We start from the raw sequence: 144179 nt of genomic DNA on the forward strand, positions 1-144179 counted from the left end.
AACGACCCTATGCGTAGCCCTTATTATAATTAATATGTAGCCCTAACACTACAGTAGACATAGTCTAACAATAACAGTAACACTACAGTAGGCATAGTCTACACACAGATACCGTATTGATGCTTCACTCGAGCAGTTTTTATACAACTTTCTGCTCTAGAAAACACTTTCTTGATGGTATTTAATTAGAAAAAAAACTACCCGGGAACAGTTCTATTGGGTATTTCATTATTTTGGATAAAAAACTGCAGAGAAGGAAAGCTTAAGTCATTTACTTACCATTTTCTTTTTTCCTTTTGTGAGCAAGAATGTGCGTTTACGAGAAAAAGTTTCAAAGTTGGCGCTGCAGGTCAAAGGTCACATTCAGCCTCTTTCAAAGTTATAAAAGATACGAACTTTTAATAAATTCTTAAATAATCGTTCGTAACTTAAGAAGATTAATCGTTCGTAAGATAAGAACTATTTCTTGTTAAAACTTCTTAAGTGACTTACGAAGAATTACTTAAGAAGATTCGTAAGTAATCTTCATGAAATAGGGCCCTGATCAGTTCAAACATAAATTTTTTTCTAGGATGAATGTTACATATTTAGTTAATCAAGATGTTTTCTCTTGTCAATCATTGTGGTTAGTTATTTGCCCCTATAAATAGCCCAGAGTAATATTGAAAATGAATTTGTATGAGAAAATATGATTTTAGACGTTTTTGTTTTAAGCTGTTGAAGAACATATTTGGACGTGGAGGATATCATCTATAACGATTGCAAATAGAAATTTATATTCTAAACTTTAGGAGAAAGAAACGACTAAAAAGTATTGATTTTCATATTTGAAAATTAAAATTAACAATCTGTCACTGGAAAGACTCTGAGAGTAACGGCGAAAGAAGTCGGTTCCGTTATATGTGACCAGTTTTGGTCTTGTTTCTAGCATATCTGGGAGGATGGATTTCCAAGTAGATACTTCACCTGAAAGGCCGTCACCAAGGTGGTAGTCAATGGTGGGCGATCTGTTATGCCATAAATCAGCTTTTCCTCCAGTTCGGATGACTTGAGATTATTTTCGGTGCTATGGATGACATCATTGTCCCTCTCTCCGTGACTTTCTAATGAATGTGTAAAAGTAAGTTGGCCTGACGTTTCGATCCTAGCAGGATCTTCTTCAGAGGCTAAATGACAAGTTACAGTAACAGAGGGGACAAAAACACGCACAGAATACAGACAGGTTAATGAGCACGGTGAACACAATGAGATGGATGAAAGGGGATTATAAGTAGAAAGCAACAGGAGAAGAGGAGAGGAAGGAGATAAACTGTGGAGGGACAAAGAGAGGATTAAAGGCACAGGGTGAGGAATAAACTGGAGAGGGACAAAGACAGAAAGGTGTGAAGAAAAATGGAGGGGAAGAGAGCTGTGAGAGGAAGAGTGAAAGGGGGGGGGGAAGGGAGAAAGGGGAGAAGGAGTAGGGAACAGAGGAAAGTTAGTCATGTCCTTCCTGAATGTTCAGCCCATGAGGTTGAATGGTACGAAGGCGTTGCATCCAGAGCCTCTCTCTGCTGATACGTACTAGGTCAGGACGGCTACCTAAGGATTCAATCCCCTGTAGGGACATGTCGTTAATGGTATGGTTGGGAAGGTTAAAATGTTCTCCAACTGGGGTCTCAGTCTTCATGGTGTTGACTGTGGATCTGTGACCATAGAAACGCTTCTTGAGGGTGGTTTTGGTTTCGCCAACATACTGGATGCCGCAAATTCTACAAGAGATCAGATAGATGACATTGGTGGTAGTGCAAGTGATGTGACCCTTAGTCTTGTGTGTGAGTTGCATGCTGTGGCTGGTGATGGAATTGGATTCAACAATGTGGTGGCTGCAGACGATGCATCTCGAAGTACGATCACATTTGAAGGTACCATGCTGAATGGGTGTGGGGTTAGAAGTTAGAGGTGGAACAGCAGCACGTACAAGAAGGTCTCGTAGGTTGCGTGGTCGTCTGTAGGCGATGATGGGTTTTTCAGGGACGGCTCGTTGGAGTCTATCTGAAGTGAGGAGAATGTTGTGGTTGTTAGAGGTGATTTTCTGAAGGGGAGGAAGATTTGGGTGGAAAGTAACAACGAGGGGCAGCTTGTTGTCGCAATCTCGTCCCTTTTTGTCCTTCACTGCCAAAGTAGATGATCTGGAAAGGGAGCGGACTCTCTGAATGGCTTCACGCACCCTTCTGGCACTATGGCCCCTGGCAATAAGGTGTTTTTCCAAAGCATCTGTATGGCGAATGAAAGAGGAATTGTTAGAGCAAATGCGACGAAGACGTAGTGCTTGACTGTAGGCAATTCCAGACTTGCAGTGACGGGGATGGCAGCTTGAAGAATGGAGATACTGGTGTGTGTCTGTGGGCTTGGTGTATAAGTCTGTGGAGAGAGAACCGTGTTCCTTGCGAACAGTCACATCGAGAAAGTTAACCTGTTGGTGAGAGTAATCAGAGGTGAATTTGATGGTGCTGTGGAAAGAATTGATATGATTGATGAAGGTGAGCAGGCTATCCTCATCACTGGTCCAAATGAAGAAGATGTCATCGATGTAGCGCCACCAGATAAGGGGACGACAGGGAGCCGTACTGAGCATGCGTTCTTCAAGGCTAGACATAAACAGGCATGCATAGGAAGGAGCCATCCTGGTTCCCATGGCTGTCCCGTGTCTTTGAAGGTAATGCTTGTCCATGAACGTGAAGTTGTTTTTGGTGAGAACCTGTTGCATGAGAGCTTTGATGTCAGAGATGGGTGGACAAAGGTGGACCTTCTTAGACAGGGCTGCACACGTGGCTGCGATACCTTCAGCATGAGGGATGTTAGTGTACAGAGAAGTGACGTCGAAAGTACCGATGATGGCTGTACTGGGGATTTGGTTTTTGATATCTTCAAGTTTCCTGAGGAAATCTGGAGTGTCATGGATATAAGAATTAATCTGAGGAACAAGAGGTTTGATGAAGTGGTCCACAAACAAGGATATCTTCTCGGTGGGGGACCCATTGCCCGAGATGATAGGCCTACCAGGGTTACCAGGCTTGTGAATTTTGGGCAGGAGATAAAACCTGGCTGCCTTACAGTCTGTGGGAGAAAGGAAAGAAACAGCCTTCTTAGAGATCTGGTTCCGCTGGTACATATCAGTGATGGTCTGTTTTATCTGCTGGGAGAAAATATCTGTGGGATCAGAATCAAGAAGAGTGTAAATATCACTGTTGGAGAGATGACGCATGGCTTCCTTGATGTAATCCTGTCGATCCTGGATGACAACTGCAGAACCTTTGTCGGCTGGCTTGATGATAATGTCACTGCGAGACATCAGTGAGGAGAGTGCTGTTCGCTCATCTCTTGGAAGGTTGTCGTGTGTTCTGCGGAGAGGAGAGTTTGACTGGTTAGTCTCAGAGCTGATGAACCATTATTAGGTTCTTGTAAATTACCATTAGCCTCTCCTTGTTCTACTTTCCTAATCTCTTCTTCAGAATTCATTTCCATGACTAAACATTACCGAACCTGACAGGCTTTTCACAACATTAGTAATAGCTCTACAAAAGATACAGCCTGGATTTGGGACTAGACCTATACTATCTCAGCTGAGTCTACAAAATATGGTAGCCTATAAGTAATTGTACTTCAGCATATATACTGTGGTATAACTGTAAATAATATTGCATACATGTAAGGGTAGGATAAACAGACATAATTAACTTCAATGATTGGTTGAATACACACCGTTAAGTTATACGTATAATTAATAATGAAATAGATTTTCCACAAAATGGATGTTGAAAACCTGTGCTCCTTTTATTCGCCGATGGCTCAAATTACGGTTAAAAGAATGGTCCAGGTCAAAATTTCTTCTTGATATGTTAAAGAGGAACGTAGTCTAAGCATTCTAGTGAAATTTGCATTCCATTCCTATGCACCGTTTTTGAGATATTGACAGTTGAAGTTTTCTGATATTCTACCAAAAGTGAACTTGAAACAAACAGGTGTGATGTCATAGTTTCTTTCGTATTCAGTCTATTGACTTGACCTTGGATTGGATAGGGTTACTAGTTTGTCTAAAGGGGATGTGAAGTTTATGAAATACCAATACCTATGGTATACATTCACATCTATGGATGCATCCAATTGTGGAATATAAAATTAGACGTAAATTTTACAGGAAACCAAAACATTGTTCATCAGTGTGAAACAATGAGGTCACACCTGTCTGCTCCAAGTTAATTTTTAGTATAGTTTTTTGAAACATGAGAATATTAAACAGAATTTCAAGCTGAAAATTAATAGTCAAGCAACAGAAGATGTAAATTGTCACTTTACAGTTCAGGCATCTTTCGACCGGACAGAATAATCGTAACGCAGATAAATTGCAAATCTCTGCGAGCATCTTTGCGTATATCTTAGATTACAGCACTGATTGTTATAACGGTGCTCTTCAAAAGCGCATTAACAAATTTTCAAGGTGAATCTGAGTTCCTAAATAACATTAATTGGGGAGTATGTTAACTATAGCAATAGGCCCACACGATAGGGCGTAACCAATCAGGAAGCTTCTTTAGACCATATCATGTGTATAAGCCTTTATTATGTGGGACAACCCATAGCTATACCATATAATATCTGTTCACATTTAAATAGTTCGAAAAGGACATGGACCCTTGGTTATAACTATGAAAACACGTACCACACCGGGCATATTTTATCCACGGATATGACCCATTCAGTTACACTGAGCAGCCGTCTAAATGAAAACGTGAACAAAACTGAATTAGAAATGGCGCCACGTTTAGTGGTTATCGCATTTCAATCACAGAATTACATTTTTTTGGGTGGTGTGGAAATGGAAAGAAAATATATATTGTTAGTCCTTTGAGTACCGGATTAACTTTCGGATGTTTCTCGTCCTCTCGCAGCGATATTGAAGCACATGTAAGAAAGAGGAATGACCGTGCAATTTCTTTGGGATGTACCTCGAAACCATAATGGTGATCTACTGGGGACGAACCCCTTCCCTTCCCGTAGGAAGCTGCATATTTCTCCGATAGCCTTTTTTAAATATAGTTTTCTTAGGCCGGGGTGGAAGGGGGGGTGGAATGTAAACACACAAAATTTGGGGAAATTGAAACATAGTTTCCTTCTCAGTCTCGTTTTAGAGCAAACTATTTTGAGGTTGGGCGCAGTGGCGGAGCGTCCATACAGTCAGGGGGGGGCGGATGCCCCTCCCCTGACGGACTCAAATGGACTGCTGGCGCCCTTTTCAGCTTTTTACCACTTTTAACTTATCGCGATTATTGACTTTTCTATTGCGTTTCATCAACCTATTGACAGTTGTCACATATTGTTGGTGTAATTTTCTGACAAAATGCTCTAACGGCGGTCTTTAATTTATCGGCACTTCCGTTGTTCGAAATTATTCCAAGAACTGTACAGGGTTTTCGATCTATTTTTAGACGATACGCCACGCGCAGTGGCTGAAATAGTAATAAACACCAAACTTGAAGTCGTTTGAGCAGTGTACTTTATACACCGCTCTATGATCAGTGTGTTGGAAAGGGTCATTTCCGGCGATCTAGGGAGTATCTTTACTCAAAAAATTTCCGTACGCTCCGCGCCAACCTGTGGTGGCGCTCCGCTTAGATAGTGTCGAAAGCGCCCCTACAGACCATTCTCGCCCCCTCTGACCAATACCCCTAGCTCCGCCACTGATTGGGCGGTATTTATCCCACTGATTTGAGACCGACACACCCTCGTATTTACGCCACTGTCTAAAAACCTCAACACACTACCTAAAAGTAGTATACTGAAGAGGGCTTGGCGAGTCAGATGCAACTGACGGCCGAACTCCAGCAGAAAATAAAAAATATTTCAAATGAGCATTCTCTCTGTTCATGTGCCGTCCTTCATAAGAGAGGGAGTAGTTCCATAATAAATAATTCACAGTTACCAAGTTTTTTTTTAATGATCATGACGAGGGCAAGCATCAGGGACGTAGCCAGGGGGAGCGGGGGAACGACTACTCCCCCCTTTCAGTGTCGAAAAAATGTTTCAAATATTGTTGTTTTAAGCATGGTATTTTGTCAGAGCTCTTTTGCTCTTGAATACATTCAGGCCTAGGCTGATTCAACTACTTACTTAGTTTGGCATATAAAATTAGCTAAATTTAGCCTATAGACTATTACAAGCCTACAGTTGGCCACTGCGTAATAAAATACATATTGCCTACCTAACCGCACTCGATGGAGTGTCACGAACCGTATGCACAACGTTCATTCTCATCCTTTCTATGATTCGTCCTTAGTTGTTGCACGAACAGCATGTTATGAAGCTAAGCTAGCAATCGTACATGATACGCACTTCCTATAAATAATTATTACACTGCTAATACACTGTGATAACGATATTTGTTTTTAGGCCACTGCACATCTGGCTGTCTTACAAAATATGAAAGTTTATATTGTCCATCAGTTAAGTTCGTCAAATGTATTAAAGTCCAGACATTGGACACCTTTTTTAGACAAGAATCATCCTACTGAAAAAAATTGAAAAAAGAGCACTATATGTTTGTCTTTCTGATATATTATGTAAAAGAACATGTAAAAGAATTCAAACAGGAAACAAAATCTGCTGATAATATGATATCATATGATAATGATGAAACTGGCAAAACATTGCACCAGATCGCATCTAAGGACCTACAATTGTTCAAAGATATCTCAAAGGGGAGGGGGACACCCCCCCCATATCAATCGCAAAAAGTGCTCCCCCTTTCAAATTCCTGGCTACGTCGCTGGCAAGCATTGTACAGGGGTGTTACTAAAACGAATGACAATTGCGTTACACATAACGAATGACAATATGTTGTACACACTCAAATATTGCGTTGACTAAAACGAATGACAGTGAATGACAGCACACATTTGCTTCAACCAGATATCACAGTTCAGACTTCGTGGGTATATTAAAGCCACGCAAACCGAGTGGACGCGAAGTGCGTGGCTTACAGATCTAGTAAAGTACGGACAAGATACAAACGCACCTTATAAGTAAGCGAAATTGTAAGTCTGATTTTAAAAAGTAAATTAAACGTCCTTTTTCCGATATTAATTGTTAGAAACTAACAATACTATAATCTTGAAACGGCTACAAATTTCAGGAAGAGTCCTTATATTGGACATTTCTATGAACAAAAAAAAAAAAATTTTTTTTTTGGAGGGGGTGCAAAAGGGACTGGAAAAGGAGAAATTTGCACCAGTTATGGAGCTACTCTATAACAGTGGCGCCATCCCACCCCCCCCCCCTTTGCGCACGCCACTACTCGAACGCCATGTATTCATTCCTTAGTTCCCTACATGAAAAATATATATATAGGGGCCTATATAAGTTGCCAGATGATTCATCTCATTGGATTTTTCGAACTGCAGCCAAACATTCCTAGAAAATTTTCGAGAAAACAGTTGTTGCTACTACAATTTTTATACTTTAATAGTACGATATCATAGCATTTTCCACCCAAATTAATCGTGGATATATCAGTTTCAAACATACCAATTAGCCAGCACCTAACAATTACTTCACAGCACTCAAGCGCATTCTCACACAAAAACTTTCCCTGTGGTTTCTATTCGAAAATTACACCAAAACTCTGCAACCACGTATAACATGCAATCGATTGGGCACAAATTGAATGCTCTGAAACCTCTGAAGTCTATAATATCATATACCTTACAGGGACTTAGCCCTAAAGCATGCCCCTGGATCCTATGCAAATAATGCAAAGAGTTCTAGTTGACAGACAATAAAATGGATCCGACGCAATCCCCCTAAGATATGAAATCCTGTCTACAAGCTTGACCTTCTCTACAATATATCAAGTTCATATTTTTAGTTGGGCTAGGCTATCCCTTCAAAGATTTACCTGATGTAACTCAGGAATAAACTGATCAATTTGGGAAAAGAAACAATCATAAAAATAAGGTTACCATGGTTTCAATTGTTTGGTAATGGGGCATATTGCAAAAGGTACCTAAAATGACCGAGGTGATCATGCATAAAACTTTCCCCCTTCTCGAACTCTGCCTCCCCAACTCCCCAGACTAAAAAGTATGGGTACACCAGTCCCAACACTGACATTAATGACACTATAATGATTTGAAAATTGAATGCTATAAGCTAGGTCTCAGGTGGCAACGTTAAATCATTCCTGAATGAATCTGCACAGGTCTATACTAGTTATAAGTTTATAACTATATATGTCTGGGATCTAACTTAATTGTTTCTGTGAAAACAACTAGGCGTCGTATTAGTACATAATAAACAAATGACATGTACAAATGCGAAGTATAGGCCATGGAAGTCCAGCAATGCTATTAGTTATATGTTACTAGACCTAGCCTAACCTACCGTATGTATAAGTCAATGCAATACACTATCATACGCTTAGATTAGCCTATAACAGTTAACAGTCATTACATAGCATTAGTGTTGACCAAGCACATCGACTACGAAACGTGTCTCGTAAATGTGCCAACTTTGAACTAATATTCCCTTGAAATGATTTCGTTCCTAGATTTCCTATCACTTGAAAAATGAATAACGACCAGATAACTTGCAATTTTGTAGATGGTGGCCCGTCGTCATGTCTTTGAAGTGCAACTACAAAAGTACAAGAATTCGAGGGAAATACATGCCACCGTGAATAAAAACTTTACCATAAAGGTGGCGCTAGATAATAAACATTTAATTGTGTGTATTTTTCATTCCTGAGCCGCAAATGATAAGATTATATCTATGGAGAGCCGAAAGGAAAGTTTATTATGTTGTTTACTTTTATGTTGTCTGCCGTTTAATGTTGTTTCCTTTGATGCCGTTGTCTCCTTTGATGGTTCTTTTGATGTTGTCTCATTTCATGTTGTCTCCTTCAATGTTGTTGTCTTCTTCGATGTTGTTTCCTTTGATGTTGTTTCCCTTTGATGCTGCCGCTGTTCACTTTCATGACGTCAAAAAAGAGACAGCAACATTATAATAGACAGCAAAGAAGTAAACAACATAATACTATATCCTTTCGGCGGTCAATATATATCACCCTGTGAAGAACATCGTTCAAATTTCAACAGACGGCATTGCTGATATAGTGATATAGTTGAGGCAGTAGCACCTACAATATAACAAGAACTTGTGTTGAAGTAAGAGGACGTACATAAGGTCCCTGATGGAAATGTGTGTTATCAGGAGTATGTTCTCGATAATTCAATAGTCAACCCACACACGCCATCAAAAAGATTCACTTCGCAGTTGACAAGGCATAACAAATATATTCCAAAATGTAAGGAAGAAAACGAAAGTTTGCTATGAACACTGAACATATTGAGATTTCAAGGAAAAATTGGTAAAGCACAAGTTTCAGTGTTACAGGTTTAAATTTCAAGATAAAATACATGTGGCTTAAAAAATTTAGTTACCAGACAAAGTTAAATTTTCGAAACAGCCAAAACAATCAAACTCTGAGAGAAAAAGACAACATTTGAGATATAAATGTAGAAATTTGTGATATAATGTTGAAATATTCTGTATCACCTGGACTACTGTATACAAAAGTAAATTCTTTTGGTGAAAACCCCAAACTAGTTACTGGTCAATCTACCCAGCCCCCCCCCCCCTCCCCCACACACAAACTCACAGTTTGTGACTGCTTCCTGTTACACTATACGTATCTTTTCAATTTTGTTGATTTCTGCAGCAGGTATGTTAGACGGTATCCTGAATTGCAAAATTTGGCAAATGATACAAACAACTGGTGCAAAAGTATGAAAAACAATTACATACAACTTCTTTTTCTTTCCTCTTTTGCAGAACAGCAATATCTTCCTAGAAATGATGAGGTCATTGAGCTAGTGATGTGACAGGATAATATCTGTTCTTACTTACTCACAAATCTTGAACAAATGTCGGAATAATGGTGTAGGAATGCACATTGGTATCACGCTATTTCAATTGATGTGGGTTAATATATTCGAATGACAATAAACTACAAAGGATCTATTCTTCATAAGGCAAACACAATACTGTTGGTTGTCAATTTTTTTCTTTGATTTTTGGTAGCAGGTAATTGAGTCAGCATCCAAAATTGCAAGAATTGTTATATGTTAAATAACTGGTGAAAAAATATGAAAACAATCATATGCAACTGTTTCTCTAAAAAATAAATAATGGATACATGGACAACTATTCTACACTATTAATTAAAAATAAAGACTCAATACCTTGTTCTTAACTCTAGATAGGGTTGCTGGAATGCAAAATATTATTTTACCAGATAAACCCTTCCTTACTCCAGGAAGAAAGACATGGTGGGTGGCTAGTGATGTCATCATGGTAGAAGTCCATCAAAAGCTTTAATATCCTAGTATAATTTTAATGTTGACTTATCCATCACATCCCATGGATTAACATACATAAAATCATGATCATGATGTCATCACTAAGTCTGCTGTGGCCAGATGCATTCATAAACTTCCTTCACCAAACTATAAACAATTCTCATGATACAAAATGCTCTGAGCATGCAGTTGTTTTTTTAACTCATAGGAGACACAAACCCAAACATCATATTTGGTCTATGTGATAGAGATCACCATCATGAACAACTTTCTTATACAGCTGAGCAATATCTTATTTCCTGTGGGAGATATCACAGATATAATGATTCTTCACATGCAAAACTGAAGACTTGATTAAGTCTAAATATGACATCATTCAGCCACAACTGTGCCTCAATATTTTGTTTTTCTATTTTGGCACTATGACATAACATATTTTCAAAATGACAGCTCCCTGACATGACTATTAAATGAGGCTATCTCGGAGTATCTCCGTAACAAGACAAAGATATTTCTAAGCTGTTGTGGGGGGGGAGGGGGGTTGTTCTACACAAAGACCTCTGTCATAGAAAGATGATAGCTGGGTTTGTGTACCCATTAAAGATGCAGACAGTTTCCAAACGACCTTTTGGTGAACAATGACCTTCAGCCAAGGTTACCAACAATCATTCCAACTTTGAATATTAAAAGCCCCTTGATAAGACCAATCAATACTTTCACTGGTCAAGATTCATTTCAAACAATAAAGACAAAAGTTGACAATTTTGAGGAAAAAAAATATCATATTTGCTTCTGTCATGTACATTAATTATAATGATTATCTTAGATCAAACAGAATTCATTACTGACTTGGACAATTAACAAACCTGGACAGGATAAAACAATGATCTCTGAGAATGAAGTAGTAGTTTGACCAATTGTAATCCTATTTTTGGGTAATCCAACAAAATGCTGCTCACTAGAAAGAACAGAAAGGGTGAGGCAGGGCTTCATCTCTGCTCATGTTTCAAATTTGTCATGTCATTTAACAGTATGCTTTAATAAGAAAATATATTACAATGAAGTTAACGCAAACTGTCTAAAAAATATTATGTTTTCACTGTGTCATCTGGAATAATCTTCAATGTAACATTCCAAACTTAACATTCAGATCAGATACAAGGTCACCTGGATCATTCAAAAATATTCACTCAGGCCACTCATTAGTGATGCTATTACAATGTAACATAGAAATGAACATGGTATGTACCCTCCCTCCCCCCTTCCCCCCCCCCATCCCAGAAAAATGAATGAACTGAACAGAAACTGTTTACAATTACAAATTTACAAAGTTGAAAGCTAGAGAAAGACAAGCCAAATTATTCTTGACTAAAACGAGTTAACGCTTAAACATGGTCAGCATCCTTTTAACTCATAAAACCATAAGATTCAAATTTGCTCAGAGACTTAAAGGAGGAGAAGACCAAAGATAAATATATCATCCATTCTATCAGAAATAAAACATAAGTTTAAGGGCAAAAAGTATATCAAGATAACCCCAATTGTAACATAAAAAGAACCCTGCTTTCCTAAAACAGCTCCCATGGGTCATAAAACATTTATACTTTTTCTTCCAGGCGCGTAGCCAAGTGGGGGGGCAAAGAGGGCAGCCGCCCCCCTTGAGCATATTTTTAAAAATTTGTTTTATTGTTTTTATGATATCGCTAGTAATTTCAAAAGAGAAAATGCTAAGATGCAACCTACAAGGCGTGGGAAGTGCCATTTCCAGCGATCTGGGAGGCATTTTCAGCCAAAATTTTCTTGTACGCTTCCCGCCAACCATGGTGGCGCTACGCTTAGATAGTTTGCAATGCCGCATCTACGGTTCTGAAAGTTTGCCTACATTTTCGCCCCTCCCTTGGCAAATTCCTGGCTACGCACCTGTTTTCTTCTAACCAAAATTGTCAGGTAGACAAACAAGACAGCTTAAATGATTTAAAGCTATCCAACTTCCATTTTTTACTTGAAAGGCAATGAAACGTTGTCGACATAATCAGCCCTTTCAACTAATGTCATACATTACCATTTGTTCCATTAATAAAATAAAATAATTTAGGAGGGTATGTTATTGTTGATCAACTGGAATCCGAGTTTGAGTAATAGTCCGATAATTTGATACATACTAGCGGGCCAACTAGATGTAGCTGCTTCATATCTAACATTGGTTCACTGAAGTATTTGGCTGATATCAGATAAACATTTCATTATACAGAGAGGAGGTTACAAAGAAAGATGAAAAGTGGCAACAATATACATTAAGGTCCTTGTGATTATTGAACTTACCACAAGCCAATTTCCAATAATACCAAAGAAAGAGAAAGCACATTGATACAAGTAAACCCATGGAGGGTAGCGCTTTGGAATGAATAACAATTGTAACCGGAACACGATGAAACGTTCACTGCTTCATTCTCTTTGTAGTTTCACTACCATCTGCAGCCATGTGGTTTCAAATCCAAAACCAAGTCATGATTGGATTTTTTAATTGATGAAATAACATTGAACAACATGATTCTATGCTCAGAGGCATTGTTCCTTCAACCTCCTCATTTTTAAGTTGTCCTTTAGTCTGAGTAAATACGGCAAGTTGTATTTGACAGTATTTTCCAAAAAAAATTCCACCTGAAAAACCACCAAAATATAGAATATTCTGCTTAAGATAATGCGACAATTTTTCAATAAAATTTCAAAGCCTTGTTAAATCGTCAGAGCTGTAAACTGGATATCAAAGTTGTGACCTCAAGGCCATGTAGCCTAACCACCTTGATTCAATGGCTTGATGCCCCGATCTTCAATCAATTGTTTTTAAATTGATGTTTACTTCCCTCCTAAAAAGAACTCCAGCCTCATTGGAACGTAGTCTTTCCAGAAGTATCTTCAGGTCAGCAAATCCCTGGCTTTCAGTGTCTCGTTACTCTCCCGATCAAGAAATAAGCCACAAAGAATATCAGAATGATTACACCTATCAGGTAACACATCATCTTCCGATTGCCTCTGCCCGACGACAACATGGTATCAAAACGTTTTATCGTTCCTCCTAATAAGCCAACGTTACTGTCAAAGTCCGAGCCCTGTTATAGGTGGAAAGGATAATTTGTTATTAGACTGTCGGGACATGCATTCAAGTTAAAGCCCCACACAGAGTAACTTTTATTACACCTCTGCTCCCTCCCCCTCCCCCAATGGCCTACCTACCCTCCCCCAATCCCCTACCTACCCTCCCCTAATCCCCTACCTACCCTCCCCCAATCCCCTACCTACCCTCCCCAGTCCTCTTCCTACCCTCCCTCCTCAGCTATTTGGAGTAAAATAACCAAGCAAATGCAAAAAGCTGCTCCATAAGCTGAGGTACACATTTTCCATGGAAGTTATGAACAAAAGTGATCTAAGCTAAAACATGCAGTTAACTAAATTATTGTAAATGGGTATTTTTCACAGTTTTTTTATGACTTACCATACCATCCATGTATCTGTTTTGTTCCTTTGCTTCAGAGTCGATATCCATAGCAAGCTAATAATGTAAACAAAAATATATGTTATGCAGAAACCACCTATTGTAACCTACATGAAAGGGTCTTTTAATTCACAAAAAGACAATTTCAGATATCCTCAAACCTTGCTGAAATACAGAAAACAAATATTTGTAGACTTCTTTATTTCTCATGAGCTATAATCTGCATCCATAGCGATTCACATGAGCCATTGTTAAATAGCTTGATAAGTTGTGTGTATTAAATTATGAATCCTTTATGATATATAATGGTATATGGTCACATAGTATTGATGATAAGAGCACAAATGTTCTTCTTTGAAACATCAAAGGTACAAGTATTTTATTCTAAAGCGCCTTGGAGTGATTTTATATTGGATAAGGCGCTATATAAATTCTGTAAATATGATGGATTAACATTTGTAAAGGTCTTGAGACAAAACAATGGAAGCTAGGAACCCTTTTCCTAATTTCTTACGTGCCTTAAAGTTTGACTCCAGCAATTCCCGTAAAGGGGTGAAATAATTGGTGAGAGCACCTCAGACACAAATTTGAGGTTTATCCTTCTTTCACTGTATAAATTTTAAAATTAAATCGCATTCGATAATATATATTATAATATAATTTGACGTTCAAACATGGAAGCTACAGTGTCTATCTTTACACTGACATATATGTACATTATGCCACAGCATGCAAAGTTATGGGACAGAAATTTACTGTACACCACCATATAGCCTTCATATTGTTAATGCAGACAATAACATGAAAATGAAATGGACAGCTTATATACAAGTCTTGATCTTGGACAATGTTAACTATAAAAAATATAATTAAATTCCCATCTATCCAGCAACTGTTTACCTTCATGTCCAGAGAAACAGCTTCATATCTTTGGTTTAAAAGAAAGTGAGAACAGCCTGTCCTCAACATTTACCACGTTGCCCCCCTCCCGCACCCCCCATTATTGAAAGAGCAATCAGCATTTACATAATGCTTGAACCTACTCAACATTATTTTTGTAGTATTTGACATAACTAAACCATAATTGCAAAGTGATGTTTGTTAAGTGCAGAGAATAGTGTATCCAGTATCGCATCACTAAAGGCTACAGTATACAATACGGCAAGCACTGCTATAGGAATGCACAGATCATAGTAGTTTTGTACATACGGACCATAGTACTTTATGAGACACAATTTCAGAGACTTCAAAAATGCTACACAAGTTTTGATCACTAAATTATTTCCTGAAGTGTTTGTCTAAGCATCAAAGAAATCACAACATCTCATTTTGGGACTACAAATACTACCAACTGGCCACTGATATGCCTGGCAAATTTCTGATAACTACTAACGGCTTGTGAGGGTCATCTATCCTATAATACTCCTGTCGCATTGTCAGGCAACCTACTTTGATGATTCAGAGGAACAAGAGATAATCCAAATTGTAAATTCCAGCCTACAAAAAAGTAGACACACAATCTGCTTAACTTAAATGTTGTTTACACATCAAGTCTGTTACCCCAGCCCCACCCCCTTGCCCCACTTCCCACTCCTTTAATGCTCACCATTTTGATTTGTGTCACTTTGCTGGCTAATCCATCTTGTAGTCTATTGTTTTCAGCTTCTAGCATGTCCTCTGTGCCAGCAGCTCCTCCCCATGAACCTTGGAAATAACAAAGAAAATGCACACACAGATTAACGAAGATGAATGAGTAATTAATTGTCTAAGTGTCATATGGTGAAAGTTTGACACAGGTGCTTCGGCCTATAATTTGCCTTAGCTTGTAACTTTGAGTCACCTCGACCATTGTGTGCGATATATTTAATCTTATATCTTAAACCTCTCAATCTACTTGAAGTAAAAATATCTACATATTTATACTGATTTGGTTGTTTCACTGTTGATCGAGTTGTTTACTGCTTAAATTGATACAGAAAGTTTCATCATTCATGTCAGACAAATTTATTGTGAATGTATTAGTTTTTCATCCTCAAAGCTATATTGAAGGTACAAAGTTGGAAGACTAAAGTGTCTCATAAATTGTCCCAGTTTGGGGACAATGATCTGTTTCTTATGATTTGCATACATTAACCACCCCCCCCCCCCCCCACCTATATATATATAACAGGGCTGAGAGACCACCATCATGTTTAAGCTACACTAAACAAATTCCACAAAATAGGGAGAATTTTTACTAATATGATGAATATATGCAGTTAGTATTCCATGTCGCTTCTGTTACACTCTATCAGCAATCATCCACAGAATTCAAGTAACCAGTTTGAAAGTCTATCAATCTCTTTTTATCAACATGAGAAGGAATTGGGCAACGCACAACTATTTATTCTTGTATTACTGTTCAAGAAGTTAATCATGAAGTACTTAATTCACAATGTTGCCAAATCATGGTCTTGTCTCACATGTACTGTAATTGGCTGTTCTACATGAAAAGAGCATTATTAATGTGTGTGCACTACAGTACATGTGTCTTACGGGTGAACAATCACAAAGTTAAATCATGGTTTTCTAGCTTATGGTGTACTGCTTATCTCCCAAGCATTTGGTTTAACTCAGTAGTACATAGCTTGCAGGGGTCAGCATACTAAAGCCATGGTTCCAATCAGCATATCTCTTGACCAACATTGCTTCCTTTCCTACTCATTCACATACTTCTTTTTATATCAACCCAAGTTATTCTCTTTAATTCTATTGTATTATATCATAGGAGAGGAAGAAACTAGAAATAATTCCACATTTTGACCCCAATGGCTGACAATTAATTTGTCACTGTCAAGTTATGTTTGACTCACAAACTGTAAGTTACACTTCACTAGTGCTATCTTGTACATAAAACAAAACTTAGGAAGGGTTGCACACTTATCGCGGATGTGTTCAAAGATCGTTTAAGTTTTCACTGCACAAATTTTCCCTCCGTCTTCTGGTTTATAAAACCAGGGCCCTGATCGTGGACGACTCTGACACTCATAGGGGGCATACCTGTTACTCAATTTTATAATCTCTTCATGGGTTGGCACCGTCGAGGTTTATCTTAACCGTAAGGAGCAGCGGAATATAATTGCCTCCTTCAAGCTTTGTCAACCTCAAGAAACTAAACGCTTTTGTTTGGAACCTTCCATATCATGGATGGATAGACTGTTCCATTAGTTTACTATATTTCCAACTCATCAGAAATCGGTCAAACTTGTCTATAGTTTTGCTACTCGTCTGTGTCCAGTGTCAAAACAGATGGAATGGTACTACATATGTAGAGGGGTCACACAGTTCTCTATTAACTGATCACCAGGCCTTAGTACTGATGCTCTAAAGAACAAAGCATTAAAGGTAAATAACATGCTGGCCTCAGTCTTAGACTACAGGAATTTTGACTACACTGTACAAATTATCTCACAATACTATTCCTGATGTATTGTCTAGAGCGCCAAGATAAATTCCCAGGCAAAGTCTGACTAGAATGAAGAGGGCCATATGATGTTATATCAAAACTTTCTCCTCTGAACTTTGTCATTCAGTCTGGTGATGACAAAAGGGTTGCCTTTGTTCAGCAATTGAAGTTATTTGTTTAACATGCTATAGTACTGTACATGTCTTATCTGTATATATAGTGAACAAGGGAGGAAACTCTGTGGGTTACCTCTTTTGGGTTCATACATACACTATTTAAGATTAAGAGGGAGGGAGAAGTAGTGTTCTATAACTTTAAGTTATTGTAAGCCAATGAAATCCTATGCAAGTAATCCAAGTATAGCCAAGCCTATGTAATCCTAAGTAACTAATTGAATATTGTACTCAATGTGTAATCTATACTGAGTATACTATACATGCTGGAATGTCATGTCTCCGAGAAAGTTGAGGAGATGAGCGTAACACTAAGTAACAGTAGTAACACTAACAGTAACAGATCAGTAGAGGAGATATTTCCATGACCAGTGCAAAGATGTGTTTCATGAGGGAGGACTCTGAGTCATATGGCCTTGTTCAATCCAAATGAATGTATGGCTCACCCCCTATATCATAAACTAATGACCAGTGCATTCGTTAACCGTGTAGCCGATAAGATTGCTAGCCTAGACCTAGCCTAGGGTAAGCCTAGCACTAACACTAGTAACAGTTACACTAGTATAAGTAACACTAACATTAATACTGTAATAGGCCTACTACTACATTTGGTATTACCACCACCATTGCGACGTGTGCCCCTATCCCAGGAGTCTGCCATGATTCCACTTTCGCCTTGACTGACTTCGATAGTAATTCTTAGCAAATTTGAAAAACAGTATATGCCTTTCTGCTACCGGTCCAGAGTTCAGTGAAAAACTCCGGTATGTACCCTGCAATATGCCTACATTAGGAATTAAACTCAATTAAAGGAGGATTCAGCATAATGTGTTGATCGAAGCCAAGGCCTGTCGGAAGCTAGCAGCCATTGGTAGCAACAGCACAGAACTATTTCTGTGAGCAGCAGACAACTCAACAGCAGAAAGGGCACTATAGCACACCAATGGTGTATCTCAACAGCGGACACAGGCAAATTTTCTGAACGAAGTTCGAAGTATATTCAGAGAGGTACCATATCGCAGCTACTAATTAATATGCGTCATATCAAGGAAAGGTCGACGTACATGGTGGTCAGTAATACAATATCTGCGATTTTTTGTAGAAGTGAAATATTTGTGAAATATGTGTCACTGAGAGAAAGTTTCACAGATATATAATATTTTAAAAAGCTATATCTTTCATCAATGCCTATTCTGCGACATTTGCCCTAACAGATGTGAGCAAAACCAAGAAGAGAAACGGGTAATATCACTTCATAACTGGAAGAACACCTTTTAGTTATGAATTGATATTAAGGATGAACTTTCGCTTTCTCTCCCTGTCTAGCTCCCTCCTTCATCCCGTCCCTCTCTCCATTACTCCACGAGATCACCATGATGATTCAGGTCCGAGTGGAAGGAGGCTCCGAGTGGAAGGAGAGTCAAATATCGCTGGATAGCTGACAATTATTGGCCATTCATGGCACCTGTAATTTTCCGTATCATGACCATCAAGATTTTTTGCTGTGAGAGCATGGATATATCGTCATGCTCCTGGGAGGCCTAAAAAAGTCTCATTTACCCTTTCGCTTTGATAATGTTTTTAAACAAGAGTGTTGAAATTTAAATTCATGCAGGGTAGTAGTGAAGTTAAAGCACTCGCGGTTCATGCTGGGGCATCTGTGACCTTGTTAGTGAGCAAACAACTGGTTATTGTGATGGTCGGTGGGAAAAAGTTTTACTGATGAACATATTACGTTTCGTCTTTTGTAAAAAAAAGTTTTTGATTGAGCATTTTTTTTAACACTACAAATCGCATCTGGGGGGCACCTGGGGCACGATTTTTTGGGGGAGGGCAAGTGCCTCTCCCCCCCCCCACAGGCGACCCCTTGGCTCCGCCACTGTCTAAGTTTTGAGCGTAGCTGGTCAAACCATGGAGCTCCATGGTCAAACCAGCTCCATAGTCAAACAGAGTAACGAATCATACAACAGAAGTAACGGGAAGGAAATGCTTGTTTTTTCCACACACAAAAGAACAAAAACAAAATGCTAGCACACAGTTTTATGAATATCAACTTGGTAGGGAATATGATCGTTCATTTAAAAAGAGATTAGGAATAGTGTTAAAGATACGCACATATCGTTTCTACTAATATAATAATGGGATTCCGTTGACAGTTATGCAAGTGGTTACTGTTTGTCAGTTGTCGAAACGAAAACTTACGATAGGCGATCGTAATATGAAACTTTTTGTATTAATGCATGACGTAATATTTGACCTTCATTCTGGTTGTATAAAGATCTGCTTTATTTGCTCCAATCATAACACGCTATAGCTAGGAAAGTTTTGTGATTACGTAATCGACCTGCCACGGTCGTAAATCGACCTCAGGCTCCACAATTAGCACGAATAGCTTCTACTGTTATAGGCTCTTTGTGTAAACACTGTGTGGAAATATGTTCATGTCTACAGTGTAGTTAATCATACAGCGTTCACACAAAGATCCTCATACAAGAAAAAATATGTGGCAGGCGTTGCAGACTAATTGGTAAAAAGAGGTCATTTTACGACCAAGGCAGGTCGCAGTGGCGGAGCGTCCATACAGTCAGGGGCGGATCCCCCCCCCCACCCCTGACGGACTCAAATGGACTGCTGGCGCCCTTTTAAGCTTTTTACCACTTTTTACTTAGTCGCGATTATTTACTTTTTTATTGCGCTCTCATCTACCTATTGACATTTGTCACATTTTGTTGGCGATGACACCTATTTATTCTTCGTTTATCTGCAAATTAGCAAGGCCAGGGCAGGGTCATTTCCGGCGATCTAGGAAGTATCTTTACTCAAAAAAATTCTGTACGCTCCGCGCCAACCTGTGGTGGCGCTCCGCTTAGATATTGTCGAAAGCGCCCCTACAGACCATTCTCGCCCCCCTTGACCAATACCCCTAGCTCCGCCACTGGCAGGTCGATTACGTTATCTCAAGAAACTTTTCCATGTTAGCGTGCTATAGTTGGGGTATATACAGCAGACCATTAAATATATCGGTATTTGTCGATATCGGGATTGAAATATCGGATATCGGCCAAAACCGATTTAGGCGCTTCGGCACAACACCAGCTGCTGTTAGTGGCTGCCCTTGGCGTCTGCTCTCGGTGTCTGCCATTAATAGCTGCTAGCTTCAAACCGGTATCAACACCACCAGCTGTTGCGTTTTAAGCACTAGACCGTTATCTGATTATATTATGTTGCTAGATACTTTCAGCTAATTTCCTCACTAATCCGCTTTATTGGTGTCGTATTATCTCTTAAATATTTTAATGACAGAAAATTTATAATGTAAATGAGGAAACGGTGGATACATAAGCCTTTGTAAAGAATATGGCAGATGTATTTCGAGAGGCTACGTTGGTCACTCACAAATTACACGTCGGCTGAGGGTCCATCCAGTTTGTAACGTGGTTACAAGAAGCGTTAGAGATTTAACGGTCAAAAAATGAAGAAATGCTCATACATGTGAAGTTCCACATCTTGACTTCGTAGAAATAGTTGTAACAGAACCAAACTATTCATTTTGTATTGTATGATAATTTAATGTCACTCTTACGAGCCACACATAACTGGAGCGTCCCCTATGACCCCTTATTCTTCAAGATCGTTTAAGTAATTTCGCTCCTTATGAAGATATGATCCTTATAAATATGTACAAAATATATTTCTTCCACCCAAATTTGCAAACGTTATGCTTGTTTCCTTCATTTCTGTTTTGAGAAGTTGGTGGACAGAAAGTAGCAGGTCATTTCGATCATTCTTTTGTAGATATTGAAAACGGAGAAACTGTGAGGGCCTCGTATCTTTTCCCGGACTACTCCGGCCCCTCTAATACCAATTTAAATAAATGATATGCGCGCGTTCAACATGCTTATATAAGTCAATATCATATATGCAAGCATCGGTTATTACATCGCATGCCATCGTATACCGTACGGTCCGTGAAAGTTGCGCAGTATACCGCGGGATGCTAATGTAAACAACGAAATGTCTAGTGTAGATAGAGAAAAAGCATGGAGGTCCAATTATGTCAAAACTCTCTTTTAGCCTTCATTAGTAATGGCGAATTAGGGGCTTCAGCCCCCCGCCTCCTACGCCTATGTGTGTAGTGTTCGGTTTCGGAAATATCTGCTATTTTTTCAGTTCCTTCAACCAAGTTTTATAATAGCCGTTATAAGAAGTTTTAATATTTGTAAACCAATAAATTAACTGTGTCTGAATTTTCGCAAAACTTCTGACCAACATTCTTCATCACTTCCCTCTACTCGTACAATTTTTACCGGACTGTTAGGGGTTGAAGGAGGTTTTTCTATATTGGTTGTCCATAGATGAAATTTTTTGCAACATTATGGGTATGTTTTGAAGTGAGTTTATTCACGAGAATGTGAATTTTCAAATTCTGAACAAGTCATGGGCTTAAAACCTTCAAAAGTGGGGCTGACGGATATTGTGGGCCGCGACGTAGAATCACCTACAAAAGCAATGATCCACAGGACATGCGATGAGGTCGAGCATGATGTGTGACTGGTGACAATCTTTAAAAAGGTTATGGATGGAAAAAACTATTGGGAAATACTTGGTTCTCAGGCAAAAAGTGTACATCTGGTTGGTCATTTACAAGCCCGAGAAGTGCCATTTCCGGTGATCTGGGTGGTATCAAAACCAGAAATTTTCTTGTACGCTGCGCGCCAACCGATGGTGGCGCTCCGCTTAGATAGTAATTCGCGCCCCCCGGGTTCGAAAATCCTGGATACGCCCCTGTATATCGCAGCAAATCCCTGATAAACATATGACATTGCTTATGGCGTTTTAAAGCACAAATGGAACACATTCTCCACCGTCATACTTCTTTTAAGTACGACCACATGAGGCCGCCGTACATATACTTGCTTTCAACGAGTTAAAAAATATTTGATAAGAAGTTAATTGATAGAGAAATTAATGATACAAAAAAATACCTATATTCAATCATTGAAATTCTAAAATATATTTATAATTAATATAAGTATTTTTTCCTTTATATTGGATCGCTTCAAATTTAAAAATTATTTCGAATTAAATAACAGTTAAATCAGCAATCGGTCTTTTACTCCTTACCATCAAGCAATCATGGGTACGTAAGACATGTGGGAAAATTAACATTAAAAATGCTACCAATTATGAATTCCCAACTGCTTACATATGATTCCATGTCTTTGGGAAGAAAATAAAAGTTAACAAATTTGAGTCTAACTCACGTTTCAATCCCTATTTTCCGCGTGAAAGATAAACAAACTAGGCTAGCTTAGGCTTACTGCAGCCCGCCTAACACAACCAAATACAACACAGCGCTGTTCTCTCGTTGTCCAGCCCGCCTATGTAGTGTATCCATATATAAGTTAATATGGAAGGCCTAATACTTAATATATGAACCCAAATCCTTTCAATTCTTCGTAATTGCATGTCAAGAAATAAGACAAATATGAGTTATTTTTCTGATGTACTTTTAGTCATACAGGAAGACTAGGCTAGTCCCTAACTTGGTTTAGCCTAGTGAACATTTTGATAAACTTTAGCCTGCCTAGCCCTAACAGTAACACATAGTAACAGTAATTTAGGCCTAATAAGTAACGTTACTTGTTGGGGTTTAGTTCATTCAACATAGACCATATGCTACAACATATTTCAAAATACAAATAATCCAAACAACAACAAATAGTTTTGTCAAGTTGATTTACCATGGATTACCAAGAAAAGATATTTAATTACAGTTTTGAAGTTGAAGGACTCACCCACTCTAAGATAGCAGTGACAATTGATATTCAGCTGATTACCAAAACAGTTCACAATATTAAATAACGGTTTTGAAGAAGCTTTAAATATGTAAATCAAAGAAAGTTATCTTTTGCCTTAAAAAAAGGTGTGCATTTTTGCAACAGAGGAAACTCACAGGTTGTATGGCAGAAAGTAACATTTGGCAGGCTAAGGTTCCCCAACCATGTTCCTTAGTTGTGATCGTAGGTTTTCTATTTACTCTGAAATGTATAATATAGACTGGTCAACAAGATAGGTACATATGTTTGTCTGTGCTCATAATGATTGGCCTTTCCAGACTTAGTGTGAATATTTGTCTTGTGGTAATAAAATTTCCCGTGTTGTGTTGTGTTGCAGGTAGCGGAAAGCCTAGAGGTCTGAGGAATGCTCGTAAGCTGCGAAATCACCGTCGTAATCAAAGATGGCACGACAAAGACTACAAGAAAGCCAATCTTGGTACTGCATTGAAAGCTAACCCATTCTCAGGAGCTTCCCATGCCAAAGGAATTGTACTTGAAAAAGTGTAAGTTTGTTTTCAAGTGCCACGTATGAGGTTGTGAGCTCCCTACTCAAAACCTGACAAACATAATATGTGTTTGTGTTTGCAATATCGTTGAATAATGCAATGCATACTACTGTATGGTATACAACCCCCTTATATAGTGTCTATGAAAATGTTATAGGCTATGCATATGCTGTGAGAATTTTGGAAATCAACATAAAGTAAAATGCAAGAATAAAAATTACTGTACTTTTAACTGATTTTATTCAGTAGTTGTTGTTTAACAACATACTTTGTATTCATTCAGCACTATAGGTGCAAGAATGTTTTCAGACAAATGGATAAGGGGCTTAGCCAATTAGGTCATCGAAAAGCATCAAATGATACTGTAGTATTGGAATCTGTAATATGCAGAATATCTCATACAGTATCTTGACAAGTTCTAGTACTAGCAAAGATGTAGAAATGTATGTATAATAAGATGTTCTCTTTGTTTTTGTTCCTCTTCTCAGAGGTGTTGAGGCCAAGCAGCCTAACTCTGCTATCAGAAAATGTGTGAGGGTTCAGCTCATTAAGAACGGCAAAAAGATCACAGCCTTTGTACCTCGTGATGGTTGTTTGAACTTTATTGAGGTAGGTACCAGCTGTTGGATGACAGTATACAGCAAATGCCTGGCAATCATAGTGCTGTACTCCACACTATTTCAGTACAGGAGAATAGTTTTGTGTCACTACAGCTGTAGCGCGCAGCATTGCAGATATCTCACAATAAACCTAGATTGAGCAATGTTGACGGGTAGGCCGGTAGGATGCTCAAGCGTAAGGCCTCAAGGACCCACTGATCTTTTGCAGGCTTGATTTGATCTTCACGCATCTTACTTAAAACCTATATAGGAGACACACAATTTCTGTATTGGGTGTTGGCCTATACGTTAGAAACTTTAAAATTAGCCGGATCTGCAGTTAGTTGTAAAGTTTATCGCTCAATAACATCAAGCTGTTACAAGAAAGAATAGTAATTGTCGCTTGATGTTTGTTCTAGCTGTTACGTGTACAAATGGGAACGAACCAATTTCATTCCCATGCCATCAAGTCTTAAAACTACACTTGTAATTCTCTCCTAACCTCGTAGTCTAAAGATCTAACAGAATCCTCAGGTGACTGTTAGGTGCATCCCATTGTTTCACTGTTAAGAAGGGTGCTTACTGCTTTCCAAATTCAGAAATTTATCTCTTGGAAAGTTAGTTTACTGCAGAATTTTACAACTTCAATTTTATCATTATTTATCAAGTTTAGTGATTTAGAATTTGTCCTTTGCTTGTCGTCACATAAACAGAACTGCTTAAACTATTACAATTGCGTGCTAATAATACAGTGCAATGCCTAGAAGATGCATACTATTCCAAATATTTATTCAGAATATTCAAACCATTTTCATCTGAAACGCCAAGGTTCTGGTGGCAAACGCTCAAAAAATAACATTAACAATTATATGTGGGCAACCTCTGTTCAAAGCAAAAGAATATGTGTGGTGCTATTTGTTGAAATTTTCTTTTAAAAATTATGTTCATTTCCATTTGATTTGTCCTACAGGAAAACGATGAGGTCTTGGTCGCTGGGTTTGGACGTAAGGGACACGCTGTTGGTGACATTCCAGGTGTCAGGTTCAAGGTTGTGAAGGTGGCTAATGTCTCTTTGCTGGCACTCTTCAAGGGCAAGAAAGAAAGACCTAGGTCATAAAGCATATTAATTTGTAATGATGACGGCTGAGATTAAAATGTGAAAATGTTAAATATGGTTTTTGCCTCCTTTTTTGCAGTTTTCCAACAAAACTCCAAACTTAAAGAGGTTGAGTTCGTTAGCTGCAAAAGGTTTCTGGCTGAATAGTTAACCCTCTAGACCTTCCACTAACAGAGGATGAATAGTTAACCCTCGAGACCTTCCTCTCACAGAGGCTGAATAGTTAACCCTCAAGACCTTCCTCTCACAGGCTGAATGGTTAACCCTTGAGACCCTTTCTTTCTCACAGGCTGAATAGTTAACCCTCGAGACCCTTCCTCTCACAGAGGCTGAATAGTTAACCCTTGAGACCCTTTCTTTCTCACAGGCTGAATAGTTAACCCTCGAGACCCTTCCTCTCTCAGAGGCTGAATAGTTAACCCTCGAGACCCTTCCTCTCGCAGAGACTGAATAGTTAACCCTCGAGACCTTCCTCTCTCAGAGGCTGAATAGGTAACCCACAAGACCTTCCTCTCACAGAGGCTGAATAGCTAACCCTCGAGACCTTCCTCTCTCAGAGACCCCTGAGACCTTACCTCTAACAGAGGTCGAATAGTTAACCCTCCAGACCTTCCTCTCACAGGATGAATAGTTAACCCTCGAGACCTTCCTCTCTCAGAGGCGGCTTAGTTCGGAGTCCCCGCCCAGTAGCACAACGCTTTCTTATTAACATAATTTACTCACCATGTACGCACAAGCATTTGTTAACACACTTAGGAATTTATAATACAATACTGACAAGTGGCAGCATTCTCATTCCAGATACTATACAAAGACAACATGTTCCTATTATACAGTACCCCTGCATTGACTGGACATGTGACAATATGATACCCCTGCAATGACTAAACATGTGACAATATTATACCCCTGCATTGACTGGACGTGACAATATTAAACCCCTGCATTGACTGGACGTGACAATATTAAACCCCTGCATTGACTGGAAGTGACAATTTAGACCCCTGCATTGACTGGACATGTAACAGGTACAACAAGATGAATTGGACATCTTCGGAAAAGAAAGTAACATAATCGATTATCATAGGCATCATTCCCTCTCCCCCTCCCCAAATTTCCTCTTTCTGATGACCACACATTAACATTCAAGAGCAACCACTGAAAAGTATCATTCACAATATAAAAGAACATCTCATTGAGGTTTTTACATTATTTATTAAATAATTATGCATTTATAACATATTTTGTCCACTTCTGTATTGAAATTGTATAAAAAAAAAAGTATAAGCAAAGGTGGTACATTGTTTGGAAGAGGAAAGATTAATGCATTAAGTTAAAGATGTGTGGTAAGAGACGAAAGGATTCATCCCTCTTAAACCAGCAGTTTTCAGTTGTACAGTTTTCCCTGCTGCTCAAAACTTTACATAACATAACAATGCAGGTGTTAAACCTTGACTGGTTAAATGTCATTTCAAATACCTCAGAAGAAAGTTATAAGTATGAAGTTTCCCAATTTGCAGTTAAACTGTGTTTAAGTAATTAAATTGTTCAAAGGAATAATTATCATTCGACATAATAGTTCAGTGCAATACATATCATCCATAATTTTTATATGTATGCTATTTCAAGGAAAATAATTTCAAAGGCTGGAAATGCAAAATCAGAAGAATAATTAAAGCACTTTGTAAATCAGCATATTTGCTAAGTTTACAGCAAGCATGAAACAAAGAACCTAAAAGCTTTGACCTATATTCAATTGATCAATGTCGGCAAACGACTCACTTCCTATAATTTTGCGACAAATTTAACAATCCATCCCAATCTGCAAAGTTTATCATCTTTCAGACACAACATTTTCTGACTGAAACTTGAACATTCAATATTAAAAGGTCATCAGTATTGCCCCCAAAATATGCTAAAAGTCAGATAATGGTCACCCATGTTTCATTTTCAAGAATCATAGTTATCCTAACAGAGACATCATTCTCATTGTCTGCTTTGATACAATATTGAGGAATAATTTGGAGGATTGTAGCATCTACAGCAGGGGTGGGCAACCTCTTTTTGAACGAATGGGCCAGATATAAGGGGGGGAAAAATTGACTGGGCCGCACCTAACCAACGACCTGCTGTTGATTTTAAACCTTTGATTCCGAGGACTTTCAAGCAATAGGTATGTGTACTTAATCTGTAATCACAAAGACATAATGTCAATACAGTACAGTTGATAATTAATGGGGATAATAGGCCTACCTGACAGCATCATTAGTGCCGATAAATTCTAAGCAGCTAGCTCGTTTTTTGTGATGATGTAAAATAGATTGATTTTTTCCTTTTTCTTGAGACATCTCACGGGCCGCAAAAAAATCACTGGCGGGCCGCATGTGGCCCATGGGCTGTAGGTTCCCCACCCCTGATCTACAGCAAAGTACTTTTAAAACTAGCAAATTTTAGTATGCTTAAATTTGAGGCAACAGACTGATGACCTTTTAACCTACTAAAAGTTGCATCACAACGGACAACCATTCTGAATCAAGGACACCGTTCGCCTTCCGGTTAGCAACATAGCCTTACACCATGTTCAAGTGATCAGAAGTACATGTGCCACTAAATCTTACTCAACAGACACAGTTCCAAATTAAGCCTTTAATCACATTCAATTGACCACAAAAATGCTAGTACGATCAAAATTGGTCACTTGAAGATAGACATTGACCAATCATGGCAGTGCTAGCATTTACCAAGAAACTTAGAGGTATGCTACTTCCACAAACAATAACTTCCATTGACACATTTTATTATGCAAATTTTGTAAACTTTGATGCTACTAACATTGGTGCTCCATATGGTAAGGGAACTAATCCCACAAGTTTTATTGTAACCAACAAAATAAAACTATAATTGTAAAGGGGGCGGGGGTGGGGGAGGGGGGTTAAGTCAAACTGCACTTAGTGGATGGCAAGAGTGGTAAGAGCCGAACTGAATAATGTTATCTATATACACTGTAAACACAAATCCCTAGCTTGTTCCACTAGACAAAGAAGGAGAAACAAAAAAAAAAGAGAACAAATTAGCACAGAAGAAATTCAAAATACAGTTGGGTCATTCCATATCAAATCACCAGGTTTTGGAGTGGGTTGTAGTTGGACCTCTTCTAAAGATTACCCAATTTATTGTATGCTTGGAACCCTTTTCAATGCTTTCGTAGCTTAACTTTGATCTGAAATCAGACCTCAAAAATCAAGAAAATGCCACGGTGGCGACAAATTGCGAAATTTCATATGTGTGATAAATTTGGCAGAGCTTGAAGTATTGCAACTGAAATTTTCAGACTATGCTTATTTCATGGTGCCCTAATCATGCAGTGTGGGTGGTAAATTTTGGAGAGGATCAAGCAACAGCCATCTGTAATTGGACATGGAATGACCCAGTTAAGCAATCACTGTTATTCTTAGAAACATTGTACCTTTACTTAAAATAGCACCACATCTGTAACCACGAGGAATTATAATACCTGTTAACTACTGTACGTAACATAATCTTCTTTTCCCTGCCGGAAACACCTGAACATGCATTAAACATCATCAATTAGAGCATGCCTCTGCAGTGATCTCCTACCGTTTTCCATCCACAAAATTTTCTCTTGCAAAATTGCAGGCGACAAATGATAATTCTCCTTACATGTCCTTATTTAATTCAATCTAGTTGCAGCTACTAGCGAGCTATCTCAACGCAACAGTTTCACACACTTACTACCTGGCCGGTTGTTGATATCATAACTGTGGGGTAAACAAAATCTTTGTTATTTTTCAAACTACATGGTGGTATGATCCAATGATGACCATGATATGGAACACCTTCTAACTTCACCATTTTGTCAAGAGGAACCAAACCCTGTTGATTTTAATCTAGGCATAGATATCAATCTATCTATCTGTTTCAAATCCCTGATGATACTGACTGTCTTACTTTCAGACTTCATCATTACCAACGGGAACAAAGCCTGATAATTTGTTCTAGGCATATATGATAAACGTTGACAATACTGCTAGTGCCTTACATCCATTTGGTAATGTGAAACCAATGTTCTTGAATCGATCAATGTGGAGATATGATCACACAATGTCACCAGGTATCCATGGAGTTTGTTTTTACAAATACAGAAGACCTTGTTTCCTCCATCTCATCCTCTTGAACTAAATTATTCTTTCACTCATGGAATATAATGGCTAGAAAGTCAACAATCCAGTGTGGGCACATTACCTAGTACCTTACTTGGGCCTCCCTTGTAGTTGGGACCAAACATTGACCAAAATAACGATGATATTGGTAAATGTAACTCTATGATGTCATCATTGAATACCCTCAACTTGATCTTCCTCTAACATTCGATTCATCTTTGGTGCCAGTTTCATGAAACTTCCACCAGAATATCAGCGTCCATCTCTACCTCCTCCATCGACAGATCTCCGTCTGACAGCTGGCTCTCTTCATCATCCTCACAGTCTCTCCCATCTTGATCCTCATCGGGGGATGGCCTCAGGGACGATGACCACATCTCCTCGCTTGTCAGACATAAGTTTTTCCGCAGACAATCCTTTATGTTGTTGAAAGCAGAGTCTAACCGGACACGGTCATTGTCGTTCACCTCTCCCCCATTGAATTCGTTCACAAGGTCTGTCAGGCCGCTCGGTAGCCTGTATGAACGGAATGCCGTGGGCAGATTAGCTGACACGGTCAGGTCAAACTGGAGTATGATAGCACTTCCAGATAGGGACTTTGGAAGTGCTTCTATAACCTCATAGCACATATGACTATCGGTCTTGAATTCGTCAAGATTAGGTAAATTGCAGTCCCATATGAAGCACACCTTCTCTCTTTGCATAGCTGCCTCTGTGATCCAGTCCCATTTGGTGACATTGTTGATATGCCAGACCGTCAGCAGCGAAACCTTGCATTTGACACTTTTCTGCAAAATCTCCCGCAGGTTGTCGGCAAAGTTCTGCAATAGCCAATTCGAGTTACAGATCAACCAGATCGCTTTGGGTGTTGAGCTACCTCTACTTGGGCCTTTTGAAAGAAGAAAGGAAAAGAATTAGAGCTTTTGAAATATTTCTCTAAATTTATATTAGTCCATAGCATGAGTACCAACTGCCCTTGATTTCTCAACAGAATTTAACAGAAGCAGGGGACAAAGCAGCACAAGAATTTTTCCTTTCATTTAATATTTTGTGACTGACTCTTACTTCTTACCATTACACATGCTGGCTTAATTCAGATATGAAGGATTAATTTCAATGAGCTTACTAATAGATTCCCCCAATCACTGCATGGACGTTGGACGCAACAGAGGAATTCTCATTATTTTGAGTAGCCATTAGTCTCTCTCGACCACAAGTGATATAAAATTGCACTTTCAATACAAACAGACCACCGACTGTCTACGTACATTCTGTTGCTTTTACAAAAGGGAATAGATACTGCACATGATGATCTTGGAAATAACTTGGTTGGTGAACAAACTACTGTTAGTTTAGTTTCGAGACTCAAGGATCAGGAAGCCTTTATACATTAGCTTATTTGTGACCATATCTGTGTTATCTGTGTACTCTGCACTTATGTCATCATGTTGCTGAGATTTAACTCATTTCATTCAAAGGATGACTCACTGTGTAATGTCCAAAATTATATTCCACATGCATCTTCTTCTACTCCCTTAAACCAACACCCCTAGCAACATAAAGGACTAGTCCAATATCATCTGCCCCTCCAAAGAACTTCAGCATAGTCACTAATTACATCATCAAGGTCATAGGTTATCTCTATCACTACACCCTGTACAAGCATCCAAATGTTCTCTAGTCACTATACAGGTTACCTACAGCAGAGAGCACATTATATTTTATAGTGAACCAGTATAAAGCAGTTTTGTGTCCTTTCTCACACCAATCATTTCCCACACCTTTTTGGAACATTAAAAACTGTTCATGGAAAGTTGTTTATATGTAATATAGATTCCCAAATGTTAAAGAGGGAGTCTGGATTTTTCTCCAGTTAAAAGTATTATGACATAATCTTTAAGCACTCTGGTAGTCTGGATGGCTTCACTCAATTTGATAATAATTTCAATTCCTTGGTCCCCTTGCTTGCATGAATTCTTAATCCTCTTTGAAAACAAGGTCCTTATGTTAACAGCTGCAGGGAATCAGTGGATGATTTTCCGTGCTATCTGCATTTGAACTATTTGTTGTATTTTGGATTATTTGTATTTTGAAATATGTTGTAGCATATGGTCTATGATTTTAAAGTTACTTACAAACACAAGAAAGTAAAATTTTTACCTTTTGCTTTCTGTATTCCTGAGGGGTAGGTGACGTGAGGGACATACTAAACTGGGTAGTATGGCTACATTGTTTGTTTATACTGCCTGGGAATGTCTAAGGGGCATAATATTCTCCAAAAGCCCTTTGATATTTAGCTACCACAACCTGAACTGGTGGACTTTTTTTTAATGATGCCTAACATATCATCTTGACTATGTTGACTGCAGCCATTATTTACAAGTTTTGATGTGTATCAAAGGGTGTGAAGACTCACGCAAAAGAAACGTCTCATGCCGGTAATCTGACCTAGTTTCGAATGAGGTGTAACAGAAGCGTTAGACACCACCATCGATCCCAGAAAATACGCACACACAACTTGCTACCTTCAGTAATTAGACACTTGTGTACAGTCAGTACATACAGCTGCGGTCAATACCCACAGCACAGTGTGCAAACGATACAGCGATGGACATTTCAGGTCCAGCTAAAGATAAAAAGGTATCACGTTTCATTACTATCTGCATTTTGTAGCGACACGAACAAAATGTCACTTGCAAGCAACAGAAAGTTAACTTTTTAAAGATGGTGGCACGCTGTTTGGGGTGAGTCTTCAATGCACTTAAGGAGCAGATCATCATAACCTATTTATTCTGCATCGCCAGGGATTATGTCAGATTGCAGACCTTATAGAGATGACACTTACTTTCAGGAAGATCCATAGATGATGAGTCATCTACACTTTCTGTCATACTTGAATCTTTGGGATAAAAAAGAAGGTAGCAGCTGATACTGTAAGCTACACTAACTTTGCAGTTTTAAAAGGAAATTTTTACAGCAAATTTAAAAGATATACATTTTAGAGTCTCACAAAACTTGCCATGGGACATCTCTCTCAACACTGCTACTTCTAACCACGTGTTGTTGACTTTAATAATTACCTGCCCTATCACTATAATGTCTAATGCATGAGTATATAGCCTGCAATGGGCAAAAACAAAACAAAAAACATATCAGGAATCAAATCAAAGTATAAAGAATAAAGGAGAGTTAAATAATTGACATATTATTACCTGCTGAGCGAGCACCATGTACCTTCTTTCTGACTCTATAAATGAGAGCAGCAAATACCCCACAAAGAAGGAGGGTGCCAAATGCAGCCGAACAGATCCAGATAAAGAAACTCTTGGAACTAGAACCTGGCAAAAATTCTGAGTGAAATCATAGAGGCAATTTATTTTTACTTATGATAGTACATCAAATAATTACAGTCAATGTCATGTCTGAATTAATTAGAAATTAAGCAAAAAGAAGACTCACAAATATTCAAAACCTACAAATCTGCACTTTGTATTTCATTTTTAATATCAAACACAATTAATACTGTTAATTTAAATCAAAATAAATCTTTAGTCTTATGCTGGTATATTGATCACCAATATATACTTGAATTTTACTTTGAAGTAAAGCAGGAGAAGTGACAACTGCAGATACAAACACCATCTTTTAATTTTATGGAGTTTATAATAATAATAATAAGCAAATATTTATAGAGCGCTTTATGCAAAGGCCTCAAAGCGCTTAAAACAAGTACACAAATATGCAAGACAAATCACTGTAAATTTTGGAATAAATGTGTTTTTAAGAGACGCTTAAAACAGTCAACCGTATGTAAGTATGAAAGTAAGAGGCCTGTCTGACAATTCCATTCTAACAGGATCTTCTTTAATAATAGTCCGGGTAGAACCTTTGGGGTTATCACTAATGTTGTTTTCATAGCTGCAACTTCATTAACCCCAGACCTTGAAATTCAGATGTAAATGCTTTAATGACCTAATGACTAAATGCCAGTGGATATAACCAAAAAATGCACTTGCATTTTTCTGCAAGTACTGTAGCCACTGAGCACATTCAACACGTAATTAATCAGGCAACAACAGTCAGTGAATGTTCGTACCAAACATAAACCCTGTATTACTGCTTAATATCGGCAAATATTCTTGGGCTGCTCAGATAAACCTGTACACTATCTGACACATAAACGGTACTTCCTGAAAATGCCACTGGGATTTTGATTCTATCCAGTATACCTGTTTTTAAGCACTTTCATTTTTTCTTTTTTTTACCGAGTGGCTTAAAGATTTTGAAATTCTGGGTCTGTGACTATGATTTAATGGCTTAATTTGACAATAAATGAAACAAAAGAACTTTAAATTCAACTATCTTCCTTTTCCAGACATATTCCATGTGTTACTGAATACAGCCGTGTGAATGAGAGAGCACAGATTGACTCTTCCTCCTCACCCTCCAATCTCTCTCATAACAGTAACTGATATAATAAACAACTTCTGCCCTGAATCTTATAAGCATATTATGTAGGGTGGACACTCCACTCTCTCCTTGGAAAGAGCTGTGTATGCTTCTCAGCAGAGTGCCAATGTTTGATTTGAATGACAAAAGACATTCTGGAGGTTCTAGACATCATAATGCACATAGAAGAAACATGTTATTTATTCCTCTATCAAGTGCATTTTCATGGTACATATGTGATGTTCCATTGCGACCAGCTGTTAAGCGACGGCCTATTGGTGGTTTTCTTACAAGGATTTTTTGAACCATCCTTGCAGCCATAGAAACATCTTTTTTTTAAATTAATTGTGTGATACAAATAATCCACCATTGCAAGGGTTTGCAATTAGATACAAGATTCAGAAGAGATGGATGAGGACTATTTAAATAAATTAAGTGACATGATAAGATTTGAAACTGCTCGAGAATGCATGTTTACAGAACTGGTACGAATTTAGAACAGTATACATACTACGGCATCCATCTACGTTTCTGGTCCATCCTGCCATACAATCGCATCTGTGTTCTAGACAGTCAAGAACACACACCTCCCCCTCAGAGCATGGATTGTGAATGCATGGTGCTGAAAAAGATTTACAGACATAATTTAAGAGGGATGGGTGGGTGGGGGAAGAATGTGGGGTGGGAGAAGCAAAATATCACTACCGAACCTAGCAGCAACATTAATTTCCCTTTAAGTTTTAAAGAGATTGCGGGCTGTTCAGAAATATACTTTGCATTCCATTTTTTTAAATTAATTCATCCTTTTTACCACTTAATGGGCAGAAGATATGGGCAAGGTGAGTGTCCAGTCACACACAATCTTTAGGATTTCTCATTCAAACCTCTCCACATTATCTATTTCATTTTTAGACTTATGAAAGAATGGATTAATGTAAACAATTAAGTCTTTAAAAGCATATGTCATTGTCAATACATCCAAAAGGAGCAATCCAGATATTTCTATTAAAGCATTACTTCAGGTACATATGCCTTGAAGAAAAGAGTGGAGCATAGAATCAGCACTCAAATGCTCCCCACCCCCCTCCCCCCTGGGAGGGGTCTGACTACATGTCACAATGTCGTTATCTTGACATTTTTCTTTCTCAATTTATTCCTGTTTCACTGACATTGACTTTAGTAGAAGGCCATTCAGGTAATCACTCTAATATAAAAGCATTACAAATTGGAAAACATTTGGTTATAGGTTTAGAATAATTTGATTGTTTTTTGAAGAAAAAATAAATAAATAAACTTACATTCTCGGATCTGAATTAAAGTCGCATTACATAAGACATGGGTCATGTAAAAGATCTCATCATCTGGTGGATGGTCCTTTATCTTTATCTACGAAAGAAGGAAACGTAGAATTGTAAACTGTAGGCATCAGATCATGGAAACTTCTATTTGTTACACATCATGAAGTGACTATATTACCAAAGAGCAATTCCCAGAGCTCTGAGAATGGAAGGAGGAATCTATGACTTGAGTAAGGACTATATCATTTAATAAACCCATTCCCCTCCCCATCATGCAGTTGTTCAGGAAGGGTGTACTAAACATGCATGTTTTAAAGTAACTGTCAGCCAGCTATAGCATAAATTGTTTTTGACAGAAGATTTAACCAAAATAAACTAAAACTACTCTCTAACAATAAGGTAGCAACCTGGCACCATGAGATATCTCATGAATTCCCAAAACAAACTTTTTTCATAGATGTCAAGCTGATAAGTGTTTCAGAAGTGTTTAATCCAAGTCTCTGTACAGAGCACACCGCACCGATGCAAGTGTTAATCAGTTTTATACAATTGTTTCACTTTTGATGCATGGAACAGCTTGATTTATATTTGAGTGAAAAGCAAGAAAGACTAGAGACAATGACTTATGATATCCATGCACACTGCCACAAAATTCCATTCTGAACAAAAGTTTCATTTTTTCAAAAAAATAAAACTAGTTCTTCACAGTAGACTATGGTACCTTGATGACGTCTTTACAAGAACCAGCACTCACTGGTGTACAAAACGTATGTCACATGCTCTGTTACTATTAAGAAATGAGCACACTTAAGTTAGTAAGAAGGAAAACTCACCCCAACGTAGTAATGCTGTCCGAGGGTCAAGTTACCAAAGATAACAGTGGTCATGTTGACTGTCTTATTATTAATTGTCTGCTCCAAGGTGCCAGCGGTCGCCTGCAACAATACAACAGTGAAACTCAAAGGTGAATGACAAATCGCATGCTATCTACAGTAAAACAAGAGTCCCAAGGTATTCATCAGGCAGTTACTTTTATGACCCTGAAACGACCACCAATGTGGGAGAAGCACGCAAGGGATTATAACTTTCACTTCTGGTGGCCTCAAATTCAGCATTTTAACTCAAATTTGGAATCTCTTCAAGTTAGAAAGTCATTTTATGGGAAAACTGTAAATTGCCCTTGGATGAAAAGCCCACCTTATTATGACCAGGCCAGGGATCACACCTCCCGATTGCTAAGACTCATTGCTTCAAATGCCACCGCCTTTATCCACTTGGCCACATTACTAGTACCAAGTACATCAAGGGTATCAGTAGTTTGTAAGTTTCTGACATTCTGCCAAAGACATCTACTTATTCTGATTGTGGACATGCAACAGTTGTGACTAGCCTAGCTTTCAGAATATGCTTTGTCTAATTAGTATTAAGCTTATACACTATGTTCTGACACTTTGCGGACAACTTTCTAGGTATTGTTCATGCTGCAGTGAAGTTATACATGCCCTCTCTACCTAACCTCTCCAATATCTTACGTGAATGTTAAACAAGAATGTTAAATAGAACACTGCTGCCCCCCATCAATTAAGTCTGAACTTATAATGCTATAAAATCAATACATTTTAAATTAAAACAGCAAATACCATATTGACAATCTCTCTATGCTCAGGGCCAGTGCTAGAAGGGCAGGTATTGTTCCTTCCAGTTTTATACAAAAACACAAAGTACTCCTGGATGCCACATCCACTAGGTGCAAGGTCAAAGGTGAAGTTAATGGCTCTACTGTCCAAATCGCACAACTGCTCAGTACTAGCATAGAAAGGTCGCCAGCGTTCTGGAGAGAAAATTAGAGAATTGATTGCAACAAGCCCAAAAACTAACAAAAATTCTGACTTGAGAGAAACAGTCCTATCAAGCAGGATATTAAGGGTATGGAGAATTTTTATCACATGTCTATTCAGGGTATGGAGAATTTTTACCACATGTCTATTCAGCTTAAATGGTGTGAAGACTTGCGCAAAAAGAAACGTCTAATGCCGGTTATTTTACCTAGTTTCGAATGAGGTGTAACAGGAGTGTTAGACACCACCATCGATCCCAGAAAATACACACACAACTTGCTACAGTCGGTAATTAGACACTAGTGTACAGTCAGTACATACAGCTGCAGTCAATACCCATAGCACAGTATGCAAACGATACAGCGATGGACGTCTCAGGTCCAGCTAAAGATAACAAGGTATCACATTTCATTACTGTCTGCATTTTGTAGCGACACAAACAAAATGTCATTTGCAAGCAACAGAAAGTTAACTTTTTCAGATGGCCGCACGTGGTTTGGGGCGAGTCTTCAATGCTTTTAAACAACCACAGATCAATTCAGTTTCCTTTGCAAACTGTTAAACATCACTCCTGCGATGAAATCGGTTTGGTTTCTTATCTGCTTCAAGTTGGGCAATCTGTGGGTCGCTTATCACTTCTGGTAACTGGGAATAAGCATTTGGAAGTTTTCGAAAAACTTCCATCGATATAACGATTGGAGGCAATGACAATGGCTAATTCACATCATGAACTATTATTATTATCATATTTTTCTTTACCTGCTTCAGTTAAATAGCAGTACTTGTTCATCTCCAGTCCAGGTTTGTCGCAAGCTGGATTTAATGAGAAACATGAAAGAAGAAAGTCATATATTCAGTGCTGAAATGTACTATGGGAATTGATTTAAATATAGGCCTATACAGTGTTTCTTGAAGCTCTTGTGTCATGGTCACTGACACACTAACTTTAATAGAGCCCCCGCTCTATATATAGCAACAGTCCAGGGCTATACATTATGGCTGTATGGTAAGACACTCTCTCTTAAAACTATACATAGTTAGCTGCACAATTGTGTCTTAAAATTGGACCTCTTGTATTCAAATCTTTTTATATGACTAATGGTGCCTAGTTGCAAAATAATATTATATTATTTTGCAACTTTTTGAAATACTTTATGTTCAGGATTGTGCCATTTTTGAGGGTTTCCACAAAAGTATCAGCAATTTGTTGTTTTCATCAAAAATTGTATTTGGGTGACTTTCCAAACTTTTTTTTTGATAATAAGGTTAATAGTGACATCCACTTTTGAGTACCAGTGGTTTAGACAATTAGTTTTAACAATTAAGTACCATCCCAGAATACACTGGGATACTAGAAGTGGTTGATCTACTGGTCCAATATTTACAGTACTCAACAGCAAGTCCATGTTTGGTAAAACAGTTGTCGCTTACATGCATGTGCTAAAATTTCAGCGAATGTTTGACTCCTACCAATAGGGATAATAGAGGGTAAGGGGAGGTGGGATGGGGTGGGATGGAAGAAGCAGTGGTAAGCTCAAGAGAGTTACAGTAGGTTTCAGGAACCAAACGTGTTCCAAACATGCAATACCAGAATACATGGTACTAGAAGTGGTTGAACTGCTGAGATCCCTGAATTTCATTCAAGAGAAGACAACAAACTCTCAGGAAAATACTTGCATTTGTACAAGCTCATACCAGTGATTGAATAACTGTAACCATGTCAACGGTAAATAATCGTAATACCACAAGAGCTGTTGTTGGTCCAATATTTACAGTACTCAACAGCAAGTCCATAATTTGGTAAAACAGTTGTCCCTTACATGCATGTTCTAAAATTTCAGCAAATGTTGTGATTCCTACCTATAGGGATAATAAAGGGTAAGGAGAGGTGGGGTGGGATGGGATGGAAGAATCAGGGAGGCAGGGATAAGCTCAAGGTAGTTACAGTGGGTTTCAGGAACCAAACATGTCCAAAAAATGCAATACCAGAATACATGGTACTAGAAGTGGTTGAACTGCTGAGATCCTGAATTTCATTCATTAAAGTTTTTCTTCAAACTCTCAAGGAAATACTTGCATTTGTACAAGCTCATGCCAGTGATTGAATAACTGTAAACATGTCAATGGTAAATAATCGTAATACCACAAGAGCTGTTGTTGGTCCAATATTTACAGTACTCAACAGCAAGTCCATGTTTTGGTAAAACAGTTGTCGCTTGCATACATGTGCAAAAATTTCAGCAAATGTTTTGATTCCTACCTATAGGGATAATAAAGGGTAAGGGGAGGTGGGATGGGATGGAAGAGGCAGGGGTAAGCTCAAGACAGTTACATTGGGTTTCAGATACCAAACATATTCTACAAAGCAAAATTAAAGTTTGTGTATTAAGACTATCCCTGTCTTTTATGCCTTAGAATTTGGTGTGCTACCTGAAAGTTATGTGGGGATTGGAAAGGGTTGGTCAAGATTTAACTTGCTTCAAGAGAGTGGGGATTGAGTTTATTAGATGGAGACATTATAGAAATATTTGTAAACCAGACCTGCAATCCAAATTTCTCTCCACCCATACAATAACCAGAGATATTTGATTTAAAACTTACTTGGAAGTTTAAAAGACGAAAGCAACTGGCTTCCTCTATCCGCCTTTGGGAGAACGTCCACTGAAATGTGTACTTTGTCTGGACCTGGAGCAATATCGCACAAACAATCATTGAACAAGATTCGCTGCATCTGTACAAGGAGAACACAAAATGATGATGTAAATTCACAAAGCAACAGGTCCATAACTTCACAATCGATCACGACGCGGTTGCAAAAAGAATGATGCACTTTCAGAAACGTCATGATTTCACTGTAGCAATGGAAAGTAAGCCAAACTAGTAAAGTGTGCTAGCAAGTCACCCAATGTGTTTCTCACAAAAAATTGAAATCAAATAAATCTACAAAGCAACAGGTCCATAACTTCACTTTCATGTCTTGCTGATCTTCATCAGATGGACTGTTACTTGTAAGTGTCCAATTGATGAAATGTCCCTAGAATTATGCTACCATGAACCGTCTTATTTCTACTTGTTTCATTTGCAGTAATACAAAACGTGCACTACCTCATTATAGGTGATTGGTACAGCGCCTCATATTGGCAATGATACCGCAACAGAAATCGCCCAGAGTTTCTTCAAAGTATTGTCAATTGCAATAAACATTAACACATTGCAGAAGTTACTGTGCATACATAGAAATTAGAAATCTTTATTGAACAACGAGCAAATTTTGCCAGTTCAAAATGCATTGTGATTGGACCCACCATGCTACAAATTGTCACTGTAAATGTTTCCATACTTAAATTAGCTAGAAACCATCATGAATAAGTTCTTGTACTTTAATTAACTTGCAATATTTATCTTAGTCATTTTAACTTCCCCCAACTGTGGGTTCAGCATAAAGATACTGGGATTTACTGTACAAGTCATGCCATTTTCTCAGCCTGTGAATTTCATAGTCAATATTAATATGGTCAAATCTGTTTACTTTTTGCTTCCAATTTTTCAAGGTTTTTGTAACTGGTGGTGACAATAATACCACATATTGCATCACGGCAAAATGAGACCATCAATACTAGAGACTGACCATTAGCAACAGCCAACTCTATTACAGAAAATAAAGTTTGTAATAAATAAAGAACAGCATTGACAAATTCAAACATGTGTGACTCGATGATATCATAGTTAGACAGTCTTGTTTGTGACTGAACCCTTAAACTATGATATCTCCTAAGTAAAACAGCTGACGGGAGGGGGGAGGGGCAGGTGAACTCTGTGGTTAAATTATTGAAAACTAGACAAATAAATAATAACTTATTGACTGACATCACCATCGGGTGAACAATCGCCTGTAGAGAATGAACAGGTATCCAACTCTCCGGGGAAGTCCCACACCTGACAGAAGACCTTGCCCTGGTCTTCGTAACTGTTTGGGATTGCGGTGAAACGGATTGCCTTCATGGTAGAGAGCGCTGCTGAAAAGAATTAGGCACAGCAAGCTGCTCATGAATCTGTTCACATATTTGACCAAAAATATCAAACCAAACTTTTCAGAGGTTTTCATACACAGCTCAAGTAATATAACATGGATATTTCAAGCTCATCTAAAGCTCAAACAAAGTTTTGGCAAAAATCATCCACAGAGCTTTCAATGTATACTCACAATGTATTTTCACTATAAGGACAGGCCATCAATCAGAATATCATTACATCTACCTCAAACCTATAAAAATCTCAAATTGTAGCCTGCATACTGATCCATTTTCTGCTGTTAATTTCAGCCAACCTGAATCAATGAGCGTATAGATAAGATTTCTCCTCTCAAACTGTGTTTAAATTGTTTTCGTTTTTTTGCCACATATCACCAGAGATGCCAACCTCTTGACACAATAAAACAGACTGAACATCCTAAAAAATCAGATTTTTGAGAGAAAAATCAGATTTTCACAAAAACTCAACACTACCACCGGCTGTTGGCCCCGGGCCAGTAAAATGTCAGAAAAATGTTTTACTGGTAAGAACGGGAAAGTCAAATGTTTGCTTTTTCAATAACATCTAATGAGAAAATTGTAAAGCATCTATAATAATTCTTATGATGCAAAAAGGGTGTTTAAATGCATAATGAGAATAATGATACAGCTTAATTGCTTGCATATTTTGGGCCAATGAGAATTTGGTTCAAGCCAGAAGTAGAATTGAGAAAAAATTACTGTATAGACTAGCATTATACTCATGGAAATATGAGCCACATTCCTGTTAACTGACATTATAAACCAATTAAAAGAAAAAAAGTGTCAGATATTTCAAAAAAAAATAATAAAAAAAATATTAAAAAAATTTAAAAAAAACACAATTTTTTTTTTTTTTTTGGAAAGATGAAAAGTCGTATTTTCAAGAGGCCAATCGTATTTCACTTTTTTTATCATACTAAATACGATAAAATCGTACTGGTTGGCATCTCTGTATCACCTATAACCTCCTTGTGGTTGTGGCTGCCAGAGATACATTCCACTCAGTAATGATCTACAGTTTATAAATTATGCATAAACTTACAAGCAGTTTCAACAAATTTCAGTTTATCTAACCCCGTTATTAAGTGGGGGATCAAGTAACAGGCCTTTTGGCCCTTCAGTACAGTTCTGGTGATATTTGATCAGCATTTATAAGTTGTTCATCCAGTTAACCAACCAGAAGGAAATAGATACGAGACTGAACGGAAAAAGCTATAAGGGGAGTTAGACAATGTGAACAAAGGCCCCATACCCCCACCCCAGTGTTTCTATTGCATGCATAGCAACAATGCTAGTTTCATTTGGGTTCACTACATAATTTCTAAAAAATATGTTAAATATCCAAGCTTAACGTTTAAAGTACCCTCAAATGTTCTTTGATTTACTCTAATCAGTTCATTCATAAAGTATTTTTTCTGATATATTGATTAATTATTCAGTGATACCTATTCTAAGCACTGTAATAGATAGGCAGAGATAGAAAGGTCTGGATTACTTAATAACACTCTTTCAAACTCAATCATTGACATGAGCTGGCCGTTTCTAAGGTTTTTCTTACCACCACGTTCTACCCGGAAGCTGATGTTAGCACACAGCGTTGTCTGTTCTTCACCATTAGAGGAGCCTCCTCTATCAGGAACGGAGATAAATGTAACGTCTTCTATGTATACATTTGATACATAGTCTGATGTTTTGCCGTAGTGGTTAGGGCAGTCGACTGTTTTAAAGTGAAAACAAACATCGACATATTAAAGATGACGCTATAGTGAATGTGATATGTAAGATAACACTTTAACCAGGAAGACTTAAATGGGCTCACAACGACATCATGCATAGCTAAAAGCACAAAGACAGTAATGCTACACGCATCTAAATGGTAATTTCTTAGGTACTACCTGACGCAATCTACTGTACCTACGGCAAGCAGCTGATAAGACCTAAAATGACTACGACATTTTGCAGGATAATGCAAGAACTGCTTTACATATAAAGAGCAGTTTTGCCCCAAAATTAGGTCATAATGAATGGCACTGCACAGTGTTTAACTTGTTTCCCCTGCCTATAGGATACCTAAAGGTTCAAAACTAAATGATGTACCTGGGAACAATTTTTGTCTTCTCGAAGGACATCATTGGCAAATATGTACAGTAGTTCTCGTATGAGATGAAAATTTATAATTATGATAAAGATCTTGCAAATTGCCTCCAAATATCAGCGTGCTTGAAAGTTACTGTAAGAATTAGTCTTAAAGCAGCATTTTGCGTCCTCGACTATGATATTTCTCAAACTCACTGACTCCACTATGCCATAACGACATACATAACTAGCTTATCTATTTATATTTTACTTCAAATGGTGGCATAAAAGTCGAAAAAATTGCAACTTTCAACTTTGTTGTTCTCCAAGATAATTTCTGTTGGGATCCCAATAAACCTCGCCCATAATATGAATACTTAAACACTACGAAAGTCATTGACAGATACGTAATATAACACCACGCTTGATTTGTGTACAGTCTATATGGCAGTTGTACCAGGGAGTTGCATAACAACTCCCAACGCAAAGTCTTGAATCTATTTTTAGCAACGGCTCATAACTAAACCTGCATCTCTGATTGGTTGAATTCAAACTAGTGGGTTTGGGAACTGAATGCGATTTAATTTTGTATGTGGAATACTCGCCAATTAACGTTTTTGGCAGGGAAAAACTTGGCTAATATCTTAATTTGCTGTTTTGTGATTTGATGTATGTAAAAAACTCGATGGACATGTAAAAAAAAAGTAGAAAACGGCGACCAAACGCAAAATGCTCATGAATAAACATACTATTCACTGATTGGTAGAATTCAAACTAGTGGATTTGGAGATATGAAAACTTTGTCGAGGACACTTTTACTCGTTATCGATATAAAATCGTTATTTACTCGCTAATTAACGCTCTTGGTAGGGTGAAACTTGGATGGTATCTTAGTTTGCTGTTTAATGATTGATACATGTAAAAAAATCGATGCACATGTTAAAAAGGTGGAAAAAAAGCGACCCAACGCAAAATGCTGCTTTAATACATATATTTTCCTGGAGGCCTAGGATTTCTACTGCTTCAAAACGATTGCCACGTGATCAGGCCAGGATGCCAAAATGGGAGGTGGTGAAAGCAAAGCTTTGAATGCTTCATGTTCAGTGGCTGTTGAGATGTTATTTGCAAAGGGGGGGGGGGGAGGGCGCATGGGGGATACAGACTGAAGTCTGGGGTCCGGGTCAATTGGGGGGGACCCAGAGAAATATATGGGATAAAGAATAGTTTATCCTTATTTTCATAACGTACTTAAGAAAAGTATTGAGAAGCCTTCAAGAAAGTGAGCCAGGGACATATTTTTTCCTACCTAGGGCTCTTACCCAGCTGGCTCTCGACTCTGATAAATGCAATGCCCTAGAAGTCAATTAGGACTATTGACTATGTGTAGGTATCATATACTAGCTGGGAGAATTTATGGAACTCTATTGCTGATCAAATAATATTTAGTCACTCCTTGAACTTACTTCCTGCTAGCTGTTCAGCAGGGTCCCTGTTGCACTCACTTCGAATCTTCTTGTTGTCCCTCTGAAATAAAGGAAACAAAACTTCACCTCGTATAATCATTCCTTTGCTTCTTAATGTAAAAGTCGATTGATATAAATCATTTATAATTATATCCAAGCCCTACAGTAACATTTGAAATCCAGGGCCTTTGAACCTTCTAAGCCTTGGGTAAAGAATTGAACCTTAGGAGTTGACCCAGATTTAATAATATGCACCGTTTTACATGTGCATATATTCAAAAAATCCATTAAAATGGTAATATAATATCATATTCTCTTTTACAATACATTTGACCAGTTAAACTGCAAATGGTGTATGCATGCCAAATTTCATTACCGAAGCCCTACACATAGCAACCAAACAGCCTTATTACATTCACTCTACAGTAGTATGTACTGGAGACCTACACATAGCAACCAAACTGCCAATTACAGTGACTGTAGAGTAGAAAGTACTGCAACTACCCATTTTTTGAGTCTCCTCATTTAATACATGTTTTAGCTGAGAAAGCTTCCCATAGAAAGACATGTATCAATTTTGTTACTGAAGTTAACTTTAAATACAAAAGTGCATGGGAAATGTGCCACAATTAGGCATAATAAAAGAACTTTCTCTTTCCATTCTGCTCTTTCAAAACTTCTTTTGTGAAAAGCAAAAGTTGGAGAATTATCTTCAAAATCAGATAATGCAACTTTGAAAGGACAAAAGATCTTGACAAGTGCAATGCTTCAAAAAGTTGATATTGAAACATGTCATCAGTTTAAGAGAGTATAACTAAAGTACTGCAGAAGGATGTGCCAGATTAGATACACACACACATATATGTATAATATATACGTTTGGTTGATTGTATTTGCATAGCATCTATCTTTGGGCAGAATGCTCTATGTCCGGTGGACAGAGCAAAGTATATGTGGAATTGAGACTAGTGGAACACTAGTAGTTGTTACTTAGAGATTACCATGTTGAGTGATCATCAGAACACTCTTTTTTGTTGTCTGATAATTTGTCGAAGTTTCTAAACACCAAATATCATTACTATGTTCTGGTCAAGTTGGATTGCAACTCCTTAACCACTTGGGTCTATTATATGCCAACTGATATTCATATGTATTACACTTTAATAGTTTTCAGCCACATAATCTCAAGAGTTCTATTGTTTACAGCCAATGCCTTAGATTTAAAGCACATTTGCTCCCACCCACATGATTATGAACACTGTAACATATGGTACTCATTCTACAGTATATATTGTATTTTCACCACCCTTTAGCAACCACAATATGTCCTGTTCTTGTAACCACCAACCTACCCTAAGAAGCATGAGGCTGTGGTCACTCTAAGGAATGTTTATACTTGACGCATGTTAGTAGTAGTACAGTATTTAAGAGCAATGATTGTGTATAATGAGACACTCTGAATACAAAAGTCAAAGCTATAACAACTCCTCTTTGAATCATCTCTAATTATCATCAAGAATATTACAAACACCAAAGTACCCATTTTAACTGGTTATTTCTTGAACGTCGGATACCCCCTTCACTTAATTAGACAGGGTATTTCCAGGGCCGACAAGTTGAAAAGTAAGGACTTATTAAAATACAAGTCCAAAGTACAAACAAACACATTTCGTTTGTTAACATTTCAACCCCCTCATCAAACCCTTAATGAGCTTTCTTGTGATTCTAATAATGTAATTTACATTTTCTACTTTGTACTTTGCAAAGAGGGCAATTATGTAGGTGAAACAGGTTCCTGATTCCGCTTACGTTTTAATAATAACAAAAATCTATTTGTGATAAGTTTGCAGGATTCCCCGTTTCCGAACATTTCAATCATCATAGTCATTTGCTCAAAAACCTAAAATGTATTTTAATTGCCTCGAACTGCAAATCTGTACTGAATGTAAAGGTTAAGAAATCGATTGGATCTTTCGTATTAAGTCTCACATCACCGACCTCAGCAAGACTTGGGACCCCTTCACAACTATCAGTTCTACAAACATATGTAATCTGTTCTTTGCATCTTTAATACGCTTCCTGTATAGTTATGGTTTATTTGGTTCTAATTCCATGAATGCAACTTACACTTATCTAGCATCATACTTTCATTGCGTTACATTTTGTACTTTTCATTCGACTGCCAAGTATTGCTGACGAAGGTCCCAGGAGGACCGAAAATTCCAATATATTTTCTAAACAATACTCCTCATTTGTCAATTATGAGTCATATCTTTATATCTCTCGTTTTCTCTTATTATTTTTCTTTTGGTGTATATACATGTGGATTTCTTTGTAACATATATGTCTATGTCTATATATATATAAAAACTTAATAATTGTATGAGAATTAGGCAATGCTATTGCTCTGCTCAATTTTGTGCATTGGAAAACTTTAATACAAAGAATCCTAAACACACATGCAGCAATATACAGTATACGTGCCATATCATTGCAGTGGCGTCACCAGACTTTTCAGTCTGGGGGGGCACAGGGGGGGCACCAGCATTTGATGGGGGGGCACTTAGGTGGATACGGATCAATGTCCTGGGGAGGGGTCTAAGGGGAGGGGGTGCCCCTCCAGGCACGGCGGAACAGGAAAATTATTGGAGGGGGGGGCTAATGTGTAGAGACTATCTAAGCGGAGCGCCACCATCGGTTGGCGCGGAGCGTACAGGAAAATTTTGGGTTTTTCAAACCCCCAGATGGCCGGAAACAGCACTTGCCGAGTGTTTTATGCTGCGAATACCTAGCCCTAAAATATGGGTCTCAAGCCTGCAATTTCTCAGATTGCACGTAAAAGTCTGTAAAAACATTGTAATTTGTATATTCGATGGTGTTTTAAGAGAGTAGCTATTACTCGTAGTGTACTCGCAAAGACGTTTTTGAGTGTAGTAAGGCCCCCCCGGTTCTGCCGCCACTGCCCCCCCCCTCCCTTTTGGAAAATTTTAGCATACGGAGGATGGGCTAGATGCAAAATGCTGCCACATTTGATGCTAAATTCGATCTGAAGATATCTCCAGAAATTGCTATTTTTGAGGTAATGATTTTAACAAGGTGCAGAATTTTGCAGAGGATATGAACCACATGCTGTCGATATTATGCCTAACCCTATCAATTGAACCTACATTTGTTGAATTAATGTGTGCATGACCCCGACTCCTTTCTTGTCCTTCTAGTTTTCGCCCATTATCTATTAAGATGTAACAGGTTCCAGCATCGTTATTGGCTCCTATCAGGGATCTCACCATGCAATCCAAAGTTTGATCACACATCAAGTATGGCTCAGTATGCAGGTGTGAACATTCGCCATTTGTTCCTACAAGCATCTGACCTCAAATGACCTCTGCACCCCCTACACAACAGGGTTAATATATGGGTCCACAAATATAGGCAAGTATGGTGCCTGCGGACCCTCACATTCTCACATTTCGTCAGCTCCTAACCTGTCAACCTCAGACCAGGCAACATATTGCAGTACCCTCCCTTCTCACAGTCATGTAGCTCGCGAAGCGGACTTGTATATCCGCTGGTATGGCGTGAGCACTGACACATTCAATGTAAATATCGACACCTGTTGTGATGGCGCGGGTTACGACTTCGATACCCGACGTCCAAGGATAAACTTGTTCATTTTTTCGCAGCTCATTTGAAGAAAATACGAATTACTGTGCTTCTTTGTCCTTATGAAAAACCAACTCAGATAATGGGAGTTGAATATAACAAAATATATATTTTTTTACCAACCCAAATCTCAGATGGGGGGGCACTCGGGGGGCACTAGGTTTTCCAGGGGGGCACGTGCCCCCCTGGCCCCCCCTTGGCGACGCCACTGTATCATTGGGAGGAGGGGTGGCGGAGTCTCCATTTACTTATAAATATATGTTAACCTTTAACCTTCCATCTGACCTTTACAGATGACAATCACTTACTGTATAGTAATCCCATGAACAATCCTCTGTGCAGAATAGGTCACTGGGTTCCACCTCCCCACAGGCACAGTTGAAGAATAAGACAAACAGCACATAGAGATGATGTAAGGCCATTAAGACAGATCATCTGCGAAGAAAACAAACTAAAGCAGTCATTAACCAAGTTTAAAACTGTATCTTTTACATTACAATTTCAAAAGTCAGCCAATACATTTTGGTCTTAATATTAAAGGGTATGAAGACTCCCGCACAAAGAAACGTCTCATGCCGGTAATCTGACCTAGTTTCGAATGAGGTGTAACAGAAGTGTTAGACACCACCATCGACCCCAGAAAATACACACACAGTTTGCTACCGTCGGTAATTAGACACTATTGTACAGTCAATACATACAGCTACTGTCAATACCCACAACACAGTGTACATAGCAGCGTGGACATCTCAGGTTTAGATAAAAGATAACAAGGTTTCACATTTCATTACTGTCTGCATTTTGTAGCGACAAGATGAAAACGTCGTTTGCAAGCAACGGAAAGTTAACTTTTCAGAGCGCAGCTAGCGGTTTGGAGTGAGTCTTCAATGCCTTTAAGGAATCTTTGCCAACAACTTTACAGTGCATGCTCACCCACAGACAAACTTGGCAGTTTCTTCATTGAAAGGGATGGTTTAGGTATATATATTCAAAATTTAATATTTGACTGTTGAAAGAGATTTCCGTATCTTTTAAGCATCCTGGTAAAATTTGCAATAAAATCCTCTGTGCCATTTTTGAGCTGACATGTGTTGAAAACCCGAAGCAAAGAGGTGTAATGTCACAGAAAACACACTGACAAATGTGATGTAAGCATGAATGTCTTTCTTGAAAGTGTACATCCAATGTTGTACATGTATTGGGATACATTTCAACATGAGTACACTACAAAATAACATGCATTGTAATATCGTTAACCTCACATTCCCCTTTCTAGGGTAAAGTTTTTAGGTTCAAATTTTAGTCAAACAATAAACTTATTAAGTAACAAATATGGTACTGACCTGTGCCAGTTACCATATATCTCAAAGGTATGTAGGAATTGAATGCAAATTTCACCAGGATTTGTATGACAAGAAAGTAATTTCTCATGGACTATCAGGTTAGAACTAAAGAACCAAACTGCCAATATGTACAGTAGCTTATTGAATCCGTAGAAAGCTCATTTCTTCCATCACCTTGAACAGGATGTATGGATTACTATGGAAGGAATGTCTTTACAAATTTTTTAACACCTGTAGGACAATACACTGGACTATAACAGACCGATAGATTACAACACAACGACGGTTAATGTACTGCAGTTAGTCTGTCGGTGTTGGGCTAAGTTTTTGCCATTTTCAATGTACAGGTTTTCGATGAACAGTACAATAGTCAGTAGCCCCGATGCCATGTAGCATGGTGATGTATTGTTCTTTGTACTGACATATACTAAGGCACTACGGTATGTTGTTCCTCACTGTACTCAATGGAAATGAACAAAGCTGATAGCTGATTGGTAGCTGTACAGTTATCCAAGCACAACAAACCATGAATACTTGTCAGCTGTACTGTCTTGTATTTCCATATATATGTTACATGTACACCGATTTTACACACACCATGTGCATGGATTAAAATGGCATTAATATAAACAGTATTTCACTAGAGGTTTATGCCCCTTCCCCTAACCGTAGTTTCAACTTAACAGTGTCTCGGCAGGCAGAAAAGATACAAACTGTCCAGATGTCTTTCAACAGCACACCTCCCTGCATGGTTACCAACATTTTCCATCTACTAGCCCAAAAAAAATATATATATTTCCACTTAATGTAGCATTTAAGTCCCAGTAGATCATTTCCACTTTGAACTCCAAAGGTGGCTTAACTAGCACAACAGAAGCCTTATATTCCCCTAGCACAACAGAACCCTTAAACTGTTACCTACACCTACCATAACTGAAGAACCCTTAAAGTCAAAGTCAAAGGTTTACAGTCTTGTTCAAGGCCAAGGCCCTCTCACACAACTTTACAACTTAATCCCTGGTCATTGGTAAGTTGTCATACCCACACACAAAAGTGCACAATTCAATGAAGCTCTCTTGGGGCACCAAAGTGCACCACATCCACGTGTCCACTGGGGGACTTCCGATAGAATGCAGCCACAAACCGGCACACACAACCATATGTACAGTACAAGTTCCCTCGCAAGTCCCCATTTATACAACTGGGTGAAGAGAGGCAATGGAGATAAAGTGCCTTGCCCAAGGGCACAACGCAACGATCTGGCCAGGACTCTAACCTGCTATCCTTAGATCACAAGTCCGCTGCCTTTACAACATGACCATAATGCCCCCACTCAAATGACAAACCCAAGTTATCACCAAACCTAGTTATCACTGATAAACCTGGACTTTCAACCAATTAACCTGGGTTATCTGGGGGAGACACCAGGTTTATCACAGATAATCCAGATTCATCACAGATAATCAACATTTATCACTGATAATCCAGCTTTATCACGAGATAAACCCAGTTTATCGTTGATAAATCTGGATTTTCAAAATTGATAAATATCAACTGTTTTAACCTGGTTTATCAGTAAATGATCCTAGTTTATCAAACTAACTTGGTTCATATCAGGCAATAATCCTGGTTTATCAGGGATTATTTTAATACACTAGGTTTATTGGCTGAGAAATTGGATTTATAGGTTGATATGCCAATAGGGTCACTTGGTTAAAACCTTGTCTCAAAGCCTCTTTAACAGTACATTTATTCATAGATCTTTTTTTAAGTAACATACATTTATACTTCCTTACCTAACTTGCAGGTTTTGCACAGTGGCTGTTTTTCGCTCCAAAAATATTCCAGTGTTGGTGCAAATGTCTGTCACATGGAGAAGATGTGTCAGAGTGTTACACAAATACTCTCAAAGCACACAGACTCCTGAAAGCTGATCAATACAATCCACAAACATGAAGCAACTTCTCCATTCTCCTGCATGAAAATGTCTACCGAAAAAGATTATTTCCACAGATGAGCAGAAAGCTGTAGGGATCCTGTAAAGATCAAAGTGAAATTAATTGAAAACTAGATACCTCTAGGGTAATAACCATTAACTACAGTACTGCTAACTGCATTGTAACCCAATGTGCTATAGAACTTCTACATACAGTCTGTTATATAGCCCATTGAAAAGAAAACTGCTTTAAGCTATTTAGGTCAATGATTACAAATAACAGTTGAAAACCACTTTATTATTACTTAACAGACAGTCGAGTACTGTACACATTATGATATATACCTAGTTGACTACACGTTAATTCAATATATGGAACTATTGAAGCATTCAATATTTATTCTAATTTTTTCCAGTGGGGGAGAAATTAAGGGACATTCCCTACTTAACCATTACTATAAAAATAGACTGCATACAGTCTATAGTTATATGAACCTTTTAACAATTTAAACAAAAAAAGATCAAAACTGGAATTGATAATTACAATAGAATGGGAGGCAAAACCATATCCAAGGTTTTTCTTTCTTTTTCTTGCAATTATAAGCAAAAAATATGAAAGCAAAGATCAAGTCTCACCCCAACTAAATCAAATATAAATGTTTAAAGGTTCCTTGCTGTGACAAGGCTGGCATCAATTCTTGGAACTGTCGATCTATTATGGTCAAATAACCTTGAAGCAGCATTTTGTGTTTTGTTGCCGTTTTCCCACCCTTTTGACATGTCCATTAAGTTTTTTACATGCATTCATCACAAAACAGCAAACTAATATATTAGTCAAGTTTTTTCCCTGCCAAGAGCATTTATTGTAATTAAGGACTTCGCAGATAATGAGTACAGTGTCTTCCGACAAATTCCTCATAGAATTTAAATATTCATATTATGGGCGGGATTGATGCCATCCTAATGGAAAATATCTTCCACAAAAAAATAGATTTGAATAGATGAGCTATTTATGTATTTTGTTATGACATCGTGGGGTCAATGAGGTCGAGAAAATCAGAGAAAAGGATGCTAAAAGCTACTTTAAACATCGGAAAACACCTAATAGGCTTTATTGTCTTCAATTGAGAATTAAGCATGGTTGTTAAAAAATATTAATTTTACAATACTTAATTCTTTTTCCCAAAGTTGCAATGCTTTGTACAGCTACATAGTCATTGAAACTTTTTGTTTTTCATACATGATACTCATAGCAATACTACAGTGTAAGGCCCATAATACTATTTTCTAGTGCTGGCAAATTAATGTGATGTATTGCTTGAATTTACAACACAAACTACAGTAAAATGCCTTCATTCTGTAAGGAATTTGCAATGTAATGTTAGGGTACAGTATAGTGGTGTACATTAACAATTAACATGCTATAAACTTTCTACTTTCAAAAGTCCATTTTTTGACTTGTTTCTTTTGTAAATTAATTTACTTTCTTTGTAAAGCGCCTTGAGCAGTGACTTTTGTTTACTGATTTGGCGCTATATAAGTCTCATTTATTATTATTATTATTATTATTAATTCCCTGTGTCTCCTAACAATGTATTCTGTGTTATACTGTTTGTCTTCAAAGACATGTACACAAGACACTCTACAGTACTGTAGCTACCATGTTTGACAGTCAAATTCTGGCCACTTTTTTTGTTCAAATTTAATCCATAGTCTCAATGAAACCAGATACAAATTATACATTGCAAGAAGAGGCAATGACACAAATTAAGTATTTTCACCAACTTACTGGAATTATACTTTAAATTAAATGTAAGCCCATTGCAAAGTCAGTAACCGCAGGGCCAAGATTTGAGTTTCTTTGCTTTAATCGTTTTGACTACTAATGTCTTTCTCCATTCTCATGGAATTTAAGCTTTGCTTTTGGAGCATATTATGTTGGTTTGGTTTTAAGACTGTGACCTCTCTTGACCTCAAGTGATCTTTGACCTCCACAGAAAACAATAGGGTTTCTTGCACTCAGAAAGGTGCGTCCAACATGTCAAGTATGAAGTTCATCCAAGCTTTACCTTGTAAGTTAACATGTATATACAAGGTTTTCAAACTTTTGACCACTGTTGACCTTAAATGACCATTGATCCTCCACCTATTTCAATAAAGTATTTGTAATAACTGTTGTCGATCTACACACCAAAGTTTGTTCTAGTTTTTACTCTGTTGTAATAATTAATAATATTTACAAGGTTTGGTGCATCGGTCGTTCACAGCAACAACAAAAACAGTCACTCGCTGTATAAAAGTGCTCTCACACACATTGTGCAGAGTCAGTTTTTAAGACAATGAGTCTTAATGATTATTGAAGACTACAATAATAGCTCATTACAATAGAGTTGAGTTGTAGTTTGTTTAGTCCTCTTCAATTGGACTGTGTTTCAGGCTCCAAGGGTGGTAAAGGGTGTTATAAGCATATCTTGCAAGATACTGATTGATTGATTGATTAGTTTGCCACTGTGTCCACCTAGTCATAGCTTTTCGAACTTCAAGCTAATTACCCGTGACGATGCGACCAAACGTATTTCAGCTATGAACTCGAAATCTTCAGCGCTCGATCCGATGTCAACTCAGCTCGTTAAACTTTGCCTACCAGAATAAGTGGATGATCTCGTGAACATTGCCAACACTTCCTTCGAAGCAGGGACTGTTCCGCGACGTCATAAACGCGCTCTTGTCAGACCATTATTGAAAAAGCCCGGACTGGATCCTGATGTTTTATCAAATTATCATCCCATTTCCAACCTTTATTTGAACATAAATTTTTAGAGAACATGTGTTTTAATCAAATTGATGTATATTTTAACCAATTCTCTCTTTATTCGAAATTTCAATCTTCATACAGATGGAACCAGAGCACAGAAACTGCGTTGCTTCATGTACTGTATGAAATGACATTCTAGTTTCAATGGACAATCATAAAGAGTGTATTTTATTCCTACTCGATCATACCGCCGCATTCGATACAATTGACCACGATATTTTACTGCAGCGTTTGGAGCATCCGTTTGGCATAAATGGTATTGCTTTAAAGTGGTTCGATTCATATCTTCGAGGACATACTCAACGTGTCTGTATTGACAATTGTTATTCGGACGATGAACCATTATTTTGTGGTGTACCACAGGGAAGCGGTCTTGGGCCGATTCTTTTTACCTTGTATACATCCCCACTCGAAGACATTATTTTAGCCAATGATATTGACTTTATGCTTTTTGCCGATGATACACAACTGTATTTTTCGTGTAAAAATCTATCTGACTGGACATTCATACCTGAAAAATGTATAGATGATATTCGTGAGTGGATGGCAGCAAATCGACTTGTTCTCAATGATAGCTAAACAGAAGTAATTCATTTTCACAGGAAGTTCTGAAAAGTTCAAACAGACATATCTAGTTTCAGAGTTAGTGTTACTCATGTTAAACCCATTTCGGTTGTCAGAAATTGAGGAGTGCAATTTGATGAATTCAGTTCTATGTCAGTCAGCATCATACTCATTGTATCGTATTGGGAAAATTCGTAAGATCTTAGATCGCACAAGCACAGAAAGATTAATTCATGCATTTGTTACATCGTACCTTGATTATTGTAATAGTTTATTATATGGAATTGAGCAACAGCAACTGGCACGTCTTCAATTGCTTCAAAACTCGGCAGCACGCATGGTTACACGGAGTAGGAGGCACGAACACATCACACCCATATTGATTGACCTTCATTGGTTACCTGTCTCCGCAAGGAACGAATTTAAGTCTCTAGTCATAACTTCCAATATTATAATTGGCACTGCCCCTCACTATCTTGGCTCTGATCAGTCGCCAGGCTCTTCCAGAGCCCCTGCAGATTGCAAATCACACACGACAGAGGTGCAGACATTCTATAGAGATATGACTAGAGCCTGGCAGATTCGCCCAAAAAAGCTTTGGCGCACGATCCTTTGCCTATTTTGCACCTTATCTATGGAAAGCACTCCCCAATGACATCAGGGCAGCTCCATCATTAAATGTTTTAAGGCACTCCTTAAAACTCACCTTTTTCGAAAGTATTATTCTTTTTAAACCTCCAGTCATATTGATTGTGTTACCATCTTGCCATCTTTTGATTGTTTTATATTGAAATTTATTTTCTATTTATGTTTTGATTGTCTTATTGTTGCTAATTCTTTGGCTGTAATAGTTTAGTATTTTAGTTTTATTGCTGTCATATTTTATTGCTTTTGTCTTTAATTTCTGAATTTTATTGTTTTTTTAATAATTACTGTTAAGTTATTTATTTCTGTAATTCTTAGGATCATGCAATATTTTAGATTGTATTATTTTTAAGCTGTAATATTTTTTTAAGTTGTATTATTTTATGCGTTTCTGTGAAGCTGCTTTGAGATCATTCGTTTGATGTAAAGCGCTATATAAGAATAAACTATTATCATTATTATTTGATTGATGATAATTGAAGACTACAATAATAGCTCATGACAATAGAGTTGATTTGTAGTTTGTTTAGCACTCTTCAATCGGACTCTTGATCGCGGATTGATTGATTGTTAATCTTTCGTCGATGAAGGTTTACAAGGGTAATTGCTTCAAGCGAGACTAATGTACTAAATATATTGCTCTGATTATCAAAATAAGGGAAATAAAGCACTATCAGAAACAAGTGTTACTTATATTAACAGCTGGCAAGACAAAATCACAAGTACCTGTAGTTATAAACCAATAAATTGAGTTCAAAGACCAATGTTGTACACATACAGTAGAGGCTGTAATTGAGCTGATTTATCATGTTTACATATAGTATGTCACCACATTCATTTTGACTGCTATCTACATTACAATTGAAGTACTGTGTGGGGCAAATACATTTGGCACCTTACAAACTCTTCTTTTCTGTATGTTGTTGTGTGTATGTACTATGTGCATGTACAGTGCTGTACTTATACCAGGGAGTAGCTAATGTTGACCGACTAGCAGCTCTTTGCTTATACTACAGTATAACATTGTTACATTGTAACAATGGAGGGGGGGGGGGCAGACAAGCCTGATCTAGCCATGCTTTGCACAGCTCCTGCATGTTTGCATAAAATCCATAAATATAACGAACGGTAAGGGTATAAAAAATTAGGCAAGCAATAGTCACACAATGGAAGTAGTAACATCAAACCTCCATGAAATGTATTGTAATCTATTACATACTGCAGACACAAATCTAAAAGATCATATAGAAAACAGTACTTACAATGCTACTACAGTACTGTAGTAGACTGCAGTTCTGTGAAAACATTTGAATGATGGATTCAGCATAGATAAGAAATACTGCAGGAGATAATATAATTACTCAAAAGAATATTAGCTCTGGCCTTTGTGGTAGTTATAATATTACAGTGTGAATATTTGGTTGTTTATCGCAGGATAATGCACAAATTGGGGTATATTAAACGCAAGCAATGCACCTTAGGATATATTTGCTTGATGGCCGCTTAACGCCATAATATTAATAACATCCACGCTGGTTTCGATGCAAACATTGCTAAATGAGGATATCGTTGTTGCTCGCACCCCTAATGGTTAGTATACTTCAGGCTGAAAGTTTGCTTCGCTCATAAATTTCGGTAATCATTTTGCCAAGGGGCGTTGACACTGAGGGGCTTAAAGGGTGTGAAGACTCGGGCAAATAGAAACGTCTAATGCCGGTAATCTGACCGAGTTTCGAATGAGGTGTAACAGAAGTGTTAGACACCACCATCTATCCCAGAAGATACACACACAGCTTGCTACAGTCGATAATTAGACACTAATGTACAGTCAGTACATACAGCTGCGGTCAATACCCACAGCACAGTGTATAAATGATACAGGGATGGACATCTCAGGTCCAGCCAAAGATAACAATGTATCACGTTTCATTACTGTCTGCATTTTGTAGCGACACTAACAAAACTTCACTTGCAAGCAACAGAAAGTTAACTTATTCAGATGGCCGCACGCGGTTTGGGTCGAGTCTTCAATGCTTTTAAATGTTGCCATACCATATCACTTGATCTAATTTGTATGCTCTGACTTAGCTTAGACAGCTGGGATAACAGCAAGGAGGTTCTGTGGAGAACAAACTCAAAAACCATTTCCATGTCCATAAACAATCCAATTATATATATCTCAACTTTCTATTTCTATAATATACCTCTTAAACTATATACCTTATAAATACTGTTGCTATGGGGATGGTATTCTTGGGTGAAAGTCTGAAAGTGGTGCTCAGAGAGGTCAGGCAGGTTGAAGGAAATAAGGGGGAGATGGGGTCAAGAGGGGTTAGAGATGTGTGTGTTTTCTACAGTGTGTGCTATATGTAGGCTACATTATCTGATATTATGTGAGAAAAGGGAGTTGATTTCTACTTTGGAATTGGCCTTGTATTGCTGTGCTGGCTGTTTAAAAATGAACGGTGTGCTGGTGTGGCAGTGAAGTTAAGTGCAAACTTATGGAGACCTGAGAGATTGAGTGCAAGAATTGGGACTGTGTGCGGATACATGTAGTGATAGAATAAAAGTTACTGGACATTTGTAAAATATTCTCTCATCTTATCTTTGGATGCTGAACTGAGTTCCATGCTTCTGCAAGCAAATTTGCAGCTTTTTCGGAACCATATTAATAAATGGATCCTCTACTCGACAGTCTCTACTATATATGGGAAGTTAAATCAACATATGTTTCACATCTTAGTGGAGACCTGACCTTTAATAACTTCAAAGGGGTTGACCCTGTAAACCTTAAAACTTTCACCTATACCAAATTGTGGAGCAATTTCACTTATCATTTGGGTGATTTACCAGGATATATCATCTCTAAAGTTCTCAAGATAAATTACTTTTGATATTTAGACATTTGAGCCTCTGCTGACCCCAAATGACCTTTGACCTCTAACCAAAATAATACTCACTATAAGAATGACACTAACCAAATATGAGCTATGTGATGTAACGTATCTTGGGATAATGTGTTTACAAGGTTTGTGTTTGTAAGGCTTTACAGAGTGTGACCTTTGATGACCCCAAATGACTTTTGACCTCCACCCAAAACAAAAGGGTTCTTGTACTAATTATGGGTAAGTCACATGCCAAATATAAGAACTGCAGAGATTACCTACCTTCAGAAATTGTGTTTACAAGCTAAGTTGTCACATACACACACAAACATACAGGTCTACCCACACACGCCAACTTGACTGCATAGGTTACTTGCCTGCTAGATGGCAAGTATAACCAAAAAACTTTTACACTTTTCTACAAGGCAACACTATAACATTTTATATTTAGTAACTGTACAATAGACTATTAGAGAAGAGAAGGTTCTTTTATGATCTTTTCCACCGAGGGTCCGAGACTATAAACCTGTCAATTAATTCCAATTTTTTCTCCTTTTAATTCATCAAAAGATGTTCAAGGTGTTATTCATACTAGTCATCACTTTAGGCATATTAAACTCACAGTACTTAATAAAAATAATAATAATAAATGAACTTATAAAGCGCTAAAATCTACGAAGTATTCAATAGCGCTGTACAACCCTAATAGAACGCCAACTTGAAAAAATGAGTCTTCAAACAAGACTTGAACTGACTGAGAGTGGGAGAACTCTGCACAGATATGGGCAGACCATTCCAGAGCTTGGGCCCAGCTGATTGAAAGGCACTTTATATTTTTCCCTAGAAGAATGTACCCAAACTGAATGTAAACAGCAGTTGAAAAACTAACAGTAATTATATTCAACCAGATGGGTATGTATGTAATTTTAGATCCAGGACCTCGCGAAGAAGCCATCATTCATCATTGGCTTATCAAAGCCGCAAGTTGACCAAAGTCAGTCTCTAAGATTCATATTTAACGTCCATGATTATAAATTGTCAACTACTCTGTAACTGGACGGCAAACATTAATCTTGGAGTGACTCCAACTCGGGACCTTATGATTGAAAGGCACCAGCGTAAACCACTGAGCTAACACTCCACAAGTAAGTCTCCTTTACTGCCCTCTCTTATTCTCCTTAATATGACATTCCAACCATTAATCCATCACCCCCCTCATGTCACAACACTTTAGTACTGCTCTCTGCACATTCTAAATACTCTTCAGTATCCCCCTGCCCATCGGGAAATTCCCATTTGTAACATGTACTGTATACTATCCACTATACACATGTACAGTACTATATCTGTGCCACACTGCTGCATTGGAAAATGAGCTTTGCATGTGCAGAGAGTAGAAGCACTTATGAAAATAGTCTGTAACTCCATTACTTTCACATTATGCTCTTTCTTTTTCAGATTTTTCTACAGAACTTGCATGAATTCTGCTTACTTCATGAACAAATGACAAAATATGACAGACATGCCCACTTGGCATTTCCTCTAAAGTGTTGTAACCACACACTTAAAATCAATAACAAACTGCTGAGACATGCCATTTTGCACATTGTGCATGATTTGACAGTTTTCTAAAAGCACTTTCAAAGTTTTGAAATCATGACTCTTTCATAAAGCAGTGGAAATTCCGTGTTTGTTTTTTCCTTGAATTTTGTCAAAGTCTTATATTTACATGAAAAACAATGAAGGGAGTATATATAATGCAATATATAATATATATAAATAAACAATAAAACCTAATTGTTTGAAAAGTCAAACAAATACAAGTCAATTAAAAAATAATTAGGGCACATTAATCTAATTTATGCAAACACAGTCTGTAAACAAGGAAGCAGAAATAAAATTCTCTGCTCAGAACTACTCAGTAAGAATTACAGACTACACTTTAGCTTAAAACAAGCAGAGCTAGTTGTCCATTTCTGAATTTAAGCCACCTAAACTAACAATTTAAATCATAATTCTAATCCCTTTTGAGTGCATTGTGCAAAGCTTGTATAGTACTGTACAGTCTGCTATATGGCTCCATTTGACCCGAACTGGTGCAACTGGCTAAAATCGACACCATTTCCTGAAAGTGTTAACACCTGCTGCCAGGGGATGGGACGGTACCAATATTGGACATTAAATCTACTATCTTAGGAGTGTTAGCTACTAGGAGTGTAATTAGCTCAGTGGTTAACACCGGTGCCTTTCAATCATAGGGCCCCGGTTCAAGTCACTCCCAGATTAATGTATGTCGTCCAGTTACAGAGTTGTTGACAATTAACAATTCGTAATCATGGACGTTAAATATGAATCTAAGAGACTGACTTCGGTCAGCTTGCGGCTTTGATAAGCCAATGAGGCTTCTTCGCAAGTTCCTGCTTGCAGGAGGATCTAAAAATACATACATACATCTTGAGACTATCCCCAGAAACTGGGTACCCTGATATAAGCTACCTTGAATACCTACAGTGTGCATCATATACATGAACTACATACATTGCTTTTAAGTATCTCAACCAAAAGGCGCTAAAACATGTTTTCCAGAGGTTACATTGTGACCCTCCACATGATTTGCAGTCATTCAAGTGCAATAAACTTGACAAGTTTAGAGTTATACAGTGCCGTATTTCTTTGTTTGAAAAGTGAGACACTACATTCCACCCTCTCCTTTTCAGGAATTTTGTTTTTATTAAATGGGAAGCTACTGTACATACTGTAGCTCCCCCCCCCCCTGCCAAGCTGGAGGGACATTAAGATGCAGCCATCAATTTATATTCATAAGTTGAAAACAGTTATATGATATTTCCGAAAGGGTCACATAGAGTGATGTGTCCTTTGTTTTTAGTTTTCGCATCATTAAAACAGTTACATATTTGAAAAAGTCTCAAAGACCTTTCCAAGAAAATCTGGACCAATTAATTTTACCATCAGGACGGTATATTTCCAATCCAAAAAATGGGGGACATTCCTGATTGATCGGAATCAATGAATGCCGGTAACCCTACTGTATCGTAGGCATCTGATTATGAAGAAAAATTATATGCTTTGAAGGCATCATGCTTTGTAAGATGTATCTCCTGCCATTTCAACATTATAGTGACACTTATAAGAGTTTCTTAACATTTTGGAGTTTAGTTGCCATACTAAGGACACGGTGGTGGCACTAGGGAGGGGAGGGGGCATGAAGGGTCTTTGGCCCCCCCCATTATTTTCCTTTTTTACCCTCCCCAATTACCTTCCAACCAGATTTGTTTCAAGTGTATCCAAAATGTATAGAGCTAGGCCAGTGGCGGAGCTAGGGGTATTGGTCAGGAGGGGCAAGAATGGTCTGTAGGGGCGCTTTCGACACTATCTAAGTGGAGCACCACCACAGGTTGGTGCGTAGCGGACAGAAATTTTTTTGAGTAAAGATACTCCCTAGATCGCCGGATATGACCCTTTCCGGTCCTGGCTAATTTGCAGATAAACGAAGAATGAATAGGTGTCATCGCCAAATTACACCAACAAAATGTGAGAAATGTCAATATGTTGATGAGAGCGCAATGAAAAAAGTCAATAATCGTGAATAAGTAAAAAGTGGTAAAGAGCTGAAAAGGGTGCCAACAGTCGACTTTTTGAGTCCCCCCCCCCCCCCTGACTGTATGGACGCTCCGCCACTGAGCTAGGCTAATCGCTTGTATTTAGAAACAAAAACAGTTCCAATGCAATGCATTAATGTGCAAAAATGTCAAATGATACCACCACTTATAGTTATATATTTCTTTCCCCGAGCCCCCCATTCCCAGATTGTCTAGGCTGGTGCTGCCACTGTAAAGACACTAAGGACAGATCTATCAGAAGTATACTAGGTTTATACAGAATATGGAAGCTGTATACCATAGAATTCCTATGGATTCTGCCATTTAAGAAAATTAAAATTATTTTGTTTTATTAAAGACCACTGTTAAACTTCTAATCTGTGTTTTTGTTTGGCCCTTCCACATATGCGTCATATAAATTACAGTTTCTATGCAGCTGAGAAGAATTAAGACTTACAGTACGCTACATGGCTGATGGGACAAACAGTGGAAAACTTCACATTCAGATAGAACTTAAAATTCAACAAAATTGCCTTTGATCAACAAAATTTGTTTACAATCATTCAGTACAGTGACAAACTCAAAGTTCAATTCTTTTCTTTCAAGTGATTTCGGGTTTCCTGATTCTACAAAAGTATGAAGGTCTTTAGTGATTTACACTTTTTCTCAAAACCTTTAAGTCATTGAAGACTCGCGCACAAAGAAACGTCTGATGCCGGTATTCTGACCTAATTTCGAAGAGGTGTAACAGAAGTGTTAGACACCACCATCTATCCCAGAAAATACACACACAGCTTGCTACCGTCGGTAATTAGACACTAGTGTACAGTCAATACATGCAGCTATGGTCAATACCCACAACACAGTGTACATAGCAGCAATGGACATGTCAGGTCTAGATAAAAGATAACAAGGTATCACGTTTCATTACTGTCTGCATTTTGTAGCGACAAAAAAAAAACGCTTTAATTGCATGCAATGGAAAGTTAACTTTTGCAGAGGTCGGCACGAGGTTCGGGGCGAGTCTTCAATGCCTTTAAAGATCTGCTTTATTGGCTCCAATTATAACACGCTGTAGCTAGGACAGTTTTGTGATTGTGTAACTGACCTGCCACGGTCACTAACCGACCTCATGTGAATGTCTACAGTGTAGTTAATCATACAGCGTTCACACAAAGACCCTCATAAAAGAAAAAATATGTGGCAGGCGTTGCAGACCAATTGGTAAAAAGAGGTCATTTTATGACCAAGGCAGGTCGATTATGTAATCTCAAGAAATTTTTCCATGATAGCGTGCTACAGTTGGGGTCTACACAGCAGACCTTAACTTGTGTGACAGCTGAATGAGAGTAAAAAATCCATGTTTTGCAAAGATTTCAAAAGAAATCCTTTGGAAAGCCAGTATTGAAATACTGTAACCTGTTGTAACCATGGAGGTCTGTTTTTACCTCCATGCTGTAACCTACTGTAACCTGCAGTTCTTACTTTGTTCCCAAGCACATGTTTTAAACTATTATTGGCAGGGAAACTGTAACATGTACATGCATATTATAATAACAAAGAAAAAAGAAAAGAAGATTGCTTCAATCTCTGTCAAACCTGAAAACGATCTTGGGTCTGGCTTCATTATCTTGGATGACGTCTGAAAAAGTACAGGTCTGTACATAATCTTAATTATAACTTTCCCATTATTCTTCTGAATACATAAGGTTTATTACAACAAGTATCGAACTTGTGCAACTGCAAGACTAAGTTCGCTTGTAAACTACTGCCTGTTATTACTGAAAGTCTAAGTCAACTTTGGAAACTTAAATTATAGACCATTTTTGGAAGAAGAGTGTCTCCTTTTCTTCTCATGATAAAAGCAGACCTACCTTCTACGTAGGCCTATTTCATGGCCTACCTTTCGATGCACTTTTAAAAGATCAGCAAATCAAGACGGTGTCAAACGCCAGTTATGGTTGTCGTCTGTCACATTGACGACGGATCAAGTTTATTGATATTAGTAGTAGTATAGCCGATGTGTAACCACTGTACATTTATCTCACGTAACCTAACACTGGAAATAATCTTTTGATTTACAAAGACAATGGTCGTTGTGTCGCACTCGCGTTTTACCTTCACAGTTGCCCCTTTCGTCAGGTTATGCCAAAGAAATTCTCAAGGTTTGTGCATGTTGGAACAGACGATTGGCGTGCTGAACCGTAAAAATCACTACTTAGTAAAGATGAAACGTTTACCAGTTCACGACCTCTACCACCTGCAACGTTGTCTTTCCGACTTCTGCGTAGTTTTGTTTACTCGAGAAAGTTATACACAGGTGAGCGGTGTGACAGTACAGAGTGTCTCCCTGTACAAAATTTGCCGGGGACATTTTGTACTATCACATTTTATCCGGCCGGAGGAAATATCGTGGTAAAAAATTTCTACATATACATCATAGTATTGTTTGTCCCTGTATATGATCTTGGCAATTCAGGGGCGTATCCAGGGGGGGGGGGCGCAACAGGCGCGCGCCCCCCCTATTGGCCGTCACCAAAAAAAAAAAGTTTAGCAAAAAAAAAAAAAAAAAAAATTGATGACGACCTTTATGTGAGATGTCGGTGATCGCTCAACCCCCCCCCCCCCCCTCCCGTATGCTTTATTTTTTGTTTGCCAAAAAAAGGTTCTGGCGAAGTTCGGCGGCATAATAGTTTTAGAAACATAGATGGTAATTGTGTTTGTATTATCACTATAAACAATAAGTGACATGCCAGCCATACTAAATTGTGCATTTTGTGTCCATATTTTTACTGGAAATGTTGCTTATTATTAAGGTCGAAAAATGGATCACATATGGCCATGGGCGGCGATCCTGGGTGGAGGGGGGATATATCCCCCCATGAAAAGGGGTGGATGGGATGTAATGCACCATATCCCCCCCCCCCCCCCACCAAATGCCAGGGATAAGAATATTTTCATGCCTACATTTATGCATCTTCGTTAATGTACGGCTCTTTTTTAGCTTCATTTCTCGCCTACCATAAACGCAGTGCGATCTTTTCAAATAAAGTGTCTTTATAAAGCAAAAATAGTTGACTGTAGGCTTCATTGGCCCTATAACAACAAAATGTATTATTGCGCCCACGGTATTGATATAGTACATATATGCACCCTCATAGTATTCATATAGGCCCTATAGTAGGCCTACACACGTACATGTTCCCTCGAACAGCTGAGAATCTCATGTAACCAGGGTAATGCTTAATACACGTTTCACCTGGATGCCCTAGCAATCGGTACCTAGGAATGTAACTATGTGTAATTGTGTATTGCATGTGTATAGGCCTATAATAGCCTGCATGAGGCCATTTTCTTCATCGAATAATATAAAAGAGCTCTCGAACATTCTAACGTTGCGCCTGAAACAAGATTGACAGGGGCAATTTTCCCAAAATAACACCCGAAATTAAAAAAAAAGTATTTTGGATCCTGATTATGAGATATTTCGGACATGACATCCCTAGTTTAAAGTTGGGTATATGCCGCTTTGAAAGCTCGGGAAGTGCCGTTTCCGGCCATCTAGAGGGTTTGTTAATCCCAAAATGTTCTTGTACGCTTCGCGCCAACTCATGGTGGCGCTACGCTTAGATAGTCAACAAGGTCATAACCCCCCCCCCCCCCCACTCGGAAGTACGGATCGCCGCCCATGCATATGACACCATTTTGCATTTCAGCCCTTCTTCGAAAGCAAAAATTGTACACCCCTCCCCTTAGACCCATCCCCCAGGACGGCGATCATTCATGCCTGGCGCCCCCCCTATTGGAAAATCCTGGATACGCCCCTGCAATTCGTCATTCAAAAAGCACCTATCCATTATTACAATCATTCAAGCAGATGCACACATAGTTTGATGTTACAGGAAATAAATGAGACATTGTGCGTTGCAACAACAACAAACAATAGAAGAAGAAAAAAAGAAGAATTAACATGTCTTACAACTGTAAAAGATGTTATCATGTTTTTTGTTGTAATTGCTGCTATTTTATCCTCCGTATATGTTGCATGTTGTATTCAGCCAATCTTTACAGAGGGTAGAGATCGCGTGAACCTAACTTCTGCCCCAACGGAGGGCGGGTACGAGATAGGGAGCTACAACCAAACAAATTATTGCAGAGAAAATAGATGACGTAACTCAAAGGAGTTCAAACTTCATGATCGTAGCCATCTTTCCCCAACACACAGTGGGTAAGATCATGGAGGTGGTAAGATTAAGCAATGATGGTACTTTAACTTGAAAAGTCTACGAGAAGTGCCTGGCCAACATGAAATTTCTTCCGTGCATAACGCTCATTATAGGACGGGATCCGACGGTCTTTTTCAAGTGACACCATAAACGAAATTGGCAATGTTGTATACAACACTCAAACCCGTACACAGAATTGAGTGCAGGGGGGGGGGGGTGAAGTGGTAAGTTATCGATTTGTGTCCTAGAGAGGGGTCTTGTTAAGTCTGTGACACTATCTGTGATGAGCTCCAGGTAGTGTGAAATATTTTTGTTTACTATAAGTACAACTGAGGTAGCTAGAAAACACTTCATCGTTGCCCCCACCCTCTCCGTGCAGGGCTGAACCTATTTTTTGTTCTTCATTTGTCCTCGCCCTCCGTCATATCCATTTAAGACGATATGATCAACGCACACAGCCAAAGACATCTCTAAGTTTAGAAGATCCTGAGCACGAAGTAAACAAACACCATTGCAGCATATTTTACAAATTAATTCCATTCTCAAGCCTCGAAGGGGTCCCTTACTTACACCAGGAATGTGGTCATGGCCGATTTTCACTGATGGTCCATCTATATATATAGTGGCGTTTGGCAGCAAACATATTGAAGAAACTATCTAAAACCAAATAATGAACTGTCGCCCTCTATTTATAAAGCTTACGCGCAAACTCAAACTTGTACAATGGAAAGAGTTGTAGTACAACGGAAATGATAATCCCGAACACTATTGATAAGTGTCACAAGTTTGATCCAGAGGCCGGAGGAATCAAGAGACATATGAGATGTTAATAAAAGGCTGCTGAGAATAGATAGATAGCTAGATAGATATATAGATAGATAGATAGATAGATAGATAGATAGATAGATGGATGGATGAATGGATGGATGGACGGACGGACGGACGGACGGACGGACGGACGGACGGACGGACGGACGGACGGACGGACGGACGGACGGACGGACGGACGGACGGACGGACGGACGGACGGACGGACGGACGGACGGACGGACGGACGGACGGACGGACGGACGGACGGACGGACGGACGGACGGACGGACGGACGGACGGACGGACGGACGGACGGACGGACGGACGGACGGACGGACGGATGGATGGATGGATGGATGGATGGATGGATGGATGGATGGATGGATGGATGGATGGATGGATGGATGGATGGATGGATAGAGACACAGATAGACCGACAGACAGACATACTGATAGACCGAGAGACAGACCGACAGACCGACAGGCCCTACAGGCTGACAGGTCGACAGGTCGACAGGTCGACAGGTCGGCAGGTCGACAGGTCGACAGGTCGACAGGTCGGCAGGTCGGCAGGTCGGCAGGTCGGCAGGTCGACAGGCAGACATGCAGACAGACAATAGACAGATACACATATACACAGATACACAGACAGGTCGACAGGTCGACAGGCAGACAGACAATAGACAGATACACTGATAGACAGATAGACAGATAGACAGATAGACAGATAGACAGATAGACATATAGACAGATAGACAGATAGACAGGTATACAGATAGGTTTGGAGTTTGGCTTATATGTTTTATGCTGGGTAAGAAGGCCTAGGCATTTCCATTGTATGTTAATTATCATTTCCTTTCTTAGGGTTAAAAATTGTATTGGTTTCCATTGTCGTTCAGTTAATCGTTGTCACCAGAGTGCCAGCGCATTATAAAGAGCAAAACAAAATTCCTCTCGATGCCCCTCAGTCAAATACAAGGACCCCTACACTTGTATGTCGTGTCGGCTTACCAGACGTTTTTAGAGAAGCTCTTGTTTCTAGCCGTTAACGCCTTTAACGACGTAGTCATACAACACGTGCTAATACCACAATAATAATTCATCGAACTATTTGCTGTATAGTTTAAACTCAGTGGTTTTGGTATTTGTAGTTTCGACAATTGTTTTTTTTTTGTTTTTTTTTGTATAGTTTTTATTTGATTCGATTTTTTTTCTGTTATTATTTCTGTTATTATTTGTTCTCTTTATTATATAAGATTAACCATTCGAAATGAAAAGCGAGAAATACATTGGTAATGTTGATATTCGAAACAAACATTGTCGTGTTTCCTGATAAACATATTAGTTATGTTTCGTTTTCAGATGTCTATGCGCGGTATGTCATGTATATATATATGATCAAAAGAAGCTATACGGTTGCACAGTTGCATTTTACTGTTTGAATGAAGATAAAGTTATTGGGTAAACGTGCAGTTTAATACTGTATAGTCATGTTTTGTTTCATGGATTAAAGTGAAAAGCATCCTGATTCATAACGAAACTTTTAATTGGAACGTGGAATTTAGGAAAAGGAAACATCTTATAATTTGTCGTCACCGTAAACCTGTATGATGGCGCCTGTCAACTCATTTTCAATTTTTCACCAAGTCGACCAACATTTAAGTTCCGCTTTTTACTATAATAAAGGTTTGTAAAACTTCTTTAATATAAGTACGTATTTGAGTGTCGGTGTGTGTATGTTTATTATGTATACGTGTTTGTGTGTATACGTGTTTGTCATTCATACTGAGGACTTGAACAAAGGTTTTCAAGTCCTCAGATGTCATATGAAAGAATCACCAAGTCCTCAGAGAATTGTATTGTTGTGTCCATTGCAAAGGTTATGTTATGTGGATTCGAACAATGAAAGAACAGCTGTGCAATGTTTCAGTCCCTTTGGTTTTGAAGTAGGCAGCACTCTAACATAAAAGATATTGCCAAATATTGACTCAATTATCATAATGTTGTTATACACGACATGCCGGTGAATGTCAAGTATGGTGTTGCCCCACTAATAATTGCTAGTGGATGAATGTAGGCAAACCAAAATAAGTGCAATAATTTGTATAGCCATGTTTCATATTTTAAGCAGTGCATATGTTAAATGTATATTAAAATACCTGTATTAAAAAAAAGGAATTCCATTCATCTGTGCCTGTGTCATATTACATTACTGTTTACAATTAAATACTTGATTGCATTCATAAATTGAAATAAAAACTAATTTGCTTCATGGAAACATAATGGCTATGGAAGAGGGGCGGGGAGGGGGGAGGGGTGGGTGTATAGAACGAAGAGACCCATCTTACAGCCAATTGGTGTCTATATGCCTCTGATCAAGTGAAAATTTGTATTCACGGTGGGGCTTGGAAAGGGATCAACACCCCTGGTAAATATTGTTGCTTGAAAGTATACCTATACCCTATTTCAGGTAAACCGTCTATTAAGGGGGGATTGCAACATAGTGAGTGGGCTGAGCCATGTCCTCATAATGGTTGAAGTTCATTAGTATTTGCTATTCAAATTAATATGCTAAAAAAGATGAGATAATGATCACTTATGCTCAAGCTGCAGTAAACAATAACCCTCAATCAGTGGCGGACTGGCCACACGGGCATTTAGGCAATGCCCGGTGGGCCGGTGGCCCAGTAGGCCGGTGGGCTGGGAAGACTGGTAAACAGCCAATTTTCACAGTGGCAATAGAATACAGACGGGCTGTGTAGAAGTATATCTTTAACTGTGGGAATCAGTTCACGAAATCACCATGTTAGTTAGTCTGTTAGTACGTAACAAAAGAACGTGCTCTTGGCAACCCGTCCGTGCTAATATTTTTACGACAAGATATACAAGTACGGTGACCAATTCATTCTGACATATACCCTAGCACTGACAGAGAATACAGATTTTATTAATCTGCACCTCGTCCTCCAGAAAACGAAGTAAAAAATGTAAAATCTTATCAGATTATTTGGATTTCACTCAGTAGCTAATTCCCGAGAGATTCAGGCGCGTAGCCAGGAATTTGCCAAGGGAGGGGCGAAACTGTAGTCAAATTATCAGAGCCGTCAGATTCGGCATTGCAAACTATCTAAGCGTAGCGCCACCATGATTGGCGCGAAGCGTACAAGAAAATTTTGGCTGCAAATGCCTCCCAGATCGCTGGAATTGGCACTTCCCATGCCTTGTAAGTTGCATTTTATAGCATTTTCTCTTTTGAAATTACTGCGATATCATAAAAACATTAAAAAAAATTATCAAAAAAATGCTCAAGGGGGGGGGGCGCCTGCCCCCTTCGCCCCCCCCCCCTTGGCTACGCGCCTGGAGAGATTATGTATGAATAAATATGACCCACATGCAGTAGGGTGTTTGGTTATCAAAATTAGACGCATGTTAGTCGTCGACGAACATCTTGAGGCGTTCATGTTGATGTCTGCGGAAAAGAGGATCTTGGCCAAACTTGATACTAAAAATATAATTGATGGTGTGGCTGCCAGAAGCAGCGTACTGCCTTGGCTCCTACCCTCGTAGATATGACATATGTGCTCGTGTTATTGAACATATATGTTATAGTGGATTTTATTTACGTTTTTTTCCTTTTTTTCAAGCATGTTGTCACAAAATGCTTGAAAAACTAAATAAAATCCAGTCTAAAACATATAATTTGTCTAGTTTTGTTTACGTTTTTAACTTTTATCAGTTTAATCAAGTGTTGCTTCTGGATAATTATTTTGGGTCTTTTTTGAAGGATTATTGTAATTGTCTTACCCCCTCCCCTTAGACCCCCCCCCCCCCCAGGACGGCGATCACTATGTAAGTAACATATCAATGAATAAAGGGCCGGTCTAGCTGAAAAATGGCCGGGCGGTTTTAAGACCCAGTCCGCCCCTGCCCTCAATACATATTCCTTCTTTGTAACATATTGTTTGATTTTGCACTCCATATGTCTCGGAATTACCTGGTTCGATCAGAACTACCAGGTACACTTTTGCTTTCAAAACTCTTGCTAATATTGTGCTAAACTTCGTCCCAAGGTTCTGAAGTTTATAAAAGTAAAAATGACCAGTTAACATTCTTGTAACTGATTTCTCTTTGATGCAAAATATATTTGGAAAAATTTCTTACCATATGTTTCTCGTGTTGTTCAATAAATTATAAAGGCATTTTGGATTAAGAGTATCATTCTTTGCTTATAAATGACACGTTTTACTGCATTACGTATAAACTTGAAATGCCTCATTCAAAAATGCATTTAGAAAAGCACACAGAAAACAAACTTCTATATGTTTTATTAAGATATTTTGAAAGCACTTGATATTTTCCCTAACATTATCATTTAATAAATGAAATTTGACTAAAAAGATAGCAGATTATTTAGTTCAGAAACTATTCATATTTACATCTTATAACAGCTGTAAGAGCGAATTTTATTTCATTTTTATCTTTTCCAGATTTACATATAAACATCAAAGCAGAATATGCTAATATCAGTAAATCAAATTCTTGAGTATACAATCTAATTACAGAAAGCTTGAAATGCAACAATGACCTAAAGGATTTGAATCTTTTTCTTCATTTTTTTTTGGGGGGGGGGAGGGGGTATTTAATCTGGCATATTGATTTTTTTCTATTCCAATCGAATTCAGCTCAAAAAAATATGAAAGGACGCGTATGGGGGAAAAAATATTTTTCTTATTGAGGTATTTTCAAAACACTTGATCTCGTTTTGCGAAATTTAACATGGTTATGAATAATAATCAAATGTCTTAAATGTTGCGAGAACAAATGCTGTTTCTTTATTGTTTCTTTTTTTATTGGTTGGGGTACACATTGTTAAAATTGTAAATTTACTATTAAAACATAACCACCTCCTTTAAACTTGAATAATGAGATTTCTGGTCTTGGTCTTGGGTTTGAGCCGCAAAAAGATCGGACTCGAATCATCGGACTTAACTATATAACACTTCCTAATAAACCTGGTTTAAATAAATACATTGTCTCGAATGCCAATTAATTTTATATTCATTCATACTTAGTAAAGATTCCTAAATCCTATTGGTCCATTCAGGTCAGCTGACCGTGGTTAATCTTGTGAGTAACGCACGGTAAAATTACCGGGGCATCACTTTAATAAATCTTTGGTTATATGTAACCAAAAATGTTTGGTTTTATGATTTCCCCCCACACAAATGTTAGTGTATGAATGAACGGGGTTAATCAACGGTCTAGCGTGCGTTACTCACATGATTAATGCACTCCGGGTGTTAATGTTATCGCTGGATGCACTCGGGCTCCGCCACGCTCCGCCCTCGTGCATCGCTTGCATTATCCCCCGATCGTGCATTAATCCTGTGAGTAACGCACGCTAGACCGTTGATTAACCCCTTATTCACATCTTCAAATTTTTGTTCATTTCTCCAGGAAGCAACCTTTTGTGCATTCTGTCAGTTTATTTCCTATTTCTAATACTCGTTTTATCATCTCCGGTTTCTGCTCAAAATCATGACGGTGGTTATATTTGCAACCAGGACTGTTCCTGGGAATATTACGATGTAAGTTCAAGATCATTATGTATAATGTTTGGGCTGATTTCGTTCAATTTGCGATAATATCCAATCACAAGCTATAGGATTCCAACATACTGCATTTAATTAACTGGAGATACGCTTCACTTCAGCACAATGAAAGGAAGTGTCAAGGATATTGTTTTTTATGAAAACTAATATGGAAGTGTTTTGTCGACAAATTCTTAAGGATCGAAATGGATGCATGATTACTTTATCTTTAAAGTAATTTTAAAAAATTGAAATGATTAAAGATGTTTAATTAATATTTTTTTAAATAAATTTTATATAGAGTAATACTAAAACTAGCATAAGCGTCATGTTTCTTTAATATATTTGTTTTTATGTATGGGAAACAGAACTACGTTCACTGTTTGGTTATGTTCTTATTCCAGAAACCCACAGAGCAATGGACCAGAAAAACTTGTACATTAGGGAATACTGAAGATAATTTGGAAAGTGCTGGTTAGTTTCAGGCCATTGTCTATTTCTCTATACCTGTATGTGAGCCCTTGACCCCTTGTAACATATATAACATATGTAACATATATATAACATATGTAACATATATATAACATATGTTACATATATATAATATATGTTACATATATATAACATGTATCATGATCTTCCTGATCATTAGCTGTCAAATTTAAGTGTATTACCCTTTAATTTTCTTGTTATAAACCTTTAAATGGAATCGGAATGTTATTTGTTGATCAAACAAAACATATGAAATAAAACACAGATGAAAGAAATATACTGATTTCCAACAAAACTGAAAGATGAAAAGCAGGGTTGTATGGGATGTCAAGTATCAAGCGGATTGTTGAATTTTAAAACCATAAACAAATTAGGCCACAGAATATTACCTATACTTATAAGAACTAGGCAAATATGCAGCAACATCATTTTGTCCCCATCGTTTACCCCCCCCCCCCTTCCCCAATACCCTCTTCTATTGAAAGAGGCTATACCAGTAAAATGTCGCGCTAGCTCTGATGTTTGCTGTTGCATGAAAGCTGCAATGAAACTGACATTTTTGTCACATCGTGAAAGCTTGAAGCCCCAATCATCAAGTTCATTAGCTGAACAAGTCACTATGAGCGGTCACTACAAGGCTAAGTGGGTCATAATACACTCCTGATTTCATTGTATAAAATATTTTGGGTTTGAATTGGTTCACATGCAGCTGAATGCCCGGTGTATAAAACAACGCATGGTTCAAGTTCTTTTCCAGCTAAGGTGGAGAATTTCAGTCTGACGTTTTACAGCAAAGCTAAAAGTGACGGGAAAACTACACTCTGTGCTAATGTCACATTCACTCTCGGAAGAGAAGGTACGTTTATATCTTCCTATTTTGTGCGTATACAACGACGCGACTGTAAAGATATATTATCATACTAGGGCGGTGGGCCGTGGGCGGTGGGCCGTGGGCGGTGGGCGGTGGAAGAGGGACAAGAGGGCACTTGCCCCCACAGTTTTGTGAAAACCTAAAAAAAGTGCCCGTTCGTAAATTAGAAGTACCCTTGTTGTTAATGGGAAAGGACTCCGCTCCAGTTTGTGCCTTTGTATTTAAAATGGTAGAAAAAATTTGCCTTCAAAGAATTAGCTTCAAAAATTTAAAGTCTGGTGCAAATTTTGCACAAAAAAAAAGTAATATCAAGGGGGGCATTCTTTTATCAATAATTTCACGTTTACTTTGGATAGCAACCTTAATGGAATAAATCAAAGCATGCATATCATTGTGCACTATATACGGAGGAAAAAGCATCAAAATAATTATGGAATGTTGTAGAATTCATCAATGTCAAACCGTCAATATATTTCTGAGAACTTTCCCGAAAGATCATGTAACGTTGTAACGTCTGACAGTATTATTTACACTAATGTTATTTTTTGTGGGATTAATCATTAATAATATGGTTTCTATATGTTACAATTATTCATTATTTTTACCCAAAGTTTTTTTTTATTTGTATCAAATTTTCATCCAATTATTGAGATAATTTTCACGTTCCCTTTACCGAAATAAAGAACCTTCTTATCTTACACATATAGTAAAAAACTTGTAAAAAGACGAAATTTAAAAAAAATTGAGCACACGTTATAAGTTTGTTGATATGTTGGATGGGTTACTCTGTTGAATTCGAATCCAATTTGACTAGAGGCGAGGAGAGTCAGGTTCGGCCCTGGAGCAGTTTTGCCACCAACTCATCCCCCCCCCTCATCCCACCCGCCCTCCCCACACCCTCTTTTCGCACTCTACATTTGTCCATAACACGTTACTCTTACCCCATATTTTCCTGGGCTCCTCCATAAATATATATTTTTTTTGTATATCCGGCCCCCTAAATGACTTGGCTCCCCATGCTTCATCCATATTCACACCAGTGTCGGAGATGGGTAGGGGAGGTTATGCCTTGTTATTGTCTTCAATGAAACTGAATTATAAATTTAATGTTTCGATATGCACAATGTAACAGTTAAAGAAGAGCAGTATCTTCAAATGAATGTGATACCAAAGTTATTTGTTTATTTGATGTTGAAAAATGGCCCCAATCCTTAATGTTATTTGACAGTAATGACGAAATATCGATTCTTGTAACATTTTGGCAACTAGGGATGTCCTTTAGAATTGAAACTTGACAAGGAATTATTTCGCAATTCGAGACACGGGGTATGCATATCACAAGACAGGTTTCAAAATGGTTCTGACGGAATAGTGTATCAAAAGATATGTTTATGCAATAGAAGACACGATACTCGTTTATTGCACAATGTAGGAGCTCCAAGGGGCGGTTACTTACAAATGCTACAACAAAAGAGAGAGAGAGGCATTGGTGTAAGGGCTTTGTTGAAAGGGAGTCTTCGTCCCCTCAGACTAGACCATTCCATTCAACCTCCCACCCTAGCCCCTCCCCAACCCCCTCCCCCGCATAGAAAAAAATACTGAAAAGAGAAGAAGATTAAAACTGAATGAAAGTCTTTATTACATCTATACTACAGTCATCATTCTACCAGTGAACATTATTAACGTAATGCGAATTCAGTCAAAATGATCATTTTTTCTTCCATGTACATATGTAGGTAGTTATCTTGTCCTCCTATTTAAAAAAAGTGATATTCGTAAATTAAGACAGTTAGACACGTACGTACACACGCGCAAATAGACGTTTTTTTCCAACGAACGCAACTATCGCTTTTATGTTTGCTCTATTACGAGTTAAAAACACGCCCAGCTCCTGTTTCGATTTGCAATTATTACAACAACTCTGTTTTATATTTTGGGTCATTTGATACACTAGCTGGTTTCTGCTGACATAACAATACCATAAATGATTCAAACTCACGGTACATTATATTGTCAAATTGCCGTGGATAATCGGTGAATGAACTATCCTAGCAACTTTCGCTATTTACTAACGTATATATGCCGACACGGGAACCGACCTACATATGTGAAGCCCTGTATAGGTATAGTGGTATAGATATTAGCAAACCATGAAAGAGTGGATACTTGCTCTCTCTGAGCAATTTCATAATTTCCTCCCATTGATTATATTTCGTAATTCCATGTTCCCTTCACGTCCATGACGGCAGGTATCGATCTGGTGACTGGGATACGGTTTGCCATACGCGGAAAGACATACCAAGCACTTAACAAGAATTTTTGCCAGTATTGGAAATTCGAGTCAAACCTTACACCGTGTGCGGTTAGTCAAGGCATGTGCTCGGTGAATGACGTGGTAAGATACTGAATAATTTGTGTCCATCAATTTAAAAGTTCGTTGTTTTTTTTTATATATGGTATATGTGCACCTACCATATACACTGTAGACAAACACTTAATGCTTACTGTAAATGGCAAAGCGAAAACATCGGAGGGAATAACATGCATAACATATCGTTAATCGACTATACCTTTAACCCTGTACACTATTGACTTAAACTTGCTCGTAATTCATCATATAAGAGAGAATATCAGTCGAAAATCACTTAACTTGATAAACCTCACATGTAGAGATCATAGGTCCCCCGACATCGGGGACGGGGCGGTGAGGTTGTCATGCATGGTAACCAATCAATGGTTTTCACGCGTTTGTGGTGCTGCCATATGTAGGCGGCAATTTCGACATCACTGCTCATAGGTTGTATATACGTTTCAAATATCGATGTATAACCATTCATCCGTTATACTTTTCGTTCTGAATAGGAAAGGACCTTCTTCTATGATTGTTTCTGCGGCCTTTTCCCAGGGTACGGGACCAGCCCTGGAGGTTACCTCGCTGCGGTGGATACTTTACCAAAGGCTCGAGATTTGGTCCAGGAAATGAAATTTTTTCAAGTGCCAGGTATATATTCATTCGTTCCTCTGTACGTGTTTGAAATTTGTGACTATACAAATAAAATATTACCCTTTATATGGAATATTAAAAGCGTCATATTACATGATATGGTATACCTTTCGAGTTATCTGTACAATATATACTGAAGTGCACACTTATTAATTATTTCCTTTACTACAATTGTCCTTTGTTCTTTTTTCATGAGAAGTCCATATGAATGTTTCTGTTTGTTATCATGTATATTACAAGGCACTTCCAGAAAATGAAACTTAACCACTGCAGTCAACTTAATTACATACACAGTGTTGGAGATTTAATTATCAAAGAACATACAAAAAAATTATATTAAAATCGGCTGAAAAATCTGTGTTAACACAGCCATGGTCGTGCTAGCGGAAAGGTCTCCCGTAACACAAAGTATACACAGAGCAGTATATATGTTGCTATAGCTGTTAGCAGTCTGATATACGCACTATATTATTATATAGGTTTTGGTTTTGTTGTTTAAATGAGAAACAACTCCTGTTTTATTACGTTTAACTGTTTAACTTCGATAGAGATCCCGGTGATTAGTAACTGCCACAAATGTGCGGTCAGGAGAATCGTTTCAATTTGAAAGAACCGTTTCAATTTGAAAGATATCAGGGTTAAAAGCCTTGCCAAGTGGGGGGGGGGTGCCATTTTGTTTAGGTGTGACGTCACAGTGCCACTTCTTGTTGAAACCTTTTGTGTTTCATCTATCTCTCTTCTTTATTTCTTTTTTTCTCTTTCGTATTTTCAATGTATAAAAAACAATGGCGGCAACGAATGCCGTTATAATATTTTAAGAAGTTCGATATATTTTTGTTTCAGCGTTTGCGATAGCCATCATAATTGGAGAAAGAAACCATTGTAATATATATAAAGAAACCCATTAATAATTAATGCTTCTCACTCGATGGCATCACGTTTAGACTTGCAAAAATCTTCAGTCTTGGAGGTGTGGAGATGGGATTGTTTTTTTATATTATTCATACTGAATAAGATTTATCTTAGCTGTTTGCGGCCGGTTGTTCATTCATACCGATATCTATCTCATCGACCAAATGATGATAATTGGGTTTGCGCATGCCCGCAATCAGGATTTCTGAGTTGGAGGGCAAATTTAAAAATGGAACCAACGATTTAATGAGGGGTACATTACTCCTGTCATGTAACTTGTGACGTTTTTTACGCATGGTGGCGGCAGAGATGGTGTGTGTAAGTGGGGGGGGGGAATATTCCGCGTAGGGGTGGGGGGGGGCACGACCCCGGCTCTTGACCCCCGGCTCTAGCCTCTCAGCCGACGGGTTTGGCTTAGCATCTCATTTTTTAAGTAACCTCCACATGGAGCAATCAATTTCGAATCCATTTAAATATGTTTCTTTCTTCTTGCTGTTTAGCATGCGCTGAGCTGGACGAGAATGAGTATTGCGGACTCAGTGCGAAGGGTAAAAATACACTTCACGTTTATCATGATGTTAGCTATATCTATTACGCATTTGTTGAACGAGTAATTGATATTAACACATTTTAAAGGAAATATACAATACATATTTTAAGGAAAAATCAAATATTAAATTCAAGAGTTTAATAATGAAATGTTTAAAAAAGAAACATTTCTATTGTGAAGTCAGTATTTACATTATCAAACAATAGACATTACGTAATGAAGTCCGATGACATGTAAGGTCATTCACAAGTGTATCGGCCTTTATACCTAGAAATAAATAAATATGGAATATTAGAAATAAAATTGCCCCAAAATTGGTGATATGAATATCGTAGGGAAATCTATATTCTTTGTTCCCTCCTATTTCTCTTCCGATATATTTATTGTTTTTGTTTACCATTCAGAAATGTGGCATCCACTGCATTTAAGACTGGAACAGATTTGTGACCAACCTAGTCTTACAATAACCTTTGACCTCCCACCTGTGGAAATTGATGTCGATAAATTTACTGTATATCTGTATCAGGAGGATCAGCAGGAGGAGCTGGATTGTTCCTATTCCAACGAAGTGGGAAAAATAAAGTACCGATTTAATGTAAGTGATATTTTGCCCTTTTTGGTAATATTTAATTGTAAGATTTGACACTTATCATTTTGGGGAATATTCGGTTCCCCCTGGTGCCCCAATTTAAATTAATAAATCCCAAACAATAAAAAACCTTAAAAGAAGATTCACTATACTCTTTGAGTTTTAGTGATTATAATTTATTTACGTCTACAAACAAACTTCTGCTGATTCGAAGTACTGGAAACCGCAAAGCCACAGGGCCCCTATCATCGTCACTTGACCCCGCCCCCTTCTTCCATCACTAACAGGGCCCTATATTGGGCCTCTGGATCCCATACAGTCATGGAGTCGCGTTTCTCACTCGCTCTGGTGCCTCTGGCGCCATCTTGCATTACCCGATTTATGTGTCCCTCAAATGTTGATTCATGATTTGTAATTTTGTTAAGCACCCTACTTTACCGAATGTCAGTCAACGCCACAACAATTATTGTAGTCGGTATATTGCTAACTTGTGCTTCGATAATACCTCAATGTGTTGTTCTTTTACTTGAAGGAGATAACAGACACATTTGAAGAATGCCTTTTCAATCAAACTTTCAACCTCACCTTCTTCAACCAATCGGAGGGTTTGAATTATAATGCATCTTACATGATTATCGTAAGTATACGTGTATTACCCTTGCTTAAAAATAAACATTTAAAGGCATATCGGCACCGAAATTTCGGCACTTTAAAATTGCTAGATGTTTACAATTGATAACTGCCTATAGAGGCTCTTATCATCCATATTAATTCCTGATAAAGCAGGAAGTTCAATTATACAACCTCAATGTTTCAGTCAGACAAAGTACAGCCAAATGAGTGTGGCAGTAAAATGTGTGTTGACATATGTTCCTCGGTGACCGTTATTTGACTATCTAGCATATTTGGGGGCAACACTGATGACCTGTAAACAGACAGGCCAGGTGCATATTCATGACCTATCCGGTTGAAGTTTGCATCCGATGAAATTAGATTTGGAGATATTGATATAAGTAATTCGCAGAGCTGGTACCACAATAAACTAGAAACAATCAGGTTTGATGATGTCATAGCTGTTCACTAATTTCTATTGTTTGACCTTTGATTAGCTATTGGGTTGCAACTTTGTCTTTATAAGGAGATGTGAAGTTTACCAATAATTCAATGATTGTAGTGCATTGATATGCATATAGGAAATGAAGTGGGATATTGGATGTATATTAATTAGAGAAACATCGAAGCGAAGTTTCAGTGTATCTTTAATGTTGTTATATACGTTCCAGTACACTATTGGTACAAAATATTTCAAATTCAAACGTTGAAATATGTTTAATTCCACAAATGTTTTTCTTCTTTGTAAACTTGATTCCTTTTAGAAACAAACATTCGCCACTACACACTTCCCTTAATTTGATGGTAGCCTACTTGTAGTCTTGAGTGGATTTTCTCTCATACGTAGCTTACAGTGCTCTGACTCCTACAGTGATAACATCAATTCGATTTTCTTTTCACATATTAGTTTGTTTTTGTTTTAAATCACAGACCAAAATACAGGACAGAGACAAAGATAGATACTACTACCCAACTCCGATTTGTTCTCCCACTATCCTCATCAAACCTCGTAAGTCTTCCAATATTACAGCTTGGCTTGGCTCAGCTCTATAAGTGGTAATTCTGCAGTGTACATTGTCAGATTCAAAAGCACCGGTGCATGGTGAGTGCACTCTGTACAATCGTAACACGTGGTTAATACGATCTCATTGACAGTTATAGGATATATGTATATATATATATATATATATATATATATATATATATATATATATATATATATATATATATATATATATATATATATATGTATATATATATATATATATATATATATATATATATATATATATATATATATATATATATATATATATTCTACGAAGGAAGGAAGACCTTTCTACTGTTTTCGAACCGTCTGGTCGATTATAGGGTGTCCGCAAATAAAGCGGGAGACACGGGTTCGATTCCCGGTAATAGGCTGGAACTTTTTCACTGTTCAGGATTTTCCAAAGCATTTCCGTTTCAAATATATATCCATCATTTACTCTTCAATAGTAAACTTTTGTCGTAATAATCCAACATCATTGTTTCAAAATTTAGTGTTTACTATATTAACGAAACATTCTATATGTTATGTGGTATTTGTAATATTAACATAAAATGAACATTATTAATGTCTAGCCTATAGTATTTACCAAATTTACAAAACATTAACATAGTCCATACACATTTCCTTCTAATTGGTTAATGACCTGGCTAATTTGTTAATTTCAGTTGTCATGTTGAAATGTATAGAATTGTTGTGGCAATCGGCCGACTTCTGGTCGGTAAGACTGAATCCCGGTTAATTGATGATACCGAACATCGCCGACCAGCGTAGCTACATTTATGGTATATATGACAGAATGTTTATTATATAACTGTTTGTTCCCTCTAACTCAACATAGCACCGTGTGACTCTAATCCATGTGATATCAACGAGATCTGCGTCCCTGATTGCTTAAACTTTACATGTCAAGGTATGTACAATGTTTGACATGCTCTCGCCTGTGATATGTTACTATGAATGCATCTAGAGATTCAAGAATAGGCACAGATTCCCCGTTCAATGTACATGTTAAGTAAGGTTGGAGGGTGGTTAGTTTCAATAAATAAATCAATCTCATTATATTATGCAATAATCAATATTTTGTCGAAATTTTTCCAAAATACAACATATCAAGTCAGATTGAAGTGTGGTGAGTTTGTATACTTAAATCCCATCATAATATTCTGTTCCTTTATATCAATACCAATTACTATGTGAAGCTCTATTAAATAAAATAGATACAGAATCGAATAAAAACCTTGAAAGCCTTGCTGCAAGTTTCAAGTTTCCTTTGGAGCATAGACCTATGCGTGTTTTTAACAGTTAATGTACAAGGAAGTAAATATCTTGGCGACCGGATTTTGGAGTCAAACAAATTTGTTAAGCCCGCCGCACACTGCTCGACTGATCACGAACAGCCGATGCAACTCAATCGTCGTGAACTAGATATTCATGATGATCCAACATGGTCACATGCAAAAAGTACGTTCCAGTGATTGGTTAGATGTTTTAACATTGGGCAATTTGAAGTCGTGAACCGTCGCACGCTGCCGACTGCCGACAATCGGTGGAGATGGGGTGAAGTACATGGTCAGTCCTCCCGACTGACGAATGCCGACAGTCGGGTGGAAAACGAAGTACATGGCCAGGTCTCCCGACTGAAGCCAACACGACTTAAAGGTGCCAGTCAAACCTTCTTGATCAATCATAGTCTTAAACTCACGCACACTGCATGCCGAACATTTTCAGACATTTTCAAGTAACGATGGTCTACTTGAGTCTTGTCGTTATCAGTGGGTCAGTGTGCGGCGGGCGGGCTTCAGATTATTTGGACTGGAAGACATGTACCGTAGAAGGGTATCTTGTTGTTATCGTAAATCCTGCAACCCTCCCGACCGTATGCGGACGGTATAGAGTCCTTGTGCATGCAGTGACACTCTTATTTAGATACTGATGCTATTTTTCGGTACTCCTTATAATATGTGTTATGTGTTCTTTTCTTTGATAATTAGTTATTGTCGAAGAAGAAGAATATGATGATACAGAAGAGCTGCAGTACAACTGGAACCTTATTTGGATTACCTCAGGTGTATCAGGACTAGTATTAGCCATCATCTTTATCTTATTGTTAGTCTTTCGATGCTACGCAATTAAGGCTGGAGCGAACCACATGACAGGTATCAGTAGCAGTCATATAAAATTAAGCACTTTGTTATATTGAACTAGGCCTATAAGATACGGATAATTCATTATTTTCGTCTTTAAACGTGAGAACTTTTCGAGGATGTGTCAAATATGATGAGCTTTAAAATCATATTTCCATAATTATAATTATGGAAATATGATTTTTATTGTTGCCGATGAGACCAATGGCGGAAAGAAACGCAAATTATTGTCACCATACACAACCACCCCAAGTTACCCTTCTCCTATTGGGGCGGGGGGGGGGAGGGAGGGTCATACTTCTTGAGAGTGCTGTCGAGCCAATGTAGATTCCATGTGGATTCGTCAATGCTGTACAAAGACCCAAACCGATTGGTGTTTTTTCACTTTTACATCACCATGTCTACTATAGTAATAACACACGTATTATTTAATTAATTTTAGTCAAGCTTTTCAGACTATATCAGGTGCGTATCCAGGGGGGGGGCGTTGGGGGCGCGCGCCCCCCGGGTAAGAAAAAGAGGAGAAAAAAAAGAGAAGAAAAAAGGAAAAAAGAGGGGAAAAAGAGGAGGAGGAGAGGAAGGAAGGGAAAAGAAAAAGAAGAAAGAGAGAAAAAGGAGAAAAGGAGGGAGTAAAAGAAAAACGCGAAGACACCGGGAAGAGGAAGAGGAACAGTGACATCATTACAGCGCTGAAGGGTAGCCAGTGACGGATCAATGATTTCGTAAAAGTGTGACTCACCCTACCCCTTACACCGACAACTCCATTTTTTGACGTTTCCATGTTCCCATCTCACTAATGATATATATACTATATATGGTCTATCATAACGCGTGTGTAGAATTGTGCTATGAAACCAACTGTGGCTGGTCTCGAACTCGACCGTGTCGTCGGGGAACATGACGCATTTTGGGATGGGGGCGACCGCCCCCCCCCCATTCAGCATTTTTTTAAATGATATCGCTAAGTAATTTCAAAATAGAAAGTGCTTAGAGGCAATTTACAAGGCCTGGGAAGTGTCATTTCCAGCGATCTGGGAGACATTTTCGGCCAAAATTTGCTTGTACGCTTCGCGCTAACAAATGGTCCTGGGTAGTGCCATTTCCAGCGATCTGGGAGGCATTTTCGGCCAAAAATTTCTTGTACGCTTCGCGCCAACCAATGGTGGCGCTACGCTTAGATAATTTGCCTACAGGCTTCGCCCCTCCCTTGGCAAATTCCTCGCTACGCGCCTGTTCGAGTTTGTAACGCAAACAGCAGTTATCACATCATATCAGTGAGCATGAAAATGGCGTTCCAGGATGACAAGCGTCAAAACTGTCCGACTTGCCTGAAAAAAATAACCAAAAATTTTCGCGCGAAGCGCGCGTTCAACGTGTTCATGTCAATATCATATAAGCAAGCATCGGTTATTACATCGCATGCCATCATGTACCGTACGGTTCGTTAAAATTGCGCAGTATACGGCGGGATGCTAATGTAAACAACGACATGTCTCATGTAGATGTATAAAAAGCACGGAGGTCCAATTATGTCAAAACTCTCGTTTACATTAGTAATGGCGAATTAGGGGCTGCACCCCCGCGTCCATACGGTCAGGGGGGCGGATGCCCCCCTGACGGACTCAAATGGACTGCTGGCGCCTTTTTCAGCTCTTTACCACTTTTTACTTATTCTAGATTATTGACTTTTTTATTGCGCTCTCATCTACTTATTGACATTTCTCACATTTTGTTGCTGTAATTTGGCGATGACACCTTATTCTTCGTTTATCTGCAAATTAGCCAGGCCCGGAAAGGGTCATTTCCGGCGATCTAGGGAGTATCTTTATTCAAAAATTTTCTGTACGCTACGCGCCAACCAGTGGTGGCGCTCCGCTTAGATAGTGTCGAAAGCGCCCCTACAGACCATTCTCGTCACTCCTGACCAATACCCTTAGCTCCGCCACTGCCGCCGCGCCTCCTACGCCTATGTGTGTAGTGTTCGGTTTCGGAAATATCTGCTACTTTTTCATTTCCTTCAACCAAGTTTTATAATAGCCGTTATAAGAGGTTTTAATATTTGTACACCAATAAATTAACCGTGTCTGAATTTTAGAAAATTTCTGACCAACATTCTGCATCACACTTCCCTCTACTCGTGCAATTTTGACCGGTCTGTTAGGGGTTGAAGGAAGTTTTTCTATATTGGTTGTCCATAGATGAAATTTTGTACAACATTATGGGTATGTTTTGAAGTGAGTTTATTCACGAGAAATGTGAATTTTCAAATTCTGAACAAATATGGGTCTTAAAACCTTGAAAAGTGGGGCTGACGGGTATTGTGGGCCGCGACGTAGAATCACCTACAAAAGCAAAGACCCACAGGAGATACGATCAGGTCGAACATGATGTGTGCCGGGTTGACAATCTTTAAAAAGGTTATGGATGGAAAAAAACTATTAGGAAATACTTAGTTTCTCAGGGAAAAAGTTTACATCTGGTTGGTCATTTCAAGCCCGAGAAGTGCCGTTTCCGGTGATCTGGGGTGTTTCAAAACAAGAAATTTTCTTGTACGCTGCGCGCCAACCGATGGTGGCGCTCCGCTTAGATAGTAATTCGCGCCCCCCGGGTTGGTAAATCCTGGATACGCGCCTGTATATGGTTTATATTCTAAAACTAGTTTTGTTTTTATGAATGCCCATGTAAGTAAAAGTAAAATATATTTGTATTAGTGAGCAACTCGGATGAAACCTTGTCTTGGCAGTAAAAGTAATGAACATTTATTTTAGTCATTTTTTATAACATTTATTCTGTTGTTTTCTCAGTGACTATTCAGTCACAATGTGTTACTAATACTGAAGACCAATAACAACATCATCAAAAGCTTTAAAACAAATATTAAAGAATTGCTTTCAGCAGTTGATTAAATCATGTTATTCTTCAGCGGTGATATTCATTCTCTTTGCAGATTGCAATGAAATCTCTACAGTCAGACTGATTTGCAACTCCAATACACATCTGCAGGAATTTGCTTTTAAGCTGAGTATCAATTTGGAAAACCTAGTCGGGTGCCCAGTGGAGGTACTAACTTTGACAGATCCGTCAGATCTGCAGTCTTGGGAATCGGATGCTATCAACCCGCGAAAGAACTGTTTTATTATGGACAATGGTTTATCAATTCTTCATTTCAAGGAACCTTATAACGGTGAAATCACTGACGACATTGTACGTACAGCCGTGGAGAAGCTTCCAGAAGCCTCTGTCGATTCCACGATATTAATACAGTTTGATTTTGGGGATATGTTTAATCCCTGTTATCAGGAATATACTACCTACAAATTACCTAGTGAGTGGAAACAGTTTTTGAAAGAGTTGAATCCGGCTGCGGATTTAACTTTGGTGGGGGATGAAGATGCACTGTTACCATCCTACCAATCAATACGTAATGTCATACAAGAGAATCTTTGCTATAAAAGTGTAAAGAAGTGGATGCTATCCTCGGAATACGATCATGAAGAAAGTGTAGCGAGCGTTTGTAATTTCTCAACGGTCACCAGTTTAGATGATGAGGAGGTTAATGGTGTTGTAACATCGTACCATACCGTTATATAGTGAAACATTGGTCGGTATATAGGCTATTATTGCCCTACTCCTGTTCATCCACCCTTGTGCACGCATCTGTGAGAATTTTTGCCGATCTTTTTTATTAAAACAGTTCAGACAATAATTGCAGAGTTTGAGTTATTGTTTGTTATGTACATATTACATCATGTTTCCGACGAGATTGGGGTAGGCCTACTTATAATGAGTCATCATAGGTCATCATAGTTCATCACCATGAAGGAGGACAAGGATCACGGTCTTCGATTTTCCTCGACCTATGAAAGCTGCTCGACTGCGCATGACCTGTTTGTGAATTAGCGCCAATTACATGGTACTGCGCCAAGGCAGGAGCGTCGATATGATCGACGCTAGACCTTTATCAGGCTCATAATGACTCGCGTATGTCATAAAGCTAGCTCAAACAGTGTGCTATGAGATTAGTAGTTATAAGTGTTTTATTATCATCTGCTCAGCACCCTCCCCCCTCCCCCTCCCCACGCCCGATTGAAAATAGAACTTTTCAACTGGGTTGAAATAAGAATTACGGATTTCATTTATAGTGTAAATAAACTGACGAACTGCACCCATATACCGATGAGGCTATCAGATAAGCATTTTGAGTTAAGATTAAAGTTGCTGAATGTTAAGTAGCCTATATTGTGGTCTACTTCAGACAGGTGAAAGAGCTACAAGATGTATGTATATGTATATATATACAAGATATATTTCATGCACTTGCATTTTTTCATCTGCAACTTCTGTAGAAAACATTCACTATATAAGATGGCAGTCATGCATATTACATCAAGTTCCAGTACTTTATATGTTGTATTTTACGTACAGGCAATATAACAATATATGTAAATTATGTTATGCATTCAGTTTTGTTAGCAATGTCACTCAGGAAAGTTTTTAAGTGTTTTTGAGATAGGCCTAATTATAAACTTTCGTAGGAGTTTTCGAGACAGATATACATGACGCTAAGCCCGGATGCTAAGATGCTGTCATGTTGTTGTTATAGTAGTCATTATACCTCAAGTTCTAGTTTAGTTATGTACATATGTTCACAGAATATTTTATTTATGATTAGGTTAACTGAGGCCAAGTATCTTTATATTATATATAGGTTTTTTTTACGTTTCCGATAAAGTGATTGTGCTCAGATACCCGACAGTCGTGATACTGTATATGTGTGCATATTGTATCACAAGATGATTTTATTATCGTGTGCAAAGTTTAAATATGCTTTCAGTTTTTGTTTCAGTTTTTCAATTTTATTAATCATGATAAAGACCCTATATGTAACACCCGGATGTTGAATAGATAAATCTTTCAAGTCTAATTAATCACTGATCAGATGTGACTTATTTATGACTGACATATTACATCAGGGACCAAACAGAAGAAACTTGCAGATTTCTAGATATGAATCCGTCCCTACATCCAGTCGGAGCTTCGCCCCTGGACTCCACCAGGGGCCCTAAGACGGGCCCCGGGACCCCACCCGATTCAATTGGGATTTACGCCCCTGCACTAAAGTACACCTGAAGTAAACCGACGTAGATTCATTACTTAAGTTATCATATTAAATGTATTGTTCCTTACAAACGTGCTAAGCCTATTCAAGGGCGTAGGAACGGGGGGGCTGGGGGGCGCCAGCCCCCCAGTGAAAAATGTGGAGGGGCGGAAGTATCATTCCGCCCCCCCCCCCCGCTTCGCAAGTCAGAAAACCCCTTTTTCATTTCCAAATGAGAAAAAAAATCTCATTTGGAGCCCCAAATTGCATCTAAGGCCAGGTGAAAATACAAAATTAAGTTTACAAAATGGAGTGGGTGTTGAAGTGTGCTATATTGCACCAAATTGCATCTGAGGCCACCTGGAAAAGCAAAAAATTCCAAAGGGGAGGGGGACTCTCCCAGGCCGACCATCAATCTTCAGCCCCTCCCACTCAAAAGTACCTTCCTACGCCACTGTGTATATTAGTTCCAAGACTGTGAAACGAATAGCACAGCTAATACGAGCGCCGAACAGTTCAAAATTCAAGCTCAGATTGAATAAGTACTAAAAGTTGGTATGAAATAGACAAAAAAAGAGAGGAAATTTCACAATAATGTTATCACTGTTAAAAGTATGGTTTTAGAGTCAAGACATAGTTTCGAATGAGGTGTAACAGAAGTGTTAGACACTTCCATCGATCCCAGAAAATAAGCACACAGCTTGTTACCGTCGGTAATTAGCCACTAGTGTACAGTCAATACATGCAGCTACGGTCAATGCCCACAGCACAGGGTACATAGCAGCTACGGTCAATGCCCACAGCACAGGGTACATAGCAGCGATGGACATCTCAGGTCCACATAAAAGATAACAAGGTATCACGTTTCACTTATCACGCATACTGTCTGCATTTTGTAGCGACTAGAAGAAAACGTCACTTGCAAGCAACGGAAAGTTGTGGGCGAGTCTTCATTGCCTTTAAGTGTAGAAAACATCAGGATTGACATATATTTAAAGCCACCATCAAGCACCCGATGAAAAAACCTTATAATGGCTTATGCTGCTGATTTGGGGGGGGGGTGAGGGGTGGGGGTGCTTGTTTTTGGTACTTATTTGCCTGGAAACGCAATCATTTTAAATGCAATTTTCGGCCTAATATTGTGCAACATCTAACTTTGTGGGCAACGAATTTATAAACTAAAGGTATGCAATATCTAGTCAGTTTATAAACCATATTGTATAGTAATAATTATTCTTGCATGAATATAATGTTGGGCTCATCAGTAGGCCAACGTTTGACCACTCCCAGAATTTGAGACCCGAATCCTTACAGACATTTCAAGGGTGTGCTAGTTACTTAAGTTGGTTTCATTATTATTATTATTATTATTATTATTATTATTATTATTATTATTTGGGGCGGGGTGGGTGGGGAGGCTTCTTCAAGTTGATTTGGAATTAAACTACGGTTGCGACGATCAATATACCACACCATTCAGCATCACTGTTGCAAACACAGTTTCGTCTGGTTTTATTTCAATGGTTTGATGTCATAATAGCTTACAAGAATATTAAGCCTTAGAAACACTGCTTTCCCTTCTCGTATATCTGCCAAAACTCCCCGAAAAAAAAACGGCTTTAGAATTGGCTTGTCTCTTTAGCGTTCCTCAGGGGGATCATGTTGCACATGTTGCAATGCACGTAAGCTCCAACCTACGTAGATGTGCTATCGTTGATGACGTAATTTTTGAAGGAGGGAATTTGATTTGCAGCCAAGAGAAAATCATATAACTGACAGAACCGAAGTAGCCCTATTGCACTACGTAACACACCAAAATAATCGTTTGCAAGGTTTGTGGCGTCTTCGAAGTTTTGTTGTTGTTACGCTTTTGACCGTCCATATCAGCCAGACGTTGATATTAGCTAGCCCATATCAGGAAGTAAACTTTGCCCAAAAAACAAGAAATACCTGGCCGTGTGTTGCCCACACACGGTTGTTCGGTTAACGTAGAATCTAGCCTAACGATATAATGCTGTGGGGCCTAGGTATAAAACGAACCTAGAGCTAAGCCTAACCGAAACCACAACTTGCAGTGCACTTGCTGCACTGAAATGGACTGTTGTTTTTGTTGATTTTCATATCATTACTAGGTCTGAAAAAGGACAGGCCTAGGCTAGTAGATATTGATATAGGCTAGCCTAACGAAAGTTAGGCCTAAGCTACACCCTGCCCTAATTTCTCCTACATTGCAGTAGCTCAGGCCTAGCACTACAGGATAAGTAGTGCAAGGACATAGTAACTCGCCATGTAAATTTCTTCTTTATTCAAACTCTCAGTGAATCGAGAAGAGATATACTTACCACCAAACAAAAGAAATGATACCTATAACATTTCATGAATTTTATTACTCCACAGAAAAACAAAATCACAGCTCGATTGATGTCAGAATTACAAGTTACACAAGCAGCTGTATGATGGTCCAACACATTAAACAATTCAATAAACATTCAATGTCACAAACCAGAAACTGACTGCCTGTTTCTTGTGATTAACACTATGTATGACAAAATGACTGGAAATAATAGGTGGTATTGCATATAATTCAGATATTGTACATATAGCATGGTGGGCTCATAATTGTCGCACTTAAGGATTTGATCAACGATATCTATCAAGGAAAAATCCAAATCACTCGACTGTATGTGTTTTTCATATGTGTAGTTCCTCAGAAATGTTATGATCTCAAAATATTTAAGGTTCTGTGCTTATGCACCGTACAATTGAGCAGAATTTGACCACAAAATGTCTGTCGTGTCAAGTTCTTTCATACCCCTAAATTGACACATTCGTTGTAGGCCTAGAACTAACTGTAGTGTAGGCCTTAGTATACATCCATTGACTTTAGATGCTGTTTGCTATGCTCTGAGCCTCTAAGCTCAGACTGGTCAGGTTCCAGAGAGCAGTGTTATCATATTGAGGTAATGTTGGTTATTTTTAGGAAGTAAGATTTCCAAATGACCAAAAAATGTGCAAAACTGGTGGGAGGGTGTTAATAGCGAAAAAAATACCACAATTTGGTAAGCAAATAGCTGAAATGTATTCAAACTCATGAAATATGTCATTCTGCTTGACTGCAAAAAGTTTAGGTGGCCTGCTGTATCGTTGCTAGTAATAATTGAAGGTGCGTCAATTACGGGGGTGCGTCAATTATGAAGCCTTTACTATAATCAAACACACTTCTTTATCATGTGAAGGCTGAACTAGGCTAAGCCCCTGTATCACTGATGCAAATCAGGTTGGGCGTACACAGAATGTGGTTACTCACCCACACTCTTAAATTCTACATGCCAAAATGCAAAATTTAGCCGCCACTATTGACGCTATGTTTAACTTCTCGATACCTACACAGTACTGACTGCAGTGAAGTGCAAATCTGCAGTACAACATCAACACTTTTTAACTTAGGTTAGGCGTAAACATGTTGCTTTGTAATGCACGTTAAAAAATGATATTTCTGTATTACTGACGTTTGACTAGTTAGCCCATAATTCATTTGCCAAAATTTTGAGCATAGTGAATTTTCTATTTACCAAAGCTTAAGTTCTACTTGCTACTGGCAAGTTGGGGAGTGTATTTGTTGTGACCTGGTTGTCTGGTTTATAAAACTTTCATAAAACACTGAGAAGTAAACACTGAGATTGTTAACACAATTTCCAATTGTTCTAAAGTTTGCTGGCACTAAATTGTTCTCATTTTCATTCTTTTATTTTCAGGTTGAAGCTACTATGTAGCATGGCAGAGTTTTCAACATCTATGCCAGGTAGTAACTGTCCAACAACGAGCATTCCCTCCTTGGGAAACTCTGAGAAGTTGCAGTATACCATTCATAAATGTTCAAGTTTTTCAGCTAATTATGTTCCTGAGTGAGTAAGACTTGTCAAATGTTATTATCAAGCAAATCATTTTGCTTACAGTGGATGTGCACAGTGTCTATGGTTGACATAATGTTCAGACCAAGAACAGTTCTTCTTGCTACTCATAACAAAAACACTGCATGTTACTGGGTTTGGTTCTTGTAGGAATCAGAAAGAATAGTTACTTGTAGTTTACCTTCAGTAGATTTGAAAACAGTCATGGTGTAAAGAGTGGACCTGTCTTGAAACCAAAATTTAAATATGGAAATCAAATGACAGACTGCCTGTAATATCAACTGATTATGTTCTTAGGTAGTGCATAACACCACCTGTAGGATGGCTTGTGTAGATGCATATTTGTTCAAATTAATGAAACTTATCAAAAGCAATGATTTGCTTTGTGCTAAATGTACAGGTATTGCTTCAGCAAAGGCACTTCCTTTTTCTTTGTTATTGCAGGAATATTCTTGTAGACAAACCCAATGACCAGGCTTCCAGATGGACGTCAGAGAGTAACTGGCCTCCTCAGGTAGAAGTTTGTGCTTTTGTTACACTTGTAACAGTGACAAATTTCCCAAGTCATTTAATGTGATTGTGATTAAGGCACCTTGATGAAGTTTTTCCGTGTAATCAGAGTACCATTACAAGAGTTGAACACTTCAATGGTGGAGATTTTGCTTCCTTCATTGCATTATGAACACTGAAATTATGATGCAATCGAAAGGATAGGTCGTTATAAGATAAACAATATTCCTTTAGTTTGTCAAAATTTTATCTTGCAAAAGAATAGTGCGGCAGAATATTATCACGTTATGTTGTTTCGATTGTCATGAGAGTGTTACAGTGCACATTATGCTGAAAAAGAAACAATACTTGCTGAGGTGTTACAAGGTTCATCAAATTATTATAATACTAATCAGGCAGTTATCTTTACGATGACTAAGCAACCACGAATGTGGGAGAAGCCTGCAAGGGCTTATGGATTACAAGTTTCACGTCGGGTGGCTTCCAATGCAACATTTTATCTCGAATTTAGAATCTTTTCAATTGAGAACGTCATTTCAAATGGGAAAACTGTAGATTGGTCTTGGATTCAACCCCACTTTACTATGACCCAATCAGTGGTCGAACCACGAACCTCCCAATTGCTAAGCCCCAATACTTCAAATGCCACCGCCTTTATCCACTCGGGCCCTCGGCCACAGCACGGCTTTGCTTCGCTAAAATAGAACGCAATTTACATGAGTAAATAATGTGTATGGAATACATTACCATGACCTTAAAAAATTTCAGTGCTCATGTCAACTAACTATATCTTGAGAGTAATATACCTTTCTTGAAATATTCCCATACATATATATTTGTGCATTATCGTAATGTTGTCTTAATTTTAAACATAACGTGAGTTCATGAGTTGATTCATGTCGTCCAAGTGTCTCTAGTAATGATAATTTGAATACATCTAGGTTGCTATTGGTGATATGCAGATGACAATCCAATCAAATGAATCAACTATTCGTGTCTGTGGTAGTTTGTTGTGGCAATGTTCTTTATATTCAGTCATTCATTTATTATTCCACAGCACATCACATTGAAACTTGAAAAGTTGTCAATAGTGGAGAGCATCACATTTGGAAAATATGAGAAGACACATGTATGCAACCTTCAGAAATTCCAAATATTAGGAGGTTTATCGGAGGGTAAGATGGTGGATCTCTTGAACAGGTTTGTGAAAAAATATTTATGCATTGTATTGAGAGGTAGAAGCAAATAGTTACATTTGTTATGGTAAATTCAGAATCTTTGGAGTAAATGTTATGTTTACCCCACCCCTCTCTCTAGGGTACTCTATGCTAACTGTAGTGCTGAAATAGTATGAACATTGCATATTATGTGTATTCTGAATCTTTTGAGTAAATGTTATGTTTACCCCACCCCTCTCTCAAGAATACTGTATGCTTACTGTAGTGCTGAAGTAGTATACATGTGCATAGTATGTGCATATATATATATATATATGTGTATTTCATCCATTTCAACACTTTTTTTCCCCTTCCCTCTTTTTTTAGTAGACTACAGTATTTACCATATATGTTATTGGCTTTTATTCTTCTATCTCGTCAATTGTCTTTTTCTTTTTCTGCTTTTTTGCAGTGGACTACAAAATAGCCATGAGGCTGAGGAGTTTCCCCTGACATATATGGTAGAAGGTTGTCCAGTTCCTTGTCTGTACATTAAAATAGGTTAGTTTCACTTTGTTTTACTTCATAAACCATATTTACCAACATCGAGTGTCATGATTGTGAATTGTGCCCTAAATATGTTAAACCTTTTTGCAGAAATTCTGCATTTATCACATACTGTAAGTTGAAAACTTGTTGTAATTAAAGAGTTGACTTCCTTTAACAAACACTGGTTTTCTGAGTTTGGCACAAGATTTAGTAGAATAAACAACATTCATCTCCAAGGTTAGCTTAACATGAAACAAAAACTCCCAAAAAAACTTGTTTAAAATTGCAGGTCCAAACCAATATTAACACTGTTACAGTAGAGCACTATATATGGTTTCAATGATATTTATGCAATTTTTATATTTCTGCATATTTCCCAAGTCCAGTGCACTGTAGATTCAACAGTGTTCTTTTGTCTGTCTGTCTGTGTAGATTTCTGTGATACAACACTCATTTAAATGTGCCTCGCCTCGGTGGTCCCATCTTATGTTTGGTAATCTTTCCAACACAATATCGCCTGGAATAACTTGCCTTATATACTATTTCTACACTTTCTGTCATTAATAGTGAGAGATGATATCTTGTCTCAGGCTAACAGAATTAACAATTTTCTTTGAACAATTTTCCTGGAGTCCTTTCGTTACATCTACAGCTCTATCGAAGTTTTTAATGTTTTATTGAAGTTATATAATGGAATGGGACTTCTCCATCACATTTTTAATGTACGAGTTCTACTATTGCTTGGGAATTACACCTTGGTAGAGTGGTTAAAAGAATTAATTGCCAGAAAATTAGACTAATGATATATTGGAAATGTTGATCAGCGGGACAATACATGTAGCATTTTGAAGGTGTGGTTAGAGTATTTTCATTTTCTGTATGGTATTATTGTTACATAGTAGTGAGAGTGTTTCTGGTTTCACTTTCCTTTGGGCTCCATTGGAATTAATTGTTCATGGTTGTATTTGTGTGGTCAATGTAATAGGTATGGCACTTAGTTGTATCTTCACACTAGCATCTACCTGTGATGATCCTGTTTCTGTGATACAGTAGTTTGTTAAATAGTTAACTTGGTGATTTTTGCAGTCTCCTTTTGAACCATAATTTTAGACTTGTCAACCCTGGACACTGGTCTATGGCAATGATGGCCATGTGTGATACTGTTAAAATATAAGCATTGCATTATTAGCACAAGAACCCTATTCTTTTCTGTGAAGGTCATATGAGGTCAACCTGGGTTGACGCCTGAAAGCTTTGTTTCAAAACGTACATCTTTGTTGAACTTCATACTTGGTATGTAGGTGTTGCTTGGTGAGGACAAGAACCCTTTTGAAATTGATGGAGGTCAAAGGTCAAAAAGTGCTGCTTGGGTTGCAGTTCAGATGTGGTAGAGATATCCCCCTTAGTAAGTACAAGAACCCTAGTGTTTTCTAAATAGGTCAAAGGTCACTGGAGGTCATCAGGCATTAAAATCTGAAATCCTTGTTAACAGGATCATTCCAAAGTTAAAGGTAACAATTAGTCTGTGAGTTTGCTGATGCTATAATTTGCTTTTGGTGAACATACTTTGGTCAACTTCAGTTCAGTTTAGTTTGTGAGTGGACTCAATATGCAATTGGGTCTGATATAATCTTCAACAAATACATACATTCAGCCGAGAAATGAAATCTGCTTCATAGAGTTGACACTCTCTTGTGTTGAGTGATTTTAATTTTTAACACACTCAAAGTGTTTTCATATTTTTCTGAGCTTCAATGGGTCAACAGGTTATCTCAAATGGTCTCAAAGTTGGCCTTATTCTCTGTGATATATAAACTACATGTAGGTGACTTTGGCAATATTTAGGTTGTGAAAATATTTCACAGTGAATAAACAATGTCATGTAACTCTCATCCCTTAATAACAATTACGAAAGAGGAGTTCGGCGGCAAAGCTGATTTGCTAGCTCTCAAAAATTGGAATAGAAAATGTCCATTTGTTCATACGTAGAACAGCTATGTGTCTGTATTGCACATACAGTAGGAAGACAATTCTTATATTTGAAATAAAAATTCTATATTTAAAATCCTTACCCGGTGAATTAATTGGTTGATACCCACCCAAATGTGAGTGCCTCGAACAAGAGCTGAAAATCTCTGATCGTCTGGTTCTCACTTTATAAATCTTGGATAAATTTTACTCACCTGCTCTATATAAGTCGGTTAGTTTAGTGGAATTTTGAGCAAATTTACATGGCAAGGAATCTTGCAAAGCCGTCAGGCTTTCTGGTTTATAGCAGTCTTGAGGTGCATCAAGTCTGTTTTTCATACGTAACTGTGAATGGAACAGTATGGTGCAAACAAATTACAGTATATACAACATTTGTGTAGCAATTATCCCCATTATGCATAGCTATGCAATATTGAACAAATTAAATATTCCCTTCATTTATTTCAAAATGTATCATTAGTGATTGCATCTATTGCATCATTTATCTTGCAATGTTTTGTAGTACACTGTTCCTGTTGAGTCATTTTGACACTGTCATTTTCCAATGAAGTGTTTTTCAACCTTTCATCAGCTCGTCCCACAGTGCATCAATCTCCCTGTAATGAATATTGCTGATCAATGCAGTTTTTCTTACAAGCTGGGATATTTCAACAGTCAAAAAGAATTGTGCAATTAACCAACTGCTAAATAATCAATGGGGAATTTTTTTGGGACTCTTATTACAGTTAGTGCTTAATGGAGTAGCAGTAAAAGTTCACAAATGTTTGTATAAGCGTTGGTTTTGGTATCACCCTCTTACGTTGTTTTAAAATCATCATAAAGCCATAAGCACTGGAAAGAGTGCAATAATTCTCAACTTGGAAACCATTATTGAAAACATAAGTTATGATTATATATACTGTCTATTTATTTGATCGAAAACTACCCAAAAGGTGCTGGGAACTACTATATCCCGGCAATGGTTTTGTAGTGAATATTGTCCACTTCCTGTTTCAACTTTTGTTCAAGTTGGGTCAAGTTGTAGCAGAGAAAAGTGTAAACCTCTTCAAAATCAATCAGGCGGGGTTTAGTTTTATGCAGAAGTGCTTTCTCTGTTTGTTCAGCAAAGGATGTCAGATTTAGTTTTAGTTTCTAAGTACTCGTTGTGTTTTTGCATACTCAGTCTAATTCTGCGTTGAACACTGAGATGGTGCACATGATTGTTTTGTTAACAAAAAATTGTTGTATTCTTAGAAAGTTAGCATCTTCTTGTCAATGTCACTTTTCTATTTCAATGCTTAAATGTGTACTCTTTAGACTGTGAACCACATGTTGTTGAGGGGGGGGGGTGGGCGTTGGGTGGAAGCAGGGGATGGAGAGAGTGGAGAAAGTGGGAAGTGAGATTGAACAAGAGCTAGATGACCAAATATTTGTGCAATGGGTCATACACATGGCTCTACTTTTGCTGAGAGTAAAATTTGCAACTTGTGGGTTGAAGTTTGTGACTATTGTGTAACTTAGGTTAACATAGATTCTGTATGTACAGTAGAGAGAAGTAAAGGGAAAGGGGTTTGGAGGAAATCAAAGTACACTGCATCAACTCAGTATATATGGTACAGTGTAATCTACATTAATTTTCAGTTAAGAGACACTGCCACCCAAACATTTACTGTACTGTACATGGTAAGCCTGGTGTTAAACACCGCATGATCCATAGCATAGTCAAACATTTTAGGCTTCCATAAGTTATGGGTGCACAACCATGTTGGCAGCATCTGGGTTGCTGACCAAGTTTCTTGTACCCTGCATGAATATCTCAACTATCAAGAAATACCAGGGAATAACAAATATTACAAATGGTCGAGACACCTTGACATTGAATGAATGAATGAATGAATGAATGATTTATTTCCAGCATAAATTATACTAAGCAACACATTTGAAAGTAAACAATAAGTCAAGTGAAAAAAATAGTTTAAATTATACATATCAAATAATAATAATAATAATAATAATAATATTTATAGGAATATTTATAAAGCGCTAATCCACACAAAAGAGCGCATTAACAAAAAGTTGATTTAAATCATCTTAAACAAGTATGTTTTTAGCTGAGACTAAAAAGTTTGTGCGTGGAAATGGAGCAAACAGAAGTACGATACTTATTTGAATCCTTTTCCCCAGAAATACTAATTTGTCAGAAAATGAACTGGAAATATTTGGTGAAATATAACAAAAATTGTTACAGATGGTCAAACCAACTTGACATTGTATTCTCTGAAATGCGAGGAATATCGATTCATAGAAGTGTCCGCAATGCTAGTTTCTATACTATTGTGTTTCCTTGTATGTAGTGTACATAGTTTCATATTGCTTTCTCACCATATTGATGTTCACACTCCTAAGAATAACAGTGTTATTATTAATTACTCATATCTCATATTTTACTTGTTTTGGTTGATTGATTTGAAATAAAATGTGATTGAAATTTCCCTTCATGTCGTGTCTCTACGAACTGAAATATTTTACAGTCGAGCTGAAATTCCTCGCCGTAGCCTTAAATTATGTCAAAGCCACCAAATGTTAATAGAGTTCTTATCCTTTGTTACTTTCTTTCATTTCATTTCAGTTCCAATCCTGACTTACGGTACAAGTTACAACTTTAGCATATGGTATGTTAAATTACAAGGCATTCAAGAAGATGGAGCTGTCCAACATTGCCTCAGGCATTACAATAAGGTGTGTGTGCATTTTGCAAGTGAGATTTTGCATTAGCTGTAGTCTGGTATAGCAGGGTTTACAAGTAATTTTCTATGTGTGCCAGAGAGAAGAACTTCACTTTTCAAAGGTAGCGCATTCCTGCTCGGTCCCCGCAGTTTGGTTCACACGGACAGTCAAGCTAGAAAAGCATGATTCTTCTCATTGAAATAGCGTAGTTTGGTATAAAGAGGCAGCACTGGGATTTATACCAACATGGAGATGCCTATAATCATTGATTCATCGTTAACATTACTTGAGAAACTTGTTTCTTTGGTCTGAAATCTGACATAGCCATATATCTAGCTAAAATTTAGAGGTAGCCTTTGTCAACTCGAGACAAAACTTCTCATGTTTTGGTCTCAAAGGTGCAAAACTCTCAACAAACACTAAATAATTCAATCTCAATTCAACCTGTGTTACATTTTAATTTTCAAATAATTATCTTGTCACAAGTAAACATTGAGAAAGAGTATTAGTTGCTAGACCTGTTAAAATCTGGCAACCTTAAAAACTTTTTAAAATTTTTTTTATTTATTTTTTATTTATTTAATGTTTGTGTCAGAGATGGTGATAACTTTTAATATTAAATCAAAACATACAAAGAATATGAAAGACATAGTGATCAGTGGATTGTGTAGTAAATTGAAATATTAACTTGTTAAATTACAGATTTGTTTCTTACAGGTTTAGGTTCAAGTAAATTAGATTTCCAAGCTACTCTTTGTCATGAAATATGCTTCTCAGAAACTGTGACCATCCATGTAATAACACCTTTCAGTTCGGTAAATGATTAGTCATAAACATTTACATTGCCATTCACTTCTGTTTCTGGTTACGGTAAGACAGTTAGGTTTAATAGGTTGCCATCCTAGTCACGTAATAGTCGAAAGTAAAACAAGTACTTCGCCGTCAATGTTCAACTTCCTGTTATTGTTGAAACCCCTGGTATTCAAAACAGTGGTTGCTACCCTTTTTAGGGTCACCGAAAGAAATATGGAAGGCTGCCAAAAAAGTTTTGAAAAAAAAAAGGATGGGCCAATAGAAGAAAGGGTGGGGAAATCTTCAACAGTTCTCAAAATGAGCTAAACATTGCAAAAATAGAACACTATTTTATAACTAAGCACTATTAGCCATATGAAAATTTCTCAAAGGGGAGAAATCTCACATAGTCCCCTACCCCACACCATTTATCCACCACACCTACCCCACACCCTACATCCACCACCCCTACCCACAACCTTCATTAGCCACCAGTAGGTTGCCAAGATTGATCAGTCTTTTAAGATTTATATTTTAGAGGTTAATACAAAGGTTTTATTTCAAACAGGAGCAACTGAGTCCCAAGATTCACATTTTGAAAGAGGTGGAGTAGGGTTGGGGAGGGGTCCGGGAGGGGGAGGGGGGTTGGGGGTGTATTTTAAAGCTTTTAAGATTATTAATCCTTATAGGCATTCAAAGAGGCATCCTCATACAGGTATTATTCTAGGTACGTAAACTGACTGTAGTTGAGATAGTACAGTCTTGTACTCATTCTGATGGTTTTGTACACATACTTACTTGCACTCAGAGATGTTTGTCTGTATTCTTTAATACTGATACACACAGTTTTGTGATCCTATTTGCGAGGTACTCAGACAAAGTGAAATCAAATTGTTCATATTTGTGGACTCCGTGAGTACTTGGGACATTGTACTGGTACTCATAGTTTGTACTCACTGCCTCTATGATGTCTTCAGAACCAATGTGTTGGCTTTAGTAAGCTACTCATATCTCTTCTTGTACTCACTACAAGACTGTGTGAATGCATCTATGATAGCTTTGTTCTCATACATTGTACTCATCATCATAGTGTTGTACTCACTAAAAGTCTGTCTAGTTTGTACCTTCACAACCGATCATATATGTCAGCTATGGTAATCTCACTACTTATCTCTATCTCCTTGCTTTCATTTCAGTATCGTGAGAGGGAAGTGGCGAGGTTATGTCTAAAACACTTCAGACAGCACAACTACCCAGAGGCCTTTGAAATACTTCAGCAATCTACAGATGTTGTTCTCGAAGATCCGCTCTTGACAACACTTCATCAAAAAATTGTGAGTGCTAGAGTAGATTATTCAGAGCCCTGGGTACCAATATTCACTCAGAGTTGGAAGTTATGCAGTCGGTACATTATTACTGATTCATATTCACGGTCTAGTCGAACTGTAAAACCAAGATCTTTTGGTTTGAGAGGTGGGGCCAGGGGGTGCGTAGGTGGGTGGGGGAAGGGGGTGTGTAGGTGGGTGGGGCAGGGGTGTGTGTAGGTGGGTGTGGACAGGGGGTGTGTGTAGGTGGGTGGGGCAGGGGCGTTTGTAGGTGAGTGGGTTGATTATAGCTGATAGCCTTCATTTCTTTCTCCTTGGCGTTACATTGAGTTATGAAGTTTCGATTTTTTATGGCTCATGTAATTCAATTTTTCAAAGCATAGCCTCTCTATGCAAATTCTGTTCAACTGATAAGGTTAGTTCCTAGGTGTGGAGTTTTGATCAAAAAGAAAACACCTTAATCCACCTGGTTGTTGTCTCTCTTCACTCAAATACAGTAACATGAACAATGGCTTTTGGCCACCGACCTGACCGTTCCCAAAAAATGAAATGATAATAGAAAAGAACAAAGGAAAGAAGGCACCTACAATTGTGTTTAGCGATGCAGTCCCCATTCTGTTGTATCTGCTGAGGCAACTGTTATTAAAGATGGGGTACCTGTTTTGATTATTAAAGAAGGGGTACCTGTTTTGAGAAAATTAAGAAAGAAGCCATTGTAGACTTAACAAGGTTCTGGAAGGAGATAGAAGCAGATTCATCTACGTTCAAAGATGTCATGAATAATCACTCTCAATCACAAAAGGTTTACCCCCCTAAGACCCCTTCCATCTTGGCCCTCTCCCCCTGAGATGGCCCCTTCAGCCCGACTTCAAACCCCTGGTACTGTCAGTGGGACTGCAGGTTTCTTATTGTAGGCTAGAGCTCTTTTCATAAACACACAATTGATGGGTTTTAATACCATGTTCTGTACCAGTGTCACAACAGATGTTAACAGCTCAGTAATGTGATTTTAATTTCATAACATGACGAGGCACAGCAGATGTATCTAGTCCTAGCCATCGGACATACAAGGAACCGTCTTGAAGGTTAAGCTTGGTACCAAATAGTTAACCTAATAAAATGTAACCAACTTTGTTATAAAACTTTAATATGAAATGTACTGTTATTGTTATTTATCATGCTAATAAATGTATATCAAATTAAAGGTTAACACATGTATCACAGGACTAGTCTCCACCAGATTACTGTATATGCCAACCAACATTTTAAAATTCCACATGTGTTTCGAATATATCCCACAAAGCAATAGGATATAAGTAAATGAGTAAATGAACAAATGAATGGATAACTAACTCGAAAATGATAATTACAAATGTGAAAAGGGGCAATGGATCTTGTTTGCTAGAAAAGGATTCAAACCAGTTGCGCACATCACTGGTTTGGAATCCTGTTCTATCCTTAATGAAGAAAAGACTTTAGGTTGACAATCATGTTGTTCATTGTGTTTAAGGTCTGTGAGGGTGACTACAGGTCGTGCGAGAGAATTCTGGAGGGAACCATGAAAGATAAACTGTTCACCAGCTTCATCAGCCGTCAGACTTACCAAGCAGAGTGGACTCAGGTGTCGCCATCTATAGGAGATGATGACACAAGACCAGGGATGAGAGGCGGACATCAAATGTGTATTGATCCTGATGCAGGTAAGTCTCACAGTGTAAATAGGTAGCTGGCTGTAATGTTTGGATGATGTAATCTAAATAACTTAGAGATCCACAGATATAGATCAGCAAAAATACAATGCAGATTATTATAGTACAGTATAGTAACAAACAGTACAGCATTGCATAGCATAGCATAGTAAATGTATAGTATTTACAGCATAGTATTGTATCGTATAGTGCAGTATAGTATAGCATTGCATAGTATAGTATCTTGCAGTTTATCATAGCATTGTATGGTAAAGTATAATATAGTACAGTATATTATAGTGCAATATAACATTGTATAGTGTAGCATTGTATAGTATAGTGCAGTTTATCATATCATACAGTAGCTTTGTATGGTATAGTATAAATTAGTATAGTGCAATACAGCATTGTATAGTGAAGCATAGCATTGTATGGTATAGTTTAGTATATTTCAGTATATCATAGCATTGTATGGTATAGTATAATATAGTACAGTATAGTATAGTGCAGCATAGCATTGTTTTGTATAGTATCGTGCAGTTTATCATAGCATTGTATGATATAGTATAACATAGCATAGTAAAGTGCAGTATAGTATAGTGCCGTATCGCATATACAGTATAATGTAGCATAGTACAGTAAAACATTCAATTTATAACAAATAACGTCATGGCTGTTTCAAATGATATTGATATTTCTCTACTCTGTTATCTGATAGATAGTTAAATTTGTTGGGAATGTTAAAAAACAAAAATGTTAAACAGGGCTTTACTTTTTCATCATTTTGATATGATTGCATTTTTTTAAACCACTCTTCAGAAATGCTTTATCTTCTTGGAGGCTGGGACGGCAAGAGTGATTTAGGAGATTTCTGGTCCTATGACATTAACTCGAATAGATGGAACTGTATATCTGCAGATTCTTCCAAGGAGGTAAAATTATCAACCAGGTCAAGTATTTTGACTAAAGCATCTCATAAATTATTGATTATTGGTACAGTTATCACATTTAAATCTCAGTGAGGTAGGTTTGTGCCAAGATTTTACTATGACATGAGAAAATCATAATTAGCCTTTGAAGAAGATCCTGCTAGGATTGAAACGTCAGGCCAACTTACTTTTACACATTCTCCTACACAGGCTCTCTAGTGGATAAGCAGTTTGCTAACAGTTTTATTTTATGTAAAAAATCATAATAAAAGGTATTCAACTTCAAGGTAATATTTCAAATACAATGGCTTTGCAGTTTTTGAAGAAAATTAAAATTAAAGTCATTGTATGGGTGGCCAGTGATGACTAATTTATTCCTTCATTCAGATGTATGGAAATAAATGTCAAATTTTGACAATTTTTGGGTATAGTTCCTTTGCATCAGAAACTTTAACCCCTCCTCTGGAATAGTTAAACTCTTTGTCATCGTCTTCTGTGATCATGATATATTGTTATTCAGCTGAATTCAGTTTTGTTTATTATTTTTGTTCCATAGGATGGACCTAGCCCAAGGTCTTGTTTTAAACTATGCATTGATACCAACAAGAAACAAATCTACACGTTAGGTAGATACATGGATTCAAATATGAGGAAATTGATACCATTAAAGGTTTGTATAAATAGATACGATAATGTAATGTCATTCTCTTTTTCCCTGAATCTGTCGATATAGTTATAGCAAAGTTTGCTATTTCTATTAACTGACATTTATTGGGTTAACTTTCATTAGTACTATCCTTAGAAGAATGTTGACAGATGTCTTTATCATCATCATCATCATCATCATGTGATCAGGCTAATGACTAACTTAGTACAGGTCTTACTTTAGCATGAGGGAATATCTAATTTCCTTAACATAACATTGTTCTTGGTTCAGCAGTTAAATTTGGGTGTGAACCACTGCTTTAATTTGCCTTTTGAACAGACATGTTTGTTGGTTGCAAGGGGTCGTATTTGCAAGGGGTCGTGTCTGCAACCCTTGGGTTTTCTACAATTTTTGCTTTGGTTTTTTGGTGTCAAAAAAAGGCTATCATTTATCTAAGCCAAAAATTGCTGCACAACATTACTATGCAGATTCACCGTTTGTGTGAGAGGTTATGTTCATAGAAACATAGATTACAAGAAAAAACAGAAATTATACCTCAAAAGTGTAGTGTTTATTACCTATCCGTTAACACTCTCTTTGATACAGAGTGACTTTTACGTCTATGACATCGAAGCTAACAAGTGGACGTTAATATGCGACGATACTGCTTCCTACGGTGGACCTAGGCTCATCTTTGACCATCAGATGTGCATGGACCCTGTCAACTCAGTTATTTACGTTTTTGGCGGAAGAATTCTCTTCAGGTAAAAGCCACAGTTTACTTTTTTTGCAATATTGTGGTTATGCTTTACAATATTACCTTCATATTATGTCTTTCTTAATTTATGTGACTCTAATATTAAGCAACAAAGCAAAAGGATGATATTAAGTGTGTTGTATTGAAGCTTTTCTTGACCTTTGATCCTGGCAGGATCTATCTCAGAGGCAGACTGGCAGAGTTAAAACCACATGAATTAAAAAACAAATTTTGTAAAGGTAACAGACGTGTAGAAGATGGTGAATTAGAGAACAGGGAATATTGAGATGGCATTGGACGATAAATTATATCAAGGATCCCGTTAGGATTGATACGTGAAGGCTTCAAACTATTGTAGATATAATAATCTATCTGTGATGATGTTCCAGTATGGTATCATGTTTCCCTACATGTTAAGAATAGAAACAGTGTAAAGTAGTTGTCTCAGAGATGGTGCCAAAAATATTCCACTTTTATAATCATAACCTTTAAAATAAAGTCAATGAAACAGCACAAACAGATTTTAAAAGAGTTGCAAATATTAATTGTAATTGCAGTAGCCATCCCTTTCATTCAAAGCTAACTATTCTCTGCGATCACATAAAGTGCCATGCAAGAAATATCAGACCTTTTTGAGAATACTAAACAATTTTTTTATTATCCAATTTGGAGTATTAGAGCCGTTTGTTATAATCTTTCTACTCATTCAACAATTGCTTATTTGATGTTCTCCTAAAATTGTTTCACTCTGACCTCAACTTCTTAAATTTTTATTGCATTTATTTCATTTCATAATTTTTACTCCTAGGTTTCCTATATTTTATAAATTGTTTGAAATTAATACTGGAATAAACTGAACCTGAATATAGGCTTCATGTACAAGCCTATTCTTTTTGACAATTTCTCAGAAAAGAAATTGACAAAAATGTATTCATGTTAGTCTCAAATTCTGGCTTTTTGGAGACTCTCAGCTTGCATTCTCCCTGCTCCATTATATTTGAGAATTTGGGTCTGCGAGGGCTTGTAACCAAGTCATTACTACTCACTAAAACTTCCTGTATCTTAATTGTTCATAAATGAGTATCGAGGGCTGCGAGGGCTGGTTACCAAGTCTTTACTCACTAAAATTCCTGTATCTTAATAATGTCTGTCCATTTACTTTAGTGGTCCATCAGATTCGCTGACGGACGAAAGGCCCACGGAAGGCTCGTTCAGTGGCCTTTACAGTTATCACATCCCTACCAATACTTGGACCTTGCTCAGGCCGGACATCGAGGCAACTGCCAATGGTCAGCAGTCCCTCAAAGCAAGGATCGGACATTCTATGCTATTCCATCCAGTAAGTTGTTTGTGTTTTTTGTTCATTTTTGGTTTGATGAGCAGATAAGTCAAGGTGCATGTGTAACGTGTGAGTGTGATCGTCATGATCAGAACATTTTTAAGATTTGACTGACTTCTTTGCTCTAGTATTTCTCGAACGAAAGTATTTTAGAAACATCCGACAGTAAACGACAGGAAAATGCTACTTTTGCTAGAATGTGTTCGCATTCCAGAGAATAACATGGGTTTATGTTTTGCATAACAATTTTCAGTTTTCTTCATTTGGATAATTATAAATGCTAGTTTTGTGTGCCAAGAACCGCTGTACGTATTTGCAATTGTTTAGCAGTTCCGTCTTGTATGTACAAGGCTAAAGTCGATAAATTATTCTGTGGATGAAACAATAAAACCAAGTTTATTACCAGATTAGATCTTCTAGTCTTGAGATTAGTTTTCCTCTTTGGTAGATTGCTAACAAAATTGTGTTTCTTGGGGGGATTTTTGATTTTTAAAAGGTGTTTGATTATATAATAATGCAGGGCAAGACTTATCAGAGATTATGAGTACTGTATCTCTGGTCCCATTCCAGAAAACCTAGTGCCTTTCAAGAGAAATCAGAGATATTACACTATGCTTTATCCATATGACAATAGTAATATAATATGAGAGCATAGTGGCCAATTTGCTGAGGCGTCGGACTCGTGATCCAAGGATCGTCAGTTCGATTCATTCCTAGTTCATTACGTTGTGTCCTTGGGCAAGATGCTTTATCTCACTTGCCTCTCTCCACCCAGGGGTTAAATGGGTACCTGTGAGGTAGCTTGTCATTGGGCGCAGTATATAACTGCTGCCGACTGGAGGGATTGTCTCTGGGACAGGTTATCATTGACCAGGGGTAATATAACGTCTGTAAAACTTTGAGACCTATCGCTGGTGTAAAGCGCTATATAAAAATCAAATATTATTATTATTATTAATATTACCCTGAATAGTCATATGGTGTTCTTTGTCTTGACAAAGAGAGAGAGAGACAGAGAAACCATGCTATGATGTTTCTCACCATTTTATCATCTTTAATAATATAGCAGACTGGTAGTTAGAGAAGCGTACTACAAACATGTTACTATACCAACATTAATGTCTCTGTCTCACCCACAGGGAAATCGTAAATTGTACATATTTGGAGGGCAGCGTGGTAAGGAGTGCCTCAGCGATTTCTTTTCTTACGACCTTGATACCGGAGAGGTGGAAATCATTCTTGATGGCTTCAAGAAAGACGATCCCGGTGGTAAGTTCCTTTCGATCAGATAATAGAAAGCTGTATCTGAATTCCTTTACTTTAAGGGTGTTGCAGAGTTTTTCCGTCTAGCTAGTCAGAAAGTATCAAGCCGATGATAAGTCCGAAGTAAAACCGAACAAACTCACAACACATTGAGTTTTGTATTGATAAATGGTATAAAAATCAAAAAAACTTTCTGCAGTTGAGACTTTCAAAAATTCCAGCAGCCAAAATGGGGTGTATACTATACACCACAGAGAACCACGCAAGAGTAGAAATGCTGCGTAGGAATGTGATCCATTGTTTGTCTTCATGTGCTGCAGTAGAGAATGTCAGTAACAGTATATAATACAACAATACCTATCTTGCTATGGGTTCTCTTCAGTGGTTTGCAGGACACAGATTTGTCAGAACACAGTTAACCCTACAGGTTTTGGAATTTTCATTTGAAAACATTTATTCATCTTTTATACATTTATATCATTTATTGTACATCTAGAATCGAATGATAATGTCGATAATGTAAAATTTCCAGGAACTGAAGAGATATAAAACAGTTTAAGACTTCTTTCAGGCCATTGGGAGGGGGAGGTTTTATGGGTCTTGTTGAGGGCTGCTGCCATAGTTTTTCTCTAAATGTAGCAATTTGTTTCTGACAGAACATTTACCCTTCTTCACACAATGAAGTCATGGGTGACAACAGCTTTTGTTCCCATAATTGCTTCTATATTAATATATAATGATAATAATAAGCAAAATTAATCATAAATTAATTAAATCGATATCCTATGGAATACCTATAAGTACTTAGGTAGTAATAAAACACCTTTTGTTGTTTGCTATTGCACTTCTTTATTTCACTTTCACTAGTAAGGAATCTTTTGGACAAACAGGAAGTTTGTGTGGATCTAAGGAAAGGTTTAAAACAAATGACCAGTGTATGGATTTTATTAGGTAATGAGTGAATATGAAAGAAGGGAACATCTATGATATCATGTTATTTGGTAATTAATGGTGCTGAAGAATGTTATCATGTAATCTTACAATTTATTTGTTCTTACTTTTTCTCCCGTAAATTGTAAAAGACTTGGATTGAGAGAGATTGGGAGGTGATAATTTGAAGTTTGTTCTCATGCTTATACACTTCAGAGATGATATGAGGGCCGTGTTTTGTCATTCTTTCACAGCTCCATGCTTAGGCTCTACTCAGAGGGCAACCATTGATCCAGAGTTGAATGAAATTCACGTCTTATCTGTGAGTCAAAACTTTAACTGTTCTTTGCTGGAAATTTGAAAGGAAGTTAGGTTTTTATAGGGTTAATCATAGGGTTGTTATAGGGTTAATCATAGGGTTGTTTTTATAGGGTTAATCATAAGGTTGTTATAGGGTTTCTATAGGGTTAATCATAGGGTTGTTATAGGGTTAATCATAGGGTTGTTATAGGGTTAATCATAGGGTTGTTTATATAGGGTTAATCATAGGTTTTTTTTGTTATAGGGTTAATCATACTGTTGTTAAACCGTTAATCATAGTGTTGTTGTAGCGTTAATCATAGCGCTAATGAGTGTTAATCATTAAGTATTGAATATTGTATATTACTTGACAAGTGACTGTGCAAGTTCCCTCCTCTGCTAACTGATGTTATTTTGGGGAATTAATTAACTATCTGTAGGTAATTAGTAGTATCAATGGCTCATTACAGCAATGTAAATATGCGTGCGACGACTTTATGAGCAAGAAGAATAACATTACCTGAATCATAATAAGTAAAACCTAGATTACACACACTGAACTTTGATATGTTTAAACTTTTCTGATCCCAGGTAAAAGGTCTTATGTATAAAAAAAATGTAAACAAAAAATCCATAATTATGAAATTATTTACACAGATGTAAAGCAACAGGATGACACAAACATGCAGTTGAGTGAATGCCAAAGTACTGTACGGACTTAGTGTATTATGTGAATATAATATAAATATCATACTTGTATGCAACTATGCACAGACCATTACCATGGCAAATAACACTGGAGTATTATGGCAGACATTTAGTACAACAGTTTGTTGGATCTGGACAAATGATGGTCAATTATTTCAAGCAAAGGTTATTTAAATCAGAATGGATTTTATGTATAGTCATAATAATGATTAAAAGTCAGTTGGATGGTTTGTATCCAGACAGAAGTAATAAATATCGAAATTAGAAGTGAGAGCAGCCACTCAGGAAATATTTACATTTATTGAAACTATCTCGTTGTGCTGTGTATGCAATAGTTTAATCGGGATGTAGATGTGTGTGAAATTTAATTCTGTTTACATCATTTGCCGATTCTCCAAACCGACCTGAGCTGTTGCCACGGTAGCAGCTATGTATAGAGGTCAGCTGTCTCCACATTAATAACATTTGAAAATGTCATTGTTAGCAAAGGAAACACACTTTTTGTGCAGTTCATTTGGGTGTTTACGATACTGTTATGGCATATGTGTGCATAGATATGAAAGTTCAAAACATAAAAGGAGGGGGTTGTTTCAAAAAGCATTAAATTTTTTGCCCCTTTTGTTTTACTTCAATTTTCTTTTAAATTTTGTTTGCAAGATACTGTGTATACAAAATCCTTTCATTTAGTCTTTAAAGTAATATAGATAACTGTTATAAGCCACTATCTTCAAAATCAGTTAAAGAAAAATTTGGTTCCTTTTGGGAAATATCAAAGGTTGAAAGGAGACATAAATAAAACATACCACCATTATTGGTCTATGTGATTGAGATAAAAGTTATAAACACAATCCCCAAACAGTTGAGAGAAAAATCTTGTTCCATTTGGGGGATATCAAAGTTTAAAGCTCCTTTAAACACAAGGTTGAAGACTCACTATGAGTAAATATGATCTTTGGGGTCGTTTCTCCTTTAAGTTTTCTCAAACATACTGTACCCATTTGAGGTTGGAATGTTTAGTCAAAAGTGTCCCCTTTTCAAATGCTACAGCCAGTTCATACAACTGTTACACATTCTCTGGCCTTGTTGGTATATGTGTTGGTATATGTGGAATATATCCGTTGGTATATCTGTTGGTCTATCTGTTGGTATATCTGTTGGTATATCTGTTGGTCTATCTGTTGGTCTATCTGTTGGTATATCTGTTGGTCTATCTGTTGGTATATCTGTTGGTCTATCTGTTGGTCTATCTGTTGGTCTATCTGTTGGTATATCTGTTGGTATATCTGTTGGTATATCTGTTGGTATATCTGTTGGTATATCTGTTGGTCTATCTGTTGGTATATCTGTTGGTATATCTGTTGGTATATCTGTTGGTATATCTGTTGGTATATCTGTTGGTATATCTGTTGGTATATCTGTTGGTATATCTGTTGGTATATCTGTTGGTATATCTGTTGGTCTATCTGTTGGTATATCTGTTGGTATATCTGTTGGTATATCTGTTGGTATATCTGTTGGTCTATCTGTTGGTATATCTGTTGGTATATCTGTTGATCTATCTGTTGGTATATCTGTTGGTCTATCTGTTGGTATATCTGTTGGTATATCTGTTGATCTATCTGTTGGTATATCTGTTGGTCTATCTGTTGGTATATCTGTTGGTCTATCTGTTGGTATATCTGTTGGTCTATCTGTTGGTATATCTGTTGGTCTATCTGTTGGTCTATCTGTTGGTATATCTGTTGGTATATCTGTTGGTCTATCTGTTGATCTATCTGTTGGTCTATCTGTTGGTATATCTGTTGATCTATCTGTTGGTATATCTGTTGGTCTATCTGTTGGTATATCTGTTGGTATATCTGTTGGTATATCTGTTGGTCTATCTGTTGGTCTATCTGTTGGTATATCTGTTGGTATATCTGTTGATCTATCTGTTGGTCTATCTGTTGGTCTATCTGTTGGTCTATCTGTTGATCTATCTGTTGGTATATCTGTTGGTCTATCTGTTGGTATATCTGTTGGTCTATCTGTTGGTATATCTGTTGGTATATCTGTTGGTATATCTGTTGGTATATCTGTTGGTATATCTGTTGATCTATCTGTTGGTATATCTGTTGGTCTATCTGTTGATCTATCTGTTGGTATATCTGTTGGTATATCTGTTGGTCTATCGGTTGGTATATCTGTTGGTATATCTGTTGGTCTATCTGTTGATCTATCTGTTGGTATATCTGTTGGTCTATCTGTTGGTATATCTGTTGGTCTATCTGTTGGTATATCTGTTGGTCTATCTGTTGGTCTATCTGTTGGTATATCTGTTGGTATATCTGTTGATCTATCTGTTGGTATATCTGTTGGTCTATCTGTTGGTATATCTGTTGGTATATCTGTTGGTCTATCTGTTGGTATATCTGTTGGTATATCTGTTGGTATATCTGTTGGTCTATCTGTTGGTATATCTGTTGGTATATCTGTTGGTCTATCTGTTGGTATATCTGTTGGTATATCTGTTGGTCTATCTGTTGGTCTATCTGTTGGTATATCTGTTGGTCTATCTGTTGATCTATCTGTTGGTATATCTGTTGGTCTATCTGTTGGTATATCTGTTGGTATATCTGTTGGTCTATCTGTTGGTATATCTGTTGGTATATCTGTTGGTATATCTGTTGGTATATCTGTTGGTTTATCTGTTGGTCTATCTGTTGATCTATCTGTTGGTATATCTGTTGGTCTATCTGTTGGTATATCTGTTGGTATATCTGTTGGTATATCTGTTGATCTATCTGTTGGTATATCTGTTGGTATATCTGTTGGTATATCTGTTGGTCTATCTGTTGATCTATCTGTTGGTATATCTGTTGGTCTATCTGTTGGTATATCTGTTGGTCTATCTGTTGGTATATCTGTTGGTATATCTGTTGGTCTATCTGTTGGTCTATCTGTTGGTATATCTGTTGGTCTATCTGTTGGTCTATCTGTTGGTCTATCTGTTGGTATATCTGTTGGTATATCTGTTGGTCTATCTGTTGGTATATCTGTTGGTCTATCTGTTGATCTATCTGTTGGTATATCTGTTGGTCTGTCTGTTGGTATATCTGTTGGTATATCTGTTGGTCTATCTGTTGGTATATCTGTTGGTATATCTGTTGGTCTATCTGTTGGTATATCTGTTGGTATATCTGTTGGTCTATCTGTTGGTATATCTGTTGGTATATCTGTTGGTATATCTGTTGGTCTGTCTGTTGGTATATCTGTTGGTATATCTGTTGGTCTATCTGTTGGTATATCTGTTGGTATATCTGTTGGTATATCTGTTGGTCTATCTGTTGATCTATCTGTTGGTATATCTGTTGGTCTATCTGTTGGTATATCTGTTGGTCTATCTGTTGGTATATCTGTTGGTCTATCTGTTGGTCTATCTGTTGGTATATCTGTTGGTATATCTGTTGATCTATCTGTTGGTATATCTGTTGGTCTATCTGTTGGTATATCTGTTGGTATATCTGTTGGTCTATCTGTTGGTCTATCTGTTGGTATATCTGTTGGTCTATCTGTTGGTATATCTGTTGGTCTATCTGTTGGTATATCTGTTGGTATATCTGTTGGTCTATCTGTTGGTATATCTGTTGGTCTATCTGTTGGTATATCTGTTGGTATATCTGTTGGTATATGTGTGTTATATTTTTTGGTATATGTGTTGTTATATTTGTTGGGTGTATGTGGGTATGTGGGTGTATGTGTGGGTATATGTGTTGAAATAAGTGTGGTAATATGTGTAAACCATCCAGTGATAACTTCAGGCTTCCAGAATCATGTTATGCTCTTTGAGCTGTCCGTTCAGTTCACTGAATTTGTATGTCTTGTAAAGTTTTGGTACTTTTCTCTTTCACAGGGAATGAGTAAAGACAAAGATAGGAAAGAAGGGATTAAGAATTCTTTCTGGGTTTATTACATTGAGCAGAAGAGGTGGTAAGTTCAAAGAGTTGATCATGGATATTTTTTTTTTTTTTTTTTTTTTTTTTTTTTTAAATAATGTAAAGTTAACTTGGTTCCTGTTTTAATTGTAGTCAAAGAAATATGTTATATGCCTTCAGCTTGTAACAGAATCCATGTCCAATGATGTCACAGTTTAGGTTTTACTTCTAGGGGGGGAAAGAATGGTGTGTTATGTATTATATCAGAGGTGCATTTTGGTACAAAATGGAAGAAAGGTAGGAAGGATGTCCACAACATGTGTCCAAGTACAGGCTGGGAAGATTGAAACTGTTCTTAGGGATCATAATTCCTACAACTTACTGTATAGTAAATAAGGATAGACTGCATCATACTGAAGTCAAGAGTTGTTCACATCATAATATGTTGTTATATTATCTTCTCTCTCCGATATCTCGTTTTAGGTCCTGCGTGTACAAAAATGAAAGTTGCGACCAGGTCTACTGGAAGAAACAACAGCACTACGAGCCATGTCCCCGCTACGCCCATCAACTTGTCTATGACCACATCAATAAGAAACATTACCTCTTCGGGGGGAATCCTGGCAAAAGCGCCATGTCCAAACCACGCCTTGACGATTTCTGGCTTCTTACTGTGAGTAAAGCGTTCCCCCTTCCCTCTCAGTCCAATGTTTTTGTCAAAGAAAGTTGCAGATTTTCGAGATCTAGTGCAGTTGTGTTTGCAACATATTTAGTATTAGCATTACTTACATTCTAGTCTGTCGTCTGTGTTAGTATCAGGAATGGATTCACCTTTCTGGGGCCCTTGGCCAGACACAGATTTTGGGGCCCCATCAGTCTGTAAGGCAACAGCACATGTGTTGTGTTTACATCTATATCAGTTGTGCAGGGAATATATTCACTGGGGTGGGTCCATTACTATAGTTTTCCATTGATGTATGATAAATTAACTATGCCCAGTTATACGGAAAGTAATGTCAGGAGGGTACAAAAACATGTTTACTTAACCATATTGATGAAGCTTTTCTAATATGTCACTCTTCCTCCCCCCCTCCCCTTTTTTTCCATCTGCTAAGTTTGAGGTCCCTCAATAGCTGGGCCCATCCAGCCCATAAGTAAATCAGCCCTGATCACAATAGGAAAGTTGCATACTGTCAAAGCAAATATCAGTACTTAGCCAAGACCTGTAACACTTTCGTAGCAGATGTAACTAGCGTAGCCTATGTTGCATATCAAATATATGGGTTTGAGTTATCAATGAGGCTAATCGCCAGCTTTGTCCACCCTTTTAGATGAGAAGAAATTATTTATATTGCTCTTAAAGAGCATGGCAGTTGTAACTCATAAAGAATATGTTGCTTTTCATTTTTCATCATTAGAATGCAGATAATCCTGCCTTGTTTGATACTGACATCTCTGAATGTGTAGTGCAATGATTCCTTGAAGCTGAAATGAACTCTGATCTCTGTTCTAAATCATACTTGCAGTAGTTTCCAAGGACGTTAACTTGGAATTCTACATCATTATGAACATGTACCGTATCATGTTCAAGTGTCCCTCTTCCTTCTCCGCTCCCCCCTCCCCTCCCCCCTCCTGTCCCCTTTCCTTTGCACTCGTTGTTCCATCGCATTCACTCCAGCATATTTTCGTTTCGCAGCTAAGACGTCCGACAAATGAGCAACTCCTAAGGCGTTGCCTTTACCTTCTAAGGAAAACCAAATTTTTAGAAATGGCTGCTTCCAGTCCATTGGATGCCTTGAAATTCTTGCAAACAGAAATGACCCAAGTGGTCGACCACAGTAACCAGCAGGAAGAATCAGAAGTAAGTTTGAATTAAAGCATAATTAATTATATATGCAATAGTTAAATAGGAGAAGTAAGTTAAAAAATGACTGCTACCATCAAACAAAACTTCTTAAAGGAGAAGAAATTGGCTGAATTGCAATAGTTTAAGCAAAAATTTCCTAGTTTACTTTCACTGGTTGCTTATTTTATTAGATGTTTTGGAGATCATTCCAAAGTGCTCTTGAATTTGTTACCACTGAATGTATATTTAATTGCTCTCCACAGTTCCAACAGTTAACTTGTAATTTGTTCAAGGCCCCTGGGAGTGTGGTGCCAGCTCATCTTCTCAATGTCAGAGCAAGCGAAGATAATCCGCATTTTGCAATCAGGACAGAGGTTTGTCTAAACGAGAGATCAGTTTTCTGTCTATCGTAATCTTTATTTATTTCCAATCAGAAGGAAACATTTTATCCATCTGTTATGTTAGTGTCAATGTAGGTGCTGTCTGTCACTCAGCCAAGGTAAAAGGTAAAAACAATGTCAAACAAAGCAGTATGCCTTAAAACAGGGTGGGCTAGATATAAGGAGTGAAAAAATTGACTGGGCCGCACCTAACCAACGACCTGCTGTTGATTTCAAACCTTTGATTCTGAGGACTTTCAAGGAATAGATGTGTGTACTTAATTTGTATTCACAAAACCATAATGTCAATACAGTACAGTTGATAATTAATGGGGATACCTGACAGCATCATTAGTGACCCTAAATTCTAAGCAGCTAGCTGGTATTTTGCGATGATGTAATATAGATTGATTATTTTCTTTTTCTTGAGACATCTCACGGGCAGCAAAAAAATCACTGGCGGGCCGCATGTGGCCCGCGGGCCATAGGTTGCCCACCCCAGTCTTTAAAGGACAAAAAATGACGAAAAGTCAGACAGACTAAACTGTGAAATAATGGATGATGAATTTTTTAATTTTACCAGCCTTCTGAATATAACCAATTTAAGATGATTATTATCAACCTGAACATTTCTCCTAGATCTATTTTCACCAAGTTGAAGGTTAAGTAGGTGGTAAATTAATGATTCCATGTTCATTATGAAAATTTCAGTGCCAAGAAACTTTTATGTCCTTTTCATGCAGTTATTTAAGTATTGGCATTTTTCTTTACTGTTTTAAAAAAAACTTTGACTTTTTCAGTTTAATGAATTGCATCGTTGCGGAATTTTTCTATCAAGTAAGAAATCAGAAATTGATCAAGTCAGCACAGAAATCTTTTGTCCTGTATCCTATTGGCTTTGAAATGGAAACTTAATATTGTTTACGATGCTGCATTTTGGAAACATAAAAGGAATTTAATATCGTTAGATTTCCTGATGAAATGTAATATGAGACAATGGCAAAGTTTGAAGGATCAAAGTAAATAATTTGGATGTTTTCTCCACTGCAAAAGTTTATCATTATGACAAAGAAGTGGTCAAAACAAGTATTGCTGGTAATAAACACCAGGTGTTGCTTCATGGCTGCGTATGTGTGGGGGGAGGGTGGGGGGGTTGGGGTAGGATTTGACATGAGGTAGTTTCATATAGCATTCCATCAGCTTTTTGCATTGACATTGGAATTATATAATACCAGTATCTCTTAGCAGTACAGTTGATTAATGATGCAGTCAAATTTCAGTTTACATAATTAGGGAAATGTAAGCAAAAGAGTTAAAAGAATTTTGAACCCTTTAGCCATTTTGAGTGTCACCCAATAAATAAACTATCGGCCAAAAAATTATGAGAAATTTATAAGCTGTTAAATTGTAGTTTTTTTCATAGAAAATTTTCCCCCCTGGTGGTGTTTCTGCTGATATTTTAAGTTTGATTCATGTAAATATATCTCAGTTTTATTTCCAATGGGACTTCTTCACCCAGAACTCGTTCAGTTCACATGATTTCTCATTCCAGATAAATAATGCGAAATGTATTGTTACCCAATAAATAAAATATCGGCAAAAAATTATGAGAAATCTATAGCTGTTAAAATGTAGTTTTTTTTCATAGAAAATCCCCGCCCCCCCCCATGGTTTGACTACATCATAAGTGTTTCTGCTGATATTTTAAATTTGATTCATGTTAATATATCTCAGTTTTACCTCCAATGGGACTTCTTCACCCAGAACTTGATCAGTTGCCATGATTTCTCAATTCTCATTCTAGATAAATGATGCGAGATGTATTGTCATAAAACAGAGAGCTTACATACATCATTTCCCTATTTGGTCTCTTTCCTTTTTATCTTTCAGCTTTTCGATACTTTAGTCAATTTCTTTCCAGACCACATGACTCAGCCAAAAAAGAACCTCCTGGACTATTTATTGTAAAACTGATTCAAAGAAATCCAACCCGGGCTTTGCTGCTTTCATCTTCTTGAAAGGGTTTTCGGCCCTGCGTCAGAAGTGTCATCCCACAGAGACGTCTGATACTGAAGAGGCAAGGACAGTGGGAAGTGTGGGGGGAGGGAGGGGGAGGAGGGTCATCTTTAGTTTATTGGTAATAGATATGACCAATTGTCTCTGTAGTCTATCTCTTTGCACTTGGTTTGCACATACTGACAAATCTAAAGTTATAAATTGGGCAGCTGGAATTCCATTCAAGTTTGGTTTTGCTTTTTGCTTTTTTGTCCCAAAATATAAAAATTATGTGAGTGGAAGTAAATATTCATATGGTGTCTTAGCCCCATATGTATTTATGTTTGCCGCTATGCTAAAGCCTTCATAAACACATTGCCTGTTGTACTTTATTTTCATTTTAATGTAATCTTAATATTGATGGTTTCATGTGAATAACTACCTGCAGCCTTACAAAGAAGAAAAAAAGATAGGATATCACATATCAGCTTACAAAAGGAAATTGGCTGTAGCTTTACCGTTTAATATGTTTGTTCTTTTCCGTTGTTCCCAGAGACACCTGTATTTTTGAAACTTTTAAAGTTGATACTCTAGATATTGCTCATAAAATTACATCTTGTCTTGTGACACTCTTTTGTTACCCTATATCACCCTTTTTAAAGGGTTGCTGCAAACAATAATCCACTTTAATACTTTAGTATTGCAATAAAAATCACACCAGGTAAAATGTACTTATTGGATCGAATGAAAGGACATTGCCCATGAAAAAAGTAGTACATTCTTTAAAATTTGTGGGACACAGAATTTTCTCTAGATTTGATTAGATAAGTTCGAAACTTCTTCATAAGGAAAGGAGTAATCAAGTAACTGCATAGAATATCTAAGTTTGATCGAGGGAAACCAAAGTACTGTGAATGTCATACAACTTTGTCAAAATTGTGCAAAGAATTAAAACTGTAACACATAATGCAACTTCTTAAGCATCTGATTCTGTTTGTACTGTCTTATCTCTGGTCTATGCAAATACATGAATGCTCAAATAATGGTCAACATTTTACAATATTAAAATACTCTGGGAAAATCTGTTGCTAATTCTACATTACTCTCTCAAATATTCTGTCTGGGGTCTAATCTCATTTGCATGTTAAATTCTGGGCGGAACATGTATCAAAATGAACTCAAGAAGCTGTGTTTTTTTTTGTATACTTGGGTAGCCAGAGATACCAACTGTAAGGTGAGTAATTGGAAATGTTTGCATTCTTTGGTGTGAAAAAGATTTGATTCATTGTCAGGCCAGAAGAATTGGTGGGAGGGGGAGGGGCAAGAGGGAGGGGATGGTCTAGGGGCTAGGGCATGGTACCATAGTCCTTGGAAATCTCGACGATATTCAAAATCACGTCTGCTAATACGTTTCAGGTTGTCTTCAATGTCCTTAAATTTTTAAGAAAAAGGCAATTTTTTTGGTCAGAAATATTGAGACATATGGATGGGAAAAGTTAGACCATGATTTCTGTACTCAGGTAATATCAGGCCTTGTGTGCTTTGTATTCTATTTGTGATAGCAGATTGGAAATAGTGTATCTGTACTTATGTGTGTCAGCCAGTCTGTCTGTTTGTCAGCCCTTGACATGTATCAATTGTGGCATTGTTTCTTTTATATAGTTTGTAAGAATGATATGATACCAAATTCCTTTTTTTTGTTTTTATTTTAAAGATATTGGCTTTAGCTCGGCTATTAGACAAAAATTTACCTTTCATTTAAATCCAGGACAGAAAATCGTTTTGCTTTTGTGGAAGATTATTACTGCTACATGGTTTATTAAGAGTTGAGGACTGTAGAGTCAGGTGCTGAAAACAGCTTCTCAAATGGCTGAAAGCTGTAAATAGGACCAAATCATATCATAGGTTTATCATTGCTGTTGGAAATGGCACATTGTAATAGAAAATAATAAAGAGGTATTAATAATGGTTACGCTGCTTACCTTTGTAAAAAAATATCCCCCCTTTAAGGTTTTTCAAAAAACACAACCGGCATAGTTTAAATGGATTTGTAAAATAAGCTGGCAATGGTGCTGAACCTTCCTCTGTATTCAGAATATTGTTATTATAATTAAAAAGTAAAATCATCCTGATACATATTTACATTTTACATGGGTTAGAATTTATACGGATCGAAGGAACTTTTGTAAAAATGATGATAAACTTTCCGGTGACATTGAAGGTTTTGTAATAATCTCTGGCTCCAATTCAACTGTGGATGTATTTATAACATGTTCTGTCTACAGCAAGAAGCATAACTCAGTAATAACAGCTTCTAGGAGTGCTAGATATATCTTTCAAGTTGTATCACCTATATCGTTGTTAGAGAGCAGCTTTCCCCTTTCCTCTCTTCACCCTTCACCCATCCAAAAAGCAAAATTTTAAACAATTACCTACTTCAAAGACAGACGTGGTTTGAGCTTTCCCCCATATTCCGTTCTGTTCCACCTGCAACCATCAAGGGCGGGGGGGGGGGGTTGATCGTTTAACTTAATTGGTCAATTCAAACTTTTAATTACTTCAAAGATAAAAAAATGTTTAAGGTTTGGTTAAAAATTGTTGAACTTTTCGACTGACTGTTCGTGTGTGTATCAGAAAGGAACACACGTCTTAACCCAGAACAAGGTGTGTGAGGGTGGTTGGGGGCAGGGGGCGGGGGTGGCAGCACTAACATTAAAGAAGCTGTATAGTCTGGATTTAATATAATATTGGCATCTGGTGCATACACATCCACTCCCTCACCACAGAAGAAAGCCTTAAATTCTAACTGTCTAATCTCAGGTGCTTTGTCTACTTATTAAACTGCTTTCATGTTAATGATAACATATAGTCATGAGCAAATGATTTGCCCGATTCATAAGCCTTCAGTTAAGTTGTATTTCTTCTTCTTTCTTCGGGGGAGGAGAGGGGTGGGGATGGGGTTTCTTCTTCACTGCTTGCTTTACATGTTACATCATAAGAGGTCATTCGGGATCATCAGGCATTCACATTTGAAGTGTGTTGAACATTAAGGCCTTTTTGAACAAAAACAGTAACCATTTATTTTATTATCCCTCCCGCCATTGGAAGCATCAGATACGTTCTTTGAGCGTGTGTTTGGAAGAATATGAACCATAGTGGGTGATCTTGACATCTCTGTTAAAATATAAGTTAGCATTAGTGTTTGGCACTCTGCATTATGTATTTTAATTTCTGCTTCTGAGAGGAAGGTTTTTTTTTCTGGTTTACATGGTCTCATGCAATTTACTACATTACCATCACCTATACTTAGGTACCATTGGTAGGCACACGATGAACAGTCGCCCTTTTCTATGTGAGTCTTAACAAGTGGATGGTGGCATATATGCACTGGCAAAACTGTTACTAGTAATAAATGATTACCGAATGTTATAGTAAATATATCAAAGAAAAGGGACTTTGTCATTGGTATATCTATATTATTTGCCCAACCATGTAGTTCATAATTTTTGGATGCTCCCTTTGTACCGTAACGTTGTATTCATGTTTGTGACCATGGGGGCCGGGGGGGGGGTTGATAGATCGGTATCAGGGGTGGACTGACCTTAAAGGCTTACAGGATTAAACTGGTGTGACGCTGGTTCCGAGTCGCCGAAGTTCGTGATTTGTTATTTGTGCGAAAGGTGATTGGATGTGCTTCAAGGCCTGCTCACTGGCCGGTGAGATCACCGACTCGGAAGATCTTTATGTCCCAGTCCACCCCCCCCCCCCAGTTGGGATTGCATCTTCCAAATGTCTGCATCGCTAAACTTAGGTGACCTCAACTATTTCTGTAGAAAGTTAAACAGATGTGTTTGTTCTTGTATTTTTTAACCTTGATGCTAGTTACTTATCATGATGCAACGCCTAATATGATATATATATATATATATATATATATATATATATATATATATATATATATATATATAAATATATATATATATTATATATATATATATGTATATATATATATATATATATATATATATATATACATATATATATATATTGGGTTTGTTCTGTTTTTGTACTTGTCTTTATTTTATTTCTGTTTTAGTATTTTAGTATTACTTTCATATACTTATGGATATATATATTTAACATGTTATTGTAATCATGCGAATGTAACCTGGATCGAATCGATGATAGTTTAACCCCAAAGGCTTGCAACACGTTAGAACTTGTGCATGTATTGGTATAACTAATAGCTAATCCAGATCAGTTGCTTCTGAGGACTTACAAACAGAAAATACTAAACACACTCTCTTATGCATAATGATTGACTGGACTAATCAGACTACTTTAAAGGTTGCACCAATAATGTCATCCACTTTTTAACAGAAAGTGGATGACACTTTACTGCAAGACGCTTAAAATCTGCAATTTGAACCATCTTTACAAGGTATAATTACTAGTCAAACATAGGGACAATTGTTTAGACTCCTAACAAGTCATTTGCTGAAACAGCCTTTGAGTAATGAATTCGTCTGTTAGTAATTTTTCCACAGTGCGTGACAGTGTTATAACACACTTCAGTTTATACTGGTTAAAGGTTGTCTCTTAGTCACAGTACAAACCGATAAAGCCATGTGTACATTGGGTATATATGAAAGCAATATTAGTCTTAAAGAAAACTTGTCTTCTTTCATTAGTTTTCTTGTTAAATCTTCCTGTTGGATAAGGTATAAATGTGATGTAAGAATTGAGAATTATTTTTAAAATAATTTTGAAGAGAGTAAAAGGGGTGGGGTAGGGCTAGGGAAGTTCCGTTCATGTCACTTTTTTTCTTCATAGAAACATGAACATTGTTGGTGTAATTGTAATGTAAGACATTAGACAATGTTTTCAGTTAAGAGGGTGGTAATGGGTGGGGGGTGTGGAGGGGGCTGTTATTGGTTGTATTTTTTTCTGTGGTAGTCAGGTTCGATTTTTGTTGAGAAAGATTTATTTTCTGCTTGCCAACTTGCACGAAAAATTGCAAAGTATCATCATAATGTATTTCAGCTGCTGCATAATCTAATTTCTGGTGAAGACATTTAATTTAACGTTTCCTTCGGAACATTCAAATTGTACAGAAGTTTTATTTTCCTTATAATTTGATTTCTCCGTAGGCCTATGTGTATTAATTGAAATGATGTTTAAAATATCCGTTTTCAGAAAGATACGATTTTTTGTGTGTGGAAGGTTTAGAGACTCCTATCGTTGCCGGAAGACGGTTCAGGCAAAACGAGAATAACGTGATATATACATGAGGAGTCCATTACATAATATTTTGCTGTTACTGCAGGCTACATTTTAATACCACTTTTATTTTCTTGTGGCATTACCCTTTAAACAACGCAACAGTCAAATTCTGGCACTAACTCACTTCTAATGCACAGTATATAGACCGTAAAAAGTACATCAAACTATTTGTGCCTGGCGGTTTCCCTGTATTCAAATTCACAGTGTAATGTGTCTGCAGTAAGTATGCGCTGAAGTAACAATGATAATAATAACGTGGAAGCTCTCTCTAGTATGTACATGGCTGAGCGGCTTTTTTCCTTTTTGGAGTGGACATGAAACTAAAGATCATTTTCTTTCAGCAGAGTTGTTAGAATTTGTCTATACAGAAAAAAAAAAACAGAAAACATTGTTTGAATGTGTCCTTGAAATCTGAGAGTTATTCTACCTCGCCTTGTCTTGAAAACGTATCATGAATACTTTTTGTTTCGGCGTGTTGTCTGATTTTAAAATTTGCTCAAACTTTCAGGTGCTTTTTGAAAGTTTGTTTGAATGGGCTTAAAACGAATTGAATGCGAAGAGTTTAAAAAAGAAATTAAGTCAACTTTTGAATGGGTTTATCTCTTTAGAATACGTTATAGTTGTTCGTTAAGCTATTAGCCATCTACTCTATAGTACGGTACTGTATTAACCGATAAGGACTCGTAACGCATTTTATATATTGCCATTTCTGTGTACTTTTTTTTATCTACTCAAATCGTAGAACATCCCTTCATACCCGTGGTGCATGTATTATCGATCACCACCTAGCTGATATATACAATTGTCTTCGTTCTTCATAATACAATCACTGTTTATAATGAGATGGTGTTTTCCTCCTCCGTATAATTATACTCCCATCTGTTATCGTTCTATGTATTTTGTTTTACTGTCAATGTTTTATTGTCGATTTGAAAAGTTAACGTTGTTATCAATCGTAAACAAAAATGAGTTTGTTAGGATGAGATTAATTGAAACGAATTAACTGTAGGCAGGTCCGTTTGTATACTGAATAATGACACATTTCAGAATTTGCGTCAAGACGAAAACAAAGTACCTGAAAAATAACAACATATTTGCATGCTTTATGAATTTAATATATATCGGGTTACATCTAGATCAAGCAGCGTGTGCACTCAAGCTGCTCGGTACATTAGAAGAGTGCATCACATTAGTGACCATTATTTTGACTTTCTAGCATATTTGAGGTCATTGCAGTTGACCTTTACAAAGTAAAGTTCACGTTTTTTCACTTATGAGAATATTGCTGTTATACAGCATTTTCATGCCCCCGAAACACCCGTTGTGTTTTCATGGCGGTTGGGGACGGTGGGTTAGCTGGGATGGGCGAAATTAAAGTACTATATTTGACTTGTTTTAAGTAGAAATCACTGGTTATGTCTGTCTCTCGCAATCTTTTAACCATAAGATCATTTTCTCGTGTACGGATTGACTGTTTTGTCATGGATGGTTTCGTAAATGTTGTATAGGGTTAATTTGGCCTGACCACTTAAGATAACACGTTTAGTGACGGTAGTAAAGGCGTCTTGTGATTATTTTCATCGAGGTATGACGTATAGATTGTAATATGATGGCATTTCTTACATCACTGTCCAATTGTTTCATGAAAGCGGTTACGTTTGTAAATAATATGTAAATATACGAACATACTAACAATGGACAGCAAATTGACCGAAACAACAAGAATAATATGTAAAAGATCAGTCAGTTTGTCTTCAAATTTCTGGTCATTTTTAGCCAGTACCGTCGTCAGAAAGTTATGGTCCTTTATAGCTTAAAAATTAATCATACATCTATTCAGTTTGTACCTGACCCTTATATAAGTCCAAAAACGTTATCAATAAAATCTAATGGAATTTTTGTTTTATCCGATTTCAAGCGGGAATTAAAACATCCGAAAGCTTTTATAATAAGATACTCTGGCTTTTGTATTCCTTTCTTTTTTGGTCATTTTCCTCCTCTCTTCTTTCCGGTGTTCCTCTGGGGTCGTTGAAGCCACCTCCTATATATCAGGGTCCACCTATATATCGGGGTCCACCTCCAAGACGAAATCGTCAGTTAAATGGTGAATATTTAATGGAAGCATATTTAAACTTCAAATTAGGTTTAAATGCAAGGAGTATTAGGCTAATTATTCCCTGACAGAATATAACAAATACCCCGACTCGACGTTTTCCACTCGACTGACGATGGGGCAGGGGAAAGGAATGGCCATATCACTCCAGGGACCATAAAAGGAGGTCCAACAGTCGAAATATTCATGTGTATTAAATTAAAGGAACACAATTTTCCTTATTGGATTGAATGTTTAATAACGTTCTAATTAGGGGAAGCCAGTTTGAGCTTACAGCGTGTACATGTATTTGTTAGACTGACTAGGGGTATATAAGCCATTACATTTATGTTTAATTTTGATAGAATGACACAAGTGACGATTCTGAAGACTATTAGTATTACCCTGTTCAATGACATCGATTGCCTGCATGCAGGACGGGCCCCTTTCTGAAGCTTTATATATTTATTTTATGAAAAGGATTAAACGTTCTTCTTTGTCTCATTCGGTCACCCGTCCTCTTATTCAGGCCGGACATTGCTGCAGTGACGTAACAAAGACTACAATATACAGACTGGTGACACATACGGACATAAACCCTATTACAACTAGTCTATACCACTCGTCATTTACCCGAATAAAATTCAAGCTAGCTGTCGTATGTGCTTCGCGGCTCTCAACTCCCAAAGCCGCATTTGAACCTTTCATATTCATCAGCAGGGGCGTATCCAGGATTTTCTAACCCGGGGGGCGCGAATTACTATCTAAGCGGAGCGCCACCATCGGTTGGCGCGCAGCGTACAAGAAAATTTCTGGTTTTGATACCCCCCAGATCACCGGAAATGGCATTTTTCGGGCTTGAAAATGACCAACCAGATGTACACTTTTGCCTGAGAACCAAGTATTTCCCAATAGCTTTTTTTCCATCCATAACCTTTTTGAAGATTGTCACCAGTCACACATCATGTTCGACCTCATCGCATGTCCTGTGGATCATTGCTTTTGTAGGTGATTCTACGTCGCGGCCCACAATACCCGACAGCCCCACTTTTGAAGGTTTTAAGCCCATTATTTGTTCAGAATTTGAAAATTCACATTTCTCGTAAATAAAGTCACTTCAAAACATACCCATAATGTTGCCAAAAAAATTCATCTATGGACAACCGATAAAGAAAACCTCCTTGAACCCCTAACCGGCCAAAATTGCACGAGTAGAGGGAAATATAATGAAGAATGTTGGTCAGGAAATTTTCGAAAATTCAGACACAGTTCATTTATTGGTGTACAAATATTGAAACCTCTTATAACGACTATTATAAAACTTCGTTGAAGGAAATGAAACAAATAGCAGATATTTCCGAAACCGAACACTACACACATAGCTAGGCGTAGGAGGCGGGGGGCTGCAACCCCCCTCCCCCCAATATTTTTTTCCTGAAAATTCGGGCAATATGCTGAGAATTTTTCGGGCACCTATACTGAAGAAAAATAAATTGCAAGACATAGCTACATCTAAAGGAAATTAATTAAAAATCATCTCCTTGGTAATTAAAATAAAGTTCTAAGCTTGGCCGACTAATTAGCCATTACTAATGTAAAAGAGAGTTTTAACATAATTGGACCTCCATGCTTTTTCTCCATCTACATAAGACATTTCGTTGTTTAGATGGGCAACCCGCGGTGTACTGCGCAACTTTCACGGACCGTACGGTACACGATGGCATGCGATGTAATAATCGATGCTTGCTTATATGATATTGACATTAACATGTTGAACGCGCGCTCCGCGCGCGAAAAATATTGGTTATATTTTTCGGGCAAGTCGTTACAGCTCCCCAAATCAAATTGGGCTCCCTCGCCTTTGACTACACACACAGACAGGTTTGAAGCTGTTCATCCTGGAACGCCATTTTCATGCTCATTGATATGATATGATATCTGCTGGTTGCTTAACAAATTCGAACAGGCGCGTAGCGAGGAATTTGCCAAGGGAGGGGCGAAGTCTGTAGGCAAACTATCTAAGCGTAGCGCCACCATAAGTTGGCGCGAAGCGTACAAGAAAATTTTGGCCGAAAATTACTCCCAGATCGCTGGAAATGACACTTCCCATGCCTTGTTAGTTGTATCTAAGTATTTTCTATTTTGAAATTACTAGCGATATCATAAAAAATATATGCTCGGGGGGGGGGGGGTGGTCGCCCCCTTCCCGAAATGCGTCATGTTCCCCGACGACTCGGTCGAGTTCGAGACCAGCCACAGTTGGTTTCATAGCACAATTGTACAATTGTTTAAGGCGTCCATACACACACACGCGTTGTGATAGACCATATATAGTATATATAGATACATTAGTGAGAGAGGAAAAATGAAAACGTCAAAAATGGAGTTGTCGGTGTAAGGGGTAGGGTGAGGTGCACGCCCCTTCCGAAATCCTCGATCCGTCACTGGCTACCCTGTGTATATAATAGGGATCAGCGCTATAATGATGTCACTGTTCCTCGTTATCTTCCCGGTGTCTTGGCGTTTTTCTTTACTCCCTCCTTTTCTCCCTTTTCTCTCTTTCTTCTTTTTCTTTTCCCTTCCTTCCTCTCCTCCTCCTCTTTTTTCCCCTCTTTTTTCCCTTTTTTCTTTTCTTTTTTTTTCTCTCCTCTTTTTCTTACCCGGGGGGCGCGCGCCCCCAACGCCCCCCCCCCTGGATACGCGCCTGATCAGACCAGGAACCTGAAGCTGTTCCCAGATCACAATATAGTCACCTTCCACAACTATCCACAGAGTATATGTCTAAATATTGTAACGGTGACATGATAAACGATCAAGTTACAACCTTGCGCAATCTACCATGGTACCGTTTCCGCACTGCCGCTCAGACCAATAACTGCGTGCATGAACTACCAGCGTTGTATTCCAAACCGACGTACATACATCTCTCTCCACCCCTCTCTCTCTCTCCGTATATCACATTGACCTAAACTAAACCCCAATCGTTATTCCAATTTCCTCTCCTAGTACAGCGACAATTACATCTTGGCCAAACACGACAAAACATAAATTTCCGGCAACTTTAAACCTTTTAGCCTAGGTGTTATTATTGCCTATGTGACCTTTTAGAGTCACCTTAAGCGCATTCCATAAGTAAGCCCTAAAGCTTATAAGCTATGTTTCTACGAGCTCAATACGACACACACATACACATATTCACACACCGAACCCGCCGCTACAGCAATTCCGTTAAAGAAAAAAAAAAAGCGCTGAGAGCCTGCCTACAGGATTCTCCCACTTGATTTCGACCTCTTTGCTTATGCTAAGTCTGTGTGGCAGCAGGGTTATATCGTATTACAATTTGACTGTCCTTGCGATATGTACCTACTACGGTTTGATACTCAGTTTCTGCTATAGTCTACTACTACGGGTTTTATGTACGACTAGTATAATGCATTCTTCTTAGGTTAGTGATTGCGACTAGAACTACGACAGCGGACTGTATTGCCTATACGTGCAGAGCGTTGTAGAATCGTAACTGAACTAAGAAAACTACAACACTACAGTTCTTTAGCGGTGCAAGTTCTGGCTTTATTCGTGAAGCTTCCTTTCCTTGAGAAAAAAAATTACTGGTGCCTTTAAGCAGAGTTAACGAAAAGGTAGGCAATATTAACGACACACCAAAATATGTTTAAAGAAATTGTAAAATGTATATAGGCCTGATAATATCGTATCGTATAGATAATATAAATATTATGCCTAACAGTCTTAGACTTCTAGATTTATTGAGAAACCCACTGAAGCGGTAAGAAGTATCTACCGGGCTTAAAAGATTAAAGATGGTTTCATTCGAGATATGCGTCGTAGCTCACTTAGGCAATCGTGTCGTTTAATTGCTTTTCCCCATTTATTTCGCTCGTTATTATATGTACTTTGAACTAAGTAGGTTTCTGGTGAATTTAGTTAAGTCTGTATATACGGCTTATGTGAGTAAGCAATGTTCCATCAAGCCTAGTGTATTAAAAGCTCACGTGAAATTCTTCATCTTGATGATAAGATCTTTCATTCTAAGTGATGATAATTGTTTTGAAAGGATTTTTTTAAGTAAATCGGTTTAATTCTGTCAACCCTAGCGGTTTACATCTTAGATTGCTACTCAGTAAACCTCAGCAAATTTACGACGCACTTGATAAATACTTCTCATGATTCGATATACCTGGTTAGAAATATTCTTAACCAAAAGTGTATGAGTATACGAAGAGGCATATACGTGATATAGTGTCATAAACCATTATCAGCCTATATCCTATCTAGATAAAATTTGGTTGGATTACATTAAGAGCGTACCGTATAATGTGTGATACTACACTGGAAAGAAAAGAAAGAACAACTAATAATTGCCCTTGCTGTAAAATTAAATGAGTGAATGAAACATCTCAATTGAATTAAATGCTGTTGAGTTTGTTCCCTCATAGCTTGTATTGTTCGAAACAAAGTTTGGTCATAAACTGATAATGCTATGCCGATATCGTTCACAATATGTGAATATCAATTCCAACTTTCGCAATCAATATACTATAGTTTTGGTATATGCTTTGCATCGATCTATATAGTTAAGACAGTATATAGGGGAGTAGGCTTTGTCTTTTCGGCCTATAATTATGATAGCAAAGTATAAGACTGCAATAAAGTATAGTGAAAGTTGACTTCGCGCGATGCAGTATTTGTCAATATTAGCGATTGCGTGTACCTTTTATCGTTACTTCAGTACGGTACTTTGTGTTCCACTTCCTCCTCCACTCCAGTCCACCCCCCCCCCCCTCCACTCACCCATAAACCAAAGCAAATATCGATTCTCACCAGTAAAATTTGTTTTCTTGATTACAGGCTATATGTAATGTAATGAAACCTAGAAATGACATATATGTTGTCGTTATGGCACGATATAAAATCTTGCCTTTTTATTTTACAAATAACTCTCTTTACGAAGGCAGAATGTCTCACAAGTTCGACTTTCTTCGAATTAGTGTTAGCTAATTACATCCTCTCTTCATTAGCCCCGTATAATGGAATCGAATATCCGATAGAAAGTAAATTCATGATGCATGTAAACATCCGTTTGTCATGACCGGTGTTTATTGAGGTAGACCCTACCAGGAAGGGGTAAGGGAGGAGGGTGGGGGGGGGAGGTGCTAAAGAAGTTCACGGAGGGAAAACTTTAGTGATTCTTAAGATATAGTGGGCGATATTCACAAAACAGTGGCATCATGCAGTATAGCATTATTTTTGTTACGACAAGCCCGCTGTTTCAAGAGCACTGGATAACTATACATTTTTTTGCGGGTAACCCGATATAATAAAATATTTTTAAAATATTAATATTCCTCCTTTGGGCACGAACAGCTATACGTCACGCCGGTAATTCAGACAGATGGGGGCCTGCTGTTTGCATATCGGATGGGATGTGCTCATTCAAACATTTGTGAATATATGTTTGAACCAACCAATGCTTTGTTTCGGACAGGTTGTACGTACTCTTGATTGAAATGCTCAAACCAGTTATTCAGTGATCTTATATTGCCATACATCTAATATTGCTAGATCGGCTACTCAAAAACATTCACGGTGTCATTTCAAGCACGGACTGAAATACACTATAACGATGCTGTTATAGTGACAATCAAAACACTGGCATTGTTTTAGTAATGCATGTTGGCCTACGAGTTGGCTAATAAAGTCGTTGAACAAAGAATAAATGTTTCACCAGACCACGTGACGCAGAAATTGGAAACCATTATTGACAGATGCAATTTTCAAAGGGAATGAACAATTCTCATATCTACTGGCATTCGCACCAGCTTCATGTTATCAACGATAATGTTTTACTGTCAATAACAATTAGTCTCTATCGCATGGTTTCATCGAAGAATTTAAAGTGGCAGTCAACGCTTAATTCACAAATCAAAATAACTAGGCAGTGTTTCTGCATTTTTCTTAAAATCCTATATAATTTTTTATATATATTTTTTTAAACGACAACGGCAACATGCACCGTTCCTTTGCAGTTTTACATTACAGGGATAGTTCTCGTGAAAATGTAGGGCGCATTCTATACAGGTTCAACCTATCTCAACATAGTTAGAAAAACATACTTTCTATGTCACGACTACGGAAATTTTATGGTGCCATCAATATATAAATATATAAAATAATATATAAATATATATAATATTATTTATATATAAATAAATATCTAAATATTGTAATGTTTTTGTGCCTAGATATGGAGATGTTGGAATAATTCTCTGATTATTGGAATAGTTCGACATTACGGTGTTGAGATATCTAGTTCACAATTTGTAAATGTTTATATATCTGAAAATTTAGGTATTCAGGTAACATGTAGTTACTACATCTTTATATTTGAATATTTGAATATTCACATGGTTTGATACTCAACCACAATATCGTAATATTTCAATATCTTACCATTATGATATGTGCATATTCAGATACAAGATCTTAACATTTTATTTGAGCGTTTATAGAAGTTTCAATAGAATGAAGCATTTACGATATTCACGTATTCAGATGTACTGTCTTATTATCCTAGTATCTTGATGTTGAGATATTATAAGATATTGACTTGTTGTTTCTTACATTTCTCTGTCGTAATGTCATATATATCATTTCCATAATAAGATAATTTCTTCAATATCTCAATGAATAACCGCATTAACAGTACGACATTTATTGACATTTCTCTGCATATCCATGTCACCTAAAAATCTCCGTACACGACTGGCTTGTCTCTTTTGTCTGCACATATTATATTGCACAATTATTGTTTGCCTTAGAAATACAGTTTTCTAAGAGAGATATTTATCTTTGATACACTGTCATGGTTGTGATTGCCTCGTATGCGTGGCATCACAGGATTTGTAAAAAAGGGGTGGGGAACAAAGGAGGGGGATGGTGGGGTGGGGGAGGTTCGGATGCGGGAGGGCAACTTCTGTCTTTCTTCTCAAGAACATGTCTCTTTGCATTAATACTATATGCATTTGCAACAGGTCATAAACATACATTGGAACTTCCCCAATCACTACATTTAAGGTTAAACAAGTTTGCTCCGAAGTTGTTTAGATATAACGGCTCCCATGCAACCCCCGCCCCACCCCCTCCTCCCCCTCAAAGGAAGAGAGACAAAAGAACGGTACTATTGTTATGATTCAGAATCGATGCCCACCCTTCAGAATCGATGCTTACAACCCACCGCACCCAAACCATCCAGCATTGATATACACGACCCACCGGGCCCACACCATACAGTAACGATGTCCACGACCCATCGCACCCACACCCTTCAGAAGCGATACACACTACCCACCAGACCCACACCCTTCAGAATCGATGCCCAGCTGGCATGACAGCAATCTTTGACAATAAAGTTTATTTAATAATATCAGTTAATCGATGTCCGGCGGCAACCCTCGAAAACTGTAGATAGATATTTTAACACGTTGAAAAATTCCACCACCTACCGAACATTTTTCGCGCCCAATGTTTGGGTCGAACCCCATTCCCACTTACTCACTTATACTTTGCAGACTGTCGTATTCAACCTTTCATAATTCTTATTGACTTGCAAAAAAAAAATGATTCTGCATCTCACAAAAACAAAAATGACAAAAATTAAAACACAAATGCAGATTTGGGTTAGATGAGGAGCCCCTTTTTATTGTGCACTCGAGTCACTTTATATTAAGTAATATAACCTTGAAGTCTGTGCATGTTAAATGATGTTTTATTCATAACTACTCAACCAGAGTGAATATTCTGTAAAAACAAAACTTGTCTGTCAGTTCGTAGAATATATTCAGACAAAATGCCAACCCGGATGTGTATAATATGCAGATTAATGGAATATTCTGTGTTCGAAGTACAGTACTATGCTGGCAATATTCTGCATTGATAGGAACAAACACGTCCTAATTAGCATGTTTTATTCTTGAGATATCACTTACTGTTATTAAATTATTCAACGTTTGTCAATATTTTGTGATTGTTGGTTGCGATAGCAGCGCGAGTGATATCTTTATGGCAGCTGAATTGTTTGTTTGTTTTTCTTCTTTTTTCTTTTATTGTTGTTATTATTGTTGTTGTTATTATGATTTTAGTTTATTAATGTTTGTACAATCTACGGAGAAAATATAACATCTAAATCTGAAAATGTCACTTTGAGAACACCTTTCAAATCAGAATGCAATTTCAAGCGCAGAGGCTGACTGGGCATACATTGTTACCTGTCCAGTGATCAAATTAAAGGCGCCCATGCCTTTACAACAAGCGACGCATTTAGCGCCTTGGACGAATCTAGCGTCATTCGCGACGAAGTGGATATCGGCGCCTATACAGCAGTTCAGTCTGGTGACGCTGTCGGTGCTTCGGATTCAGAGGCGCATCGGTCCCGGGCCAGTGAGTCCCTGATCAAGCTATAGCTAAAGTAAAATATCCCAAACGTATTTAGGAAGCAATCAAGAGCAGTGTTTTTGTTTTATGGAAAATAAAGATATGAAGAAACTTTCACACATCACACTATATATACTGAGTTCTATTTTCTAAGGTAATGTTTTTTTTTCTCTCTAGCTTCTATTATTTTCTTACTTCTCTACCCCCTCCCCCCCCCCCCCTCCCCTAACTCAATTTAATACTTTGCCGGTCCTCTCCCCCTCTAGGCATTACTGTTTATTAAAGGCCGTAACGTTTGCCCTATTGACCATTTTGCAAAACCATCAGCAATTTTACTATTTTCTGACCTTTTTTCAGGTGTTTGGAGTGAGCGGTCGATGGGATGGCCGATACAGCCAGCGTTAAAATGGAAGATGCCGTCCTACCGGAGAATGGGTTACTTAATAACAGTGACAGTAGCGAAATCGCTCGAACCAAGATCACAAACGCTCCGGTAAGGGTCAAATTAAGAAATGTTAGACTAAGGAAACCTAATTGGACCTTAAGGGAATCGCAGGACCTCCTAGACGAATTCGAAAAGCTTAAGATGATTCTCAACTCTAGAGGTAACACGGGTGTATCTACGAAAGCTAAACGTAAACTAGCTTGGGGCCGCATCGCGCAGAAGATTAATTCGAAGGGGCACTCAGCGGTTAAGAGGACTGTCTACGAGTGCAAAAGAAGGTGGAAAAATATGGTAACGTTTGCCAAGTTATCTATCCTGGAATTTGTGAAAGCGATTAAACTTGGCGGCGATCCGTCTAAGAAGGTGAGTGAAATGGATCGACGAATTACGGAAGTTCATGGGGACCTTAAGTTATTGCAGACCTTACAATTTGCTGAACACCGTGATCTCGATGCTCTGTCAGACGTGGTCGAAGTTGAACCGGCATCAGAGGTAACCGGCAGTGCTTCGCGGACCGACGAAAATATTGGTTTCTCTCCGACATCTATCTTCGGTAATCATGCAGTGCATGTGCCATCGGTGCAACAGTCGAACAGGTCACAACAGCCCTCTAAAAATCCGAGACAGTATTTTTCCGATTACGCCCTCGATAATGACACAGTGTCGCAAAACTTCGAGGAACAAACGCCCTCTATTGAAAATTATTATTCGTTGCAAGCGAATAACCAGGAACAGTTCAACAATACTAATGGGATACAGTCGGGCCAACTTAACGATCACTCTTTTGATGAAGAACCACGATACTATCGTGGTGTAGCGTTAGATAGTGAGGACCCACAAGAGACCGCTCTCAGAAAAAGAAAACTTCAGTTAGAAGTAGAAAAGTTGCAACTTGAGAAAGAAGTTCTAGAAATGCAGAAAGTAAAAATCAGATTGGAAACGAAAGCATGGCGTAAAATGGTTGGGCAGCGTGCGACACCAACCCAGACTCCGCCCCCTTTTGCTATGACTCCTTTTTATTGGCCATCTCCGACACCAGGATTTCCGGCATTCTATGGTACGTCACCGAATATCGCACACCCTGGAATGTCACAAATGCATGCCAACTCAACAATGAAGAAAAAAGACTGAAGATGGGCTAAGACAATTCCACAGCTGCCAAGTGCACTAGTTCGGGACGAGTGTGGTAGTGTATTAATACGTAAAGGGTCAGATCCGCGATAAATACAGATAACAAACAGCTACTGTGTTAATTGATGATCGCAGCTATCCAGCTTTTCTATCTATTTATATATGCTCTGCAGAAATGTGTCTTACGTTACTCAGCGACATACATATCTTAAAGCATCATTTTGCGTCCTTTTCTATGATTTACCTCAACCTCACTGATTCCACTATGCCATAACGACATACATAACTAGCGTATCTATTTAAATCTTACTTCAAATGGTGGCATACAAGTCGAAAAATTTGCAACTTTCAACTTTGTTTTTTCTCCAAGATATTTTCCGTTGGGATCCCAATAAACCTCGCCCATGATATGAATATTTAAACACTACGAACGTCATTGACCAATACGTAATACAACACCAGCTTGATTTGTGTACAGTCTATATGGCAGTTGTACCATTAGGGAGTTCCATAACAACTCCCTGGTTGTACCAACGCAAAGTCTTGAATCTATTTTTAGCAACGGCTCATAACTAAACCTGGATCTCTGATTGGTTGAATTCAAACTAGTGGGTTTGGGGGAACTGTATGCGATTAATTTTAAAAGTGGATTTTGTCGTGGACACTTTTCTCATTATCTGCAAGTATCCTTAATTACTCGCCAATTAACGTTGTTGGAAGCGAAAAACTTGGCTAATATCTTAGTTTGCTGTTTTGTGATTGATATATATTTAAAAAACTCGATGGACATGTCAAAAAAGTAGAAAACCGCGACCAAACGCAAAATGCTGCTTTAATTAGAGTATACTACAGACATGCTTAACGAGCCTGGGTAGAAATCTCGTGGAATGGGAACATATACAAATACAAGGCTCTAAACATGAGGACGAGTAGCCTACTGAATCTACCACTAGTATATCTATAGCATATACTTTAAACAAGTACGAATGTGAATCTATGCAGGCGAGTATTAGTACAGGTTAATATGCTAGAGTACAACGAGTACGAATACGCGGACTTACTACAAGCTCTGCTTCATAGATCAGGAAATTGCAAGTCTAGAGAAAAAGAGAAAAAGAAGAAGAATTGCTTATACTCCAGTTATACTCACTATCTCTAACCGAGAGGAAACCTTGATGTGGGCGTATACATGGCCGAGAAATTCAAGATAAAGTTTGGCAGTGTTTATTTAAAGAAGAAATAATATGATTCTTGCCTTTATTGAAATATGTTAATAATCTGGAAAGGTCTGTTTCTGTATTGCAACGCATTTGAAGACATTTATATTTTAATACTTTTCTGTTTCTTTTGAAATGCCCAACTCGGCCAGAAGGCTGCTTACTTTAGAAAACATTTATGTTTATTACTTTGAACGACAACTCGAAAATGGTTAGTTTTGTTAGGACAATAAAGTTCTGATAGTTTTAGTACAGTTCGTCCAAATGGAAACAAACCATATTTTATGGCAGAGAAGCTTTCAGTAAGAGAAAGCACCTAGGGGTATTTGTATTACCTCTAAGTTTAAGTTCGTTAAAACTAGTCAAAGTGCACTTTTTGAAAGTTGTTCCCAAACAAGAAATAAGAGCATAATTTGACGATATCAAATTGAAAAGTGAAAGTGATTCTTGGAGAAGGGGGGGTGGGGGATTGGATAGAATACTTAACGTAATTTGAACTATTAGACTTGCTAGCAATATAGGGAAGCCATACTGACGACTTTTATAACATAGAATTTGGGATTTTTTTTTTTCAGAATAGGAATTTTTATTAAACAATCTGTTTCACTTACTTTTAACTTCTTTGTTAGCGAATTAATTTAGCTAACTAAACTTTTTGTCATACTATTTTTTTTCCATTCAGATAGCAAAAATGTTTTTATCGTTCAGTTTGAGTGATGAAATTATTTCAAATTTCCCAGCAATTAGCTGCCAGCACAAGTGTACTCAACTCCTAGTTTTTCTCTGCCTCATTGAAGCGGTCACATGTGAAAGTGAATACCTTAAATATCACTCACATTAACATCAGGGGCGCAGTCACTATACTTCGTGTGTGTGGTGTGCGGAGGGGGGGGGTGGGCTTCAGAAAACAAATATATAACGCGCATAGTAGAAAATTCTACAATATTGTTTCAAACTGTTGCAAACTTTCTGAAAAAACGGTAGACCGTTGTCTCAGGACGTAATAACATTTCCCCCCCCCCACCCAGTAATAAAAATGATGGTTGAGTAACATTGAGAACATTATAAACAGAATGGTATATACGGATGAAATTTCAAAACTGTTGCAAACTTTCTGAAAAAACGGTAGACCGTTGTCTCAGGACGAAATAACATTTACCCCCCCCCCCCCCACCCGGTAATAAAAATTATGGTTGAGTAACATTGAGAACATTATAAGCAGAATGGTGTATACGGATGAAATTTCAAAACTGTTGCAAACTTTCTGAAAGAACGGTAGACCGTTGTCTCAGGACGTAATAACATTTACCCCCCCCCCCACCCGGTAATAAAAATTATGGTTGAGTAACATTGAGAACATTATAAGCAGAATGGTATATACGGATGAAATTTCAAAACTGTTGCAAACTTTCTGAAAAAACGGTAGACCGTTGTCTCAGGACGTAATAACATTTACCCCCCCCCCCCCCCACCCGGTAATAAAAATGATGGTTGAGTAACATTGAGAACATTATAAACAGAATGGTATATACGGATGAAATTGTACTGCGTGTCTCTGTATGACGTCAGAGCAATGACAATCAAGTTTACTTATTTATTAATATATTTTGATGTTAATCTTCATAGACGCAACCATAAAGTATTTAAACAGTAACTAAGATTAATAGCCTAAACAAGAACTACAAACTGCTAGATTGTTTTTAATTTTATGGAGTCTTTGTTTTTATTGTTATGTTGATTTATACGATATCATTAGGACGAAATCGACAGCGTCTGGACTGAAATGAATACATTATCAAACAAGAGAACGACACACAGAGAGCCTCTTCAATATACCCAAATTTGGTGCGTATTCCTAATGCGTTTGATAGGAGAATAAGAGTAAAAAGTCGATGGTCGCCATCCCATCCAGCCCCCCCCCCACCCTTCCACTCACTTTCACCGTCACTCGTCACCACCCCCTAACCATACAGACGTCATTGCTGAAATTGTCTCCTTGCTTGCTTTAACTTCCTCTATACGGACCAGGGGCACAGCCACCATTTAAGTTACGAGGAGGGCTAACATGTATCGTCCTGGGGAGGGGTACCCTCTCATCTTTGATAAAATGTGATACAATGGATGGTACCTAAATTGTTGCTTTGTTTTGTCGCGTTTTGGAACACTGTCGAAGAATTTTCAACTGTTGAGGTTGTTAACTGAACTTTTCATAATAGTTAGGCCTATTAGCTGTAGTGAATCGGCATGTCGAGAACACTGATCTCAGATCAGTGGTCGAGAACCGAACATTGTTTCCAATACTATCTAGCGCCATCGCTTAATGTAGCTCTCGTGTGGAAACAATCACTACATTTCCATGACAACATGTAGCCTTTATGTGATGTCAATAACATACCGCAGCGTGTCGGGGATAATGAAACTGTTGCCCGATTCACTGAGTTAAATTCCCTCACATTGGACTTTAGTGGCTCTACTTTATAGTGATTGGGTAGTTAATATAATTCAACAGCCACCAGTCCTTTAACCGTGACTGAGATGTGACCTACAAGTAAACAATTTGTAGTGTTATTACCTACAGATGTAACATTTGTGTGCGTCCGTGCTTTGAGCAACGAACATTGTGTGTTTATAACTGAACTGTTTCAACATATCGGCCTATATTATGAAAATGTTCCGTCTCTGTAATAAAACCCCAAGTGCTATATCAACAAGAGAATAAAGTATACTGTTTGGCATGTATTTTGTCAATCGTTATCTCAGTTTTGAACAATATGCAGTTAGTAATCTAATTAGTCCTACATTATTCTAAGCTTTAAACTTGGCAAGCGTCGACTGCCAAATGAAAAAATATATATATTCGGCATCCCAACGTTGTCAAGGCAAAGAACCCATTGGAGTGACCATTATGACAGACACAAGTGTTGCTGTCAATACAGAAAGCAACAAGTAACCTCAGCCCAGGGTTCCAAACTCGTAACACACTCAAAACATCTTGAAGGTAGAGTGAAATGTATAAATATACCCTCTCCGGCTTGTCAAAAAGACATTCCGGCGAAATCCATCAGGATATTGGAGAATCAAGAATACCCTGCTCTGATAAATAATCACTTAGATCTGAAACGAATAATACATATATAGATATATATATATATATATATATTCCTCTATGAATTCATTCCTGAGGAATCCAGTTTGCTGAGGCTCGGTAAGGTTATGAAGTATATTCTATACTAGCTGAAGCTTCAAGTACTTGCGGCTGAAGTAAATTTATATAACCTCTCTTGTTTACACAACGGTCTGGTTATTTGTGCGCCACAGTAGGTTATTCCTTTTTACATTCCTAAACTGTATTCTTCCCTTGCTAAACGTACAATATTATAATCATAATTTAACGATACATCACAACAACTGTCATGCAGTTAGTAGTGGGCATAGGCGTAGGAGCCCATTTGATTTGGTGGAAGGGGGGGGGGGGGGGGCTGTAACGACCTGCCCGAAAAATATAACAAAAATTTTCGCGCGCGTTCAACATGTTAATGTGCGTATCATATAGGCATGCATCGGTTATTACATCGCATGCCAATTACATACAATCCTTTGCCGTGTTATTACCCTTCCATATTGGTTATAATTATTGGGGAAGTCGTTACAATAATAATGATAATAATAATATCAGTTTAACCATTGAAAAACACATTGCAAATTATTTTCCTTTCAGTAGGTGTCAGAACAATTCTCAGCATATTACCCGAATTCTCACGAAAATATCTGGTTGGGGGCTGCAGCCCCACCCCCCTCATACCCCCGCCTCATACACCTATGGTAGTGTGTCAACCGTGGACGATCGGAAATTTTCATCGATGAAAGGACCTGAAATAATAAGGGTAGTGACCAAAATCCTCATTAAAACAGAGTTAGCATGTCAGCCACCCCTCCCCTCCCCACACCTCCCATCATCACCCCTCCCTCCCCTCTCCCTCATATCAGCCTTTATCCACTGAATGCACTGAATGAGCTAATATAAGATCAATGGTTCGATCTAATAACCTGATCGAATGCACTTCCATTCCTATATAGTTACCTGTGCACAATGGATAATTCTACAACCATGTAAGTACTACCGTGAATAATACATACGTGGAATTGGAAATCCAGCTGGATTTGTTTTAGATAAGGATTAATTTGTTTATAAGTCTGGCAATTAATTCTAAACATTTCTCGCGCGTTTTAAAGTCCCTTGATCTGCTATAAAGTCTCTGTCCTCGAGATCCATAGGACAAACAAAGGTGATACAATGAGAGGTATCTATGCGTGTGAATATCTAGCATGATACATGTTACCTCTAGCATGGAGGTAAAATCTGTTTTTACCTCCATGTCTCTAGCTATAGTATGAAGGTAATGTGTCTCACCGAGAGATATTCACACGTTCATAGATACCCCCCCCCCCCCCCCTATTGAATACACTCGGGTTTCTTTGTTCAAAATATCTTACAAGTTTGAACGTCAAAATAAGATCACGAAGATTAACATCTAACAGAATGGAAATCGTCAAAATGATCTAAAGCCAGTTTCAGTTAGTAAAGGGGATATTCCAGCCGCTGAACTTTATTACCTAAGAGAATTGCTGTAAACTGTTTGCAATTTCAGGAAAGAACTATAAAACCACACGAGAGATGGAGTATATCGTGAGTTGAATTGACAAGAGTCAAGAAAAATGATCTTGACGGAATGTAAACAATGATATTGAAAAGCTCGAAGAAAATTAAGAGAACATCGAACAAGGAACAGAAGTAAGGAGATTACATCACTTCCATGGAGATCTCGTTCATAAGTATAAAACTCGCATGGGGGTGGGGGAGGGGGGGTACTGTTATCGCGTCTTCGGCAATTCCCTTGGAATCGTAACTTTGTGCTTACCTGTCGGATGTAAATCGTCAGCTTCTTTTACATCATCGTAACATCACGTTTTTTGCCACTTTTGATGTTTTTAATATACGCTTCATATTGTTCATGTTCAAGTGGAATTATTTTTCATCAAGGGGATCGTATATCACAAGGAACTTGACGTTTTAAACTATAGTAAACACAATAAAAGCGATCTCGCGGTCACGTACGTTTTCGACAACTTTGCCGACGTGGTCAGCATTTTTCTTCGCAGTGGAGTGCACCGCCATATTTTCCGAGAGAGGGAGTTGCTCGCACGAGAAAACAGCTCCATGTTGTTGGTTATTGGTGATTCTTGAAGGTATGTGATCTTTATTTAATATCATCACAGATATATATTGTGTTTCTTAATTAATAGAACTCGTTACAATGAACTGGTGACCGGTTGAAAAAAATAAAAAATACAGCTTAACCGTAAAATTGAACCGGTTAACCATATTCTTAACGAATGAGCATAGGTTTGGTGCTTCGATTTATTATTCTGAGCTTATGGGGGCAAGAAAAGCACATGCCCACCCCTACCCTTCCTTCCCCTACCCTGCGGACGCCTATATGCGTTCGTTCTCAACTTTGAACTTATAGTTGAATATTTTTTTCATCCTCCGTGACAAGGGCGGTGGAAGCACTTTTAATCTGGGGGGCACCGACATCAAAGGGCACTTTGCAGAAATTCGATTGGACTGATGCAGCCTTATATTTAGTACCCTTTATAACACTTATTGTATTATCTTATTTGCGTATACACATCACTCCATCAACGCCCCCCCCCCCACCCCTCAAGGAAAATATGCATACTAGCACTGCAATATCCAATGTGCAAATTGGGAAACAAGGAACAATTAGTTTTCTTTTGAGACAAAATTAGGTGAAATCATGCTAGTTGCTAATGAAGGAATCTTCCGAATTAGAGTTTATTTCTTGTTAATATCTTAACAAATTTTTCCATTCGAAATAGCTTTGAGTTTGAACCACAGAAATTCATTAAAAGTCAAGGGCGTAGCCAGGATTTGCAATGTTGTACGCACGACTATCCGAGCGGAGCGCCACCATCGGTTGGCGCGGAGCGTACTAGAAAATTTTTGGTTTTACAAACCCCTCAGATGGCCGGAAACGGCCCTTCCCGAGTGTTCATTCTGGTTCCCTGGCCTCTTGCTAACTTGAGACACCTCAATTTTTATGTAGAAAAAGGGCACATTTTTAACCTGAGGAAAAGTGGGGGGGGCACGTCCCCCCCCCCCGGTTCCGCCGCCCTTGCTCCGTGAGCACGTTTTCTGCGAAACTACATTGACAGAGTACAAACTTGAACGTCTAACTAATGACATTAAAGTTTCATCGCCATACATCAGCAGTCCAAAACGGATAACACCTAAGGTTTCATGTCTCTGGAAAGCTTTAAGGGAGTAACTACATGGCTGATTTTGATTTAGGTCCAAACGTTTGAACTTGAAATCGGCAATATAACCTTTTGATTCCCAATTTGTCAAAATCGTTTACTTTGAACGGTTTACCTCAAAGATCTTATTACTCTGTAACAAAAGGTGAGGTAATCCCTTATTTTGCCATTCATGATGCAGTTGCAATGAACAATGTATACATAGTCATACACTAGCATATTCTTACGTGATATGTCTTTCTACATGTTTCTGGAAATGTCTTACATTTGGAGTACATAGTTTATAGTGTCTAGCTGATATACTGTCAAGTTTGAGTAGTAAGCTATGCATACTTTATGAAACCCAGACTGCTGTTTTATTACTATAACGCTCATCCAATTGTAAACCTCTCAAGTGTCCGGCTCTGAGAAGCACTACAACTGTCGGCTTGGACAAGGGGGACGACGGGGTCCAACTTTCTATACATTAGACTGGAAACTAAAACTTGCATGACAGATATAGTCCTGGGGGGGGGGGGGCGGACCCTTAAAGAAAGACAGCATTTAAGCATAGCGTAGATTGCCGAAGAGGAAAACTCTTGAACTATACAAGACAAACGTTTGCCAGGGTGATGGGATGTTGTCATATTTACAAACATTGTTAATGCTGATAAAGGTTACGTTATAAGGATACACTGGAAACTTAGCCTCCATGAAGATATAGTCCTGGTGGGACCCTCAAAGAAAGACAGCATTTATTAGCATGCGTAGATTGCATTTATTAGCATAGCGTAGATTGTCGAAGAGGAAAACTCTTGAACAATACAAGACAAACTTGCCAGGGTGATGTCATGGATTCACAACAGGGTCAATACTGGCAAGGTTACGTATATATGTTCACTTCTATTAGTGTTTACAACGTTTAGGTCTACATCTATATTAAGATTATATAAATACTGTCCATATTGAGTTGATTTTGACCATTATTTAACTTACCCTTACGAACATTCCTTACCAATGTTGCGCATTAGCATTGACCTATTGACTATATACAGTCGTGACTTGGTTACTAACAAAAAGGTCTTTTCTTCCCTATTATTTCCCTTAATGGTTTGGTTTGTACATATTTGGTTACCACTCAAATCAACAAAAGTGTGTCTGGGTGACGAAATTTTCAAGATGCAAATCACGTTCACCAAACAATCATTCGTTTACCTTCACTTGATAACAAATAAATAAACAAAAACACCCCTGGAGGATGGGGCA

The 144179-nt window shown here is 37.8% G+C and overlaps 7 protein-coding genes across 14 annotated transcripts in view; 4 read left to right on the top strand and 3 right to left on the bottom strand.

Annotated features, from left to right (window-relative positions):
* The window catches only part of LOC139961347 (solute carrier family 23 member 2-like), a 16220-nt gene extending 12713 nt beyond the window's left edge, over positions 1-3507 (bottom strand). Inside the window, exons 1-2 of the mRNA XM_071960491.1 lie at positions 3453-3507; positions 967-1166 (exon numbers count right to left, since the gene is read on the bottom strand). Coding sequence (XP_071816592.1) covers positions 967-1166; positions 3453-3507 — 255 coding nt within the window. The remainder of the gene's footprint in view (positions 1-966; positions 1167-3452) is intronic.
* Positions 3508-12684: 9177 nt separating this feature from the next.
* On the bottom strand, positions 12685-18336 carry LOC139961275 (BET1-like protein). The gene is made up of 4 exons (XM_071960370.1): positions 18124-18336; positions 15494-15591; positions 13888-13944; positions 12685-13504 (listed from the first exon to the last, which is right to left on the bottom strand). The coding sequence occupies exons 1-4, from the start codon at positions 18164-18166 to the stop codon at positions 13334-13336; spliced, it is 369 nt and encodes a 122-aa protein (XP_071816471.1). The 5' UTR covers positions 18167-18336; the 3' UTR covers positions 12685-13333.
* A 4194-nt stretch (positions 18337-22530) lies between these two features.
* Positions 22531-25620, top strand: LOC139961077 (small ribosomal subunit protein uS12). Its single transcript, XM_071959939.1, has 4 exons — positions 22531-22645; positions 23683-23848; positions 24340-24460; positions 25421-25620. The coding sequence occupies exons 1-4, from the start codon at positions 22642-22644 to the stop codon at positions 25565-25567; spliced, it is 438 nt and encodes a 145-aa protein (XP_071816040.1). The 5' UTR covers positions 22531-22641; the 3' UTR covers positions 25568-25620.
* A 1142-nt stretch (positions 25621-26762) lies between these two features.
* On the bottom strand, positions 26763-64791 carry LOC139961076 (uncharacterized). 8 transcript variants are annotated; one of them, XM_071959932.1, is made up of 15 exons: positions 64636-64791; positions 51727-51966; positions 48896-49022; positions 44925-44985; positions 42944-43102; positions 41201-41349; positions 39935-40064; positions 38093-38146; positions 37136-37326; positions 36329-36430; positions 35496-35583; positions 34709-34819; positions 32961-33098; positions 32594-32647; positions 26763-30637 (listed from the first exon to the last, which is right to left on the bottom strand). In XM_071959932.1, the coding sequence occupies exons 3-15, from the start codon at positions 49007-49009 to the stop codon at positions 29979-29981; spliced, it is 2010 nt and encodes a 669-aa protein (XP_071816033.1). In that variant the 5' UTR covers positions 49010-49022; positions 51727-51966; positions 64636-64791; the 3' UTR covers positions 26763-29978. The 8 variants fall into 8 exon arrangements, with proteins under 8 accessions (XP_071816033.1, XP_071816032.1, XP_071816034.1 ...); XM_071959931.1 differs by having other exon boundaries at positions 64514-64701; XM_071959933.1 differs by having other exon boundaries at positions 64503-64701.
* Positions 64792-68825: 4034 nt separating this feature from the next.
* Positions 68826-88425, top strand: LOC139961662 (uncharacterized). Its single transcript, XM_071961038.1, has 13 exons — positions 68826-69117; positions 72889-73019; positions 73427-73496; positions 74224-74370; positions 76635-76780; positions 77248-77386; positions 78802-78849; positions 79256-79446; positions 79973-80077; positions 80983-81061; positions 81942-82013; positions 83095-83259; positions 86195-88425. The coding sequence occupies exons 1-13, from the start codon at positions 69039-69041 to the stop codon at positions 86836-86838; spliced, it is 2016 nt and encodes a 671-aa protein (XP_071817139.1). The 5' UTR covers positions 68826-69038; the 3' UTR covers positions 86839-88425.
* Positions 88426-90023: 1598 nt separating this feature from the next.
* LOC139961409 (muskelin-like) lies at positions 90024-119283 on the top strand. The gene is made up of 19 exons (XM_071960551.1): positions 90024-90177; positions 92101-92250; positions 92701-92770; positions 93824-93966; positions 94396-94484; positions 99070-99179; positions 101156-101293; positions 102795-102984; positions 103792-103904; positions 104458-104571; positions 105154-105311; positions 106469-106643; positions 107783-107912; positions 109091-109158; positions 113737-113813; positions 114242-114431; positions 115455-115619; positions 115868-115978; positions 117875-119283. Exons 2-19 carry the CDS (start codon positions 92120-92122, stop codon positions 117950-117952), a joined length of 2250 nt encoding a protein of 749 aa, XP_071816652.1. The 5' UTR covers positions 90024-90177; positions 92101-92119; the 3' UTR covers positions 117953-119283.
* Positions 119284-128563: 9280 nt separating this feature from the next.
* Positions 128564-137199, top strand: LOC139961741 (uncharacterized). Its single transcript, XM_071961182.1, has 2 exons — positions 128564-128992; positions 134160-137199. Exon 2 carries the CDS (start codon positions 134185-134187, stop codon positions 135376-135378), a length of 1194 nt encoding a protein of 397 aa, XP_071817283.1. The 5' UTR covers positions 128564-128992; positions 134160-134184; the 3' UTR covers positions 135379-137199.
* Positions 137200-144179: the final 6980 nt, after the last annotated feature.

The sequence above is a fragment of the Apostichopus japonicus genome, chromosome 20 (assembly GCF_037975245.1).
Source record: "Apostichopus japonicus isolate 1M-3 chromosome 20, ASM3797524v1, whole genome shotgun sequence".
NCBI classification, from domain to species: domain Eukaryota; kingdom Metazoa; phylum Echinodermata; class Holothuroidea; order Aspidochirotida; family Stichopodidae; genus Apostichopus; species Apostichopus japonicus.

Excerpts from the sequence above, each read along its gene's own strand:
- LOC139961275 (XM_071960370.1), bottom strand. The coding sequence starts at position 18,166 with ATGGCAGACTCCTGGGATAGGGGCACACGTCGCAATGGTGGTG. Across the intron at positions 15,592-18,123 it reads CACACGTCGCAATGGTGGTG|GTTCATGGGGAGGAGCTGCT; the intron begins GTAATACCAAAT and ends GTTATTTCCAAG. Across the intron at positions 13,505-13,887 it reads ACAGATACATGGATGGTATG|GGCTCGGACTTTGACAGTAA; the intron begins GTAAGTCATAAA and ends CACCTATAACAG.
- LOC139961077 (XM_071959939.1), top strand. Across the intron at positions 23,849-24,339 it reads GGAATTGTACTTGAAAAAGT|AGGTGTTGAGGCCAAGCAGC; the intron begins GTAAGTTTGTTT and ends TCCTCTTCTCAG. Across the intron at positions 24,461-25,420 it reads GTTGTTTGAACTTTATTGAG|GAAAACGATGAGGTCTTGGT; the intron begins GTAGGTACCAGC and ends TTTGTCCTACAG.
- LOC139961076 (XM_071959932.1), bottom strand. The coding sequence starts at position 49,009 with ATGGCCTTACATCATCTCTATGTGCTGTTTGTCTTATTCTTCAACTGT. Across the intron at positions 43,103-44,924 it reads TGCTGAACAGCTAGCAGGAA|TCGACTGCCCTAACCACTAC; the intron begins GTAAGTTCAAGG and ends ACTTTAAAACAG. Across the intron at positions 33,099-34,708 it reads AAACGTAGATGGATGCCGTA|AATTTTTGCCAGGTTCTAGT; the intron begins GTATGTATACTG and ends GATTTCACTCAG.
- LOC139961662 (XM_071961038.1), top strand. The coding sequence starts at position 69,039 with ATGATGGCGCCTGTCAACTCATTTTCAATTTTTCACCAAGTCGACCAA. Across the intron at positions 80,078-80,982 it reads ATGCATCTTACATGATTATC|ACCAAAATACAGGACAGAGA; the intron begins GTAAGTATACGT and ends TTTAAATCACAG. Across the intron at positions 82,014-83,094 it reads CTTAAACTTTACATGTCAAG|TTATTGTCGAAGAAGAAGAA; the intron begins GTATGTACAATG and ends TTTGATAATTAG.
- LOC139961409 (XM_071960551.1), top strand. The coding sequence starts at position 92,120 with ATGGCAGAGTTTTCAACATCTATGCCAGGTAGTAACTGTCCAACAACG. Across the intron at positions 93,967-94,395 it reads ATGGTGGATCTCTTGAACAG|TGGACTACAAAATAGCCATG; the intron begins GTTTGTGAAAAA and ends GCTTTTTTGCAG. Across the intron at positions 101,294-102,794 it reads CAACACTTCATCAAAAAATT|GTCTGTGAGGGTGACTACAG; the intron begins GTGAGTGCTAGA and ends ATTGTGTTTAAG.
- LOC139961741 (XM_071961182.1), top strand. The coding sequence starts at position 134,185 with ATGGCCGATACAGCCAGCGTTAAAATGGAAGATGCCGTCCTACCGGAG.